Genomic DNA, 139,996 nt, shown 5'->3' with positions numbered 1-139,996 from the left:
ATCCTTCTTTTTGACCAACAAGATTGGTGAGGAGAATGGGCTTGTGCTTGGTTGTATGACCTCATTGAGTAGCATTTCTTTCACCTGTCTCTCTATTTTATCCTTTTGTGTTGGTGTGTATCTGTAGGGTTTCACATTAACCGGTTTGACCCCCTGGTAGTAGGGTAATGTGATGATCTAGAGCTCTTGGAGGTGGCATTGCATTTGGTACCTTGAACAGGTCTTGATGTTGTTGTATCAGTTCCATTACATGCTCAGGCAAATTGCTTTGCTCCACCTGATCTGTTACATCAGACAACTGCACCACCTGTGCACTCCACCTTTTCTCAGTAAGCCCTTCATTTCCTTGGCTTCAATTGTTGACACTTGGAAGTGCAGTCTTTAACACCAGTTAATGTGATTCTTTGGCCTTATGATTGAATCTTATCTTATCTTCTTCTTCTTCATGTGTACCTACATTGGACTAAATTGTTCAAGCCAATCCATCCCTAATACCATGTCATAGAAGTTGAGATCCAGTATTCTTGCAGTGGAGGCAAATGTGTGCCCTTGGGTCCACCAAGTGACTGTGGTCACCATTTTGTTGCTTGCTAACTTGTTGCCATTGGCCATTGTGACCATGATTTTAGGTGCATCAGTTTGATGAAGGTCTAGTTGTTGGGCAGTTTTGGAATTGATGAATGTACTAGAACTTCTAGAGTCAATAAAAATGAGTATCTGCTGATTGTTGATAAGCCCTTTCAACCTTATAGTCTTTTTACCCTGCACCCCTTCAGTTGCTGAGAGAGATAATTTCAAAATTTTCTCATCACTAGAGTCACTGCCCTTATCTTGTTCATCATCCATCTGTTTCTCCAGACTCATGACATCCAAGATTTCCTCCAAAATATGTAATGGGACTTGCTTGGGGCACCTGTGTGTTTTGTTCCATTTTTCTCCACACTTCATGCACAACCCTTGGGCTGTTCTTTGTGCTCGTGATGATGTCAGCTTCTCTTCCCATTTCGGCTTTATATCACCTAGAGTAGCTGACTTAGCTTCTGTTGGCGTAGAGCCCAATACCCCTTGTGACACATAGGTAGATGATTGAGGTCTTGGAGTGGTGTATCTGTTGAAGTCTCTACTATTTATTGAATGATACCTATTGTTTGAGGCTTCTAGTAGATCTTCCTGCATTAATGCCAAGGATAAAGTGGCATCAACTGTTCTCGGCTTGTGTAAAGTCATAGCACTACTGATGTTATATTTCAATCCATCTAAAAACTTTTGCACAAGAAAAACTTCATCCAAATTTCTATTGTGAACCAAAACTCTATGCTTGCCTTGGTCAAACCGTGTCGCATACTCTAAAATATCAGAAGTTTGCCTGAGGAGATCTCTCATGTAGTTTTGATAAAGGTCCTTCCCAAACTTTTGATCTACTGCTATGCATAACTCTAGCCAACTATCTATTGTGTGTTGTTCTTTATAAGTTTGGAGCCACATAGCAGCATTACCATGAAAGTTGATGGTGGCATATGGTGCCCAAAGGTGCACAGGAACTCTAAACAAGGTAAAGAATTTTTCACACTTTTCCTTCCATATCTTAGGATGCTCACCCTCAAATCTAGGACAGTCTAATTTTGGTAATTTAGGTTCCGTATACTCATGATTGTGAGGAGTAACATATTTTCTATGACTGGACTCAAGTAAGTCAACATCCAAAGTAGTGAGTTTGGGAAGTTGATGCTCACCCTTGACCAGGGTGTGATGGGGGGCCAGAGCCCCAACATCGGCACCCTGGTGGTTTGTAGCGACGCAGTGGCCGGTGACCTGCCCCTCTTCCTCGCGCGACGGGGCTGGTGGCAGAGCAGTAGATGTTGCTATCTCCAATGCCTTGATACACGACTTGAGATCACGAATCTCCTTGCTCAACTCCACGGAGAACTTGTCAGCATTGACAAAGCAAGTGTTGAGACCATCCAACGAAGTGATGACCTTGAGTTGGCCTTGTTGTAAGGCCTTCACCTCCATGACCAGGAGCTCTAGCTTCTCCTCCGCTGTCGTCATCCTTGATGCGAGTGTCGGAGTTGGTAACTTCTTCACTTGTTGTCATGGTTTGTGAGGTGGTGGTGGTGGAGAACTTGATGTGGGTGAGTTGGGGATCGTGGTGGGGATGATTGATGATTGTGGTGGTTGGTGGCTGGTGGTGGTGGTTTTAGGTGCCAGATTGACTTCATCGGCAGCACGAGGTCATCCACGTCTAGGATTTTACATAATTTGACAGCGAATTCAAAGAAAAAAATTCTCCCAATTCACCCCCAAATTGCCTACCGCTGCAGTGGGACTCGGGTCCTGCACGATGGAGAGCGACTCTGATACCAGTTGTCACACACCTTGGGTAGCTAGAGTTGTTTGCCGGCGGAACGTGCGGCGACGAGGTCGGCAATGCGGCCTCAAGCGGGTAGCCGGAGGAAGGAGAGACGAGGATAGTTTAGGTCTTTACTTGTCTGATGGGTTCTTTCAGCTCCGCAGCCATATTACATAGTCGTTACGGGCCGACATCGGTCGAGGGATACACGGGCTTCTAGCCCAAGATGGCACGCAAGCCCGCTACTATATTACCAGGCCTCTAGCCCAAGATGGGTTGTGACAAACTCTAGCATGCACGAGTTTTGAAGAAACTTAGATGTTCGGATTAGTTGGATAGGTGCCGTTGCAAATATATAACTTCGATGATATACTACTGCAATTCACCTACTTGGAACCGTGTCATTTTTTAGGTCTTTGATACATAGAACGGAAAAAACGGACCGAAGATTGAACCAGTCAGGTCCAACTAGTGATTCATTAATCAAACCAGTGGTTCATCATTAATTAATATGATATTTATTTCTATGATTTATGTGAACAATATCCAAGTTTTATTATCAAAACATATCACACATGCCATAATAGATGGGATAATATAGAAATATCGTAATAGTCTATTGTCTAAAGTAACAATATCCAAACATCGAACTTATCGCTGTTTCACTAGAAAAAACCAGTTCACAGGTTCAATACAAAAGCGCCCAGTTCGTACTGGTTCACACCAGTCCAATTGCATGACTAATCTTTAGATTGAACCAAAGTGCCACTGGTCACAGTTTCTTGGTTGAACCGGTGAATCAGTTCATTTTTTCTGTGCTTTGATGCTCAGGAACACGCCTGCAGGCCATGTATTTTCATCACCCAAAATACCCCAACTGCATCTCTTTCTTTTTATCTTGCTGACGCACGAGCATCACACTCATCCCCTTCCCTAATCTCCTGTTTCCAATCCAACTTCAGTCTGCACAGTGCCATAGAGTCGCCGAGATGCAGGTGCAGCAACAACGGTGGAGTGAGTTTAAGGGAGGCTCCCCTAGCTGATCGAAAAAGTAGCGCTTCTTTTCTTGGGGTCATACAAAATTTCAAATATTCAGTGACGTAGCCACGGTAGGGGGGCATGGCCCCACTCAGACCCTCATAGTAGATTTTTCTATCGAACGCATTAGATTAAGGTAATTTTAGATCTATATATGCTATAATGTCGTTAAAAAATGTTTGGTACATAAATTTGCTCATTTACTTACCTGTGTTGTAAAACAACATGACTCAAACTTGAGCATTGAAGTTTACGATCGCCTATATGTAGGGGGATCGTTTGTCGGAACCGACCCCCACTCCGCTTCACCTTTCCACCCTCTTTTAACAAAAAAATTCAAGAAAAATATTATGTGAACAAAATTTTAGAAACAAAAGTTTACGCCAGTAAACATACGAGAAAAAATTGAAACAAAAAAATTGAGAAACAAAATATTGAAGCAAAAGTTTAGAAAAAAAATTGGATTAAATTTTGCGAATCAAACACCTAGGATCGGGAGGCCAAAATTTTGAACCACAATTTTGGTAAGACAACTCAGAAATAAAAAGTTGGGAAAACAGTTTTGAATCCAAATTTTTGAACAAAACTTTCACAAAAAATTCGGAGAAAAAATCAACTAAAAAGTTAAAAACAAAAGTTTTGAGACGGAAAAATAAGGATAAATTTCAAAAAAGGTTTTGGACAAAAATTAAGAAACAAAAAAAAGAGAACAAAACTAAATAAAATAGAAAAAGGAAAAAAATGTAGGGATACGGCCAGCGAGGAGCTCGTCGCACTGTCGCGGAGACTTGGCCGGTGCGGAGGCCACCGCAATCCAGATGGAGCCTCGCTAGGATCACCGCCCCACCCCTAGGTGGAGCCTCGTTGGGCCCGCTTGCCCGCTCGCCGCTGGCCCCATGGTAGAGCCTTATCGGGTGTGCGGGGCCATGCTCGATGTCGTCGGGCCCGTCTGCACGCTCACTGCCACGAGCTGCTGCACTGCCCCCTACCCTACCCCCATCGAGCCTGCCGCTCATGGGGCTCCCTGCCACTTGGTGGTGGTCAAAGGATCTAGAGCATAGAAAAAAAACCGACTGAACTGGTCGGATCGAAAAAACTGCGAAATGATGAGTATAGTGGTTCGATTCACCTAAAAGATCAGCCATGCAATTGAACCAGTGTGCTTTTACGTGAACCAGTAAACCGGTGCTGGTTTTCTTGAACCGGTCGCGCGCGTACAGAGGGATGCTATATATTGGGCTGAAAACTGGCCCATGTGACATGCTGGCGCGCGTACAGAGGGATGCTATATATTGGGCTGCTATGGGGACTTGAACCCTGGTCTTCGAACTAAAAGTCATCTTCGGTGACCAACTCAACAAGATTTTGTTCGTGAGTGAGGTAGTATACATATTCTATAAGTAAATATCGAACCGTGGTTCGACCGGTCAACCCACGACCAATCAACCCACTGGTTGGACTAATGAACCACTGAACCGATGGCCTCACCGGTTCGATGACTAGTCCGGTTTTTCATTCTATGATCTGGAGGAGAAAGAAAAGGGGAATGGTAAAGGGGAAGATCGGATGGGAGGAGCCGAGGTGGGAGACAAAAAGCGAAAAGAAAATGATGGTGGGGTCGGCGCGTATGGGTGTGGGTGGATTGTTACATGTCGGATCATCCGTGAGTTTCCTTCGGTGCAGTTGTCTGTAGATTTATCATTGTGCTCAATCTCTGGCTATGGAAACTAAGATTCCTAAAAGGAAAAGGTGAAGTCCTAAACCTAATCCGATTGTTTGGCTCTAGTCAATGTTCAGAGTATATATACGAGGGAGATCTTCATTGTAAATCATTCAATTTAGAAATAAAAGGTTTTTCAAGTATCCTCGCGTTCTTTTGTGTTCTTGTAATTATTAAGAGAGAGAGGAGTGATCCGACATTAACAACGTGTTTTACAACAACCGGCACCCAAAAGTGAGAAAACATTTTCAGAAGAGGATAACTTTTTTTTGAGAGCAACAACAAACATATCATTAATTCCAAGAAATGTTCATAGGTACACTGAGAAACTCCGATAGCCTAAGAAGCCAAATATATCTACCCGGACCAAAAGTACACACACTCTTAGCTTAACTATGTGCTTCTTCATTAGAAGTCCTACTTTCATACTTAAAATGGACTTCCCCTAACAGTCTTTTCCTAGAGTGAATTTCATTTAAAATAGCACTGTAGGGGCATAAGCTCTTCTCCTCCAAATTTCTAACCACCTCCATACAATCAGTAGCAATGAGACACCTCGATAGGTTACAGTCCATAGCTAAGGATAAGGCCTCATTAGAAGCAATAGCTTCAAGAGTAGCTGGTTCAGAGATCCCATCGAACACTCGTGCACATGCAGCTACAAATACGCCTTGACTATCTCTGCAGATGGTTCTAACAGCTCCTGAATGTCCTGATCTTGCCACAACACCATCAACATTGATTTTCATGAAGTTTGAGGGGGGTGCCACCCATTTAGGTGCAATAGTTTTTATGTTGCCCTTCATTTCCGGATCAATAGTACTATTTTCATATATATACATGTCTTCAAGAAATCTGTTAATAATAGTATAAGTTGATAGAGGACTTTAAAAAAACTTCTCATGAATTACATTCCTCCTTGCACCCCAGATAACCCAGGATGTGATTAAAAGTTTGATAAAATCATGCTGATGTAAGGAATTCAATAGTGAAAATAACCCTAATCTGGGATCTTCTTCTTTTGTTGCTGCTATGTGCTCCATCAGCTCATCATCTACAAGCGCCCACACACACTTTGACATATTACAAAGCAGTAAAGCATGTCGCCAAGTATCTTGGTCAGCACCACAAATTTTGCAGGCTGCTGATTTCTTCATATTTTGTACTCTTTAAAACAACATTAACTGGAATCGAATTCAGAGCTAATCTCTAGGTAGAAATACGAATTTTGGATGGCACTTTAACCTTCCATAGCCTCTTCCATTGATCAGCCTTCTCTTTAACACCAGAACACTCAGCATTGCTCTCTAGCCAATCTTCGTGTATCATCTTAGTATGGACCAGCATTCTATATGCAGACCTGACTGAGAAAGATCCTTTCTTTTCATAATGCCATGCCCAAACATTCGGTTGGTTTGTTGAGCTCAAAGGAATATTTTTTATCGCTTCGATATCCATCTCATAAAAGAACCGTTGAAGCACATCCATTCTCCAGCAATTTGAAGTCGAATCAATAAGTTCATTCACCCACATTGGAGTTGAAGGGTCAAAAGATTTAGCTGCTACTGGACGCAGAAGACCTAAGCAAGGTATCCAATTATCCTCCCACACTTTAGTTTCCCTGCCTATACCAATTCTTCTAATAAGACCCTGCTTCAATACATCTCTTCCTTCAATTAGTGCCCTCCATATCTGAGATGGCCTGCTACCTAGTGAAGCTTGTAAAAAATCACCATTTGGGTAGTAGACTGCTTTTAACAGATGTGCAGTTATATGCACTGGGTTTTGTAAAATCCTCCATGCTTGGCGAGTGAGCAAAGCCAAATTGAATAACTCAATATATCTGAAACCAATTCCTCCCATGTACTTTGGTTGAATCAATTTCTTCCATGCCACCCAATTTGTTCTACGCTTCCCATTAGAACAACCCCACCAAAATTTATGAATCAGGGAATTTCTATGTTGACAGAGGCCTCTCGGCAATTTAAAGCAACCCATGGAATATGTAGGAATTGCTTGGGCCACTGCTTTGATTAGCACTTCTTTTCCTCCCGCCAAAAGAGCTCCATCAATCCTTGGACACTTTTCCACACTCTGTCCTTGAGGTACTTGAACACCCCATTTTTTGACTAGCCAACATATGTAGGCAAACCCAAGTACTTCTTTGTCAGCGATTCGTTATCAACATGTATCCCTGATTTTATCTCATCTTTAAGAGCTTGCGCGCAACCTTTACTAAAGAAGATACAGGATTTAGAGAGATTTATTTGTTGGCCAGATGCATTGCAATAAGCAGTTAGCAGTCTGTTCTTTTCTTCAGCTTCATCTCTATTTGCCTTGAAAAACAAAAGAATGTCATCAGTAAACAGAAGATGAGTCACTTTAGGTGCTGTTGCCGCTATAGAAATCATAAGATTACTCTCAACCCTGTTGTTCAGCAAACAAGAAATGCCTTCAGCACATAGAAGAAACAAGTATGGGCAAATCGGATCACCTTGGTGAATGCCTCTCGATGGTTTGAAATTCTCTAATTTTTCTCTGTTGAATAGTACTGAGAGTGATACAGAAGAGACACACTTCATTATATTATTTACCCATTTGTCTTCAAAACCAAGTTTTTGCATTATGGCCCTCAAATATCCCCACTCAACTCTATCATAAGATTTTGCCATATCTAACTTTAAAGCACAGTAGGCATTCTACTTTGCTTTGTTAGTATTCATATAGTGGAGGTATTCATATGCCAAAATAATGTTGTCAGAGATAATCCAACCGGGCACAAATGTTGTCTATTCCATAGAGATTATATCATCAAGGACAGTCTTAAGGCGATTAGCAAGTGCTTTTGAAATAATTTTGTATATTACATTACACAAGCTAATAGGCCTATACTGACCCAATGAGACTAGATTTTGAACCTTTGGAATTAGAATGATGAAAGTACTATTAATATCATCCGGTATCTCATCTCCATTCAGAACTTTCAGCACTGCAGTGGTCAAATCATCTCCACATATATCCCAATTTTTCTGAAAGAAATGTGCTGGAAATCCATCTGGCCCTGGTGCCTTCAACGGACACATTTGAAAAAGAGCTTCTTTTACTTCCTTCACGGTAAAAGAGGCGCACAAGAAATCATTCATCTCCCTCGTCACTTTCCCTGGAACTATGTCAAGCACCTTAGACAAACCAACTACACCCTCTGTTGTATACAGCTTCATAAAAAAATCCCTTGTCATTGCCTACATTTCCTCCACATTCTCAGTTAGTGAGCCATCAACATGAGTTAACCATTCAATGTTGTTCTTGTTTCTCCTTCTATTCGCCTTTTGATGGAAAAACTTTGTATTGTTGTCCCCCTCTCTTAACCATATAATTGGAGAGTGTTGCCTCCACATGATTTCTTCGTGTAAATTTAACTCAATTATATGATTTTCAATCTGGGACTCTTCTTGAGAAGGGCATACTCTCGTTGGGTCTGCAAGTAGGCACTCAAGCTTCTTCCTCAACTCCCTTAACACTTTTCTCACAGCACCAAAGTTTTTCGAACTCCATAGTTTAAGCTCATGAGATAGGTTGGCAAGCTTATCATTTACTTCTTTGACATTACTACAACTTGATCTCTTCCAAAAGTTTTCAACTAGGGGTGCTAAGATCTTATGAGTCTCCCACATAATCTCATATTTGAATGGGCGGCCTTGAGAGCTGATTCTTCTACTATCCTCCGCATAGTGACTATCCCTAAGTGCGTATCCAACTCAGGATTTTTGGAACAAAGGTCTACACCTTGTTAAGGTGATCACCATGAGTTCAATTTCGATTTGGACATACACAAGGTGGTATATCAAATATCACTGTGGGATCTACACGGTATTCTTACATGGTGATTGTCCTCAACGTGTGTACCCAATTTGAACTTAAATTCACTTTGGCCTACACTAAATTATAGATTACCTTGATCCATATTTTCAATATTGGCCACACACACAAGGTAATATTCCTATACTATTGTGGGATCTACACTATGTTATACATAGTGATTATCCTCAACGTGCGTACCCAATTTTGGAAATTTTGGATTATAGGGTCTACTCTATTTTTAGTGATTGCCTTCTATTTTATTCCAATTTATTGAGGATCACTATTTAAGTTCATGTTTTCTCTTGAATTCACATACTTTTGCATTGAACTATTGCCAAAATTTCTCAAATTTTTGGCATTCAATTTGTAGGTGAGATGGCCATCAAAGACTTTAAGATTCTCGCTCTTGACGATCAAAATATTGGTGTTTTATACCCAGCAACCTACCGAGGGGTATCCCATGGTAGTAGATTGGTTGGTGGGGGATTGTCATACCTGGAACTTGACAGTAAAAGCGAGGACACAAGACACGGATTTATACAGGTTCGGGCTGCTAGAGTAGCATAATACCATATGTCCTGTTTGAGGTGTTGTATATTGCACCCTTCATTTAGATGTTGTTTGTTGTTGAGGATTTGGTCCTCTGTTATGGTTCTATGAGGTCTTCGCCTACTGATTTAGGGATCCCTGCCCTCCTTTATATACTCCAGGGGGCGGGATTACTAGTCGGTTACAAGGAGGAGTCCTAGTAGGATTACAAGGTATGAATCCTAGTAGGATTATAGGGGAATCCTAGTAGGAGTCCATCTTCTTCCTCCTTGCGGGTACTGGGGATCTATCCTTGACAAACCCCCGAGCGCTTCATAGTCGAATGTAGCAGTCTTCAAGTACTCTTCAGATCCTCACCGAGTAGTATTAGTGCTCCTCGAGTACTTTGTGTGGCTGAATCTTCAAAGTTCTTCAAATCTATCATGAGGCTATGGTGTGCTCAAGCCCTGATAGTCTTGATTTTGTAATCTTCATCTTCGGATTGTGATATGGAGGGCAGCGAAAGTTGCACTCCATATGGAGTAGCCCCCGAGCTTTAGGTTGAATCGAAGAATCAAGTTGAGGGTCAATAAAATCTTGAATTTGTCTTGAAAAAATGACTGTTGGGTGTAGGTTATCAGCCCCTAAGACTTGGAATGATTAAATAATCAATTCAAGGGTCTAGCGAGCTTTAGTCTTGACGCAAATCATTATCCGAGTAGTTTTGCAGCGTCCAGCCCCGAGGTTATGCGCCAGGTGAGCCGTAGGAGCCACATTGAATAGTTATTGGCACTTAACCCCCGAGCTTGGAAGCTAGCTGAGTCATTGGAGATATTACGAGTAGTAATTAGCACTTAGCCCTAGAGCATGGAAGCTAGCAGAGCCATTGGAGGTACGTTGAGCGTCCTAGAGAGTCGTCGCCGAAGCTTGATCTACAAAAAGAGATGCATACATTATGTAGTATATTTGTAGAATATTGAAACTATTGAAATTTTTTCAGTGATGAATGTAAATGTTTTGTGTCGTGCTCTTATTTCGGTCATATTTCTCCCGAGTAGTTAGCCTGTTACGTTTAGGCTCACAGTCCCTGTTTAGTCGTTGCCACTGCGTGTGAGATCTTTGTCTCGTGTACGCGTACTAGCACTGCTGCTATGGAGATCTTTGTCTCGCGTCCTAGCGTTTAGGCATGACAGAAGATCTGAGATTTTCACAAATTGAGATGTGTTCTGCTCGAGTAGATTAACAACCGCTAAGAGAAGACATTTAAAATAAGTAGTCGGCAATGCGACAAAAATACTGCGCGATTCTACGTAAAGTAGTCATTGAGACTTTTTTGCCTTTTTGGCGAGCAGAGCGCGTGTTGCCGCGCATAGGATTTGTGCCTCCTTAGGGTGTAGCCGCTACGAGCCTCTAGCACTCAGTGCACCAAATCTGTGGCCGTAGCCTCCAAAATTTGATGTACTAAGTCTATTGGCGGAGCTTCCGGAACTCAATGCACAAAACCCGTGGCTATAGCCTCCGTAATTCGATGTACTAAGCCCATGGCTGTCGGTTAACATGCCCCAGGAATAATTAGCAAAGTGTAGCTCTGGAGGGTAATTTCCGTCCAGAGGCGTAAAAAAATACTCGGCGCGTTGCCCTGCATGCGGAAAAGAAGCCGAAAAATTTATATAAAATAATTAAAAAAGTGACTTAGCTTGATTCATGTACGATTGTCGATGAAGCCACGACCGTTGTTGATGAAGCTGACTAGTCGAAGTTGATTCCGGCTAGTTGTAGACGGTATGAGGCTCGCCCTCGACTAGTTTTCTAGTCGAGATGAGTAGTTGAAGTAGTCGTTAGCGAGCCAGCGTAGACATCCTGCTTTTGTAGAAGTAGTCGATCGCATCGTCGGAGATTTGTTGGTGTTGCCACGCAAGCTGAAGTCCTTCTAGTAGCTTTTTTGTATGCGCATAGTTGAATACACCATTGATTTCCAGTGCTAGAGGGAACAGCGGCAGTTGTTTCCTTATTTTGATGCTTGGCGTGCTTTCCTGTCTTCGATCAACAAAGCTGGTCTCCGCTTCGGACTTGACTAAGGAAATCGATTCCCTGTAGAATTCCATCTTGACACTGTCCAATTCTATTCCATCTCGATCTTGATGCTTGGAGACGATCAGTGTCAGGTGAATTGCTCCACTCCGCACTCCATTTCGAATTCCAATTCGGCGAGAACAGACGCTAGCTCGGAATTAGCCTACCCGGCGACTTCACCTCGGACTCCAACGTAGTTGCACACCAAGTCGTCCATTGGATGGGAGAACAACGTTCTTGTCTTGTAGAGTAGATTGATCTTGATGAGGTCCTTCAATCTCGCCCGATGATCACGATGATCACCCTACCTGGCGTGCCAGATGTCGGTATTTTATACCCGGCAACCTACCAAGGGGTATTCTGAGGTAGTAGATTGGTCGGTAGGGGATCGTTGGACCTGGAACTCAAAGGTAAAAGCGAGGACACAAGATACGGATTTATATAGGTTCGGGCCACCAGAGTAGCGTAATACCCTACATCTTGTTTGGGGTGTTGTATATTGCGCCCTGCGCTTAGGTGTTGTTTGGTGTTAAGGATTTGGTCTTCTGTTGTGATTCTATAAGGTCTTCGCCTACTAATCTAGGGATCCCTGCCCTCCTGTATATACTCCAGGGGACGGGATTACTAGTCGGTTACAAGGAGGAGTCCTAGTAGGATTACAAGGTATGAATCCTAGTAGGATTACAGGGGAATCCTCGTAGGAGTTCATCTTCTTCCTTCCTTGCAGGTACTGGGCATCTATCCCCGACATAATTTTCCTACTTGGGCTACGGACATTAAAGTCGGTCTATCGACCCGTGGACTTTTTTCGTGCTTGGCCGCACCTACTGCAGGTGCGCCACCTATATCGGATCCAATCAAGTTTGGTGCCTTATCCATCATAAGGAACAACATACATCCGGACTTAAAGTCTAAGGTCATGTATGAAGAAGATTCACATGTGCTGTGGGAGGCCCTTAAAAAACCGCTATGAGCAGCAGAAGGCAGTTGCCCTCCTGGAGGCTATCCATGAGTGGAACCATCTACGCTTTCAGGATTTTAAATCCTTAAATGAGTTTAACCATGTTGTTCACAAGCTTAGCACGAAGCTCAAGTTCTATGATCAAGAACCCTCTTAAGTGGATAAGATTGAGAAAACCTTATCTACAATGCTTCCTGCACAGAGGCTTCTTACCCAACAGTATCGTGAGAAAGGTTTCACTGTCTATTCTCAATTGATTCAGTCATTACAACAGGCAGAGAAAAATCATGAGCTCATAGTTTGGAACTCACAGTAGCGCCCTGTGGGCACTGCACCTTTGTCTGAAGTACATGCTACCATTGAGAAGACAGGAAAGGATGGTTCTAGCAACCCACTTAGAAACACTTCAAGCAAAAGCAAGCGACGTAGGCACCGCATGCCACGTGGATGCTTCAACAGGGGGAAAGGCATTTCTAAGCCAAGGTATGACAATAGCGACAAAACCGCTTGCTACAAGTATGGTTGCTACAATCATCAGGCTAAGAAATTCAAGACCCCAAGGCACTTAGTGGACTTGTACATGAAGTCTATGGGTCGTGGGCACGATGCTCAAGGCAAGAAGTATGAATCACACTTTACTTCCCGCGAGCATGAGACCAGTGTTCCTCCCATTCCTTCGGAAGCAGGACCAAGCAACACCGAGACTCTGCCACAAGGGGAGACTTCTTTGGGTGATGACAAGATGCTCGTGGAGTATACCTCCAATGACATATTTGGAGACCTCAACTAGGCTCTCCCCTATCTTATAGATATTTGTTTAAATTTGCAAGGGTTGTAATAAAGACATGATGTTGTCCTTACGTTGATTGTAATAAACACATTTGTTACAATAATAAAGTTGTATGTATGTTATGTATACTTGCATGAGTTTTCATTAAATTCTGCATTTATATAGATTTCTACGGGAGTCATTGCGATGGAGGAAGAGTTATGCCTAGTAGATAGTTGCACCACTAATACTGTACTTACGGGAGTCAAATATTTCCAAACTCTTAAAATGAAAGAGGGAAATGTTTTGACCATCGCTAGACGTGATGCGGTGATAGTTGGTTTAGGCCGAGCCACTATCATACTTCCTATGGGAATGCAGATTACCATCGAGGAAGCATTATTGTATCCTAATGCAACTCGTACCCTACTAAGTTACAGAGATATCCGTAAGAATGGTATTCATGTTGAAACCTTTGAGGACAACAAAGAGGAATTTCTCCTCTTTAGCAGAGACAATGGATATGGCCAAGAGACACTTGAAAAAGTGCCCTCTCTCTCTCATCTGGATTGTACTACACATACATTAAACCCGTACCACATGTTGCATACAAGGTGATTTTTCATAATGTTGACTCATTCCAAACTTGGCATGACCGCCTTGGCCATCCCGGTATCGGGATGATGAGAAAAATCATAAGTAACTCCATTGGTCATGATTTGAGCAATGCTAAATTCCCACAATCTTCGGATGTCATGCGCACTTCTTGTGCCACTGGGAAATTAATTTTGAGACCCTCATATCTCAAGACTAAAACTAAACCACTCAAATTCCTTGAAGACATTCAAGGAGACATTTGTGGACCCATTCAACCTTTGTCTGGTCCGTTCAGAAGTTTCATGGTTTTGATAGACGCATGTACACAATGGTCTCATGTGTCTCTCTTATCGACACGCAACCATGCATTTGCAAAGTTGATTGTTCAAGTTATCAAACTTAGAGCACATCACACTGAACATCGGATAAAGTTGATTAGAATGGATAATGCTGTAGAACTTTCTTCCAAGGCCTTCAATGATTATTGCATGGCACTAGGAATTGAGGTTTAGCACTCTGTCCCCTATGTTTATACCCAAAATGGTTTAGCAGAGGCTCTTATCAAGAGAATCAAGCTCCTTGCAAGACCAATGTTGCAAGGTTATAATCTTCCAACTTCTTGTTGGGGCCATGCAGTTTTACATGCTGCAGACTTGATACAACTTCGCCTAATTGCATACCATTCAGCCTCCCCCCTGCAATTGGTACGTGGTGATCCTCCAAGTATTTCCCATCTTTGAAAATTCGGTTGCGTTGTGTACGTACCGATCTCACCACCCAAGCATACCTCCATGGACCCTCACAGGAAAATGGGAATTTATGTGGGATTTCTATCTCTGTTAATTATTAAATTCCTGGAGCCCTTACAGGGGATTTACTCATGGCCCAGTAGGCTAATTGTATCTTCAATGAAGATCATTTCCCGGCATTAGGGGGAGATTATAAGTATCACACTGAATGCCAGTAAATCAATTGGGATGCTCAACACATCTCCAAGGAAGATCCCCGTACTTAGGAATTTGAACTACAAGTTCAGAGGATCCTAAATTTGCAAAACATTGCAAATAACCTGCCAGATGCATTTACGGCTGGAAAAGGTGTCACAAAATCATATATTTCTGCAAGGAATGTACCGGAAAGAATAGAGGTACCAAATAAAACTATTCAACTTCCTTCTTCTAGTAAGAGTGGGAGACGTATGGCTATTCCTATAGGTGCAGCTTCTCGTAAGCACAATAGGAAACAGAGGGATACACCCTCTGAACCTGTAAATGCAACTCAACCATAAGTTGAGGGACACCAAGTGGATGAACCACATCCACCTCCCGTATCAACAGTGCACTCAATTACTGATGCTGGGACATCGGAACACCCTGATGTGATCGTATTGGAAAATACCAAACCGTCAATTGGGGTGAAAGAGATTTTCATCAGTTATCTCAATTCTGGATAAACATATGATCATAAGACTACAATTGTTGACATATATTTCTCTGCATCAATTGCTGAAAACCTCCAAAACGAACCAGATCCCAAATCCATGGTACAGTGCAAAAAGCGCTCGGACTGGAACAAATGGAAGGAGACAATTGAAGCGGAGTTAGCCTCCCTCACAAAAAGAGAGGTATTCTCATCAGTAATACCTACACCTCCTAAAACTTTTCTTGTAGGTTTTAAATGGGTTTTTGTCCGAAGACGGAATGAAAACAATGAGGTGGTGAGATATAAGGCGAGGCTTATAGCACAAGGGTTCACGCAGAGATCCGGCATTGATTTCAATGAAACATATTCTCCAATAATGAGTGAAATCACTTTTCGATATCTTATATCTTTGGCAGTGCAAAATCGCCTATCTATGCAGTTGATGGACATAGTGACTGCATATCTTTATGGGTCACTTGATTTGGACATATATATGAAGGTTCCCGATGGAATCTCTATATCGAATCCGGGCGCAAATCACAACATGTGTTGTGTAAAACTGAAAAGATCATTATATGGTCTTAAGTAGTCAGGAAGAATGTGGTACAAGCGACTGAGTGAGTACCTTCTACATAAGGGATACTCCAACAATAATGATTGTCCTTGTGTCTTCATCAAGAAGTCCTCTACAGGGTTCTGCATAATATCAGTGTATGTCGATGATTTAAATATTATTGGCAACACCCAAGATATTAATGAAGCCCAAAATCATCTTATGACGGAGTTCGAGATGAAGGATTTGGGTAAAACCAAATTTTGCTTGGGTTTACAAATCGAGCACCTTCACTCCGGAATACTAGTGCACCAGTCTGCATATATCCAGAAAATATTGGAGAAATTCAGTAAGGATAAATCTTATCCAATCAAAGTACCAATGGTTGTTCGATCCCTTGATATGGAGAAAGATATCTTTCGACCTCGGGATGAAGGAGAAGAGATATTGGGGTCTGAATATCCCTTTCTTAGTCTCATTGGAGCACTTATGTATCTCGCAAATTGCATCAGGCCGGTTAACTTGCTTGCAAGGCATCATGCTGCTCCAACAAAGTGCCATTGGACTGGGGGTAAACAAATCCTAAGGTACCTTAACGGTACTAAGGACCTAGGTTTATTCTATCAGAAAAACCAAGACCCTACTTTGGTTGGCTATACTGATGATGGTTATTTGTCTGATCCCCATGATGCTAGTCTGTATTCCTACATGGATGTACAACCATTTCTTGGAAACCATCCAAACAAACTTTAGTGGCAATCTCCACAAATCATTCTGAAATCATTGCACTATTTGAGGCATCACGCGAATGTATGTGGCTTCGCAGAATGATTAACCACATAGAGCAATCTTGTGGTATTGGTTCTATGGAATCACCTACCATTATCTATGAAGATAATGCCACTGGTGTTACTCAGATGCAAACCGGCTACATCAAGAGCAACCTTACAAAACATATTGCTCCCAAGTTGTTTTATCCTCATGAGCTTCAGGAAAGTGGGGAAATAAACATCTTGCAGATCAAATCTTGTGATAATCTCGCCGATCTTTTCACCAAATCTCTACCTGCTTCCACATTTGAAAAATGTGTTCGAGGAATTGGTATGAGGCTTAGAGATTTACAAGAATCAAGGGGAGTTTCCTAAGTGTTACAAATAAAAGTTCAAGGGTGATCTCATCCTGGATGACACGATGTCAACGACGCACCCCTGACGCTCCTCGCGAGCGGCCGAAGTCCTCGCGAGCGGTCACTGTTCACACGCCCACGACGCCGATTCGGAAGCGACGCTTCCTCCTGTATGGGGGTGTTTGGGAGGAGTGGGCTAAACTTTAGCCCTGTTTCATCGGATGTTCGGATACTAATTAGGAGGACGAAACATAAGCTAATTACAAAACTAATTGCAGAACCCCTAGGCTAAATCGCGAGACGAATCTATTAAGCCTAATTAATCCATCATTAGTGAATGGTTACTGTAGCACCACATTATCAAATCATGATCTAATTAGGCTTAATAGATTCGTCTCGCGATTTAGCCTAGGGGTTATGTAATTAGTCTAGGTTTAATACTCCTAATTAGTGTCCAAACATTCGATGTGACGGGGGCTAAAATTTAGCCCCTACTCCCAAACACCCCACATATATTCCTATCAGATCAATGGAAAACTACCGATTCATTCGGCTAGTCTACTGCCTCCAGTTTTTACTTTAACACGTTCCATCCGGTGTGTCGGCTGCCTGCCCCCATCCAGCACGGGCACACCAATACTGACGCCGCGGGCCTTCTGCTGGATCGGGGGCCACACGTCAGGTTATTTAAAGATGGTTTTGGTGGTCTCTCGTGCAAAGAGAGAGTGAGGGAGAGAGACCGACGAAAGGGAGAGATTTGTTGGTTGGGGCACCATTTTCGTCTGCTGCCTTTTAGCAAAAGAAGGAGAGGCGAGAGAGGTCGCGCGTGGGGCCCACGCTCGATGGAGCCGGGCGCACGCAGCCGTCCAACCCACGCAACGCAAAGCAAAGCGCACCCATGCAGAAACGCCGCGGCGGGCACTGGAGCGCCCCGCCGGGGTCGTCGTCTTCTCGCGCCACGCCGTAGCAGTGGTAGGACAGGATCGCGATCGCCGTCGCCGTCTCTTGCGATACCGTCCGTACCCCCACCCCACCGGACCTGCATTGGATTGGAGCCTGGAGAAACGTTTCAGGCTGCGGCAGCGATCGAGGACGGGAGCACGCGTGCAAGCAATATCCAGAGCGAGGCAACTGATATGTGCAAGGCAGCCAGGTAGTACAGCACGCACGTCCCAGCTCTTAATTCCCACCAATCTGTCTCCTGCCCGTACCAGCGGCCAGTAATCTTCGCTTGGAAACCATGCGTGGCGTCGCTGCCGATACTAAACTCGCGCCCGTACCTGCGGTTGCGTTGCAAATGCACGACGCGTAGCGTCGCTGGCACTGTGATAGCAGTGGTGCACTAGTACTCTACCACTCTAGGTTGGAGGAGCAGGGCACGCGCGGGCTCCAGGAGCCATCGGTTCCGTTCCGTCGGCAGCAACGGGAGCGGAGGGGGAGGGATGAGTACCCCGAGCGAGATCTCTCTTCGCTCCACGCGCACCGAAATTATTTTAATTTGGTGATAAAACAATTACAAACTTGCAATATTGTCATGGATATGTTAGTTGGCACAATTTTTCTTTTTTATTTTTATCCAAGTGGTACTTTCGCATCGTGCTGGCGTTAATTATATTGTACCGTAATTTCCATCCATAGAGAGGAGAGGTTTATAGGATATTATAATTGGGCACTGTATCCCGAACAGTAGAATGAAGAGGCGATACGCTGGAGGCGAGCGAGGCATGTGCTGGCCCGTGGCCACGGTGGCGTGCATGATTTGTCACACCGCAAATGCAATCACTGATCTCAGTAGGTGCGGGCTGTGGGGTGGCGTAAGTTGGGCGCACCAATTCAATCCCACCTCCCGAGCCCAACAGGACGCGCTCCATCATACATTTTTGGGAGGCAGTATAGTTAACGCGCACGAGGACGGACGACGACGATGGGAGCAGTGAGCAGCAGTGTACCCTCCTCTTACTCAGAGCCGATAGGGTAGCTTGGGTAGGGGAGTAGTTGCTGCGGTTGACGACGGTGACATGGCAACGGGAACGGGAACCGGAGGAGGAGGGGTTCCGTGATCGCAAGCTCACAGTCGCGGCGACGGGAGACGACGAGGCTTGCTCGCCTCGCCTGGCCCCTTTCGGCCGCCTTTGCCTTTTCGGCCTTTGCAGCCTTTTTGCTGTGCTTGCTCCCCCTCTCCCTTCCCCACCATTCCCCCGTCTGTGACTCTCTCCCCCACTCCCTCCTCCCTCCCTCCCTCCCTCCCTCCCTCCCCCGGCTCCTCTTCTTCTCCACTCGGCCGGGCACTCCCCATCGCCCCGGCCGCGTACCAGATGTCCACAATGCTGCCATCCAGATCAAGGTGCGTTACCACTTCCCCTGCTCTCGCCCTCACGCATTTTCTCGCCTCATTTTTTTCTTTTGGTTTCGGGCGTCGGTTTTATCTCCTTTTCTGAGTGGCAGATCTATCCAGTTACAAGTTAGAACCGCCCCTTCGTTTAGTTGCAAGCGTCTGGATTTTTTCTCGCGCCCTTCTCAGATTTGCTGCGCCATATTTGCCTTCTCGTCGATTTTTATGCTACTCGCTCGCGCGAATGTGGCATCTTCAGATGCCGTTTCGTCCACGAAAGTGCTCAAATTTCGATCGTAAAACGGCCACTCCATCTTTCAAGTGCACTCTTTTGGCTTTCGTTTGATCCCAACAACAAAAAAAAGTTGAGAGGTCTCCCTGCTTTCGACTGCGTGATTTCACTCCGCTCGTCGTTCTCGATTCGCCAACACAGGCGAGAGAGAGAAGACAAAAAAACAGAGAGCGTTCCTTCGATTTTTAATGGATGTCGCCATTGACAGATCTGGGCCGAACGAGTCCCCCATCAGCAGCAGGGGCAGGCCGAGCACGCCGTCCTCCAACCACCGCCCGTCCACGCCGTCCTCCAACCACCGCCCGTCCACTCCGTCCTCCAACCACCGCCCCTCCACCCCGGGCGGCACCAGGAGGAGCAGCGTCGGCACGCCGTCCACGCCGCGCTCCCGCTCCAACGGCGGCGGGCCCTTCAAGTCCGAGCCCAACTCGCCGCCCTCGGCGGCCGCGCAGAACGCCCGGCCGCGCCTCTCGTTCGACCGCTCGCCGAGATCCGCGGACTCCAAGCCCGTCGTCGAGCGCCGGGTGCCCAAGATCGGCACGCCCCCTGATGTAAGTGCACTGCGCTTCACTGCACTGTTTTTTTTTCTGTATGTCACTGAATCACCGAAATGGTGCTGCATTGTCAATATTTTGTCGTTCTTGATGCACGCTACGGTGGTTGATCACTGTAAATTTGTCCCTGGGTTTGCAGAAGCAGCCGCGGAGGGAGGCTGAACTACAGGCACGGCTTGAGTCCGCCCAGGAGGACCTGAAGAAGGCCAAGGATCAACTGGCCTTCATCGTCGGCGAGAGGGACCGTCTTGTCGGGGAGCTCAATGAGGCCAAGCGAGTCGCTGATGAGACCCACGAGAAGCTCCAGGATGCCCTCATGGCCAAGAGGTGGGCCGAGGAGGCCACGGAGATTGAGAAATTCCGAGCGGATGAGCTCGAGCAGGCTGGCATCGACGAGGCGCAGAGGCGGGAGGAGGAGTGGCAGAGGGAGATTGAGTGCGTGCGTGGCCAGCACGCCGCTGACCTGGAGACTTTGGTCAACACAACAGAAGAGCTGGAGAGGCTCAGGCGTGACCTTTCGATGGCTAACGAGGCCAAGAAGGCTGCACTTGGCCATGCAGATGATGCCATGAAGATTGCTGAGGTCAATGCGGAGAAGGTGGAGATCCTCTCAATTGAAGTTGTTCGCTTGAAAGGGTTGCTTGATTCAACTGCTGCAAGCGAAGAGAGTAAAAACCGTGAAACTGAGGTTCTTGTTAAGAATCTGGAGTCCGAGGTTTCATCACTGAAAGTTAAACTTGAGGAGGCAAAAGTCCTGGAGGAGAGATTGGCAGAGGCAGAGAAAACGATTCAGGAGCTTAAATCACAGATAGCTGATGCACAGAAGGTCGAGTCAGACATCCGTCAGCAGTTAGAAGAATGGAAGGAGAAGTCAGCATCACTTGAGATGAAATTGGAGGAAGTGACTCTGTCCGAGAAGTTCAAAAGTGACTCCCTTGCCTCTACAACTGAACAGCTGGACAAGATCCATTCTATGTTGCAAGATAGAGAATCAGAAATTGAAGTTCTTAAAGGAAAGACAACCGCCTTGGAAATTGAGGTGGCAAGGCTTTTAGCAGAAGTTAATGATTCCAATGAGCATTTGGATGCATCGCAGCAAGAGGTGTTTGGGCTGCAGACGACAATAGATGTTCTGCGGAACAAGCTTGAGACTGCAGAACTAGCTGCTTCAGAGGCTTTGAACAATGAGAAGACTGCTAACACGAAGATAGAAGATCTGACTGAGGAGAAAACTAAGCTAATTAGTGAGCTGGATGATGCTAGAGATAGAGAGGAGAAAGAGAAAAGAGCAGTGGAGGATCTTACTGCTGCATTGGACAAGGCATGTTGTGAAGCGCAGGAAGCACATGATAGGTTTCAGAAGAAAGAAGATGATTACGAGCATGCTCTTGCTCAGATAGGTGATCTGAAGATGTCCCTAAAGAGTATGGAGGAGAGCTATGAGGCAATGCTTGATGAGGCAAACCATGACATAACTCGCCTAAGGGAAACTGTCGAGAAGCTGGAGGCTGAGGTGAGCAAGTACAGAGAAGAATGTGAATCTAAGGAGCTTGACCTTATCACAGCAAGCAAGCAGTCTGAACAAGAAATTGCTGCTCTTAAAGTAGAAGTGGAGCAGGTAGCTGCATCATTGCAAGGTGCAGAGCACGAGATTGAAGCAGTCACTGAAGAGAAAGAGAGGCTTCAAGAGAAACTGCGGAATATGGAAGCAGCAGTTGCTGAAGCCAACAAGGCTGTGCAGGAGGCAAAGACTGAGAAGGAGCAGCTTCAAGAAAAACTTGCACACACGGAATCAGCGGTTGCTGAGGCCAGCATGGCTACGCAGGAAGCAAAGACTGAGATGGAGAGGCTTCAAGAGAAACTGACGTATACAGAATCGGCAGTTGCTGAAGCCGATAAGGCTGTGCAGGAGGCAAAGGCGGAGAGTTCGCAGCTGAAGGAGAGGTTACTTGACAAAGAGAATGCGTTGCAGAACCTAACCCAGGAGAATGATGAGTTCAGGATGCGAGAAGCTGATGCCATGAAGAAAATAGAGGAGCTGTCTGCTCTTCTCGCTGAAGCGATGACTAAGAAGCATCCTGAAGAGGAAGAGAAGCTAGTGATCGTGGATGAGGTGCACAATTCTGCGCGTGAAGAATTTACCCGTTCTGTTGCAGAAAATGAAGATGCGGAAGAAAGTGATGATAAAAAACCGCATCTGGAAGTCGACGCAGATGATATGAGGTCCAATGGAGACATGAACCACGAAGAGAAAGATGACAGCAAGGTCGAACAAGAGGAACTGAAAATTGGCAGTGTACAAGAGAGCGAAAAGGTTGTCTTCGAGAAGGAAGCACAGGCTGAAAACAGAAAGCAAGAGACTGAATCGTCGAACGATGAATTGGATTCTAAGAAAGAGGACAGCAGCACTGAGAACACAAACGGCACGACCGTACCAGAAGATACGGCCAGTAAAGTGGCAATGTCCCCGACGAAACCGCAGCAGCAGCAGAAAAAGAACAAGCCTCTGCTGAAGAAGTTTGGAAGCTTACTGAAAAAGAAAAACAGCAAGTAGCCGAACAGCGCGTGTACTATTAGTGTCATCTTGATTTTTCTCTGTTTTTTTTGGTTTGTTTGACGCGGTGTTGTGCTTCCTATGCGTTTACTGCCAATGCCTGTATTTTTGGTGATTGGAGAAGTTTGTGGGTGTCGTGATTTTTTTTCTCGCCTTATTCGTTTAACTCGGACCTATATGGTGCTTGGCTGCTACCTGCCTCCACGTTTGTGGCAGTTCACTTGTGTGTAAATGGAGTTCCTCCTAATCAGAATGGCTGGCTATTCGTTTCTGAAACCGTGCAGCTCCTTGATTGTAATGTGATGCGATGTAATGTGCCAGTGACCTAACCTGGATATGATGTCAGTGTTAACAAGTCCTTTTTACCAGTGAATGCTTGCTGGCATGCATCTGATACCATCATAATGTTGAGCACCTGCAATGAAGTGAAATGAAACGAGTTGGCTTATGATTGATCATCTTTGTGCGGTTGCAGGCTCCTAATCCCGGGCTGGTTGCTTAAGGAGACGGCATCGATCAAATCAGGATCAGATCAGGTGCATAAAAGGCGCAGCAGGTGTGACCGGATTGGAATCATTTAGGCATGCACTGTCCACCAGAGGTTGGGTTGGGTTATCTTCTCTTACCACACCGACAGCAAAGTATCAAATCATTTCTGGCAGGCAGCACAATAGCACAGGTTTGTTTAATCCTCTCCAGGCTTTATATTTTTGTCGGATGCATTATGCCCTTGTACGTGTCCTGACGCTCGGTTAGCTCGTCGGTTCTCCAACCAATGCGCTGTTCCAACCGCAAATGACGTGTGGATTCTCGTGCGTGCTCCGATGCCTGGATGGTTGGAGTCCGAGCGCCAAGGCGTTGTGGAGTCGTCGGCGTTTGGCTTGGCGTCGCTGCGGCTTTGCCTGTGACTTGCCGGACAGCAACGTCGCAACCTTCCGATCGGGGAGCTGTTGCCTCCGGAGACGTCGCTGGCGGCTGCGGCACCGGGGTCCGGGGAGGCGACGGCACGAGACGTACGCTGCAGGATGGGGACCTGCTGCGGTCTGAATTGGACGGGAGCATGTATGGCAACGCCAACCGTTCTGACGAAACTTGTGGTGTATCATTCTTCACAGTACCTCGTCGTACTGCAGCGTTCCTGGTACAAAAGACAGGGTGTGGAGGTGTGTAATTGTAAGCACCTACTACTACGAACTGACCCTGGCATGAGTTGGGGTCCAGCATTCATCGTGCTCTGATGCCGGCCGGATGGAATTACAAGAAGTTTCGTACGTAAATTCAGCTGTTCACCACTTACAGAAAAGAGCAGGCAGACTGGTATGCTCCTTCAGCTGCAGAGGTTCCTTCTACCTTTACATGGGAGAGGTAAGTTCCTGAGGCCAAGTACAGGTAGAGCTCCAACCAATCCTAGATCTTTACTGTATGATATGATACTACTGCATATTATAATGTACCGTCGTACAGTGTATTAGTATATATAATAAGTAGCAACGTAGTCTAGTCGACGTCAGTCGCAGGTGCCACATTGGCATCAAGCTCCATCCTCTTGGTTTGGGTTTTGGAGAGTAGCTAGCAAAAGTAAAAAACAAAGATAGAATCGTGCGGGCCATGCACGCTGCTAGGACTAGGATAGCAGCCCAGACGAGGCGACTGATCAACCGCAACGCCGACAGCAATGCAGGAGCAGCCGAAGCCGATGCGACTCCATCTCCATACCATTCCTATCATCCCTGCTCAACATGCAAATGAAAAAGGCAGCACGGCCATCTCTGAAACTGAACCTTCACTCGCAAATTCACATTAGGTAAGGCAGGGTAAAGGCTAGGTTAGGTTCGTTTGGTAACATGCACTCATCACTCTCCCTGACCAAGTGACCATACATTTGCAACCCTTTTTTCTTTTCTTTTGCCCCCTTTGGAGAGCATCCGTCGTGCTTTTTTCGGCCCTTTTGACCACTTGCTTTGCTCGGCTGATTGGCTTTGTCTTTTCCCTTTTGTTGGTCTGAATCCATAGGATGGGTGACACACAGTTCAGGAATACACTCAAGCAATGCAACAAACAGGGTCAGGGTGAGCTATGCAGAGCCAGCTGACTTATCCCTTATTTACTTCCCTCCAAACTCCCAACTTTGATACTATGCAAAAAGAAGATTCCCCATCACATCAAACTTGCGGTACATGCATGGAGTACTAAATGTCGACGAAATCAAAAACTAATTGCACAATTTTGTTGTACTTTGCGAGACGAATCTTTTGAGCCTAATTAGTCAATATTTGGACAATAATTCACAAATACAAACGAAACGCTACAGTGTCGCATTTATGGCAAAATGCCAATTTGGCACCTCCCAACTTGGGAAGTAAACAAGGGATAATAGGCTGGTTATTTGTGACCGCAATGGACATGTTCTACGTGTCTACGTTGAAAATTGTGTGTTTGGCCCTTGACCGTAATGGACACATCAAGTGCATGCACCTAGCTAGAGGAAAAACAATACCTACAGCTGAAAGGCGAAGAGCCATGGGAGACCTTTATGTACCGCGCACTACTAAAGTGTATGCCCAACTAACCTAGCTGGGGGACCTACGGGATAGATTAAAGGAGGGTTCCATCAGCTCCAAAGTACGTAGAGCCGTTACGTGCGAAGGATGCCATGAGCCCATGATGTCATGATTATTCTTATCTTGTTGGCATCCGAATTGTCCTCTGCCGTGCAGGAGGGACAGGAATAGGAATGTCTCGCAGATGGGAATTACTGCACGAGTCTTGCTGTGTTACTGCTACATCTGCGATGCATTTTTCTCTCCAGATGACCGATTTTTTTTTGTTTTGGCCCTTTGTTTTGAAAGATTATCACAAATAGACCTCTAGCGGAAATATTTCAAAATCTAGACCCTTAGTGGCGCCAAGTGTACACGTCTCGGCGCCAAAGATTCTGGCGCCTAGGTCGTTGCGCAGCTGGTGACGTGGATGCTGACAAGGCGGGGGCTTGGCGCCAAGGTGGATGGCGCCAAGCTTCGTATTTCAACCACCCGCCTCCTTCCTACCCGAGCCTTCCTCCTCTTCTTTCTCCTCCCTCTCGGGTTTTTTCTCTCCCCACTTCATCCTACATCACGAATTGGCCTATTGGACCTTGGAAACTTTGATTTGATCCGTGGATCTTCGAGAGCAAGGTATCCTCACTTCCTCATACTTTTTTTTAATGTCGATTCAGTATATATTAGTCGGATTTTTGAACTTAGGGTTTCATGCAACCGTAGGATGTCAAGGCGTGGAAAAGCTAGGAACCAGGGTAACCTCAGCGCACGTTGTTATGTTATGGGTTCATTGTTGTGGATCGAATGGGAAAACCTAGGTGTAGGTTTAATGTTAATTGCTTTCGGTTCTTACAACGAAAATGACTAAATTGTAGTTATGGCCGGATGACCGGAAATGCCTTTGACCCATTGCCTCTGCTTAGTGGTGTTCTAGTGCCCACGTGCTTTTGCAGCGATCCTTGCAAGGTAGCCAAGTCCGATGCAGAGGATACGTATAGGCAGAGGTATTGGATGTGTTCCAATTTTGCGTTTGAGCCTACACTTCGTCAGCGCCGCATTAACAAGATGGTGAGATTTTGATGTTTTCTAATAATTATTTTGTGTCGTATGACATTTTGCATGATTTTTTTATTTTCTAACAATTGCATTTGTTGCAGACCCCTCTACCGCTCTGTGATTTTGAGCAGTGGATCGACACTGAGATCAAGCCTGAAGACAAGGAGGAGATGCAAGAAATGTTGCGGGGGAAGACAGAGAAGAAGGAGACAATGAAGAAGAGATGCAGAGAGGAGGCTGCAGAAAAGGAGCACAAGGAAGAGGAGGAAAGGAGGCGTGTTGCTGGGAACAGGGAGGAGAAGGAGAAGAAGCTTGAGCGTGCACGCCGAGCGAAAGCAGCGATTAAGGAGAATCCCGATGCCCTGAGGAAGGGAAACTGGCCTCGTTGCACACAGTAGTCTCCATTACTTGCTAGTTCTATGATTTATTCATGAACAATGTTATCTACTGTTGGACTTTTCATTGTGTTGTCATGTAATGCACTTTAAGTATGGGCGATGACAAAAAGAAGTACCGACAGATGCTCATCACTGAATCAACACATGCCACCGAAATTTTGGCATAATTTCCCTTGTTTTTTATGCAATCCATACACGAAAGTAAGATGAATTTTTAACCTCAATACAACATGTTCAAACATACAAATATATCAACTACGATGCCGTCATCTCCATGGCAATGTAGCTCCTCCCGAGCCCTTCTAACCAACTCACTAAATGAAGGCTTCTCATCGAATAACACAGCCACGCTTTGAATCTCAAAAAGCTGAACATATCCATAATGATCTCTTTCCACGGTGCCTCCATGATAAATGCTCACTAGGTTGTCCATCTAGTCCATAGATATAACAACGCAAAATTCCTTTAGTCCAACATAAATGGAGCATACTAAATACAATACAAGTACTATCAATTCACTAATAACTACTAAGTACTACTAACTACCTATGTAACAAGTATATAACTATTTAACTAACTACCATACTAACTACATAACTTTGTAAAGAAAATTACATATGAAGAAAATTCTATCTAACTATTCTATCTAACTATCTATCTAACTATTCTATCTAACTATTATACCTATCTATCTAAATTCTAACTATTCTATCTAAATTATATCTATCTATCTAAATTGTATCTAACTATCCTATCTAACTATATCTATTACCTTGCAGGAGGAGGAAGCGGCCAGGGGCAGCGGGTGAGCGCGGTGGGGCGGTGGGCCGGCGCGGCGGTCGGGTGGAGGAGCGGCGGGCGGGCACGCGGAGGAGCGGCGGGTGGGCGCGCGGAGGAGCTGCGGGCCGGCGCAACGGGCGCGTGGACGAGCGGCGGGCGGGCGGGGACGAGCGGCGGGCGGGCGGGGACGAGCGGCGGGCAACGGTGGGCGTGTAGGAGCGGTGGCCGGACGGGGATGAGCGACGGCCGGCCGGCAGGGAAATGGCTAATGAGAGAAAGGAAAAGAGAGAAACAAAATTTGCTTTGGCACTGTGTAACCTAGCTTGGCGCTAGCGAGGATGGCGCCAAGCCCCGCTATGTCAGTGTCCACGTCACCAGCTGCGCAACGACCTAGGTGCTAGAACCTCTGGCGCCGAGACGTGTACGCTTGGCGCCTGGTGGCGTCAAGCTAAGAGTCCAGATTTTGAAATATTTCCGCTAGGGGTCTATTTGTGAGAATCTTAGAAAAAAAAGTCAAAAAACCAAAAAAGTCGGTCCAGATGACTGCTATGACTTACTTTTTTCTTTCCCTTTTTTTGCGAGGTGGCTAGTGTGTGGGTGGTCTTCCATCATTCGTTTCCATTTCACCAAAACATGGAAGTTACCAGCTCACCGACTCTCTGCCACAAGAAGGTCCCCAGTTCACTGAAGAAAAAACAGAGAATAAACATAACTCGATTTTGTCTCACTGAAGAAAAAAACAGAGAATAAACATAACTCGATTCTATTCTATTTTACTTTTTATAGTTATATGTGAGAGGGGAAAATGTAGACTCAGTGAACGACGCACGACCTATGGGCCTAAGAAGTATTTTCCTTCTGGACAAAACCGGGCCCAATCCCTACTAATGGGCCTCAACTGGGAGCTATTCCTTTGGGCCCGCCGAGAAGCAAGAAGAGGAGGGCCTGCTTGAGCGCTTGAGGACCCCCACCCGTCAGCAGGCCACAGAAGATTAATAGCTCATTGTATTGTACTCGTCTTGTAGTGCGCTGCCATGAATTTCCTCAACTGATTCTGAACAGCCCCGCACGTTGCCTGTCCTGTCACACATGTTTTCTTGGTGTGCTTGGAGCATGCGCTGCACGACCACCCCTCATCTCCTCCAACCACCATAGGCACCCTGGTTTCTTCTTCCTCCTGGCTCCTCCTCATCACCATCATCCCTCCTCTCTCCCACCATCTGCATCCAAGCGCTGGATCCTGAATTTGAACCAAGTTCAGAAACTGCCTCTGCTCTCAGGTGCAGCCGACAATGCTGGCCTCCAAACCCAAGTAAGCAGGCACCAACCCCATGTCTTTCCTTCCTACTGCTAACTACTTACTGCTTGTCTTATTCTTTCTTATACTGATCAATCTCTATGCACCGCCTAACATTTTATTTCTACCAAGCCAATGTTTCATCCAATTTCGTTTTACTAATCAAGAAGCTTTTGCTTTACAATCACCGCCAGACGTACACCACAATTGTACAACAATTTTACCGTGTTAATTAATGGGAAATGAAATAAAATTTAACACTCCTAATTGGTCTTTTGGTGCAATTTAACCCCCTTCTCCTACGGTTTTGTTCTAGCTTTGCCCCTGTTGTACATGTTACGCAAATGCTATTTCACTACCAGGAAACGACTCTTTTCTGATGGCCTCTTTCTGTAGACACCTCTCATGAACAAATGCTTTATGCAGATCTCAACCTGCAGTGCATTCCAGTAAAACCAAATGATCTGAAAAATGCAAAAACCAAATTCATGATGTGTAAACATTGCACTAATGGATTACTGAACGTGCAGCATCTCTGAAGGTTCCAATTCCAACCACAAACAACCGTCTAGCCGCAGGGCGACGTTGGCGCCTCGAGTCAGCAGGCTAGCAAAGCCCGCGGGAGCGCCAAGCAAGCCGGCGGCGGACCGCGCGCCGTCCCCTCTGCACCATGCCGCCGGCATCCCCCTCGACAGGTCCTCGGCGTCCATCGACCTGCCGGCAAAGCCATCGGCCGCCGCAGCAGCAGCAGAACGCCGGTCCTTCAAGGCATCGCCGGCGGCGGCATCGTCCCGCGCCGCCGCTACCGACGTAAGACAAATGCGACGCGAAACGGCCACCTGATCGACGATGCGTGCGTGTTTTACTAATTAATTTCTCGTACTAATTAATTTGCCACGTGTCCTGGTTGATCAGAAGCAGCAGAGGAATGCCAAGGCGTCGGAGCTCCAGGCGCAGCTGAGCCTCGTGCAGGAGGAGCTGAAGAGCGCGAGGGAGCGCCTAGCCTACGTGGACAATGAGAGGGCACAGGTCCTCGAGGACATGGCGCTCGCCCGGCGGCTCGCCGCCGACGCCTCCGGAAAGCTGGAGGAGTCGCTGGCGGCGCGGCGGAGGGCCGAGGAGGCGCTGGAGCTGGAGAGGTTCGAGTCCACGGAGCGCGAGCAGTCGGCCATCGACGCCACCCGCAGGGTGGAGGACGAGTGGCGGCGCAAGTACGACAACATCAAGAAACGCCACGCCGAGGACGTCGCCTCCCTCATCGCCGCCACCAGGGAGCTCGACGGCGTAAGGGACGAGCTGGCGGCGACGGCCCTGGCGAGGAACTCGGCTCTGGGTCAGGCGGACGAGCTGCAGAGGATCGCCAACGACAGCGCCAAGAGGGCGGAGGCCCTGACAGCCGAAGTGGCCCGGCTGAAATCCCACCTCGACACCGAGCTCGAGGCCAGAGCGAAAGAAGCCGCGGAGACCATAGAGAAGCTGGAATCCGAAGCTGCCGCGCTGGGAGCGGAGCTCCGGACGGCGAGGGCGTTCGAGGAGAAGCTTGCCAAGGCGGAGGAGCTCGTGGAAGGGCTCAAGGTTGACCTCGCTTACGCCAAGAGAGCCGAGGCGGACGCCAGCCGGTCGGCGCAGGAGTGGAAGGCCAAGGCCGAGTCGCTGGAGACAAGGCTAGGAGAAATCTCGCGGCTGAACAAACGCAACGAGGAGTCGCTGACGTCATTGACCAACAGCTTCGAGGACTGCACGTCCATGCTCCAGGATAAGCAGTCTCAGGTGCTCCAGCTCAAGGAGAAGGTGGCGTCACTAGAGAAGGAAGCGAGTGAGCACAAGGAAGGGTTCCTCGAGACCAGCCGTCGTCTCGACGTCGCAACAAAGGAGGCGTCTGAGCTACAGGTGATCATTGATAGGCTGAGGTCTGAACACCAGCTTCTACTCGAGGCACATCAGCAAGTCGTTGTCGCTGAGAATACAGCGAGTGCTCAGGCTGGTCATCTTACTGAAGACAAGAGCAGGCTGCTCAAGGAGCTTGACGACACCAGGGATGAAAGGGACAAGGTGAAGAAGGCTGTCGAAGACTTGGCAGTGGCGCTACGCGAAGTGTCATCAGAGGCAAGAGAGGCCAAGGAGAGGGTCCTCGCAAAACAGGCAGAGCTCGACAATGCACAGATTCAGATATCAGAACTGAAGGCGACAATGAAGAATGCAGAGGACAGATACAAGTTGATGCATGATGAGTCCAACTACGAGGCTGCCTGCCTCAGGAAGGCGGTTGAGAAGATGGGTTCAGAGGCCAGGAGCTCAAAGGATGAATGGATCTCTAAAGAGGCCGGGTTCGTCGATATGCTCAAGAGATCGGATGACGGTATGAGCTCTATCCAGACAGAGATGAACAGGCTGACAGAGTCTCTGAGAGTTGCGGAGAAGGAAGCGCAGGAGCTCAAGGTAGACAAAGCCCAGCTGCTCAACAAGCTCCAAGAATTTGAATTTCAGGCAATGAACACTAGCTCAAGTGCTGAAGAAGCAAAGGCAGAGAGCTCACACCTCAAAGACCTGCTGTCCTTCAAGGACAAGGAGCTGCTTGCTCTGAATCATGAAGTCACCGAGCTGCGACTGAGAGAGCGAACCGCATCGGAGAAGGTTACCGAGCTCTCGAAGCTGCTTGCAGAGGTGGCAGCGAGGAAAGCCGCGGAAGAAAACACTGACAAGTCCAAGGCCCAGATCGCCAAGCTGGAAATGGACAAGGTGCTCGAATCATTGAAAGCCGCTGAGTGTGAAGCCAAGGCGGCGAAGGACGAGAAGGCGCAGCTGCAGGGCAAGCTGAGGCTGCTCGAGTCCAAGATCACCGAGGCCAACCTGACCTCGGAGGAGGCAAAGATCAGCAGCCTGAGGTTCAAGGAGACGCTGGAAGACAAGGAGCACGAGCTCGCGAGCATTGTCCACGAGAACACCGAGATGCGGGCACGGGAAGCCGCTGCCATTGCGAGAACCGACGAGCTCGCCGCGCTGCTCGCCGAGGCCACGGCCAGGAAAGGAGGGGAGCCATTGAATAATGGGGCGGTCGCCAGGAGCCCGGAGAAGCAGCCGAGCGCGCTCCTGAAGCTGATCTGCTCGCCCATGCATCATCATGGTGTCAGAGACGACGAGAACAATGGCGAGAGCGTGGTCCAAATGGAGGACATCAAGCACGTGGAAGTGGAGACGGTCAGGCAGGTGAAGCATGCGAAGGAGATTAGCGTGTCAGCAGTGGACGCCAACTCCTTGGAGAACAGCAAGATCATCGAGGATGACCTGTCCAAAGAGAGGGACGAGAATTCCGAGTCGATCGACGACGACGATGACGACGACGTTGAGTCACCGGGGGACGACGGGCTCGTGGATCAGATGAATGGGCTGCTGATCAGTGGCCCGACGTCGTCGTTCAACCAGGACCAGCACGTCCACAAGAAGAAGAAGGCGCTGCTGAGGAAGTTCGGGAGCCTGCTGAAGAAGAAAGCACACTTCACCAAATTGAGCAGTCACTCCTAGCTGCCTGCCTGCCGTCCTAACTCGGCTCCTAATCAGCGAAGGCCTTTCTTTTTTCATAATCAGCATGTGATTCAGGTTAATGATTTCTGAACAATTTTTGCGGTTGTGAACATAATAGAAGGAGATGAAGAAAGCTACTTGCATCTCGACTACCCATTACTCTAGTTTCTTCTGTACGCACTTATTATGCTGCACATTCTTGAGCAATTATTCTTTGGTTGTTAATGTCAACTCAATTATCATCAGAGTATGTACCGTTGCTGAATCATGCTCTGGGCTGCTATGACAGCATCTGTACGAATGCCAAAGTCCTATCCGAAACATTTCAGAATTCTTCCCCCAGTGCCATACGAGGTGTTAAAAGTCCAAGGGCGGCTGCAAGGCCAGCAGGCAGCCGAGCTGATGCATGTTCTGGACAGAGAGAACGAGAGAAAACTGAAAGAAAGTGCAAGACGGGCGTGGAAAGGTGGGGCACCTGGCTACCATGGGTACATGCATGGCTACATCTTCCTGTCGCTGTTGTTCCGGCCCGTCTGGCTTGCTCAGGTAGTCAGGTGATCCGATCCGTTCCAGGTCAAAGATTTCTGCGCCCATCCTTGCCGCGTCGGGATCAGGCTTCAGGCAGCCCTTGAGCTGTTGAGATGGCAGCAATCACTCTCACTCTCTCAGTCCCATCATTCCGGCCACTGGGGTTAGAGACTGCCACGTCCCCGTCCTCCATCCCCTGCAAAAACAGCGGCTGGACTGAAGATGTTAGCAGGATGGTGGATGCAGGGGAGAGCACACCAATTTCCCTGTGGATTCCCAGCAGCTCAACAAGGGTGTCGACAGCAACATGGTAGTATAGCACACATCGTCGCCTAGCTCCTATCGAATCCAGATGAATGTTGTCATGAATAAAGATAACACAGATTACGACTGATATATAATTGTATATGCATATTCAGTGCTCAGTTTCTTGCAGGTTTGGCCAAACAGCAGGCAGAGCCAAGCAAACAAGCAGGCGACGGATGGGCGTGTGGACCTAACTACCAAAGCACGTCGCTGTCACACCCCAATCCGTTGCCTTTTTTTCACGATATTCTCCGGTCTCTTTTGGAAGTGCACTCCGACTTCTACTTCTACCGAAGAACAAAGGGGAAAAAAAGAAAGGAGACGAGGTACTCTGGTAAACAAACAAGTAAGCAAGTGATGATGAGACCATGACAGCCACTGGAGCTACTTTACTCGGGTTAGTGCCAGATCAACAGACAGATCCGCCCGCCCAGCCGGCCTCTTGTCAGTAACCCAGAGGCTGATGGGTTTCAGATTTCATTGACCAATGACCAGATCACCAGATCTGGTCGAGTCTACCATCCACACACACACACAAGGAGGCAGAGGCCAGAGCATCGCTCCTCCCAAGTCAACGCTCTGTGGGGCCGACAAAAAAAAAGGAAAATTCATTGAATTTCACTAATAAATGGAATATGCCACATCGCTGAAAGAGGTTCCTTGCTTGACTGTGGAGACGTGCACCTAATTCCCCAAATTTTCGGCTGACTTTTTGCTTGTTCTACACGCGGGCACGCCACTAAATACACAAGCAATTACATCACCAGGATTTTCATCGAAATGATCCAGCAAGATAGGTCCCTTTCTGTCACATTTTCTTCTCTCTGTTCTTTTTTAAATGCAAGGGTACAGCTTGCAAGTCGAATAAATCAAGCAAATGATGCAGCTTATGGTTGATTGCTAATCAATAGTAGTCTGGAGAACACTTAAAGCATATCCATACCATTCTCAATGCTTCTAAGTCAACCAAGATAACAGACCTGAAGCACATGCTTGCCAATCAGCAAATCCCTTTAAAGTTCAGACTCCATAGAGATATAGTGTATGTCTAGATGCGTAACAATATCTATGAACCTAGAAAAGCCAAAACGACCTACAATTTGGAACGGAGGGAGTAGCAAATATTACCGACAACTAGAAGAGCACACGTTATAGCCAACCGAAAAGCACTTTGGTATACTATCCAGAATCCTTAGGCTCCCAATACAAACCAGACAGCAACAAGAAAGCGCACATCAGCAGCATTGACACAGAAAGCGCATGTTTTTTTAAAAAAAAATTGTAGTATTTTCTTTGTGGACCAAGCAAAGCTAACTAAACAGCGGGCAGAATGGTGAAGTGGTGTAACACCAAACATTAGATCTTAGGACTGACGTCTGTCATCTCATCACAAAGCATGTGCACATCAGCAGAATGATTCGCAAACATGAGCATTGGTTTCTTTCGATGCCATATCATGAATGCAGATGTCATGAAACAGAGCCTAATGCAAGAAAACTACATAGAAATAATTCAATGCCATATCATGAATGCAGATGTCATGAAACAGAGCCTAATGCAAGAAAATTACATAGAAATAATTTGACTGTGAGACTAAAAGAACTCGAACAGAAGTCATCAGCATATATATAAAGATGCAAAACTTTCAATCTTGGCTTTTGTTATAGGTAGCCATTTAAGTATCACAATTCTGGAAGGATTTGATTTGACCATTGCTCTAGGTTCATTAGTAATAAGCAAGCCATAGTGTCAAGCCTAATTGAACAACAAACCTCTACATATGCAGGAGGGAATACCTCAAGCATTTCAGAAAGAGTTAAATTTATCGATTTGGTACATAGAATCCTTGCATATATTCACACATGGACAATCTACAAAATGAAACAATGTGGTTTCTACAATAGTAATTTTATAGAACATTTGTACAAAAACAATCTTACTTACAAGGAGATGCAGTGCAAAAAGAATACCAGTTGCTTACAGAAGAACAATAAGGACCACCCTTTAGTTATTCCCTCTTTAGCATTGCATGCTGAGGGGGTCCAGTAGAATATGTCAACTATTAAATTCTAAACAGAGGACACAAACAAACTATAATATGCCATGCAGTATATAACTACAAAATCATATAGACAGCATAAGAATTCCCACTTGGAATTACTCCTATTTTTTTTTGGGATTCATGCATCATAACCTAGAAGACCATTCAGATCGGCCTGCAAGTTCGCACTAGGAAAAAGACCTGAACTTTGGGGAGATCCAGCATAGTGTGCATCAAAGGACACCACTTGAAGAAAAAATCAATCCAGACAATTATTGGGCATCGACAACTTCCAAGATAAGCTATATAAGGAGTATGTGTCTTCAATCATGATGTTACATAACCTTATGGGTACTTCGCCTATTATGGGTAAGGAAGAATAAGCTAGTAACGTATACAAAGCCTGTACCAATATGAATAGATTTCTTTTCATACCCTGGCATGGGCATGGACAATATTTTCTTGTTCTATGCTAACCCAGGCAGTAACTAGGAGGGAATAATTTCTATGTCAAATCCAAAGACCAAAGGTATACAATGTGGTATCTGCTGAGAAGCACTGCTCCTATTTCTATTGCAATGTTGAACTATATATGACCAAATTGGCGATCAGAAAATGCTACTGCACCCTGCCAAAATGAGCAAAAAAGCAACCTTTGCATCACAGATGAGCCTAATTAGCACAGGATAGTATGATCCTGTGGGTACTAACTTATAATTGTAATAACAATATGTCAACCCTAAGAGTTACGGCTAAGACCTTCCAATAGTTCACTACATTTGTTTGATCATGATTTTCTGGCCAGATGATGTTCAGGAAGCTCATCTTCTCAATCAAGAAAGAAAGGCAGAAAAAAAAGAATACAGAGAAATTCCATGCCTTTATAGGTAGACCAACAACAAGCATCAGTTCGAGATTTGTCAGAAAGAACTAATCTTTCCTGAACTACAGGTTTACAATTATAGGTTTCCAAGCCTAAACACTCGAGAATCTAAACTAGAACATGCCAAGTTTAACCTGTCCAGATTTTGCAACTACGAAAAAGTGAATGAATTGAAATTTTCCCCACTTATACAATTACAAATATATAACCAATCCTTTACCGAGAGCTTACAGACAGATAGACTGACTAACCAATCGCACAAGCATTAGGTAACAGCAACAAATATTGGTGTCCCAAGTTACAACCCACCTGTGTCTTCCTCCAGCCAACTCTGGCCGACGATCCAACTGACCTCACCATGGCTATGTCCCTACTGTCAAATGTTACATGGCCGCCTTGCTTCACAGGGGCAGCCGCTGCGGGAAGGCACCCTTGCTACATATCTCTCCACCTTGGGCTGAGGATCGGCAAGAACCCTGATGGAGAAAGGAGCCCTGACGGGGACTGCGGGAACCAGAGCCCCGGCGACGGCGGCGGCATGGGCCCTGGCCCAAGGATGCCCGTCCCCGGCAGCGGTGACAGCGCGGGGAAGTTGGGTGTGAGCGGCGGCGGGTGCTGAAACCCTGGCGAGAGTAGCGGGTAAGGCGACCTGGGCGTCGGCGAGAGCAGGTTGAGAAACCCGCTCGGGGAATGGAGTATCCCGGGAGACGGCACGGGCGGCGGAGGCGGGGGATGGGGATGCAAAGGCGGGGGATGAGGGTGTGGCGGCGGAGGCCCCTGTCCCGCAGCTGCAGACGCCGCGGCAGCTGCTGCTGCTGCTGCTGCTGCGGCGGCGGCGGCGGCGGCGCCCGGCGGGGTTGCGCTGAAGAGGGAGTTCTCAAGGATGCGCATGTACGCGGAGACCGGGGAGTCCGCCCAGGCGGGGCCGGGCTGGGGCTGGGGCTGCGGCGGCGGCGGGCGGTGGAAGACGGGGTTGTTGTGGTTAGGGTTGGGGGGCACGGCGTGGTGGTGGTTGGGGTGGACGGGCGGGGGCCGCGCGACGGGGGTGGCGATTGGGGGCGGGCGGATCCTCTGGAGGCGCATGGAGGGCGGCTTGGGCTGCGACTGCGGCGGCGGCGGGCGGTGGGGTTGGTGCTGGTACTGATGCTGCTGCGGCGGCGGGGGGGACGGGGACGGGGTGCCGGCGGTGAGCTGCTGGACGATGTCGCGGAACTGGTTCTTGCTGATGTTGTAGACCTGCGGCTGGGGCTGCGGCGGGCGGGCCGCGGCGGGCTGCTGCGTGGGCGGCGGCGGCGGCGGCGTGGCCTTGCGGATGTTGCGGCCGAGCTTGTTGACCCCGAGGTGCGGGTTCTGGCTGGCCGCCGTGGCCGCGCTGCCGCTGCTGCTGCCGTTGCTGGTGGTGCGATCCATGCGGGGCGGGCGGGCGGATCGAGGCGGTCAATTCTGGGAGGAGGTGGGGGAGGAGTTGGGGGAGGAGGCGGGCATGGGCGCCGCGGCGCGGCGGGCGGCGAGTTGATTGGGCGTGGCGTAAGGGGGAGGGCGGACCGGGGGAGGGAGAGCCGAGCCGGTGGACGGGACGCCTCGCCTCAGCAAGTGGAGTGGTGTGGAGGAGCAGGGGAGACCCGCCTCGCTTGACTTGGGTGGGCAGCCGGCAGCGTGGCCAGCGCCGATGGTATGGAGAATGGAAATGGATCGAGTGGCAGTCGGCTGCTGGCTGCTGGCTGCTGCGTTGCCTGCCGCTGCAAATGGGGAATCTCATCTCAGCTGCCCACCACTCCATCATCGGTTAACTTTAACTACCAGTTACACGCATCTGGAAATACGTTTCCTGCTCAGCAATACGCATTTTGATCTCCGCCACCACCTCAGCAGCATGTCGTGAGTTAAGGCGGTGATGGTGACCGGGAGCAGCAGGCAACCACGACTACGCTTCGGTTGCCGGTTGCTGCTGACGTGTTGCTGACTGATTCGCCGAGTTCTCTGCAGATTGCCGCAGCACGTCGCATTCATCGGCGTACTATATAGTCTAGAGGGCCTCACGGGGGAGACTGTACGAGCAAGGTACCACAACCGGGCCATAGATTAAAATTCCGCAGCTGCACTGCACGGCGTCTTCTCGCTATCACCTCCGGTGGCTAGTGTGTACGCGCGAGCTGTGCGTCTGCATGCCGGCAAAGGGAGGGCGACTCGACTAGCCGCCCGCATACTCACCAGCCACTTGACTGATGCCTCCTGTCTTGTTCCATCCGATGGGCAATCATCTCCTATCATCTGGTTAAATTTGCCCCTAGCTGATGAGCTTACCTCCTAACAGAAGGAAACACACGCGCACACACAAACAATTTCAATTTTGTATTTTATTTTGCCAAGGTCACACATGTGAATGGCATTATGGCAGAGGGGCTTCAAAGCAATACCATGGGCAAAAACTGTCAAACTTTTTAGGCAAATTCTGAATTATATGGCTCAGTAAGGCATACCAGTTTCCTAAAATAGGCTAATTTTAAACGAAAACTACCAAAATGTTCGCACATGGTCTTTGTTGCTGTGGTTTCATGTAATTTTGTTTGGAAAAGTTCATCGGCAGTGTTAGAGGTCAAATTTTGCCTTTTGGTTTGATGCCCATTTGGTTTACTAAAATCGAGTGAAAATAAAATCATAATATTAGTTAAACCATGACACAGTGTGAGGTCTGAAGGAGCATCTAGGCCCTAACTCGATTTTGGCAATTAATGACAACATGATCATTATGACTAACGTGTGTTTTGCAGCGGCATTAAATAAGTTGGTGCAATGATGGGCTTTCATGGTATTCTTGGACCCCCATCATGAGATTGAAATTGTATCGGTTCAGGACTAGCGTGAAGACTAAGGATAAGCTAGTTCCAAGTGTCGTTTGGTGTTGAGAGATACTTGGATTAGTGTAGGTCTTTTATTTTCCTTTGGCTGTACTATGAAGAGGGACGAAGAGTAGTAGCTTGACCTAGATGAGTCCTTGAGTTGAGTGGATACACACTTGTGAAACTAGGCACTAGGTAGCTTAATTTAAGCCTTGGGATATGATGAAGAAGCGGTGGAACTCAAAGAAATTGAATTGGACGAGTTACATACATTGAAAATGAAGAGTTGTGTGTCATCGACTGATTCAGTGACCACACTGTGTGTCACCGAATCAGTCGGTGACCACAAACGTGTGCTAAGGGATGCACAGGATCACCAGATGGTGCGATGGACACAGTAGCTGAGCAGCGAATGAGTCGGTGCATAGCGGCCGAGCTGGCGCTGTCAGTGGGATATTGTGACCACCGACTGATTTGGTGGGTGCCACCGAATGAGTCGGTGCGGTTGGCTCGGCTCGCGATCGGCTAAAAATGGCTCAGGTTGTTTTGGATGATAAATAACATCGCAGCAATTGATACGGTGGAAGGAGTGATTGTGCACCAAATGAGTCGGTGATGTGTCAGTGACTGTTGCAAAGTTATCCTCCGGGTTGCACCGATTCATACGGTGACCCTTTGGAGTCGTCACCTCGGTGATGGCGTTTTCTGTGCACGTGAACAACAGCGGCTAGTTTGTTGCCTTAGCCTATAAATACTCCTTGGGCTGGTTCATTTCAGTCCTCTTGGCACTCAGTGAAGCTAATAGGATTATTTTGAGGCTAAGGGCAAGTTAAGCACTAGAAGTGATTTGAGAAGTTCTTAATTGAAGATTAAGGACATCATTAATGCTTGGAGAGTAGCAAGTGTGCATCCATCCATCTCTTTGGCTTGTGTAGGTCAAGTGAGAGTCTTTGCTTGTTACTCTTGGTGATTGGCATCACCTAGACGGCTTGGTGGTGGTGTTCTTGGTGAGCTCTCAAGGAGGTGATTTGTGAGAAGCCCCAAGAAGTATTGTGCTCGGTTTCGAATCCGTAGATCCAGAGTGGAGAATGGATTACCACTAGTGAGCACTTGATCCTTGCGCGAATCAAGGGGGAGCTATACCCTTGCGTGGGTGCTCCAACGAGGACTAAGGGAGAGTGTCAGAGTCTTCGATATCTTAGGAAAAAATCGACGTTCTATCCCTCTCTTTACTTTACGCTCTTAAATTCTACATTTACTTTCCACATTTCAATTCGCCATGCTAGAGTAGAGTTGAAACTAGGTTGTAAACCTTTAGAATAGACACACTCTTTAAGGAGAGTGATTAGGGCTTGATGTTAGATTTTAATTTACGCAAAAATTTATATTCAGGCATCAAGAGGCATCTTGACCCTTTCAAGGTCGGCAGGACTGAATGAGTAACATTTTAAACAGGGAAGCTTTAACTGATGGCACCTGGCAGTGCAGTGCTTTACCAAGTATGTCTGCTAGGGCCCAGGGCATGCAAGCAACCCACGGAAAAGTCAGAGAATTGGGTGAGTTTAACGCGATGCCAGGAAAAGGCACATGAAAACAAACTGAGGGTCAACAGGCCACATTTCTGCATGTCGCTTTCTGTCCTATCTGTCGGTCCATCTCTTTGATTTCCCCTCCTCAACCTCTCCTATCCTGCACCACCAGTTTCTATATTTCATCTTCTAAAAGGAGTTTAAAATTCTTTCATCGGAGAGCTGAACTAGAACTGCTTTTGGTCCAATATCCCAAAAAAGAGAAACTGTTCTCATATCTATATTGTTCCTGTTGCTTTTATTCGACAGTATCTGAATTACATTGAAAGGGACGGGTACTGAAGCTGACCGCAGAATACAAGATTATCCCCCTTCGATGGTATCTACAACCATGACCACAAACATAATGGAAAGGGCATAATCACAATTCACACAAAGTAAAGGCGGAAAGAATCAAGACAAGACTGATAACAGTCCCAGGAATCCAGGACACAGGCAGCAACATGATCTGTTTGATTCAGAACTATGCTCCGTGCTCTCTGAAGAATGAAGATCACAGCCCAGAAGCCCAGAGGCTATAGCAGGCCCCGAAGCCCAGAGGCTATAGCAGAAATTAGTTCCTTTAATACAAGGCCTCTAAATGTTCTAGGAAGAAATATCCAAAAGAAAAACACAAAATCTGAATGTGCAGCATAGTGATTTCTGATGCACCGAATGACATAGAACAGATATTTATTCAGTAACTGGGGCCTATACTTGCATTTCAGAAGAGTGGAATTGGCAATACAATTTAATTTGTGTTCTCCGAAGCCCAGAGGCTATAGCAGAAATTAGTTCCTTTAATACAAGGCCTCTAAATGTTCTAGGAAGAAATATCCAAAAGAAAAACACTAAATCTGAATGTGCAGCATAGTGATTTCTGATGCACCGAATGACATAGAACAGATATTTATTCAGTAACTGGGGCCTATACTTGCATTTCAGAAGAGTTGAATTGGCAATACAATTTAATTTGTGTTCTCCGAAGAACTGAGACACGAATCAAAATACAGAATCAGAATGTAGAAACAGAGAAGAACCCCCAAAAGAATGTTTGGCTGGTGTCAGGGAATGACAACCACTGCAGATACCCGAATCCGAACACAACTGACACGCTTCACTCCTCATCCTCCTCGTCCTCCTGGAAGCGCAGGTGCCTGCCTTCCGGCACCGGCAGGCCCCTGAGCATCAGCGCGCCGAGCTCCGCCCTCGCCTCAGCTGCATCCGCTACCTCCTCCCGCTCGATCTCGTCGTCGCTGTTGTAGATGAACCGGGTGTGCCTCCCCTCGAACTGTGGCAGCCCTGCCTTCCTCTCCTCCTCATCGACCACGGTCATCCTGCTCATCTCCTCGCACAGGTCATCGAAGCAGTCTTCGTCGTCGCTGTCTTCTTCCCACTCCTCCTCTTCTTCCCACTCCTCCTCTTCTTCAGTGTACTCTCCTAGGTCCTCCACGCCAAGCTCTTCTTCGTCGCCCTTCTCGGAGCTGGCATGGACCTGAATGGACCAGGCCGAGGAGCTGTCGTCCTCAGGTGATGACGACTTGCCATTGCAGCTGCCAGTACTGCTCTCCTGGAACAAGACGGCCGACCCATTGGACGCGCCGGACTTCTCAGGGGAGTCGTCGAACACCAGCGCACGGTTCAGCAAACACTCGCCCAGGTTCTCCTCTGGCTGAGGTGGCGGCAGGGGAGCTGCAATGATCTGCACAAGAAGGGTAGCAGCTTAGGAACAAGTGCAACAGTAACTACTCAATGCTCAGGTTGATCGTGCTGGTGGTAAGAGGACAGAAATGAATTCGCAGTTCTGATAGGAGGGTCATTCAGAACAGGTTAGGTGCAGTTAACAATACAGTGATCTAAAATAAAGCAAAACAATGCATCACCAAGAAATTCAGCAAATGTATCCTGGTGCAAAGTTACAACAAATTCAGTAACTACTCAATGGCACATGACAAGGAAGAACAATCAGCATCATTGTCAGTTTTGAACAGAGTTGGCATGACATCAGTATCATGGTGCAATACTACAACAAAGTCAGTAACTACTCAATGGCATATGACAAGGTGGAAGAACAATCAGCATCATTGTCTACTTTGAACAGAGTTGGCATGACATTCAAGGAGCCTAAAGAGTAAAGCTAAACAAGATGCTACACAAACTTCTGCATCAGATTCAGAACAAGAAATAAACCTTTTCATAATTGAAATTTGAAATCTACTACTCAGAAGTCAGAACAGAAATCTTGGATGGCAATTCTACCACTCACGTTACAAACCAGAACGATTTTATCCTTGGGGGATTGTTGAATGGACAATTAAATTACCTGCAGCTTAGGAAGCAGCAGTTCCTCCTCCTCGAGGACGCAGGGCACCACGGGGACGCCATCAGGCATCAGGAGGCCTTCCCTGGCCGGGGGGACGGGCCCGATCTGCGGCGTGTTGGCCGGCGTGGGCGCCAGGAGCTGGGCCGGCGACCTGGAGACCCCGAGCAGCGCCTGGATGCGTGCTGGCCTGACGAGAGCCGCTGGGGCGCATCCCTGCTCCTCCTCGACCTTGTGCAGGAGCGCCTTGACCTGGCCGCGCAGGAGCGCCTCCCCGGAGCCGGGCGTGCGGCGCGGGGCCCTGCGGCGGGTCTTGGCTGCGGTGGAGGCGGGGGTCTTGTCGGTGCCGTGGAGGCCGCCCGCGGCGAGGCCGACGATGGGGGAGTCGTTGGTGATGTCGTGCAGCGCGGCGCGCGGCTGGGGCTCCCCCGCGGTGGCGTTCTTGGCCAGGGAGAACTGGGCCGCGGAATCCGTCCCCGCGGCGGCGCTCTTCTCTGCGCAAAATTGGAGAAGGCATCGTCGGGAAACACATTCAAGAACTCGTCAAGATTCAAGAAAGAGATCTCGGGGCGATCAAGAAACAGAGAGGTGAAGTTTGAGAAGAGGACTCACGGGCTGATGCGGCGGCCGCGGCGGCGAGCGAGCGGGTGATCCTCCTGGTGGACAGCGGCGTCTCCATCGGTGCTTTTCTTGGCGAGACGAGAGGAGGGCGCACGCGCGTTTGCTGGGCGAAGCGACGGCGCGAGGAAAGAGACGGCGAGCGAGAGAGGGAGAGAGTGGGGAAGCGGGGGTGGAGACGGCGGCGGAGGGGCGCGTGGGGAGGGAGCTTTAAAGGGTTGGAGTCGTGGCAGTACAACGGTAATATGACCGTTGTCCCCGACGGACGGACGGAGACGGCGAAGGCCAGGCGTCCCCGGCGCCGCCTCGCTGCTCCCCTCCTGTACTAGCCGTTGCTTGGTTTGTTGCTGTTGGGCTGGGCTGTTGCACGGCAACGGCGCTCTTGTTCTTCTTGTGGGCCATGGGCTTGAGTCGGAAGAGGTGATGATGGGGGTACGGCCGTTTCTTAGTTTGTGGGCCTGAGTGGCCTTTCGTGGACCATTTGTTGAACAAACAGAACTGGTAAAGGAAGCAGGTTTTACTTCAAAAAAAAGAAAGAAAAGAAGCAGGTTAACCTAGAGTTGCAAAAACTATTGCAAGGTGAATAACATGCCAACCATATCTGGAAACATGATGAAAAATCTTGCTTTGCTCGGCAATCTCGCTCACCGCAGCAAGGATTTTCTTGCCTGGCGGGGCGAGCCGATTCTGCTCTCCCGCACAAGCGAGCCTCGTTGCTCTAGTGCCGCATGTCACCAGGAATCAATGATGGGAGGACACGCAAGCTCTACAACTTGATTAAATAGAAATTTTGCTACTGGATGTTGACCTTTCTGCCGAGCTTCTGAGCTGCTAGCTTTGCTTGTCACTGTGCTGGGCAAGCAAACCAAATTACGGGGCCGTTTCTTCCCTTGCTTTGCTGGGCCTTGCCAGGCAAGGTGAGCGGGCAAGGGTTCCAAACATGCCCTATGTAACTAGAGCTGAACGCACGTACGGTACCACCCAGCCCTGGTTGCAGGTTGTATCAACATCAAGATGAGTCTAAAATGATCCACACTTCTTTCTGGCGGAGCAATTTCGGCGGCTATACATAGTCACATGATGCACTTCCTTGCACTGGATGCATTCTGACCCTACAAACTTTGCACGTGTTGGTACGCACAAGATATGTTACACTAATAAACGACACTTGTAGCCTATTTGTGGACCGAGTGCAATTATCTATTCAATCCGTTCCAAATCATAGTACACTTCGACTTTGTGATAAATCATACTTCTCTAATTTTGACCAATTTTATAAGAAAACACCAACGTTTACAACATCCAATAAGTTTTAGTAAATTCGCTATGAAAAATATTTTTATAGTGTATTTGTTTGGTACTATAGATATTAATATATTTTTATAAGTATAGGGTCAAAGTAAGAACAATTTGATTTTGAACAAAGCTAAAGTAAATTATAATTTGAAACAGAGAGAGTAACTCTTTGTATGAAGTCCTGGTGCATTCTAGATGATGGCAACACGCTACGGTGTTGTTTTCCTCTTGAAGGAGTTGTCACGTTTCCCAAAAGAACCGAGATGTCGCCTAGAGGGGGGTGAATAGGCGAGTTGATCAATTTATAAAACTTCAACCCACTCAACAGCACTGCTCAGATCAAACCGGTCAGACCGGTTGCTCTGACCGGTCAGATTGGTCCAGGGTAGAGCACACACCAAGTGCTGCTCGAGTCCCTCTTCGACTTCTAACACCAATCAAACTTGGAGAGTGGCTTTTGTAGATGATTTCTGGCAGGGTAAAGTAGTCCCTGCGACCAAGACAAGCACACCCAAGTAGATCGAAGCGGAAGTACAAGTAATTGTTAGAAATCAACAAGTGAAGCAAATCAAATGAAGACACGAGGATTTGTTTATCCAAAATTCAGATTCACCGCAATGAATCATACGTCTCCGTTGAGGAGCCTATAGGAATACGAGTCTATTTCAACTCCCTTCCAACTAGCCGGGTCTCTTTCAACCACTTTCCTCATCTCCACTAGATGATCTTTTTCCTTGAGCAAGTAAGATCGCAGCCCTCACAAACTTGCCGCTGCTCACCACACCTTAGGAGCTAGCCAGCGACGCCTTGCCATTTAGGAGGCACACCTTCAAGAGTAACAAATGCTTCAAGAGCTTTCTCGACGCGAACCACAAGTGCTCAATCTATGGATTGCTCTTCTCAGCTTTCTAATGCTCACACAAGATCACTGTCTCAACCCAACTCAAAGATTTCACAAGAATCACTCAAGTCTCACAAAGAGAGGTTAGGGAGAGCTTTTCTGATCACTAGATAAAGTCAAATGCGTGTGTAACTAGCAGCCCACCAAGGAGGGGGTCAAGGGGTATAAATACCCCCACAAACCAGAAACAAGCCGTTAGAACTGCTCAAACTGGTCAGACCGGTTCCTAGACTTGTCAAACCGGTCTGGTTTGAAAAACTAGCTGTTACCCTTAGACCGGTCAGACTGGTCTGCCAAACCGGTCTAGTTAGCCCAAAAACTCTCAAACACTCACTCTCGGTCCACCCACTGGTTGCATGACCATTGTTAGCTGAGCTGGGACAGTTAGCATACTTGAGGGTTTTCTTAAGGCTATTCTCAGTTAGGTCAACTAAGAGTACTTTTGGTGTTATCAATAGGCTAATGTTGCATCCCTCTTGATAGTACGGCATACTTATACTCAAGATCAAATATAAACACAATATCATCCACATGAGCTTGTAAGTCTTCATACATGTCATACTTAAATCAATGTCATCTTGAGGGCTCTCAACATCGCCATCATCTTGCACATCTAACTTGAGCTAGTGACTTAAGATTCTTCGTTAATGATAAGATATACTTGAATCCTTAAGTCACTCCATTTTATCAACCATAATAGATTAGATGCATTGCATTGCATCCCTCGGTAAGGTTTAGATATGATACTTTGAAACCCCCCGGATACTAGCCACTTCACCTTAGCAAAATGCACATGGTCCAAGCCGTCGCTTAACCAAAGCTTGCTTAGTCCCTCACTCTAGTATCTCGCTTGATTTCTTCACCTATTCTTGCCACATTAAGTTTAGCTTGTTTTTAACATCAACAATGAATTCCCATTTGAAATCCTATTTAAATGCTTGTTCTTGATTGATAAAAAATATCCTATGAATTGCAAGCTTCCAATAATAAAACCAATAAGCACCACATAAGCTCATATCCTTTTATCATATACACATGAGGTCTTGCAATGTCCGATTGTGAATATCACTATTCTTTTCTTCATGATCCCTTCACTCGTCAATCAAGTTATCACATGATTTGGAGACTTATAGATCAACTATCATAGAACATATCTCCAAGTTTCACTTCACCCTTGCTTTTCATTGATCTTTCATTTGCATTATGGGATCACACACTTGCTTGCTATCTTCATTGTGAGCCATATAATACACATTCAACACATGAGTCAATATTACACTATGAATATAAGAATAAAATCCTGCTCACAATCTTAGGCAAACAAGTTAGTCCTTTAATCATTTTGTCATTCAATTCATCAAAACCTACTTAGGAGCCTAGATGCACTTTCATTTCCTGTGTCCCTACTTTGTTCTCCATGGTAAAAACATCATCACAGTCCGGACTAGCAGCGGCTCTTCTTCTTCTTCTTCTTTTTTTGCAAATCACAAAGTACAGACGCAGACGCTCACATACACGTACGCACACTCGTCCCTACGAACACACACATGCAACCCTACCCCTACGAGCACCTTTGAAAGATTGAGGCGGTAAATCTTCGAGATTGACAAAGTCACCACACTCGCTGTCGACGGGCACGTCGCCTACCACTAAAAGAATAGGACCAGTTAAATCCAAGAAAATGTGAACACTAGTGCTAAGTCGAGGACTCAAACCTTAATGGGTTGGTTCCACCACAAAGAACCTTACCAACTGATCTACGTTCAGCTCGTGCACATCACATCCTCTATGGAGGTGCTGTTGTAAAAAACTTTCTTTACATGGAGGTTCATGTCACTGGATACTGCTATACTACAGGTTGTCATGCTTCAATTCACTATTGGCCTTTGTGTGAAGATGAATATGGTGGTGTGCTGTTGGTTTGGTTGTCAATTTGGTAGAAGTCGACATCACGAAACAAGCAACACATGATGAATTATTGAGTTCAAATTTGAAGATTTTGTACTTCTATATCTTTCTCTATGTTTCTTCTAGGTTTCATGAGGCTTGTTGTGTACTCACTACTACACAACATATTTTTAGAGCCGGTTAACACTCAACACCCACTCCTAACAAGGGTATATCTGCATCACTGATGAAAAGAAAAGGACCAGACCCAAGACTGCAAGCATACTAAGCTTGGGGAGCCAGCGACCTAGCAAGGAGCTCCTGGAGTTTAGAGGCACCTACCATACACCACAGGGTGCATTCATCAGCCACAACTTGTATAAGATTGGGAAGGTTTGACGCTAACCCTTCATACATGCAAGAATTCTGGTGTTTCCAAATCTCCCAGGCCACAAGGATGATGAGAGAATTAAGCCCTTTTCTCAAATCATGTGGCACCGTTCTGATAGCTTTTCCCCACCAACTAGAGAAGCGAGTTGCCATCAAGTGGGCACTAAGAGCAACTTCAAGGGTTTCCCAAAAAGTTCTTCCCCAAAATTATGTATTGGGGGCTCTTTCAAAAAGTTCCCCCCCCAAAAGATATCAACCAATAGCATATTGCTAAGAACTAGCCCCCAATATTTCAAAAATAGGCCGCATCATCATAATTGGGCTCAGCCCGGTGCCTCCCTGCTCTCTCCCCGTCTCATGCTTTCTTCTTCTTCCTCCAACCGATTTGCACGCGCCTCCAATCCTCCCCCGCACCTGCGCTTGACCATGCCGGCCCGCAGCTCTGCTCCGTGCCTTGCCTGTACTTGGATTGAAGCTCAATGGTTGGATGGAGATTAATCAAAATCCCTATGAAAAGAGATGAGTAGAAGCTCATCAGGGTTTACAGCCAGAGTTCACGTAGCTCATAAAAAAGAAACTCGTGCCGTAGTTACAGGAGCTCGCCCGTGCCCACGGTGGAGCACGCGAGCCCCTAGCCGCCTGCTCACCATCCCCGCCAGCCCTTCCAGCGCCGCGCGCGGAGCTTGACCCCTGCCAACCATGGCCACGCCGCCCGCGAAGCTCACAACAGCTGGCCATGGCCGTGCCGCTCATGGAGCTCACCCGACCCTGCCTTCAACTCGTGCCGCACTGGTCTCTCCTTGTGCCGCATGAGGGATGGAGCAAAACAGCTCGTGACGGGGGACCAAGGACATGCCCGCCCATGCCCACCCCATGTCGCTGGCTAGGCTACCTGGGCGCGCACCTGCTTGATCTCCTCCCTTTCACTTGCTTGTATTGCCGGATTGGGGAAGGACCACACCCCCACATATATGCGAGGCGACGGAGGTGTTTTTCGCGTCCGCATATTTTTACAATATCAGGAAGGATGGTAAGTTTTTTTTTTGTTTTTCCCCTAAATAAGATTTTGGGGTAATTTTAAGGGAGGTTTTGGAGTTGCTCTAAAGTACCCAAATTCAGATGATTCAGGACCAAAAACCACACCTGGCTACTGAAAACGCATGAAACTAGTAAATGTTGAATAGATTCCTCAACCTGGTCACAAAAGGGACATGTAGCACGGTGGGGCAGACCTCGTGTAGCTAATAGGTCTGTAGTCCAACATCTATTGTTGATGGCTAACCATAGAAAGAACTTGCAGGGAAATAGAGCCCAGCTTTTCCAGATCCTCCTCCATGGGATGAATTTGATTGTTCCAATGAACAAGGCTGCATACATAGGCTTGCTGTTGTATGTCCCTGACTGGTTAACTTCTAGCAGTACTGATCAGGAACATCCTACCGTAGAATCAACTCATCAACTAAATCCCAAATTAGCAGATATTCCAAAAGCGCCTGAACTGTTAGAGCTCACTTAATGTCCTTCACCCAATTTCGATTTTGGAGTGCTTGAGCCACTGTTCGGCTTTTAACTATTCTTTTTGGAATTGCCTTGAACAAGTTAGGTGCTAATTCCTCCATGGTTTTGCCATTCGACCAACGATTAGCGCAAAAAAAGGACAAACTCACCATTCCCAACAATTGCTTCCATGGCAATACTGAAGAGCGCTTGTGCATTCTTAGTTACCTGGATTTGGAGACCAACCCATGGCCTAGCAAGGTCTATTTTTTGGGCCGAGAGCCAATCTGATGCGTAGAGCCCACCCAAGGAGCTCCAGGTTATGAATGCCCAAACCGTCATACTCCAGCGGTTGCTGAACCCTCTCCCATGAAACGAGACAGTTACCTCCATTAGCTTGTTTTTGCCCTTTCCAAAGAAAACCCCTGCCCTTCTTATCAATAGCTTTGATTACCCATTTTGGGAGGTCCAGAACTATCATTTGGTAAATGGGAGAAATTGTCAACACCACTCTGACCATTACCAAGCACCCAACCCTATTCATCAAAGAAGCTTTCCAACTTGGGAGGTAATATGCTATCTTGTCAATCAAGGGTAGAAACACCTCTTTCGTTGGCTTGTGGATGGTGAGTGGGAGGCCCAGGTAGGTATAGGTAAAATCCTTAGTTGCACAAGCCAGGATCTCCGAGGTGTTTTGTATATCCTCTTCTGAGCAGTGGATGGGAGAAGCTAAGCACTTTGCCAAGTTGGTACGAAGTTCTGATGCATGCCCAAAAATGTCCAGGAGAAGTTTCATGACCTGAAGGTCATTAGTTGAAGGTCTAAGGAAGATTGCAGCATCATCCGCGTAGAAAGACAACCAATGTGTAATCTGTGGAATGGTCAGTGGTTGCAAGAGATCTTCTCTGGTTGCAAATTGGACCAGGGAGTTTAGCATATCCATCACAAGAATAAATAGCATTGGGGAAAGGGGTTCACCCTATCTGAGACCCCGATGATAAGAGAACAAATCCCCTAGTTCACCATTCATGACAATCCTGGTAGAAGAGGTGGACATAATCAGGCAGATAAGCTCTCGCCAATGCTGTCCAAAACCCAAATACTGCAAGACTTCAAGCAAGAACGACCAAGAAACATAGTCAAATGCTTTAGAGATATCTAGCTTGAGAAGAATATGGGCTTGCTTCTTCTTGTGCAAAGATTTTACCAGCTGCTGGACAAAAAGAAAATTGTTGTGAATGTTTCTTCCCTTGACGAAGGCGCTTTGATTGGTAGAGACCAGCCCAGGCAGCAAAGGGGAGAGTTTGTTGGCCATAATCTTTGTTACCAATTTAGCGAAACATTGAATAAGGCTTATAGGCCGGTAATCCTTTACCATAAGAGCATCCATAAGAGCATCTGACTTCTTTGGGAGAAGGGAGATGAAGGCTGAATTGAGGAGCCCGAACCGAAACACATGTCCCCGCTGGATGGCCAAGAGAGCTGACATGATGTCAGCCTTGATGACGTTCCAGCAAGATTTGTAAAAGTGGCCGGTGAACCCATCTGGACCCAGTGATTTATCAAGTGGCATGTCCTTGATAGTTTCCCATACCTCATCCTCTGTGAAAGGATCATCAAGAGAGGAGAGGTCATGTTGTTGAACTCCTAGAGCAACAAGGTCAAGGGTATATTCCCTTTCCTCGGGGGAACCAAGCAGGTTTTCATAAAAGTCCAAGACAGCCAAATGTTTGTCCTCCTGAGAGGTTACCAACTGAACCCCCCCCCCCACCTGAAGCTTAGCAATGAAATTTTTCTTTTTTCTGTACCGAACCTGCTGATGGAAGAATGATGTATTTGCATGCAGAATGAAGGAGGACATGGAGGCGGCTATTCCGAAAAATATAAGATAATAAGTTAGATGTCGATTACACACCTGAGGTTGGTAAGAACTGAGGGACAATGCCCCCCTCACTGGGCCCATCAGCGAAGCAACTGCTACTTAATTGGGCGGTTTGCTTTCGTGCAAGGCCCCCGCTGCTGGAATAGGCGGTTGTCATTTTCAAGTAAACGCCCCACCTCAGAAGGAATTCTTGAACGCAACCTGAATATTCAGGTTGCGTTCAAGAGAGGCCAAGCCGAGACAGTGGAGCTCGAGCTTTTTTTGCAGCCCTTCCTCACCTGCTACAAGGTCTCAGGACTCTGTTGCAATTTCAATCGGTGGATGATCACCTTCGCCATTTCCAGCTGGAGCATAATGTTCCCAACCTTACATTGCCCCCATTTTTGGAGCCCTTTGCTGAACCGCTGCAGTTTGAGAAAGAGACCCACACCACCGCGCAAGTACTCGCCACGGGAGCATCCCAATTCTGTTGAACTTCTTTAGTAAAACCTGGTATCTTTGTCCAGAAACTTTCTGGAACCTTCGCTTGCCATAAGTGCTGACCTTCAAACAAACAATAAGGGTGCAGTGATCCGATACTGTCGCAGCCACACTTGCAGGATTGAATTAGGGAAAATCTCCTCCCAGCCAAGGCAACAGGATGCTCGGTCCAACCTGACAAGGGTGGGGGAGGATCTTTCATTCGACCAAGTGTATTTGCACCCTAAAAGTGGTATTTCTTTGACTTCCATATCATCTAGAAAGCACCTGAATCTTCCCATCATAGCTCTGTCCAGATTTGCATTATTTTTGTCAATATCTTGATAAATGAAGTTAAAATCCCCAGCTACCAGCCAAGGCCCGATCCACAATGACTGAATATCCCGAAGCTCCTGCAAGAAAAGAATCTTTTCCTCATCCTCCTGCGGCCCATATACTCTGGTGAACCACCAATTGCGCCTTTCTTGTTCAGCGAAGTGAACATAAACTGAATAAGTGTCTACCCGAGTGGCAATATTCAAGCAATTAGAACACCACCTGCAAATCCATTTTCTTGGACGAACCATGCTGTCATCCGCTCCTGGAAGTCGAATACAAAAAGAAACACGACCGAACCACATTGCAAGGCCCACGCCCACTGGACCTACCTGCCCACAAGGACCACGTTGCCCCTACCAGAGCTAGTCGCGCTCACGTCGAAGCCAGCCGTGCCACACCTGTGATGGTAGGGTTGCCCCACGCTTACTGCACCGCCCATCGGATCTAGCCACCCTGCATGCCTCCCGCATCGCCATCGAGAGCTGCTCCATGCTGGCCAGAGCCTAGGCTGGCCGCATTCGCCATCGTGCACGGGTCTGCACTAGCTAGGGCCCCCGCCATCAGTGCTGGCCAGGGCCTCTGCTGCTAGCACTGCTGACTTCCCATGTGCAGCCGAGGCTGGGTGTGCCTAGACCTGAGCAAAATAGGCCTGACCCAACGGCCTGGCCTGAGCCCGACGAGCTAAGCCCAGCCCGACACTCATTTAGGGCCGGGCGTGGCGCTAATTTTCGCGGATCGAAAAAAATGGGCGGGCTCGAGCCTAGCCTGAATAATAAAATGAATTAAATTTAAACAAACAAATTGTGGGTGACCCAGCCCGAGTCCGAGCCCAGCCTGAATTGGGCTCGATTTTGTTGGCCTGGTAGAGTTAATGCGCGGGCTTGGGTGGAGATTTTGGGCCTGAAGAAACCGGACGTTTTGCCAGCCTGGCCCGAGATTTTCTTAGGTCTAGGTGTGCACCGCGGGTGAGCGGCCCCGCGCCAGTCGATGCACTAGCTTGAGCTGCACCTAGCTGGCGACCGCCCGCCGATGTCGCCGTCTCCGCAATGCATCCTGCACCGCCATGGTCGCCTGCGTCGTCGTGCTTGCCTACCTCACATGCACCGTGTTGAATGGGAGAACAGGGACACTCGGGAGAAAGATGAAAGGATAAGGCGAACTAAGGAAGAGATAGCAGTTAAGAGAGAGAGAAGAGAGGAGAGGGGAAGAGATGGTAGGGGAGAAAGAGATAGGGGGAGAGAAAGAATCTTGAATCAGCATGACATCAGATTGTTCATGATGATTTTTAACCGCACCTAGAAACCGATTTCTAGGTGAGGGTGATGTCATCACCCATCTCTGATGGTATCACCCGCTCCTGAAAATAATCACCATTTCCAAGAGCGGGTGATGGCATCACCCGTACCTGAAAATATTTATTTCTAGGAGCAGGTGATGGCATCACCCATACCTAAAAATTGATTTCTAGGTGCGCATGGATTGCTACAGTGTGTAAAGACATTTTTAGAAAATGTTCATCTTTTCATCCACTCCTATAAAAAAAGATGTCGCTCTTACAAAACTGAAATGTCCTTTGCGACATGAATGTCAATTGTGGTATAATGCACTTTCGTTAGAGGATGTCTGGAGTCAGATTTCTTCTATTATCTCATAAAGCTCTTTATATGCTATTTGAAAAGGTGATTGAGAAATACCGAAGGTTCTTTTTGAAGGGGGGAAATACCTTAGGGGGCACATGTACTCATGGGTAAAAATGCGTAAATACGTAATTGAACTAAACTAATGAAGAGCGTCAAAAGGATAAGAGGCAAAGTACCACGCATCCCAGTCTATGGTAGCTTTGCTTGAGATACTCTGATGATGTTCTATCACTTCGTAGCACCTATAGCTGTTACACAACTGAGTATGTCCTGAACTCCTGGTGACCTAGTTTACCAATCCTGGACAACCGGAGAACTCAACAAGTTAAGGTTGGGCATTTTTTGTACCTACAATGCTGGTTCTTTCATGGCAATTGCGATGTAGGATAGTGTCTTGACCGGCGTTATTCGCGATATGGCATAAGATGCGAAAGGTCCACTCAAATTTCTTTAGGTTCAGTTGATTATTTACTGATTTGTTTGCTAATCTCTTTAATTTGAGGATTTTTATAGGGTCCGCTTGATCCGCTCACCTCGCCTTGCCCACTCGCCTCGCCTTGCCCACTTGCCTTGCCTTGCCTGGCAAAGTAAAGCAAGCTTCTAACGTCGCGTTTGCTTTTCTTGCCAGCTCTCCTTTGCCTTGCACTTGGTGGTGGTGCAGCTCCACTTGATGGAGACGAAGGTAGATTTGGTGGCAGCGGAGATCGATTTGGCAGAGGAGAAGGTCGATCCGGCGAGCGTGAAGGTCACTTTGGCAATGGAAAAGCTCGATTCGGCAATAGTGGAACTCAATTTGGCGCTGGAGAACTTTGATTTGGTGGTGGAAGAGCTCGATTTGGCGTCAACGGAGCTCGATTTAGTGTTGGAGAACTTCGATTTGGTGGTGGAAGAGCTCGATTCGGTGGCAAGAGCTCGATTTGGTGCTGAAGAACTTCAATTTGGTGAGCAAACTCCGCACCTGCGTAGGCTGTTGCGGTGGTGCTATTGACTCCGCTGTAGCTCGGCTGCCCACCGCATGCACACGAGTCGGTGAGATGACAAGCGAGCAAACCTTGCCCACGCCGGAGAGCCGATTTGGCTCGCCTGCGTGGGCAAGGATTTCCTTGCCCAGCCGAGCAAGTTTGTTGGGCAAGCATAAGAAGCAAGCAGCTACCAAACTGGTAGCCTTGGCAATCAGCCGGCAAGGGTTCCAAACAGACCCATAATTGTTGGAAAAAAAACTAAAGCTTGATAGTGTGAAAATTGGAAAGTACTTGACGATGAATTGTTGCTGATCTGAGCTTTGCATTGCGTATCTACAAAGAGATGTGCATGCATTTATTTTTTGCGAATCACACGGTACAGACGTGAACGCTTACAAACACACGCACACTCGCCCCTACAAACACACGCATGCAACCCTACCCCTATGAGAACCTCCGAAAGACTGAGCCGGCAAACTCTTAAGGTTAACGAAGTCACCACTAGCGCATCGCTGTCGATGGTCACGTCGCTTACCACTGAAAGAATAGCGTCGGTTAAATCCTGGAATAAATTCAGAAAAATGCGAATAGTCGTGCTGAGTTGGGGACTTGAGCTCGGGTGGGTAGGTTTTACCACAAGAAATCTTACCAGCTGAGCTACGCTAAGTTCATAGAGGAATGCATGCATCGTATTAGAGCTGTTCGTACAAAATTTTAGGTAACACACATAAAGAAGAACCGTATATATATGGAAGCATCGATCGATCGAGTGCATAGCCGTAATGTACTGTATCTCTTTATCTTTGGGCACCTCGAAAATGCAAACCCAACCAATGCAAGAAACACCTGTAGCTACAATGCTATATATGTCTATCCTCGACGTCCACTAATTAACTCATCAATCTCCTAATTGCACACCACAGATCGATCGTCACTTAATACTAGTCTGCACGTAGGCTTCCAATCGGCCACGTGCTGGGTCGGCCGCCGGCCGCGTCCTTGTCCTCACGCTGCAGCTGCTGCGGCTGCCTGTACCCGCGGCGGCTGTGCGACACGCGCTTGGACTCGCCCCACCTGTGGAAGTCGTCGCGTTCGGAGCCGTCGGCGTCGTCGCACTCGGGGAACACGGTGCCGTTGTACCGTACCCTGTCGTGGCACACGGTGTAGAGGAGGTGCCGCCGCCGGAACCGCCGCATGGCGGCGCGCTTGGCCGGGGTCATCACCGCGAACTCCGCCGTCATCACCGCCACCGCGCACCTCGCGCCGCCGCCGCCTCCTCCGACTCCGACGGCGGCCGGGCAGCCGCTGAGGACGAGCTTCGAGAAGTCGGCGGCGAAGGGCGCGTGGGCGTAGTCGACCTTGTACCGCCCGCCCTCGGTGGCCCAGGCGGAGCCGTCCCAGATGGTGGCGTACACGGACATGGGCTTGGAGGGGAAGTCGCCGGCCATGGCCGGCACGCGGACCACCTCGCGGATGGGGGTGCCGTCGACGTAGAAGACGATGGCCGTCGGGGTCCAGGCGACGGCGTAGGCGTGGTGGCGGAGGGTGGGGTCGAAGGGGAGGAGGTAGCGCTCCTCGCGCCCGCGGGAGGTGCTGCCGTTGCCGTAGATATTGGTCTGGACGCGCCACTCGTGGCCGCGCCGGTTGCCCAGCAGCTCGAAGTCCACCTCGTCGTGGTTGCGGGGGAACACGTCGCCGTTCGACAGCTGCATGCACGTTCAGTTCAGACATACTACAAAGCACATTCAGACATACAGTGCACTGAAGCTTGTCTAAAATGAATGGAAAATTAAAAGAACAGAAAATAGATATGAGCAATCAGAGACACTTTTGTCTTTTGAGATTGAGAAGAACTGAAGAAAGAACAATAATAAGACATGGGGAGAGCTATCTAACAGACGAGTATTGGGAGGCCTCTCACACCCGAATGACTCCAAGCGCATGCGCCGTAGGCGCCGCAGCAAGAGTAGCAGAGGAGCTCGTCTTCCCCAACCCCGGCGACGGCGCCGATGAGGTTAGTGTTGGGGTTCGGGATTCGGTTTCGGGGTTGGGATTAGAGTTGGGGGTTCACCGAAATCTGGCGGTCTTAGAAGAAAGATTTGGGGGCGGCAGGATGGCCCGGCGGTGGTAGCGGGCGCAGGGCGGCGAGGGCAAGGCGCCGGTGACGCCGCCGGCCGGGGCGGCGGTGGATATCCGGTGGGGGGGAGCTGGGGCGGGGGCGTCAGTGGCGACGGCGGCGGCGGGGAGGCGGGGATGGGGAAGAAGGAGGGAGCCGCGTGCGGGGTAGGGTGGCGCCGCGACCGCGGACCTCCGGCGCGACCCTACCACGCCGCGGCTGGGCGGCGGCACGTGGGGGCGGGGGCGGAGGTCGTGCCGTTTGACCTGCTAAAGCTCAAGGTTGAAGACCACCTGGAACCGTTGCATGCCCATCTGATGGTGGAAAAAATCGAGTGTATGGGCTCCTGGAAATGCTCGAGTGTACTATAGACACTCCCTAAGACATACTGGGCGTAGCAGAGTACGTGCATCACATGACACGTGTTGGGTAGGAAGCATAAAGATGCAATGCGTGTCTACAAGGTGACGCGAGGGAAGGATTTTTTGAAGGCGCCGGGCCGCCGGCGCCGCCCACTTCGTCTTTGATTCTGAAGCTACTATATGTGAGTGCGCGACAGGTACATGTCTCCTACCATTTCCACTCAGCAGCATGGAGCTAGGCAAATCATGGGCGGCCAACATGCCTCATGGACATCATCATCAAACGATGTTTTGGCTTAGAGCAACTAACCATCAACCACTCGATCATAACCACTAAGCCAATGGTGCACTACTTTTTTCCAGCGAGCAAAGGTAGACGAAACGAATGAGATACAAAGGAGGACATTGCCGTTAGTTACTCCATAAAAATGCGGATTCCGTTACATCCACTTTGCCGGCCGGCCGTGAGCAAACATATTTTTTTGTTATTTTTTTTTATGGTGAGGTACAATGAACAAACAAAGGACACACGGACAGCAGTGTTTTTTTTTTGTTGTTTTTCTCTCGGTTAATCAGACAACATATTTGTTTCAATCAGAGGATCAGATTGTTTAATCCAGTTGATAGATATGGATACCTAGTTACGACTAAGAGTTAATAAACCACATATCTGTAACCGCACAGATATAGTGCATCTAGATATGTTTTTAGATAATAAAGGCAGTGTGCATCTAGATGTCTCGAGCAAATACTTGTGCCCCCCCAAAAAAGTTAAGCGTTGCCAAAGTATAGTCCAATACTTGCGGCCAGAGGAAAACGAAGACGACGTCTAGTCCGATCCTCCACGCGCCTGCACTTTCCGTTCGTTCGGACGGCATGCGTCGACACGTCTAATAAAGCGAGGTGAACTGATATGCCTTTCGGTCGAGCCGTTCCTTCTCTTCCATTTGTAGTGCATGCCGTAGCGAAACTAGATAGCTACCTTACTTTCTGGTAACCAACTTGTGTACGCACCCGGGTCATGATGCATCGCCAATTTCTATGGCCGATAGATGACCGATTACTTGGCAGACCACCGTAGCAATGATGGGAAGAAGAACGCATGTATGTGTTCATGCATGTGAAGAACAAGACTACTACTTCAGAATTTTGATACCCGCCAACGGGCAGGGCCTCGAATTTTCTTGTTTTTAAGGGGATCAAAAATTTTGTTGATACAAGGAATATGGCCACCAGATTTCACATCAAAACTTTAGACTAGTGTAAGGAATCGGGCCATGTTCGCTACAACTAGCCATGGGGAAAAGAAAAAAGGAAATTAACACTAAGTACTTAGTTTGCTAGATGCCGTTAATCTTAAGGTATCAATAACTATTCGCATATTGTACTGGAGAGATATATCGATGGAACAGGCCGGGGTGTTGGAAGAAGAGACCAGATGGAGAGTAACTTACGTAGAAGGCGACGACGACGCCAGCGGTGTGATCGTCGGGCAGCTTGATGGAAGCACTGAAGTATCCATGGTGGTACGCCGACTTGGACACGAACCCGGAGCCTGATCGATGATCGTCATCATATCAGTTATAAGAAAGAAGAAGAAGAAGAAAGAAAGAGGAGTCAAGAGGAGGAAACAAAGATGCTGCAGAAAATTGAAGAAGAAAAGCAGGCATCTATCCCTACCCGTGCGGCGATCGAGTTTGAGGCGGACGGAGCGGCCGTCCGGCGACCGGACGAGGTTGTCGCCGCCAAACAGCGGCATGAAGCCGGCTTGGAACGGCACCGGCGACGTGTCCAGCGACGCGGCGGCGAGAACCGCCGCCCAGCTCACCATCATCAGCGCAACAACAAGAGCTGCGGCACATGTGGCCGCCATGGCTAGCTGCTAAGCTACCTCTACCACATACCAGTGCGTCCTATATATGGCCGAACAACGGTACCGGCCGGCCTGCTGGTGTTGTACTTGTACACCTGTGCAGTGCACCGCCACTCCACGTTTGAGTACGCGACTTCATCTATCTGAGCTAGCTCTCTCTCCCCCTTTGAATTGTTTGTATTTTTGTTGCTCTTCGTTTCTTACTTTATTTCTTATACAGATGATGATGTGTGCGGGTAGGCTATATACGTATCTCCTTGAGATAGCTAGGTGAAAATGGCTTCTGTGGATGGAAGGAAAGGGCCGCCGGGCGTCATCGCGATATGGACGCGCGCCTCCTCCCTCCAATCAACTCAGCACAAAACTACAATCGGAAAAGGGACAACAACAATTCAGCACGAATTTGTACCTCGTCCTGAACGCATGATTTAGACAAAACGAAAAACTAAGCCGCAGAGCTAGTGTTTGAACGACTCGTCTCGTGTCACCTGTCAAAAGGCTACGCATGTATGCACACAAGGCAGTGGGATAGTAGCGTTAAGAGCTAGCCATCGAATCATGGTTGCATCTACAAGGAGTACATGACCACGGCACTCGTACAATTCAAACACGCCCATCGTCAGCCTCATCATCTTTTTCTCTCTTTTCTAACTTGTATGCGTAATACTAATAATATAGGTTTGCTCGACCTGTGATGAAGACCGACCGACCGACCGATTCTTTGCATGTGTGTAGGGGTTAGAGTGTGGTGATGAGTAACTTTCTTTACGTGCCACCGCGAATGAGTCCGTGCTCGACGGCGACGTTTCACCCTCTCCCTGCACTAGTCACAGAAGGAACCGTCATCAGTATCTACTCCAGTGTCCAGAAGCTCAGCACGTGAGCACGCACCAATAGCAATGTTAACCCATCAATCTAGGCAAAGCAGTCGGAAGGAGAAGGAGATAAACATGAAAAAGAGGGAGCATGGACGGCAGGAGGAACTGATCGGCTGTCCACACGCATTCCCGCTTTCGATCAATTGGATAGCGCATGCATGCCGATGTGACCTCCTCTGGTGACGACGAACCAGCGGCCCCCCGGAATCCCATTTCAGCGCCGCTATCTACTCCAGCACAGACTGAGCGGGTCGGCATGCCATGCCATGCCCTTGCATCTCCTGGCTGCACCTTGGACGGAGTTGGAGCGATCACGACCTTCGTTTGCCAGCCAAACAGTGCAGGTGCAGCCAGAGAGAGAGAGAGAGAGAGAGAGAGAGAGAGAGAGAGAGAGAGAGAGAGAGAGAGAGAGAGAGAGAGAGAGAGAGATTCGCACCTCATCGACGGACGGATGGATCCTCTCTCAAGTCCAAAGCTATAAGCCCAGTGCCTGTCGCGGTGTCGCCTGCCGTTTGTGTGCTCAGCATCTACCTGCTATCTGTATCTGCATATACTGACATACCATAACGTCGACGGCTGTGGTCACGGCCGGATGGGAGGAAACCCCCCGCAATCGACGGGAAGGAAAATGGGTGGATGGATGCAACATGTATGAGCTTGCATTCATACAATCATACTCCAACATGTGCAATGCAAAAATTTGTGGTGTGTCTTTGGGCCAAGCTGAAGCCCATTTTAGGATCAATTCCGTCCGTACAAGACAGACAGACAAACAAACACACAGACAGACAGCCAGTCACACGAATGCTGGGCCTTTGAGCCCAAGCGACCCACTATACAATTTGATCGCGCGGCCCAACAGCAGATGCTGACTACCCGGCGGTCAGATTCTTCTTCATTCCTGCTCGGTGAGTATTTTGGCGGTCAACGCAAGCACGACGAGAAGTATGCGAGTAGGCGGCCGAAACTGACACGTCAGACGTGTGATTCCGGGCGGTGAAGACGACAGAGGGCACAACACGAGCCGTCAACGCGGCTTCCAGAAGCTTATCGACTCGTCTCATTCGGGCTGTAACGTACGCTAACGCTGCCACGTGACTTGATAGCGGCCGTACTTTAGCAGCTTCTGCGAGTAGTAGCTGGGTTGCATTGCACCAACCCTGCGTCTGAGACGGACCGGCCGGCGGGCGGCTGTTGACTGGCCGGCGTACTAATCGGACGCCTCCTCTTCTTTCTTTCGTTCTCTCCCAAATTCCAAACATCTCCGAGCACCAACGAACGAAGGAAGCAAACGTGAGCGTGACGCACGGCACAGGTAGCACGCACGGAGTCGGTTGTGACCACGCTACAGCAACCAACACAACACACCTGACTCTTCTGCCTGTCTAGTTCAAGTGCCTGTTGCTCAAATGCAGTCAGATTCCTTCTTTGCTTTTCAGCGGTTGCTTTGATACAGCTCCGGCAGTTGCTACTCAACCTCATTCTTGAGGACAGTGGGAAATGGCTTCTCCACCGGAGGAGCAGAGGAAGCGTTTCAAGTTGGGTTGCAGAAAATATGTCGGTTTAGCGGAGCTCCCATAGCACACGATTTCAAGAGAACTATAGTAAGGATGTGCCACTTTTCTTTGTGCATTTCGGCGCACTGGAATTGGAGAAACTTAGGCCATGTTTAGTTCCCTCCAAATTCCCAACTTTAACACTATGCAAAAAGAAGATCCCCATCACATCAAACTTACGGTACATGCATGGAGTACTAAATGTAGACGAAATCAAAAACTAATTGCACAGTTTTGTTGTACTTTGCGAGACGAATCTTTTGAGCATAATTAATCAATATTTAAACAATAATGTACAAATACAAACGAAACGCTACAGTTGCACATTTATGGTAAAATGCCAATTTTACCACTCCCAAATTGGGAAGTAAACAAGGCCTTGAGTCGGCACTACGTTTTGGTGCGGTTGTTAAAAAAAGCTAGAGGCTACTGAGCTACTCGTGTTTGGCTTGACTTTAGAAAATAATAGAAGTTGACTTTGTAATAAGGGCTGTTATAAATCTTTTTATCTAACTTGTTATCATTTTTTCTTGCTTTGATACTTCAGAATGTCATCCTCGTGAGGACAAAGGTGTGTACTCCCTCCGTTCCAGTTTGAAGGAGCAAATTAGTACGAATAGCAATGATATTACTATCCCCATGTGAAGGTGGCAGACATGCAGCAATATACAACTTAAAAAAAAACCATGAAAGGCAACTATGTGCCAAGTCTACACTTGGAATGTCCCGGAACAAAAAAAAAGTCAAACGGAACTAGCACTATTACAGTGGGCCGCAGGAGTTCTTCATATTTTTTAACCCAAATTGGGCCCACATATATTAGTGAACACCATGCTGGAGCATTAGGACTGATGAGCATATGCTATTGTCGCGTTTGATTTATAAAATTTTTTAATCTCACGAATGGTTAAACCGGTAGGGAGGGAGTACCGTCTATGCATGAGCTCTTAAATTCAGCACTAGTATGCAGCTACTACACTCGTAGCTTCGTGGCTAGTGAGGCCATGATGTGACACCGTGCTGTTAAGTGCAGTAGCTAGTACCCTAAACCGTACTGAGCAGAGCCAATTGAATGAGGTCGCCGCTGCTCTCTGACTCAGATGATGCCTCGCGAGCAGCTGCAGCACGAGGTGCGGCTGCTGGCCGCAGTGCCATCCTATGCTGGCGCTGGGCTTCCTGGCGCGAGGCATGGCGGACACCGCACACCGCCGATCTTGCCCCCTGGCTGGCGATCCGGGCTACGATCCATCCGTTAGTAGTGGAGGCTGAGCAGCGCAGATCGATGGACACTTGGACAGGACCGATCCGCTTAGCTACTTGCTTAGCTTAGGCATGGGCGCTACTGCAGATTTTTGTGTGCGAGGGGGGAGGTCCAGGAAGACCCGAGCACTAGGACTTTTTCCCCTTTTCTTTTGTCTTTTTGAAAGGAGGACTGGTACGTTGACAAGGAAAGCGAACAAGCCGAGTGGAGGGAAGATTGTCGAACATGGATCACAAGTGGCCATATCCTGTCAGCTCACCAACCCATCTCGAACGGCCGCTCCATAGGTGAAGGTGATAGGTGTAATAGGTCAAAGAACGAAGCGGTTTCCATTGGACTGACCCCAGTGCTCCGCGACCGCGACCTTCTGAACTTACGATCGAGACCACTGCCCAACATAGAAACTAGTACGTACGTGATGATGATCTGTTGCACGGTACCGTGGTGTGAAATTTGATGAACAGAGTCCGAGCCAGGCACATATGGTACCAAGTAGGTAACAGGCTGCTTGAGGAGCTATGTTCTGAATTTCCGACGAGCTCCGAAGTTGAGCATTCCTACGCAGTTAGTACATTCCTAGCTTCGTGGCTACAGGCTACTTTCTAGCGAGGCTCCAGTGAAGGGCACGTGATGCGACACCACATTGCCAAGTGCAAGAGCAGACGCAGACACGCATGCAGTAGAGCAAAGCTTAAAGAAAAAAAAAGCCCCCTGCTGCAGATGAGCAAACCGCGGTGTTGTGTTGTGGTGGTCTCTGGTCTGGTGCTGGCTCGCGGCATGGCGGACACGTACCTCCGCCCGCTCGATCTTGCTCCCTAAAACAGACGCCGGGCGTGAGCGGCAGGGCAGGGCAGGGCAGGGCACAGCCATGCATTCTGATCAGGTTGTTACCTACGTGGCTACGTAAATCTAGCTAGCTGCCTCAGCCCACACTGGCAGATTTCGTGTCGTGTCGCTCCGCTCATCGCTGCTGCCCATGCCTATCCATCCAGTCCACAGAGGAGAGGAGGACAGGTACGGTGACAGGTCCACGATTATCTTGGCGCGGCTGCCCATGCCTATCCATCCAGTCGAGACCCCGCGCGCGGATCCTTGCGCTCGGCGCTGTCTGCGTCGTCAGATGAGTAGCTCCATCTCCGACCCCGGAAAACTACTACTACTGTGGAAGTGTGGAGGGCTGACCGTCATCGTGTTCGCATCCTTCCTGCGGCTAGGCTTTGTTTAGAACCGTTCAACGACTCGGCGTCGGCGACCCGTTCACGGTCTCCTGTCTACACGACCGACCTCAAGCTGTGATGCACAGCAGCCTGCTGCTGCTACTAGTCTTTTACTAGTCTATACTCGTATGTACTATTACTATGGGTGGGTCATTGCCTCAATGGGGTGGATGGATTCCTGGCTCCACGTACTAGTAGAACCTTAGCTTCCAAAGGTCCTTTCGTGCTGGGAATCAGAGCATGCATGTGATGACCGGTATGACTCGAATAAAAACCCTTTTGTCCTTTTCCCGAATAGGTTGTTTTCTGTCAAGAAGAGTAGTTTGGCCTGCATTGCACAGTCTTAAATTTCTTAGCCGGCTACTTGCTACACTGGCAAACCACACTATCAGCACCTTGGACCGCCTCATAAACTTAATTTCTTGATTAACTTTGCCACACCTATAACTAAGAATTTCTTAGCCCTTTTGAGTAAGCTACACGCCCAGGTACTGGCTGACCCCAACCGAAAATAGCATAAATGGAACTTCGTTTTGCAAAGGAGGAATAGCCAAATGCATTCCTCAACTTTACTCTAAGGGTCACTTTAGTCCCTAAACTATCAAATAGGCCACCTAATTAAATCTCTTAAGTTTCTCTTTTAGATCAAATTGGTCCCTAGGCTGACTTGGAATGCCATCGTGGTCTTGCCATATTAGCGGTGGCACCCTTTGGATGAGTCAGCATGGTAGAATTGTCTCTTTTATCCCTTAGATTCATGTATATTGCAATTATTGCATTCAAGGTTTTTGCAACGAGGCCAAAAAATAATTGCAAGCATATTATGTTGCCACCATTTTTTTATCCTGAATAAGAAGGCTGAGTATGACAAGATTTTTGTAATTATCAAATCCACATTAGGTATTTATTTATAATTGGATGAAATGTGGGGTAAATGACACAATTAAAATATGCAGACTCATCCAAGGGCAACCAAAGCTGACATGGCATGAGCACATGGCATGCCACATCATCCCAAGGACCATCTTGACCCAACATGAGAAGTTTAAGGATATACTCCCTCCATATAGGAAATAAAAGTCGTTTAGGACATGATTGTGCTTACCAAGGAGTCATTAAGTAAGTGGTATTTTTCCATGTTTGCCCTTATTAAATACGTCTGTGGGTGACTCCTAGATCAGAACGATTCGTAGCTGGATTGGTTAGATGGGTGGGATTTGCGGCTTGCGGGCAGGGTTCGACTCCATTGGTCGGCGTTTTATTTGTTTTAACACGATTTTGCATGGGTCTGTGGAAAAATTGCATGGCACTGTGAACGTGCGGGTGGGATGGTTTGGGCGCGTTATCTTCGATTTTGGCCGCTGGCGCTCTCGTTTTCTTTGTTTGCTGCTAATTTTTTCGTGTTTGCTTTGTTGGCGCTCACGGCATTTCAATTCTGACGCGCACGAGTACAACGCTTGGAGTCCTGCTTATTCTATTTAGACGCTTGGAGTCCGACGCTTGCATCTACTACTTGCACGCCTAGCTTCTTCCTTGCATGCCTAGCTAGCTTGCCTTCTTCTTAGCTTGTTCCTATCCTATACGACATGGCTTAGCTCTTGTTCATCTACTTCTTCCACTCTACGGCACAATGGCTGATTTCCTTCCTACATTTGATCTCAACGTTTGATTAGAAGATGATGACGACGGCAACGTTGCATTTGATCTCAACGACCCTCCGTTGGAGCATGACAACGGTATTACTTGTTCGTCTCTTGTCCATTTTGTACCGTGCTATCTCTTCCTCTCAATCGTTTCTCATATCAAAAGGACTATTGTTACAGGATTTGATTTAAACTTGCCGCTAGATGAATTTGGTGCAGTCGATTTCAATTATCTACAAAATCTCGCTGGTACGTTATTTTTTCCATATTATTTACAATATGCACATGCCGTGGCTATTACTATTATGCACATGCCGTGACAAATAGATGAATGTGCTTGTTTTTCTTACTATAAATAGAACATGTTGCCGAACAATAGTGCTTGTTTTTTCACTATAAATAGAACATGCCGTGACTAGTAGAAGAATGTGTTTGTTTTTTTCACTATTATTAGAACATGTTGCCGACAACTAATGCTTGTTTTCTTTTAACAGAACCTGCTGGGGACAACCCCATCGTGCAAGAACAAGAGCAAGAACCCAACCGGAGGAAAGATATGACTGAAAAGCTCTGACAACAAGTTTACCAAGCTTTGTTGACTAGAAGCAATAATGCTACACTACACAAGAAAGATACTGCATTTTTTGCTGCTCAATTTGGCCTTCACATTCGGTCAGTTCAGCGTGTTTGGAAACGAGGTAAAACACAGCTTAAAAGCAATGTTCCGGTTGTGATTTCTAGTCTAAAGAAGGGTAGAGTTGGCCGTAAAGCAATTCCTGTTGATTTAGAAGCATTGCGTAACATTCCTCTAAAGGAAAGAATGACTATAGAGGATGTGTGCGCCAAACTAAACATGAGCAAATGGAAAATTCAAAAGTACTTGAAAAAAGGATTGATTAGGTGCCACTCTAGTAGCATCAAACCATATCTCACTCAAGCTAACAAGAGGTCTAGGTTACAGTGGTGTGTTGATATGGTTAATAGGGAATTGCTTGATGATCCAAGGTTCAAGGAGTTGTTTGACTTTGTGTTCATTGATGAGAAATGGTATACCTATCTCAAAAATCTGAAAGCTATTATTTGCTACCCGAAGAAGATGATCCCCATCGGACTTGTAAGAATAAGAACTACATCCCTAGGCTCATGTTCTTGTCTGTTTGCGCTCGGCCAAGGTTTAGGGATGGGAATTGTATTTTTGATGGTAGGATTGGTTGTTTTCCACTTGTTCATTATGAACCGGCTCAGAGAGGTAATGAGAGAACCGGCCGTGTCCGTGGAGACTTGGTTATGAAGCCCATTACTTCGATCACTATAGAAGTGATTAGAGATTTTATGATCAACCAAGTGTTGCCTGCCATTCGAGCTAAGTGGCCAAGAGAGGATGTGGGCAAACCAATCTTCATTCAACAGGACAATGCACCTTCCCACTTGAAATTGGATGATCCAGATTTGTGAGGCCGCTAAGCTAGGAGGATTCGATATTCGCCTAATATGTCAACCACCAAACTCTCCGGATTTCAACGTTCTTGACTTGGGTTTTTTTCGAGCTATACAAGCAATTCAATATAAGAAGAATGCAAAAACAATAGAGGCTCTAGTTCCAGCCGTGCAAGAGGTAATTTGCCCAAATTGTTCACACATGTTTCAATGTTTTCTTCCACAACAAATTTGCCCATTCATTCATTTCTTGGACACTTGTTTTGTAGGCATTCATGGAGTACTCGAGCCGCAAAGCAAACCGAATATTTCTAACACTACAAGGTGTTTTGATGGAAGCTATGAAGAAGAAAGGTTGCAACAACTTCAAGATACCTCACATGAAAAAAGAAACATTGGAAAGAGGAGATCGTCTGCCAACTTGCATCCCTTGTGACCCATCATTGCTACATGAAGCCGAGGCTACTCTTGCTGCATGAAAAAATTAGAATGATGCTAGTTAGCTTAAGTAGTAGAGTCATTCTCTTGTAAAAACTAATTAGAACTAAATTTAGCCTGTGCTACTATTGCTGCATGTAACAATCAAACCATATCTTACCGATGCTTTGGCATCATCCTTTCTCGGCAGCAACCAACCGTAATGCTCGATGAAAAGGTCGCAGTCCACCTCGACGCGGCCGGGAATGGCGTCACTCATGTAGTCCGCGTGGACGAGACCGCAGCGACGGCATGGCCTGAACCGCGAGTGTGCACGATTCCATGCTTCGCGGTCCTCGTGGACAAGACCGCAGCGACCGCAAAGAAAAGTGCCCGGCGGCAAGGAATCCGGCACGATGGAGTCCGTCGCGATGGAGTCGGGCGCCATCGGCAAGTCCGGCATGGAGTCCGTCGTGATGGACTCGTCCTCCTCGACCTTCGCCACCATCGCGATGGAGTTCAGCGTGGTGGAGTCGGGCGCCATCTGCAACTCCGGCGTGATGGAGTCCGGCACCGCCTCCATCTGCGAGTCCGGCAGCACCTCCATCTCCAAGTCCGGCGTGACGACCTCCTCCGGTTCCTGCGACTCCGGCGGGATGACCTCCAGCGACTCCGGCGTGATGACCTCCGCAGCGACTCCAGCACGATCTCCTGCGACTCCTCCGCACCCGCGCTGCCAGACTCCACGACGAGCACCACCTGCGCCGCCGAACTCCATGGCAAACCGAAGGCGAGCAGCACCTGCACGACGGCGAAGGCGAGCAGGTGATCTGCGCGAGGGCGAAGGCGAGCAGCACCTGCGCGAGGGCGGCGCGTGTTTACTGCCTTGACACGAGCGACGAAGCGGGCGCGCGGAACGAAGCATCGCAGGGGTACCCGCGTCAAAAATCGGCTTGAGAAGCCAGAACGCCTTCCTTTCACGACACTGAAGCGATGCCCAGAACGACAAGTAATTTGTATACGGAGTAAATGGAGTATTTGATAGTTCAGGAACCAAAGTGATCCTAGAGCTAAAGTTGAGGGACATATTTGGCTATTCCGCCTTTTGCAAAAAGAAAAATCTAGTATTCTTTTATGTCGTGCCTAAATGTTTTTCACATTCCTGCATCTATGCTAATTAAAACAAAGAAATAGAAGAAAATAGAAGAAAAAAATGTGACTACTAGATCAGCCAAATGCTCACTAGCATATAATATGTATGTATGATAAGGTTTGTATCCGTCACTACTGCAAGGCACCTCATCCGTATCAGCGTGAAAATCATTGGCAGCAATGGACACCACGAAAGCGATACGAATGAGGCTGGTTATTCGTGATGGCGTCGAAGCCTGTAGCTGATTATACGTGCTGGTGTGATATCCCACTGGCACACATTGTAAAAATAGGAATTTATAAATGAAAATGTGAAAAAAAATTACTAGGGGAAAATCGTAACATCACGGCTGTTTGATGTGCATGATACAATGCTTCAGGGTTATTATAGGAATCTCACCTACCATGTTTAGTTGTTATTTTCAACATATGGCCTGTGTTATAAAACTAGTATAAAATTGAATTAAATAGGCTTGGTGCAGACCTGTTATGGTGTTTCCGCCTTCCAGGGGAAAAAGGATACGTGGAACGGAAGCAGGCAGATATGAGGTGGGTGGGTCAGGTGCTCCTTGTGAGGATCGGAGCAACTGCCTGCCTAGTTGTTTGTAGCCTCAGCTCACGCGCGGCGCGGAGACGAGAGCGCGCGAGGGAGACAGAAAAGGGGGAGAAAAGCGTGCCACCACACCGCAGTCCACAGCCGTGGAGACTGTGTGTGACCACAGATACGCCGCCATGCATGCTTTTTCGGTTTTTCTCATCACGCACCACGGATGTTGGCGGCGAATCTCGATTCCTGCAGGCTGCCTGGCTGGTATCTCCCGTCGCCGAGACGCCGATCCGTGGCGCGCATATGGGGCACGAGAACACGGCGCATCGTGCGTGCATATGTGTGTGTGGACGATGGAGATGGGCACATCACCACCGGTCACCAATCGTATATGCCTCTTGCCTTGCCACCTCCGGTCATCCCGCGCTGTGCGGCAAGCCGGCAACAGATCGATCCGTGGCGACGGAGCTCCTTTCCTTTCCTTTGCGGCTTTAATTTGCCTCCCAAAAAAGGCCCGAAATGGGATCTATCATATCGGGAATCAAGGCCTGAAGCAGGCGGCAGGCGCACCTCCGGCTTGGAGCTGTGGTCGCGGCGCCTGGGCACCAGTCTGCGAGTGATAGATGCCGCCACGGCCACAGGTTTGGAGTTGGCGGGGCCCCTCTCCTTTGAACTTTCATTCCCTTTCGGGGGGGCTTGGCCTTGGCATCTGTGTCTGTGTGACTGTGTGGCTCGGAGGCCCGAGATCAGAGTTGTGAGCTGCCTGCACTCGCGCGTCCACGTCAGCAGCACCGTGCCCGGAACTGGAAAAGGGGAGCGGGTAAGAAAAGCGTTGCGAAAGGATCAGTTGGTTGGGAGAGGCTGACTAGAGCGAGGGTGACGCGTCTTTGCTCCTCCGTCACGGACTTGATACGGATATCGTTCGGTTTGCACCTCATGATTGGTAGGATCTGATCTGGGTTTTCTATATATTAAATTTAGGATCATATGATTATGATCTTACTACCTAAGGATCTCTGATTCAATCATAGAATCTACGATTCTGACAACATGATCATATGGAGACAAGCTCGCAAACAATAAAAGGGGTCGCTAGCTAGTTGCCCAAAAGGAATGGACCGTGCTCCTTCTACCCGAATCTTCTCCGATTCTCGTATCACAAACCAATAGGTAAGTACGGCTAGCTGGGATCGGATTGTATAGCTTCTCTGTAGCGCGCCGGTGCCCCTGAAGGCCTGAACGAAACGCTCATTCGCTCGAGGAATCCGGTACTTGGAGTCGTAGTTTGGCGGTGGAAGCAGAGCGCGGTAGGGATTAGGGAATGAAGGAATCGAAAGGCGCCGGAGTGCCGGACAACGAGCCAGAGTCTGCTGCGTGCGTTTCCATCCCTCTGAATGTCTGAACCCGCAACAGCAGGCATTTGAATTTGATAACGCTGCCGGCTGCCGCTGCCGCTGCCGCTGCTGGATCATGTCATGCCGCGCGCGGCATGGCGGACACGTCCGCGCCGCCTGCCCTGCCGATCTTGCTCCCTACCCTAGCTAAAGCTGCGGACCGCTGAATACAGGGTGATCCCATTCCCATCCGTCAGCTGGATGAGCATGGCTGTACTGTAGGCCCGTGCCTCTGCTCTGCTCGAGAGCTCGTCGAGGAAGATCGAGATCCCATTCCCGTCCATCGTAGAAAGAGCAACCCCACCGAGTGATGAAGCGATGAGCATCGCCTACTGTTGTGCTGTCCATCCATCCCTGCTCGCCCTGCTGCGGCCCCTGCTCGCTCTGCCTCGTCCACAGTCCCTCACCAAGAAATGCACTAGCGGTACATGCGCGCGGCAATAATGTTTATCCTTTCCAAGAAATGAGATAAGCATGTAGCAGCACGACTCCAGCAGAACTAGTGCAGAGTCCGCATGCACAACTGCCTCCGCTCCACTCGGTTGCGGTGGTGGATCCATCATCTCTGACGGCGTCTCACGTCTAGCGCATGATAGTGTGTACCGGCCTACCGGGGGCTCGGCGACCTTAGCTTGCAGGTGCCCGCTGCGTGGCGACACAACACTCTGCTACGCCTACGCGCACCCATCCCCTGTTACCAAACTCCTACCAGCTGTGGGCTAGCTACTCCACCGCTAATAGAGTCGTGGATTTATTGTGTCCATGACGATGCATGGAAGGACGGAAGGGGGAAAAAAAAAGAGTTGCTGCTGCCTGGAATGCAAGTACTGCTAGTCGTAGACTAGTGGTACGTGCTAGTGCCGATCTCAAAAGGAAAAAAGGAAAAGAGAAAAGGAGCACCAGCAGCACGTCCTCGATTTTCCACTCTCGACGACTGAACGTGAGTCATGTACAACTACTATGTTATATACTAGTATAATGGGTCATGCTTATATTTAGAATCTCCTACCAACCATGCCGTGCTGCCGCTACTGTTGTTTTGCTATTAGAATCATATGATAATAAAGCGAACCAATCGAACCTTGTTCTCTTTGTCACCACACACCAGCATGCACGGGTTGGGTCGGTTGAAAAGGCATCGTCCGTGTCATGTCCTACGGGAATGATGTGACGCAGACATTAGGCAAAGCTCCATGCTTAGCTCAAAAAAGAAAAGAGCCTGGAGATTCCCTAATCCCCTCATCTTGTTCCGTGCCGTTCCCCCTTGCCTCCTCGGCATTTTTCAAAGAAGCGGGAGGGGCCGCGGACGACCACAGTTTTGGCCGGCTGTGTGGTATCTCGTGTACAGCTCCTACGTGTGAAACGACGGCCCGCGCGCGGCCAAGCGAGCACCGCCCTTTTCCCCGTCGAAAAGGGGAACGAGGTGCCGAGCCACACCAACATATTCCCGACCCAGCTGTCTGGTTCTGGTCTCAGGTTAAAGTGCTGACCGTGTCAACATGTCACCTTCCTTTCGGCGCTAGCTCATACACGCGCCTGGGTTGAACGATTCAGCGTCGTCGACCACGCGCTGGTCCTGGTCTTTAGTTTTCCACACATGCAGATGCGAGATGCCCCAAGCGTCCCAGAGCAACACTTAATTATGACGCGTGTCAATGGGAATGTTACTAGTCTATTAACGCATGGGCCGCATGAGGTAGGCATAGATGTTGTTATGAGAGTAGGCATGCATAAATGTGTACGTAGAGCAGCAGATTCATATTCCCCAATTCAACAATTATATTAGGAAAGTTGGTGAAAAAATATTGCTCCAGCAAACTTCCTTTATCTTTCCCTTTTTTCAATAATTATTGGGACAAACTAATAATTCACACTGACTCTCCCTATATAAAGGAGGAGTTGTAACTCATCAAATACAATAGTTGGATTGGGATGGGATTATTGATAGAGTGCAGAAACAACTCTCCCAACGGATCTTGAGATATCCCATTAATTAGTTATTGGAAATTATTTATTGGAAGACTGCTAAAGATGCTTTTAGGAGGTAGATTTTGTGCCCAAATTTAATCAAAATTATTTATTTTGGTGTTCCTGCCATAATATACTACTAAATACTAACTCAATTGAGATAGACTTCGGTTACAAATTATTCGTGCAGCTTCGAGTGTTAGATGAATATTCTATTAAAACCTTAGCTTGCTATGCCACCTCCTGTTGCCCCCTAATGTGGACTTTATGAATCCAATTTTGTTTGGTTACTAATTTCGGTCTTACATGCAACACTTTGTGCAATAGTTATTTTTCCTTCCTCCAAAAGTTAAGTAGAAACCATAACGTTGGTTATACCTCTAATTTAAGATGCTATCTGTTGGCGCTAGAAATCGGCTAACCGAATCCCCAGCGTCGGACACACGACCCGGGAGAATTTGCTTAACTCCTGTTCGGGTGATCGCCCTGGTGCGGTTCGCGCGGCGTGCCAGCCAATCTGACCTGTTGATTGGCAAGGAAAAAGACGTGTTAGATCCCAAAGGTTGCGATCGGCTAAGGTTCCGATCTCGAAAAAGTTTATCAGCGAATCGACCGATTTGCCATAATAAAGAAATCGGCTATGAAGCAGCCGACTACCGGACAACGTTAATAAAAACTGCTGGAGCAATCTATACAACGCTACAGTAGCAACGCTAGGAATAGAACTAATCGGCTATGCGTAGAATGAGTAAATTAAATGATGAAGTACGAGAAAAGCCGAAATTGCCAATTCCTAACTGGATAACTGGTGATAAAACTAGAACAACATGTAAAACCTAGAATTCTAGTAAATATCGATAACTGGTGAATAAATCTAAACGAAACGACAGCGATGCGCCCGAAGTTAAAACTTAGAGTTTACTCGATAAGCGGAACTTACAAGATCGGCCGGAGGTCAAGTTGATGCAGCCCCGCCAACCCGTATGAACTCGTGAGAAAAGAAGAAAAGTATTTGGCGAAGTCGCCTGCTTGAAAGTAAGTACGAGGAAATAGTAGTTTGTTGAATTGAGTTGATGATGATTACAGATCTACAAGGGTGGCTATTTATAGCCCCGTACAAACGACTTCTTATCCGACTAGAACTCTATCCCTAAATTCAAACAGAAAACGAATATTTACAAGTACGATTCGTACTAGGTCGATTATCACGCGCTTCATGGGCTGATTCCCTCTTCATCTTCATAATCCTTTTTAGGCCCACACCGGCCCAACTATTCCAGCCTCCTAATCAGCTGATCATCTCATCGGCAAGGGACAACCGATTAGGATCCACACGTCGGGGCTCAGACTACTCCGACCCTGAAAACCAAGATCGGGCGAGGCGGAACTCCAAGGGTCAATCGGCCGATCCTCGACTATAGCATCAATCGGCCGATCCTCGACGGTAGCATCAACCAACCGATCCTTGACTGTAGCACCAACCAACCGATCCTTGACTGTAGCACCAATCGGCCGATCTCCAATTGTCGCCCTTGCATCTTGCCGCATCTTATAATTTCTTCCTCTCCTGACGCCGATTTTACTTGTGTCGAAATCTGGCGTCAACACTATCTTTGTATCTAATAATGGTGGAAGTGAGCAATTTAAAAAGCATATATTATCAATATATGAAGTAGTATTATTATTATTATTATTATTATTATTATTATTATTATTATTATTATTATTATTATTTATAACTAATCCATCAACCTGTGCTCCCGCACGGGCTAATATTTTTAAGAGATATAGTATTTGAAAATTATTTACAAATTAAACTTCTAACTAATAATCAAAATTATTTACCTACTACTCTCTTATTTTTTCAATATCTCGATCATTATCTTTGTCCAGTTATGATCAAATTCAATTAGTAATTACTCTATACACTTTTTCATGCACATTCATATTTTTTCATTTTGTATCGCACCCGCGTACATTGTGTTTAGTAAAGATCAATATTTTTCATCATTTCCTCACATACATGTATAAATGGTCTACATGGTGACACTTATCGTGCGTATATACCTTAACTTAGTAAGTCTATATTAATAATAACATAAATAGGTAATTTAAAATCATATATTAGTTTACTTTTGGAAATTTCTCGTATGATTCACCTGAGATAATTAAATTAAGATTTAGGTATTTACTTTAAGTTATTTTTAATAACGACATAAGTGGGTAACTTAGATACAAATTTAAACTAGCATTTTAAGTTACGCTCTATAATGATATTCATGAGTAAATTGGATGAAGATTATGAAGAGATTACTTCTTATAATAGCAGAGCTCGGTAATTTGATATTAGTTTAGGGTTAATTTTAGAATATTTTCATAATGATAGTGGTGAGTAAATTTTTACAAAATATAATAGACCGATGACTATGATTACTAGAGTTTACATGATTGATGTTTCTTAATTTTTGAGAATTTCTAGGATTTATTTTTTTTCCTAGCATGTCTCGCAAGAACTAATGTGAAGTATCCAATGAAATAAAAGACCGCATTGGTACAAAACTATTACCTTGAGCTACATCTCATTTGTTAAATATTCAAACACAATACTTATATAGATATGTATACTTATTATCTTCATCCGATTGTGATAGATTTTAGTTAGTAATTACTATATAATATTTTCACCCATATATTTATACTCTTAAATTTTCACTTTGTATTGGAGGTATGGGCTTGATTTTTTTAATGGACCCTAAGTTTGAGCTATAATTTTAACATAAAAATACATATTCTCATCATTTCCTCTATATATTTATAAATGATGACACACATCATGCGTATACACCTTAATTATTATATTATATACCAATAGTGTAAGAAATAGACGATTTAGAATCACATATTATATTGATGTATATTTTTGGTTAAGGTGATTTGGATTCAAATTTAGGGTTACCTCATGTTATTTTTAATAATGCTATATGTGGGTAATATAGATGCAAATTTAAGGGTTACTTTAAGTTATTTTTTGGTATTAGTGGTGGACGATTTAGTTGCAAATTCAGGGAGTTATTTGAAATTATTTTTATAATAGCATAAGTGGGTAATTGTTATGAAGATTAGGAGGTTACTTTAGTTTTATTTTATATAATGGTAGAGGTGTGTAATTTAGATATAGATTTAAGGGATTACTTTAGACTATTTTTATAATGACATAGGTGGGTAATTAATTAGAAAACATAATAATTCAATAGATATGATGATTTGAGTCTACCGATTGATAGCCAGATGTTTTGCTTTTGTGTGAGAGTTTTAAGGATTTCTCTCGAGTGTCCACCTAGGATCGTAGGTGTTTACTTGGAGGTTTCAAAATGAGCCTCCAACTAGTAATAGTAAGATGGTATAGGTAGCTAATTTAGATGTAGATAATAATGGGAGAGGTGGGTAATTTAGACACCAAAATTAGGGTTTGTTTTTTTTTATGATTTTTGTAATGTCACGAGTTTTTAATTTAGGTATACATATAGTGGTGTGGTTCATTAATTTTTGTTTTTCCGTAATGGGAAAGTGGGTACTGTTTTTAGAAAACATAATAGATATGTTGAAAATTAATATCAATGATGATTAATGATGATTAGAGCCTAGCAAACTGATAGCAAGGTGTTTCTATTTTTGTTAGGATTTACATGATTGGTCTCTTTTTCTAGGTTGCTAGAGATTCCAAAAGAAGTGTAGTACCAATATGAAGATAGTTAAATTAGAAAAGACATTGTAAAAGCAGTCAACGCGGACATCTTAGCAACCGCTAACCAGGTACTAGCATTTGTGTGGTGATACTAGTACTAGTACAAAGCTAGTACTAGTATTTCCCTTTTAGGCCCTTGTGAAAGTTAGCACTTGGGAGGCAAGATTCAGCTGACGTATCCATGTGGTTGCAGTAGTAGTAAATTCTCTCTACGTTGTGCCAGAAACGCAATCCGGCAAGCTAATCAGGGCTCCATCCGCCCACAGATGAGACTTGATGGGACAGGCGATTAGCGAACGAGGGAGCGAGCAGGCCAAGTGGTGGCGGAGCACGTGGCGCTGGTGGGTAGCGGTAGCGGCGGGTGGTGGTCCACCCCCCTCACCCACCAATAGGGGAATGAGGAACAGGGGCCGCTGCTCAGCTCTCGCTGCCTGCCTTTCGCAGCCCAACCTGCCGAAAGAGCGGACAGAGGGGGAAAAAAGGGGGGAAATTTGGATCAGCATTGAAAGATGACTAGTTCTGGAAAATACCACCGAAAAAACATGCTCTCGTAAAATAGCACCGAAAGTTCCACACATTAACTGAAATAAGCAGTCCGTAACACAAACATGAAGTGACGACTGTACCCTTGTGCTCTTATCCTCTCCCAAACCTGCTTGTTTTCTTCCCACCGACACCTCTACCTCGTCCGCTCCCAACTCCCTTGCGTGTCGCCCCTTCCTCCCCAGCCACGGCGGCGCACCTCACTCTCGCACGCCGACCGGCCCTCCCTCCCCGGCTGCGCGCCATCCCTTCCCAGCCGCGCGTCGAACCTCCCCAGGCGGCGACGCCGGTCGCCCCGCGAGGCCCCGGCGGCCTCTTGACGAGCAGGAAGTCAGGAGCGTGGGCGGAGGCATACATCTGCCTGGGAAGCTCTTCGGTAAGCACCTGGGCGGAGGACTTCATCTCCTTCCTGAGTGCTGCCCCACGTCCGGTCATCCGTCGTCTGCCGCCTCCATTACTTCCGTGCACGGTGCACCATCCGCCTCCTCCAGTGTGCACGTGAGGTGCTGAGCAGCAAGCAGAGGTGGAACAATTCATCAAATTGAGATCCCCGGTGGGCACATAGTTCCTCTAGTGATTGTCAGTAGATTAGCTTGCAATTAGTTGCGAGATGCACATGTTCCTGTAATTTCTGGATGGATTTTGTATGCGATTGATGCTGCATATGTTGCCAGTTTGCCACGGACATTGCTTGTGTTGAAATCTCACGTTGAAATGGTGTCAGTTTAGGGGCATGTGCTTCTTTCCCTTTTTGTCTTCTAGGGGTGTCGGGATCCTGGACTAATTTTCCGGTTCGAGTCACAGCTACATAAGCTGTAGCTAATTCGCGAGATGAATCTATTTATCCTAATTAATTCATAATTAACACATATTTATTGTAGCATCACATGGTCAAATCATACTTAAATTAAGCTTAATAAATTCATCTTGCGAATTAACCTTCGTTCATGCAATTGATTTTGTAATTAACCTATATTTAATGAATCAGTATTTAAACATTAGATGTGACATGACTAAATTTTAATCCTGGAACAAACACCTCCTTATCTGTTGTAACGGTTTGGGACATGTTTCTTCTAGTTAACAGATTTGCACAGTTGAAAACTCACGGACTGACTTCCAGCTAATGTTGGGAACTTTTAGTGGTACCGCTCTTGGTATTTTTTTTTTGGAACTCATGATCTTTCGATGGTGATGAACTAATTTTTCCGAGAAAAAAAAACCGCCGGATACGGCGCCTGCCGATACGGATGGGCGGGGTTGTAATCCTGCCTTGGGGGTGTTGGCTGCCCTGCCCTGCTCTTTCTCTCCCGATTCTGGAAAAAAACGAGTGCTCGTACCCGCCACGCAGCGAAAAAAGTTGTCGCTTAGCGGCAGCGTCAACACCTGACAAGCACGGACAATTGTGGAGGATCGGATGATGATACTTTGAGCGCCCAGACATCAACCACGTGCACAGCCGCAGGTAATCGGGTTTAGCGAGAGACCGGTGCTTGGGGCACCCGTACCCTACGGCGATGACGTGAGCGGCGGCAGGTGGGGGCGGGCAGGGTAGACTCGAAAGCACCCGGGCTTGCGGGTTTGCACGCCCCTCCTCCGGTCCCCAGGCGAACTGAATGACCGATGCATATACCTGCTTTTTCTGGCGGCAGATCTCTGTCCATGTCATGCATGCTGCTGCTGAGCGGATGAGGATGGCGATGATTATGTGCGGGTTGGCGAGGATTCCCTGCCCCTGGCGTGATCGAGCGCTCTCAGCAGCGGTTGAGCGGGATATACTATGAATTATAAGCTGGGAGGAATGGAAGATGTACCGGAAAAAGGAAAAAAAATAAAGATGAATGGCAGAATGGGAATGGGTGATGGCTACACCGTACCGGCACTCGTAAATTGTACTACCACCATGCTGCCTGCTCCTGCCCTTGCTGGAAAAGAGGAAAGGCAAGGTCAACCACCTCCTGACCTCCATCCGTCCCGTCCCCACCGGACTACTGATGATGGTCAACCCAGCCCAACTGAAATCAAACACAAACACAACGGAATAATAGTGCTACTAGCACATTACTTTACTGACCTCGATCGATCCATACATAATCCTCTGCACGAGCATATGCATGTGACAGGCGCTCTGCGATACTTTCTGCGCCGGCAGAGCGTAGCGGAAAGCAACGGCGACCGCCGGAAGCCCGGAAGCTCGCAAACCGCGGCAGGGAACCAAAAAAACCGCGGGAGCCCCAGGCCCGGCCACGCGGGCACTCTCCCTTTCGGGTCTCTCCTGTGGTCGTGTGGCGACTAGGACAACGACGACGGCGATGAGTCAGCTGAGCTCCCGAGCCAGCCGACCGGCCGGCCCCGGATTCCTTCTCCTTCCTCCGGTCCAACCGCGTAACCACCACCCCAGGCCCCCGTACCACCTACGGCTACCGTGGGAAAAGAACGGGACTCCCCTGCCCTCCCATCCCAACCGTCCGTACGGGACACCTTTCGCCATCCCACGGGCGGCCCGCCCGGGATGCCGCGCCTCCTGTTCTGTTCGGTCCCGACGTCCCGTCCCGTCACCGGCCGGCTCGCTCGATCCTGGGCTCTGGGCTCCGGCTCGCCACGCCACCACCGAGCCAACCACGCCAGGCCATGGAGCTCCTCCTCGGCTGCTCTGCTGCGGCTCTGCCCTGCGCCCGTGAACGAAATAAAAATGAAGGTACGCGCCTCGCGTGGAGGTTGCAGCCGGAGCCACTGGACTAGCCTAGCTAGCACTACTAGCTAGCCTGGAGCCCCTGGATCCAGTAGCTGCACTGTAGCAGGTGGTGGTGCCGTGACCACCAGGTGAATGCCCCTGCCTCCCCGCAGTCCACCGCCCAATAGGAAGCGCCGAGTGCACTGGCTCTACATTGTATTGTATTTGCTGCCACCAATACCTGACTGCTGCTACGCTACAATTGAAACCCATACTTGCTAGTTCATGCACACAAGGTAGCGGTTGGGTATAGGGCATTTGGCCGGCTTCTTCCATTTTGCGTCGTCGTCGTCCTAGCAAATAACCAAAGTGCCTTGCGATTTTCCTTCATTTTTCAGAGAACTTTTACTCCTTGTCTGCCGCTAGGACAATGTAAAAAAGACAAGACATCATCTTTCCTTAGAATGCGGAGGATTATCTTTTCTCAACTAGTGAGTCTTCCATGAAATCATAATTCGATATAGGCCATCCCCGAATATTGAAGTGCTTTATAAACCTTATACAATAACCGTGTCCACGTACCTCATCCGTAAATAAGAACCCGTTTGGATCACTAGAGATTATATAATCCAATAAAAAGAATCACTAGGGAATCCAAACGGGTTGGATTCTAGTGTGGATTATAAGAATCCAGCCTCCTAAATTCCAATAATCCCACTATCCACTTCAACGGTTCAACCTAACTATTTGGGGATTAGAGATTGGGAAAGAATGATGTACCCCTCCCACATAGCTTTTCCCTACCCAAACTAAGAGCATTATACACCATTCATTTTCTCAACCAACCCACTATCCAGATTATAATCTTAGGATCCAAACATACTAGATCATTACTATCCAGAATCCGAATTCTTATAATCTCCATCAACTATCTAGATTTCCATAATCCCAACGGGATCCAAACGGGGCAAGTCCTGACCAACAGCCACAAGAAAAGAATGCCTCTTCCATCTCAGTTTTTTGACCATTGGGATGTTTAGGTCATGAATCTTTTTTTTTCACTTCATTTGAACTCAATTGGTTTAATTTTTAACCAATCGCCATAGGTAACTAGAGAAACTAGATTTCTTTGATGATCATGGCGGGGAATGAAACCCATGAGGTGACACCTTCGATGGCTAGGATGAAAATCATTTTAATCTCACTTCTCGATTTGACAAGTTTGGTTATTAAATCGCTTTGTCTTGCTGACTTCATTTAGTTTATTATTAAGAAAGGAGAGTATCATATCTAACTTTCTCTTATCTTTTTCGGATATATGGGAATTTCTTGTCTAACTCGAGGATGGCCTCGGTTCATAACATAATGATTAATGAATCGCCTTAAATATCTACACTTTTTTCTTGATCTACGTCTCATGGGTGGACCTACCATACCGGGTAAATGACACATGTCTCTTGTTTATTATAGCATGTGCATATTTCATAATTTTGGCAATACTATAATTACTAATTGACTCGCGTGCAACGGCTCACAGAATTGAGATGGAAGAGTCTTTTTCTCCCGGCTAAATCCAATCGAGCCATACAGGTGAAACCTGCTGCCGGAACTACAGTCGCAGTGGAATGCCAGGACAAAACAAGGATTCCCGTGCGTGTGCACGCAGCAAATTACGGAGCAGTACAAGTGAAGCTGCGGTAGGAGCCTAGAGCAGGGGCGGTGTAGGGTGGTGCGCTTTTAGGCCAACTGCCTGCCCGGTGGTGTGGCCAGGTGGATAGGATAGGCTGTAAAAACTGGTGCACATGGATGCAGGTGGCAGCGACCCGTGCTCCTCTCCTCCCCACCCCCCACCCTCTCTCTCTGCCAGGAAAAAAAAATACTCCGCTTTAATTAAAGAATATAATAAAGAGCACCCACCCTGGCAGTGGCAGCAGGGGCACGGGCGGAAGAGGGAGAGAGAGAGAGAGGACAAGTGAACAACCCGGAGCGGTTGTTCTGTTGGGAGGGCAGGGACGGATTGGATGAGCGCGAGATTCATTGGAAGGAAGGGTTCCGTTAGCGGTGGGCGTTTGGTGGACCAAACCCCGGACTCGGCTGCTCGACCCCCCTCCTCTCTGGTGGTCGTCCGTCCCGCGGGCGGCCACGGGTCCGGCACGGACGGACTGCGACGACAACCACCACCGCACACACAAGTGAGAGAGAGAAAGAGAGAAAAAGCAGGGGAAAGAGAGAGAGAGAGGAAGGGAGTGAGGCCACGAGGCGGGGCGGCAGTACAAGTCATCTGCCCTGCGCTGCCCGCCTGCTCCGCGCTTTCCTCCCCCTCCCATGCCCTTTTGCGGCTGTGGGGGGTTTCCCATAACGCCCCTGCCGTCTCGTTCGGTTGCTAGCCTGCTACTACTCCAACCTCCTCCCCCCCCCCCCCCCCCCCCCCCCCCCCCCCCCCCCCCCCCCGCGGCCCGCAACAAATACTAACCACCACCCACGTCTGCCCCGTTCCGTTCCGTCCCGTTTACTCCTCCCTCCCCTCCCCTTCGCCTCTTCCCTTCCTCCCCGCCCCGCCTCGCCTTCCCCTCACGGGCGGCGGCCGACCTCTCGCCGGCCACCGCCGCCCACCGGTGGGGCCCACCGCCCTCCCCCACCCCCATTGCTGGCCCTCCCCGCCCCCGCCCCTCTCTCTCTGTCCGGCGTCGCGCGGGAAACTAACGAACAAGGGCCGAGAAGATACAGAGAGAGGAGGAGGAGGAGGCCGCCTCCCTGTTCCTGGCGCTCCGGATCCCCGGCCCGCCCGCTCGCCGGGGGAGCTCCGAGAGGGGAATGTGGGACCCGCGCCGCCGGGGATTTCGCTAGGAGCTTCCGGAACCGGCCGCCCCGCCCGCGACATGGTGAGTCCCTCCCTCCCTCGCGCAGATCTGCGCCAATTTCCCTCCGCCGCGTGCCCGCTCGTCGCCTCGCCGCCGTAATTATCCGCCGCCGCTACCGCTACGTGCCTCGCCCTCGTTGTTGGTTGGTTACTGTTTGATTCGTCTCCTTCCCTTCCTCTGTTTTTTTCTCCCCTGCTGTTCCGCGAGAAACCAAACCGAATTCTCTTCTCAATTAGAATAGAGCCAATTAATGGCCCAACCAGTTGATTTCGCCGCCAATTGCGACAATTCGGGGCGGAGAAGGTTCCATAGCTAGCCGTCAATTAGCGCGCGTGAATTGCTCCACCCCCCCCCCCTTCCCTTTTGTTTACCCAATTAGGTAATCTCGTTGGTTTTGCCGCCTCCCGGCGAATTCCCGGCCCGTCAATGCTGGAAAAGTAGGAGCCCTTTAGTCCTCCCTGAGAAAACTCGTCAAATCCGGCCTCCGTTTCGGATTACATCAGATTCACGAGACCTGGGCGAACAGGTCAACTCGAAGCTTCCTAGTTTCTACCCTACCCTCATTGGCCACCACCTGTCGTAACACGGAATTTTCACCCCTCCCCGTACGGGTATCGGGCTCGGTCCCTCTCCTTCCCAGCTTTCGTTTCCTTTTCGTTTGGGTTATGCTAGTATATGAGGCTGGAGATACTCCTGCTGAATTGCTAGTTGTACAAGTCAAGTTACGGGGCGCTGTCCTATTCTTGCCGTGTGGGGCTCCCGTCGTGTTTGTGCGCCACATCCCACCGCCCTTTTCCACAAATTTCTTCTCCGTCAGCTCCACCATGGTCGTAACGCATGTGCGTAATCGCCTCCCTTTGACCGCGTTTGCTTGGAAGATTTCTCTTCTTTTCTTATTCTTTCTTTGCTTTCTTATTCTTTCTTCGCGAAGGGCCTACACGCCGTTTTTTTATGTGTTCTCATTACGCTGTTGTTCTAGTTCTAGCGCAAAGTTAAGCCCATGACTTAATCATGTTTTTTGGGTGTAATTAAGCAACTGTAACCTGTTATGAATGGTTGGGTATACACACTAGAGTGGATAGCTGCAAAAATCCAGATGGCCGACTGATTGTGACCATGGCCGTGGTAGGGAAACAACCCCGAGAATATCAATGTGCCGTGTTTGATTTCAATACTTACAGCTTTCTTGACTTGGTTGCGAGTTGCTGCTCTTTTGGTACTACCTGAAACTAATCTGTGGCATCCCAACTGTTGGTGTTGATTGAGTTTTCTGTCTCTGTTGGTCAATGCCCACTTGCAATACTGGCTGCAGTAAATGATACTCTTGTTCACATCCAAAATTGACGTGTTTACCTATGCCACAGGTGGAGGGTAGAAGTTATCTCCCCGCAGAGGTCAGGAATGGCCTTGAGACCCTGAAGCGGAGGAGGCTCGAGAGGATGCGTCTTAGCGCTCAGAATGAAGTGGGCGACAATCCTGCGGTGGCTGCTAGAAGCGGCGGGGATGCCTTGCGGAGCCCCGTAAACTGTGGGGTCAGATTGCATTCAAACAATGGAACAGGTGTATCTGGAAATGTCCAGGACAAGGATCCTTTTGCAAAGCGCAAGGTGGAGAAGTTTGATATGTCCAACCTTGAATGGATCAACAAGATACCAGAGTGCCCTGTGTATTCTCCCACCAGGGAAGAGTTTGAGGATCCCATTGCTTATATACAGAAGATTTCACCTGAGGCTGCAAAATATGGTACAGCTCCTTTTAGCATCATCGTTCAATAATAAATGTCTCTCACTCATTGATCCAACAGCCTTGCTGGACCTTTTCAATAATTACCACTGCTTTACTTCTATTCCAGGTATTTGCAAAATCGTGGCTCCAGTAAGTGCTTCTGTTCCTGCTGGTGTTGTGCTGATGAAGGAACAGCCCAATTTTAAGTTCATGACTAGGGTTCAGCCCCTTCGTCTAGCTGAATGGGCTGAAGATGATACAGTCACTTTCTTCATGAGTGGAAGGTATACGCCCACTCTTTTTCTATTTTCATTACTGTTTTAGCTTATTTTCCTTGCCTCATCATGATTGGCATGAATCTGCAGAAAGTACACATTCAGAGACTATGAGAGAATGGCCAACAAAGTGTTCTCTAAGAAATATTCCAGCGCTAGTTGTCTCCCAGCTAGGTATGTGGAGGAGGAATTCTGGCGTGAAATTGCTTTTGGCAAAATGGATTTCGTAGAATATGCTTGTGATGTTGATGGGAGTGCCTTCTCTTCTTCTCCTCATGATCAACTTGGGAAAAGCAATTGGAACCTCAAGGTGAATATTCTCTTGAGCTCATCGCCCGTGTGTGGTTCTGTGTCGCATTTGCTACATGGTCCTTATCGATGTTTTTTTATGTCTATAGAATTTTTCACGGCTCCCCAATTCTGTTCTGAGACTCCTTCAGATGCCAATTCCAGTAAGTAATAAAACTGTTCTATTTGCGCTGTATATTGTTTACTGTGGCACATGTCATGATTGCTAATACTCTGATCCAAAACAGGGAGTAACAGATCCAATGCTTTATATTGGGATGCTTTTCAGCATGTTTGCATGGCATGTGGAAGACCATTATTTGTACAGGTAAAAATCTTGATTCTTGTTGAGAATGATTACCTACTTGTTTTTAAAGGCTAAGGATCCTGACATTTTGATCATTTAATCAGCATCAATTACCATCACTGTGGGGCATTTAAAACGTGGTACGGGATACCAGGCGATGCGGCCCCTGGGTTTGAAAGGGTTGCTAGCCAGTATGTATATAACAAGGACATTTTGATTGGTGATGGGGAGGATGCAGCATTTGATGTTCTACTGGGGAAGACAACAATGTTCCCTCCTAATGTCTTACTAGATCACAATGTTCCTGTATATAGGGCTGTACAAAGACCTGGGGAGTTTGTTATTACTTTCCCTCGTTCTTACCACGCGGGCTTTAGCCATGGTATGCCTTGTGTTTTTTTAACAAATATTTCTTTGCTGCATTTTGTATCTCTGTATTCTAAGAAATTTGTGAATTGCCCAGGTTTTAATTGTGGAGAGGCTGTTAATTTTGCTATTGGTGATTGGTTTCCTTTGGGTTCTCTGGCTAGCAAGCGCTACGCACTTTTGAACAGAACTCCATTGCTTGCACATGAGGAGCTACTCTGTCGTTCTGCTGTGCTTCTGTCCCAAAAGCTGTTGACTTGTGATCCAGAATTCTTGGATAAGTCAGAACATCCATATTCCCAATATTGTGTGAAATCCTGCTTCGTGCGGTTGATGCGATTCCAGCGACGTGCACGTGGCCTACTTGCTAAAATGGGCTCTCAAATATGCTATAAGCCAAAAACTTTTCCAAATCTGTCCTGTAGCATGTGCCGGCGTGATTGCTACATCACACACGTGTTGTGTGGATGTAACTTTGATCCTGTCTGCCTACATCACGGTAATTTATGCTGAAAGCTGCTGCTTTGGTAATTTTTTTCTCATTATCTTCTTTTTGCCTAACTCTTCGATTTGATTGGGGATGCAGAACAAGAAGTCCGGAGCTGCCCTTGTAAGTCCAACCGTGTTGTCTATGTTAGAGAGGACATACTGGAGCTAGAGGCTCTATCAAGAAAATTTGAGCAGGATATTTCCTTGTACAAGGAAAGGCTTTGCATTGGCTCATCTAAGGAGGCTGAGATATCTGATTTAAATGTTGAGCGTGTCCCAAATTTTGGGACTACGCCGGATTTTAGCAACAATAAAACTGGCATTTCAGGCTTTGTTACAGCTGATGATGGAAAGAGTTGTCCTGCAGTATCAATTTTGACATCTCCTGCGCATCATGAGACGCCCAGATTTTCAGAAGCAAGGGTGGGTTTACTTGGCCTGTATTGAAACAATTTTCCAACTGCTATCATTGTTAGTTAATATTCTTGCTCTTTTATGTCCATGCCGCACAAACTAACCAGTTTTACTCCACTTCCAAGCAGGCAATAAACACATCAGTGACCGAAGTAACTTATGCTATGGATGAGATTTCATCTGGCATGGATGATGCTTGTAATGGACTGGGTTCATGTAATGCTTCAGCCATGGAATGCAGTGATAATTCTGATTCTGAATCTGAAATTTTCCGAGTCAAGCGCAGGTCCACCTCATCTGATAAACCTACTTCTGACGCAAAGATATCAAACTTATCTGAACAGCAGGTATGTTATTTTTTGTCCCTTTGGAGTGGTTCACTTGGGAAAACTTAATTCAGTAGGCATGATGAACTGTTGATTAGTGAACTGTGATGCTACTTAAACTGTCTGTCACAAATATTTTCAGAAATGTCAGTTTTTAGATAGTATATAATTGACTCAGCCACATTATATATCATATTGCTAAGTTTCCAGCTGGAGCTATTCGACACCTAAGTTCTTTAAGCCCAAAGTTAGTAGCCCAAGACAAATTTGGAACTTTGGACAGAGAAACTTGAATAGGAATATTAGAATCAATTTTCTACTTTTTGTATAGTGTGCAAGCTGTTTCTAATATAATATTAACTTGTTATCATCAGGTTCTGAGGCGGCTGAAGAAGGTGCATCCTGAAGTACAACGGGCCAGTAAGCGCCTAGAAGAACCTGATACTTGTTCAGTTCGTTCTGTCCGTATGAGCCAGAAGAGCTCAAATCCTGCCTCTTCTGATGATGAAAGAGAGGACATGGTTCCCATTTCTTGGAGGATAAAGCGGCGGCAGTTGGAAACTCAGCATAATGATGCAAGTCATGGTGCGAAACCACAGTCATGTCCGCCTTCCAGCAGTTCTCGAGAAGAGTTTGCAGAAAGAACTAGAGATGCCACGGCAGAGCTCCGTCCAAAACGAGTGAAAATCCGGCTACCTTCTAGTGCCAGTAGACAGCTTGAGCAGCAGCGCAGTTCCGGGCAGAGATTTGCAAGGGATGACAAGTTGTCGCTTGGTTGTCCATGGACATTCTAGGGCAATTGCAGGTGCTAACCTCTACTAAGCAGACGAATTCTTTGTTTAGGTGCATTTTAACTACACACGAGGTGACAGAAGAGAGGACTGGATGGATCAGGTGGTGGATGGTGGCGAGGCTGATTTGATTAGCACAGGTGCAGACTGACTTTAGAATTTGGCAGCAAAGGAAGTGGCTGGCTAATCGATTCTTTTGTGCAGCAGGGCCTCCAATTTGAGGCCTCTGGGAGCACGCTTAGAAGACACACACGTGATAATATTCTTGTTGCTGGAGGTTCTCGGTCACTGCCGCTGGCTCTTTGATGCCTGCCTGTCGGTGCCAGAAATTTAAGAGAACCTCGCTACTTTGATTTCTCTTCTCTGCAAGTGTTTAGAGCATTTAGCTAGCTGTAGCTGTATATCTGTCTCTCTCATTGTACCTACGGCCTTTTCCTTTTGTAATTTCTTGTAAACAAGCTTAGCTGCTACACTATGGCTAACTGTATTCTTTTGTTGCTTCAACCAGCTGCTGCTTAACATTCAATTCAATAGCGATTCATCTTTTCGAATGCTTGGTATCCTGGTGGTGTTGCTGTTCTTTCCTGTTGTCAGTTGTCGGTGGATCGGCACCGCAGTATGATATTAAGGCCTGTTCTGACTAGAATTTTGTTTGGCTAAATATGGACTAATGATAAAAACTAATTGTATAAGTCATGACTAATATCGGAGAGTAGTTCGTTTAGTCCTAACATCGGTTAGTCTGCTGGGACAAGCACGTGCACATCCTAAAAAAGAAGTCCCAAAGCCGCTAGCCGCAACCCCACTGGTAGACCACCACGGCCGTGGCCGTGCCCAGCAGCCCAAGCAACAGAGAGAGAGAGAGGGAGGGAGGGAGAAAGAGAGAGAGAGATCCGGTGTTAATATCGTCACTTTCGGAAAAAGAGACCAAAACTTCCTCATCAAAAAAGAAAGAGACCAAAAACTGACTCGCCGAACATTACAGGAAGCAAAAAAGAAACCAGAGCAAAAAATGCTGAAACGCAAAAGGACGCCACATTATTCAGGTAGCATCCGTTGCTGCGAGCGCGGGTCCATCCATCGTCGACCTGACGGTCGGCGGCGACGGCGAGCAGCTGGGGTTGCACAGGGGGCAATGGGCCTTGCACTCTGCCAGCGTCGGGTGGCAGCTCTCCTTCCGATACACGTTTCCGCAGCAGTAGCAGTCCTGCCAGGGATGGCCGGCGTTCTTGCAATCCGCGAGGATGCAGAATACTATGTAGATCTTGCTCTCGTCCACCCAAAGTACTAAATAGCCGCGGTAGCGGCCGCAATAGCGGTAGCGGCCTATTGCCGCTATCGCTACTAGGTAGCGGTCGGGCTGTTGCTGTTTGGAACTTTGCGACCGCAATTGCGCTATAGCGGGCCGCAATAGCGGTGGTAGCAGGCCGCAATAGTGTGGAAAAAAACCCTAATAGCCCAGCCCACCAGTGGACCCCCATCGGCCATTCGACCTTGCCATCCAGAACACGCCACCGCCACCACACTTTGCCGGTGCCGCCGCCCTTCGCCAGCGCCGCCGATTCACATACTCGACTCGAGCTCCTCCTAATCCTCATAGACCTTTGCCGTCTTACACTCTTAATTTAAGCATGTGAGACATCAGTTGTTTGTATGCAATTAAATATCTATTTATACTTATTATTCATGATGTATATATAATTAAAATTATGTGAGATTATTAGGTGCCGCTATTGGAACTTATCGTCCGCAATATCGCCCGCTATCCGCAATCCGCTACCTCGACGTCAATCCGCTACCAACCCGCTATTCGCTATTTATTACCTTGCGTCCACCGGTGTAACCTCGATAGCACTAGCACTTTCAGATTTCAGTGGCTGCCGACGACCTGATGCAGCGATTTGCCATCAGATTAGTGCGTCATGATGACATGTGTGCGCCAGAGATTCAGAGAACTTACTCAATGCAGGGGAAGCTAGACAGGCGAAGAGCACGACGAACAGGAGTATGATCCTCACGCACACCATCCTGTTGGCCCTAGTATCAGAATAGGGTACACCTAGAATCACCGGATCTCTTTCTGATACTAGGTGTTCCTCTCTCTATTCATATATACAGTGAAGAATCGTAAGTGATTAGGAGGCCACGGCTATTGCTAGTGCCATACAAATGAAGGATTGCACGCGTATTATGGAGCTCCCATCGTTAAGAGTATAGCAGCTGTATCATTAACATATTGCCTGAACAATTTAGGCTAACATTTGGAAGAATAATGTCACAAGCTGGCTCACATTTGGAAGAATATACTATCAAAACGTAAGGAAAACATGTCTCCGCGACCCATTGGGCCAGGCCGATGAAAAGAGAAGGATGGATTTAGCCCCATGAGATACATGGCTCAGCCCAATAACACAAAAGGCCCAAAGAGAAGGATGGACAACAGGCAGGTAGGCATGCCATCATCTTCTTGGACAGACAGGTTAGCGGCAGAGGCTGCCTCCACAGACTCGGAGTCAGTCAGGCAGCAGTCAGCCATGATAGAGGCAGCTGCCATGGCCGCTTGCTCCTCTATCCCCACGCCCTTCACCACAAAGGCAAGTCCCCACCAGCGCAGCCGCGTCTCCAGCCCTCGTCGGCTTCGCCTCCCTGCCACCCCGACCCCATTTCGTCAGTCCCGCTCCCCTTTTTCTGCCTTCTCGCCGGCGACTCGCCTCCGCCCCCGAGCCTCCGTGTCCGCGTCGGCCGCACCGTCCAAGGACTACGAGGCAAGCTGCTATACCTATTACCCTTCTCACTGTGTAGCATTACTAGTCTTTTTTGGGGTTGCTTACTTGTTTGCCTGCTACCTTATCTGCTGGTGCCCGTAAGGATTGGGCGAGCACTCTGCTGTCTGACGCAGCAAATTCCGCCATATCACTACTCCCGATTGCTCATTTGTTCGTGTCCCAAATCTAATGCCTGCAAACTCTTGGTCGTTTCCTCATTACCAATGCTTACTAGTTAAATCTGCAATCTCCCTCCGTCCCGAAAGTCATTCTAGTTTTATCCAAGTCAACTATCTTAAGCTTGACTAAGTTTATATAGAAGAATGTCAACATTTGGTGATTCTAAATAGGCATACTATGAAAAAATATTTCATGATAAATCTAATGATACTTATTTGATATCACAAATATTTATACTTTTTTTATATATAGGCTTGATCAAACTTGACATGGTTTGACTTAGGACAAAACTTGAATGACTTTCTTTTAGGGATAGAGGGAGTACATTGCCAATTAAGTTTCACAATTGATCCATCTCTTGAGAAAATTGTAAGGTAGCTCCAAGTTTCCTACTCGTTCAACTCTGTCCATGACAAAAACAGAATTACATATACTGATTTAAATTGGTATTACCAGTAGTGACCAAAAAACAATGGTGAAGAATGCTTCTGTGATTCTGAAATAGGTCCAGGGCAAGCTCTCATCATCATGCTTTTCTGCATCCCTCCAAAGCACACCTAAATATTTCAGACCTAAGGGAACATAAGTGCATGTTACAATCGAAAAAAATAGAACAATTGTAAGCATATGTACTTCTGGCACAGCAGCTGGGCGCAAGGTCAGCGCCTGCGGGACTTGGTGCCGTGCATTTACTTGGTCTCAAGGAGGAAGAATCGGAGTCTGAGGGAAGCTTTGTATAAAAAAACTGAATCAGGGACATCAATCTGCAGCATGATAGCTTCTCAGTGCAACATCTTCAAGAGCTTGTCCTGTTATGGAGACTCATCCAGCAAGTTGCACTAAGGCCAGGAGTTCAGGATGAGATCACATGGAAATTCAGTCCAGATGGCAACTACTTGGCCAAATCCGCCTACAGCGCCCAGTTCATAGGCTCGGCATCTACAAATTTCGACGTGTTAATTTGGAAGGTGTGGGCGCCAAGGAGCTGCAAGCTTTTCTCCTGGCTCGCGATACAGAATCGTCTCTGGATGGCAGATAGATTACAGGAGAGAGGATGGCCGAATCAAACCAACTGCCCGCTCTGTCATAACGTACATGAGTCAGCTATGCATCTGTTCGCCGAATGCAGGTTCGCCCGGAGGCTTTGGGCCATGGTGGCGGACTGGGTTTCTACCCCAACAATTCACCCGAGAGAATGGGAGCATGCGGATTCATTACATCCGTGGTGGACGGCAAGGGCAGCAACTAATTGCTGCTCAAGAAGAGGCATGCGCTCCCTCATCATGCTTACCTCCTGGACAGTGTGGTGAGAGCGGAATGCGAGATTTTTTAATCGCACGGAGTCTACAATCAACATGCTCTTTACAAAGCTCAAAGACGAAGCCGCGATGTGGTGTATGGCCGGCGCAAGACATTTTTCCGCCCTTTTGGCGCGTTGTTGATAAGTGTAATTAATAGTTTTTTCCTCTCGCCGCTTTGGTGTTTTTGTAATTTTCCAGTCTGGAACTCCTTTTTAATATAATCAGCAGCTCTTCTGCCCAATTCATTTCAAAAAAAATATGTATTGGTGAATGTGCTATGAACAACTTCTTCTGTCAATTCAAGTCATCCTGTAGAAGAAACTCTATTGGACATGGCTCTTCTTATGTTCTAAACAGAAATCAGCTGGTTTTACGTTTATAGTTCACTGATGGAAATGGAGAAGTGGAGCTGAGACTGGACATCCAAAAGCTTGGCATTGAAAGTTCAAAAGACGTTTTTGTTGATGTGGATGATACGTCTCTATTGATCAGAGCCAAGTCTGATGGGACGCTGAGGACTTTGGTGAATATCCAAACACTGTTTGATAGGATTAAGTCTTCAGAGACCATATGGTATGTATATCATTCAGCACTGCACTCTTACTTGTGAGAACCTATTATTTACTCACTTTTACATCGTATAGGTTCATCGATGAGGATCAATTGGTGGTAAACCTGAAGAAAGTTGAGCAAGAGTTGAAATGGCCTGACATTGATGAATCCTGGGAGTCCCTCACTTCTGGGATCACCCAGTTATTGACAGGAATCAGCGTCCACATTGTTGGTGATAACACAGACATTAATGAGGCAGTTGCTAAAGAGATTGCCGAGGGCATTGGGTGCGTGCTTCTCATTTCTATACTACTGTTTCGATTCAACTGCTGTGCAAATTGCATTCTGATGTGGGCTATACCATTCTACTCCATTAGTAAAAGTTGTCAGCACCCAACATATGAATTGGTAAACTTGACGATCTACTCGGTCGCTGTTCATTAGCAGATAAGAGCCTCTGAAACGTGTCTCCTTATATCATGACGCTGCAGGTATCTTCCGGTTTGCACGAGTGAGCTGTTGGAAAGTGCCACTGAAAAGTCTATCGATACATGTAACCTTCTCTGCTCATTTCACAGATAAAACTGCAATTACTGGGTGGAAACCCAAATATGATTGTAATCATGTACAGTTTAGGTTGTTGCTGCGAAATAACAAAATACAATTACTGTAGGGGTGGCTTCGGAAGGAGTGGACTCTGTAGCTGACGCGGAATCTGTCGTCCTGGAAAGCCTTAGCAGGTACTCCCTCCGTCCCAAATTACTATTCGTTTTGGCTTTTTCTAGATACATAGCCTAAATATATAGAAAAAGTTATGTATTTAGAAAAGCCAAAATGAATAGTAATTTGGGACGGAGGGAGTAGCTTTCTTGAGCCCTAGCTGATCATTTTGCAAAGATTCTGATAAAAAGGATAATATGTGTGTCGCAGCCATGTCCGCACTGTCGTTGCGACTCTTGGGGGCAAGCAAGGAGCAGCGAGCAGATTCGACAGATGGCAGTACCTTCATTCCGGGTTCACGGTTTGGCTGTCGGTGTCGGATGCTAGCGGTAAGCAAAGCTGCGTTCTCAATAGATTTGTTTGCGGTAGTAACCGGTTGATCCGGAGGTTCATTCGTTTGGATTTCATGTTTGGACAAGCAGATGAAGCTACGGCGAGAGAGGAAGCCCGAAGAAGTGTCAGTAGTGGAAGCGTTGCTTACGCGAAGGCGGACGTGGTGGTGAAGCTGGGCGGTTGGGACCCGGAGTACACGCGAGCTGTTGCGCAGGGCTGCCTCGTTGCTCTCAAGCAGCTGACCTTGGCAGACAAGAAGCTGGCAGGTACGTTGCTTACCAGATAGCTGTTGTATACGCCAGGTTAGTTCTTTGTTTCATCTTGGTAGATGGTAGCTTCGCCTGTACATTCCGGTTACCCCCTGGCTGCGGAAGATTTGCTGCTAATTAGCTGGATGAAGGTATCAACAATTATCAAGTTCAAATAAAAAGTACTGATGGGATGCTGGTTTGTGTCTGAACCAACAGGGAAGAAGAGCCTCTACATCAGGCTAGGTTGCAGAGGTGATTGGCCCAACATCGAGCCTCCAGGCTGGGACCCTGAATCCGACGCCCCACCAACCAACGTCTGAATCATCGTCTCCTCCACAATTGTATTCTAGGGATGATAAGATGATAACATTACACTAGGATTCTACTCATCATTTCAATTCTTGTCAAAATGCATGCTGGGGACTCCGTTTTGGCCTTTTTGGATGTAACAAAGGGAGAGGTAGGTGTAAGTTTGCAACCTGTTTGATGCGCACGACGAACTCAGCTAACGCCACTACGGCTACACAGCGCGCGCGCGCACAAAAAACAGGCAGCGCTTGAGCCGCGCCCGCTACAAATGAAAGGGCAAGCGAGTCATTTTCTTGTTTCACAACCCAAACAAAGATAGTATTACTGCATAAAACTGACATTAATTAATACCCAACTCGATGGTGAAACAAGAGTAAACGGAAAGGTAAACATGGAGGGGTTTTTCTCTCAGAAACCATTCGATCCGTTCACAAGCACGGGATGTCTAGATATGAATATGCATTGTTTCCTTGTTGCGATGAAAGACAGGATACAATTCTTCACCAAAATAAACTCCTATGACAGACTGAAAGAACAAACAGCACCCATACACAGACTGACGCAAGAGGCTTTCATCGCTGCTGCCTTTTTTATGTAAGTCGGCCGGTTGCTCCATTCTCACTTCCTTGCCCACCAAACCACTTCACGGTTTCGCCACCATCTTGGCCACCGATGTGTTGGCCTCGTGCCTCCCCACTGGTGGTAACTGCTGCCAAATACACACGCAAAAAAAGATTTTTCCTCAGAAAACAGTGCGAAAATAATCAGATCATCAAACCACTGCTGTTCTGATGCTCTTCAAATGAAGCTTGTGCACGGCAAAAGATCCGCCTTGAGCGCGTGGCGGTCCATCCAGAACCCCCAGGCCTCAGCCGACAGACCTTACGGCTAACAGGTTTTCAGGCTTTCAGCATGAATCTAAGAGAACAACAATCCACAAAGTCTGAAGTGGAAGTGGGCACACCTTATCTTGGAGCCGCATTATTGTCGATATTAGCACTCTATCACCAACAACATGCCTCAGCTTCTTTACTAGTTCAGCTCGGCTTATTCTCTTGCTCTGGTAAATACACACATGATGCAAATATAAGTCACTCATAATAGTGCAGAAAAGGAAGGCAACTTCAATCCAGAAAATTCAGACCTTGAATTCTTCATAACAACCAATAACCATGTCCATATTCTCAGGAGACACTTTGGTAGAAATTGCTGCAAACAACATGGAGAAGGGCATCCAAGGTGAGCTTGGAGCCTTCTCCATCGAATCTCCTAGCATGGGGGCTGCGCATCCACCTCCCAATGCTGGAGGTGCCTCAAGGTTCATCTCCTGTTTTCGTGCATTAAATTGTTAACTGGTGCTTCAACTAACTCAAACAAAACTAACATAGCATGGTTTCACAAGGAAACTTATCATATTTGGAGAATTCTATCATAGATAATGAATATAGTCAGCTCCAAGTTATAATCTCAATAATGCAATCACAAGTCAATTATTGAGTCAAGTCACAATCTGAATAGCATGCTCTTGCTGCTCCAACAGTGGAACTTGTCTGTATGACAACAAAAGTTGACTCTAGTGTGACAGTACTGTCTTGCTAATACCCCATGTAAAGCATCTTACCTCTGACATACAGTCGGGTGAACTAGAATTTAAGACCAGTGACACATCCGATGAATTCTGACAATCTTGTTGTGTGACAAGGGAATCTGGTACAGAAAATGCTAGGTAGTAAGTAAATTTGGGTTGCCACAGATGTTTACTAAATGAGCTAAACAAATAAAGAACACAGTAGTTGCGATTAGTTACCTTTGGTTTTAGAAGGCAATTTGATGGTGACTACAAACTCAGAATAGATGTGCCTATTCAGATTCATATCCCACACAATGTAATGTTGTGGGTTTTTAAGGTCATCTACTCCACTATCAAAATAGTCACTACTAGGTCGATGCTGCTTAGATCCAGGGTGAACTATTTCTACGTTCCCCATTATAACACGGCACAACATCATATGGACAATGCCATTTTCATCAACATCAGAGTATTTCACACTGCATAAAGTAATACAAATATTGAATTTTGCAATGGTTAGGTGAAGGAAAAGGAACTTTGGTGAGGAAAGAGAGTAAGAAAATAAAGCAGTAATTAATTGCCGTGTGAACACATATTAGTAAAAGAAATCAATTCAGGAATGTGTGAACAGAACTATAAATTCAGGAATGTGTGAACAGCTGAGGGGCATAGACGTAGAGATAACAGAACACGTGAACTTCCAAGAAAAATATATGAGATAACAGAACACGTGAACAGCTAAGAAAAATAGATGAGGTAACAGAGTTAGGTGCCATCAATTATTTGGAAAAAGAAATGAGAATAACATGTGTAGCTTATAGAACAATTTATCAAGAATATACCAGGTATCAGAACGATTTGCTGGTGCAAGGATGGTGCCCTCTCCATAGGCTGGGCACTTGATGGGCTTATGAACTTGCAGAACACCATTCAGCATCATTTCATGCACAGTGCTTTTGGAGCAAGCAAGCCATGCATAACGGACATTTGCATTTCCACGATGACACTCGGTAACCTGTACTTGCTTTTGGTGAAAATGGTAACGGACTTGTGCGCAATCATCCAATAATGGAGTTCTGTAGATTCCAATGATGTCCTTGGATCCAATAACAGAACCCATCCCCTGCAGCAACAATTTCTCCACGGCTTCAACAGTTTGCTGAGCACGTGATACCTCACCCAGATTAGTTTGGTGCGGCAGCAGATTACAGGCTGTAGGCAACAAAGTGCATGGCTCATTTTCTCCAATCGCTTCTCTCATATCACCATATTTTTTTCCTATGGAACTCTTTTCAGCCCTAGCTCTCTTAAGGCTGGAAATATCTTCAGTGCTTGAATCAAAGTTTGAGCTTTCTGCAGAACTTTCTGATGCTCCGAGCTGACCATTCATTTCTTGTGTCCCATTTGGGTCAACACTAATGTACTCATGATTTCCGTTGCCAAAATCTTTCTTCATGAATAATTTCTCATCTTGCAGAAAAGTTTCTGGGAAGTAGCCCTTTCCATTTTCATCGATCCAAGCTATCGGCCTCTGAAGACCTGTCTTCGAGTCTATGAATGTCATATGCACAAAATCCAGCAAAAACAGCTGGTTCTGATATCCTGTTTCTGTGATTGTCTTTTTTGCCCTGAAGTCAGCTTGGGCCAACTTGACAATCTTTTCTGGAAAGACTTTCCAGTCAGCTCCTTGGCGAAGTAGAATACGCTTAGGTGGTGCGCTAGTCATGAAGTTCTTATAGCTCTGCAAAACCTGCTTGTTGAAGTGGCATACGATCTTTGCCTTGCGGTCTTGATCAACATGAAACCTAACAGCAGAATCATTGGCAGGACGCTGACGCAATCCAGAGGTGCGGCAGGCATCAGCATCATATGCGGCGGGGCTGTCCCGCTTTCTCTTGAGACTATTTGGGTTCCTTCCGCATTTACCCAATGCCTTTTCGTTCACCGCAGCCATTATTTCTAGCAGAAATGAACACGGACCAGAGACTAATTCTTCCAACCAAGCTAAACCCGAACAAGTCTACTATTTACACTAATCTAATAGAAAAGCTTCTGGAGATCAACCTCATTATGGACAGCGCTAAAACCAAAAAGAGTCGGGTCAATAACGAGAAAAGGCAGAATGATCCTGAAAAGGAAAACGGACGGATATCAGTAAGAGATATTGTTGCTGCCTTTCATACAACAGAAAAATATAGGGTTACAGAAAAGGAAGAACTACGAGATGAATTTTGCAGTGAGGCTGGGAGGAAATGACTCTTAACGTGTTTCACTGGCTGTTACGTTAAGTACGATAATTGTTTTATCGTTTTCCATGCAAAATAAGTCAAGAATAACGGAACGGCATGCTGCATGCATATAGACAGATAGAGAGGCGGCAACTTCTCAGAGTACCAACCATGAACACAGGACGTTAGGTTGCAATAAGATACATGATACTACTACTAATCTACAATAACATGGTTCATCAACTAATCCATTGAATAATGAATTAACTAAAGCACTGGAAATTCTCTTTCATGCCCATATTAGTAGTTAGCAATTGATTAAACTGAACAGCTTGCCAGAAAATTTGTATCACAGACCATATCCATAGCATAGCAGATGATGGAGGCATAAGGTGCATGGGGTAAAATTCAGCAGAATTCTCACAAAATCCACTCATGGGAAGTCAGCCACACGCATGGACAGACAAGGATTTCAGATAACCCAACAAGTAATTAACCAGAATCGCGGTCACAGGACCAAAAGAAATTTGTAATTTTGACGAGTCAACATATAGAATCAACTTGGGAATCTTAAATCCGCTTTACCCCCAACAATTCACACCTTGATCGTACATATAATTCAATCAAACGTAACAGGACTTTTACAGAAACAACAACAAAATTAAAGTTTTGCCAGATCGAACATACACACATACATACACGGGGATCCTCTTCCCCGAGCAATCAGACAGTCAGACAAGCAGATCCGCCGATCGACGAGGCTTACCTAGGGTTAGTAGTGGCGGCGTTAGCAGGAAAGACAGCGGACGAAGAATTATTTGATAGCTTCATCTCTCCCGATCCGATCCCTTTTGCACCCCCTAGGACTCCCCTACCGACCCCACTTTATCCCCGGCGATGGCCGGAGGTGGGGGTGCTCGCTGCTGCCGGCGCTTCTGCTGCTGGTGGTGGTCCTCCCGCGGTCCCGCCGGAGAGATTACACTGGTCAGAGGTCAGAGCAGCGCGAATCGGCGGCGGCGGCGGCGGCGGCGGGGGTAGGCGAAGGCGAGAGGAAGGCAGGGAAAGCTGTGCGGCGGTGGAATTATTGGGGGGGTTGGGGGCGGGCGGAGACGAGACGAGCGAGATGAGGGCGAGGTCCACGCACGCCTTTGCCGTGTCCCCCCACTCGGTGTTATTATTATTCGGCTCCACCCACCGCCCCGCGGCCCCCGCGCGCTCGCCGACGGGTGGCCCCCGGACCCACCGGGGCGCGGGTACGCCCGGCCGCTAACTTGGATGCCAAGTTGCCCGCCTCTTTCCTTGCGCCGTAAGCAAAATGGCGACGCCGTGAGCCGTGATGCCGACGTCCGCCAGCGCATCGGACGGTTCACACCAGCGGGTCAACGTTCTCCGCCCCATAGCAGCCGCATCGCGACCGTCCAAAGGCTACGGATTTCTTTTATATATTTTTTTAATTCTGGTTTGCGTGCGTTACTGGGGCAGAGGCGACGTGGTGATGACGGATTCTGCAAATGTTTGCCACAGTTCAGATTTGCCTTCGCATCCGATCTGGTGGCTTTTAAAAATTTTAGGCCTGATTTGTTCGTCATGTTTACCTGCTATAATTGTTTGTAGCGAAATTGCACATCATGTTTCACGAATCTTTGGAAAAAATTTAGCTCATGTCATCGGGGATTTGTTGGGTGACTGCTCCAAACGTGAAGTGAAGTTCCTATCTGAACTGTGCCTATGTTTCTAGGTGATTTCATACTCGAAAGTCCAAGCTAAACAGTTTTGAAACAAATTAAACCAATTCAATCAACGTCATGGTGCAATTTCATCCTAAAGCGAAGTCTAACTTTTTTAGTGCTTCTCATCTCCTAGCGGGTAGTACAATTACTTGTGCGCGGTGACTTCTGAGCAGACATGTTGGTCATTCAATTGACTGCATTTGAGGTGACACCTTATATAGGCAGCTAGTCATAGTTTACCTAACGATAGTTGATTTTGGGAATTGCAAGTCTTTTAAGTCTTGTAAATAAAATAGAGAACAACGCTAATAGGTCCTCCCTTGTATAATCGCAAAAGTTTCGCACCTACCGCGGTGTTACAGGACATCCTTGTTTGGAGCATTTTACAAAGTCTCGCCATGAACAATTAACACTTGCGAGTCAAGCCAAATCCTCATCAATGGCAAATGCAGAGCTCGAGTGGAGGGGCTTTCTTCTTCAACTCCAACTTATCTACCTCACAAGTCCACCACCATTGCAGTCTACCATGTTTTAAAAGCACGGTACATACAAACATGTATGGGAGAAAGGAACGATATATTTTTGAGATTTATGAAGTTATTACAATAAGCGCCTCTCTACCGATAGGCATGTTTGGTCAATGTTCAAAAAAGCCAAATTAATAAGGCACACATGAGTGAAAAAAGGCATCTAGCATAATGCTTAGAGCACCTGAGTAGCATCTAGCAGGTTCATGTTCAACTCCCCGTGGGGCGAATTAAGTAGGTCAAAAAAATAAGGCACACATGATGCAAAACCGATGTTTGATTTATGATATTTCCATTTAGCAGCTTATAAATATATGGTTTGTTGAAGTTCCACATAACTGTCTTAGTGAGGTTACGTACGAGAAAAGCTGGGATTTGGTCCAGATGGTATTAAGAATAAAACTTTCTGTGAATGGTTACAGTGATGATTGGCAGTTGACACTGCGCAGCCCTTTGTTCACCTATGCTCCTAACATGTTTGTCCACTTGGTCATAGTGGAATTTTTCTTTTCTTTTTTCGTTTTACTAGAGAATGCAAATATATATCGGTCCAACTAGTGGAATCACTGTATGTGCCATACTGTCCATATATGTTTGATATCGAGATCACTCACTTCTTTATCTGTCCTGAAGAAAGATTAAATAGCAGTATAGCATGATGATGAATTGGTTGTATATGAAAGGAAAAGAGAAAGATAAATCAAATTTCTTTTCATGGAATTTCAGGAAATAAAAAAAGAAGCTACGGACCACACCACGCTTAAATAGCAAAAACATCAAACATATATACCAACATAATATAGAAACTATAAAAAACATGATAAATAACAACAATATAATATGAAAACTAGAACAAAAATATGAAATGAGACATGACACACATTTATATCCCAAAATTACCACTTAAATTGTCTTCTAACATATTGTTTTAAAAGTTGCGCCTATATAAAGAAACAAAGGAAGTAATTGACATTTATACCAACCCACTAGTCTTATATTACTAACACTATATAGGTTTCAAAATGTAAAATCATTTTGTTATTTTATCTAAATTAAACTTCTTTAATTCTGGCAACATTGCAGGAAAATATATATTGATATTTACAATAGAAAAAGGTTCATTTTACCTACCTTAGCAACATTGTTTTACCGATTGAACAAATGGGCTCAATTTTACCTCCATACTATTTCAATTGATCCAATCTATCAGAGAATGAGATTTGTATTTTTCTTTTTATCTATTTATGAGTTGAGTTTTAAGTTCAAATTTATGGATGAAAACATGATTCTTATATTAAAAAAATATATTAAGAATTTTTCATGATTATTTTTATAGATTAGGAAAATTTAATACAAAGTTGATCCTAGAGTGACAAAACTGCATGAATTATAATTATAATTATAATTATAATTATTATATTTCCTAATGTACGACATTATGTTATGTGTGACCCTACAAATTTTACAAATAAAACTTCTTATTATTTAAAATGGAGGAAATATATTCGAAGGTGATAACTTCTCATCAAACTAAATATGTTTTTCATATTTCGAGCTAGGAGACGTATTAGTGGAAGGGATAGGCCATAGACAACGACGTGTGTGCAAAGACTAGGAAAGAGAAGGTGCGGTGCCATCCAATTGGGTCGCCCAGCAAATCCTACCCACACACAATGCCCTATAAATATCATCACCTTTTCGTTGTTTTTCTTTTTATAAATTATCTGTTTCTGTTGAGACAAAACAAAACAAAAAAAAATCGAAGAAAAACCGCAGGCAAGGGGTGAGCGGGCCGAGGCTTCATCTCGTGTCGCTATGCCTTCTTCGCCCTCTCCGTCCTCGCTCGCTCCGCTTCCTCCGCGGCTGGACTCGTGCTCAAAATCGCAAATCCCAAGGCCCGCCACTCCCCACTAGGCCACCACTAGGGTTTTCGGATTAGGTTTCTAGAACATTCCGCCGCCGCCTCATGCACGCGCCGCCGCTAGTCGCGCTCGCCGGGGGCGCCTGCCCCCCCGCCGCCGCCTCCTCGTCGACGCCGCCCTGGCTGGCCTCGCCCCGGGCCGCCATCCTCCTCGCCGCGCCGGCGAGGCTCCTGCGGTCCCGCCGCGGGGCGCTCCGGCTGGAAGCCAAGGCAGCGTGGAGGGCGGCCGGAGGCGGGCGGGGCCCGCGGGTCCCGGCCAAGGGCGCCGTGCTCGCCTCCTACACGGGCGCCGAGGAGGTGGTGGGACCGTCGCCGCTGGTCGACGAGGAAGGTCTGGATTGCTGCTGATGCTGCTTCCCAACGTAGCTGCTAGTTTTACTAGAGTATAAATCCATCAGCAGTCATATTGGATAGTGACGTGAATGGAATTATTAGTGTAAACCAATAAAAAACATGGAGGCAACATACGCGCCTCCCATCTTTTCGTAATAGTGTATGCCAAATTGCTTGCGTAGGCGCATTGATTTAGGAAGAATGAATGTAGGAGTTCCTTATGCTGCATTAATATGGAATCGTCACTTACGCAGAGAAACTGACGAGTTCTGTTTCCCATGCTTGCTGCGTGTAGAGCTCAGTTTGCACATCAGAAAGGAAGTGGAGGAGGGAAATCTGCCTGCAGATGTTGCTAGCGCCCTGGAGGAGCTGTATTACAATTACAAGAATGCTGTAAAAACTGCCGAGCTTGATCTTTGAAGTATTTTTAATGTGCTATTATCAGATGGCTGTGGTCTCATGTCTTGCGAATGCTTTTGTTTTATCAGGTCCTGCAGAATGGAGATCCTAATGCACATGATATCATGCTTTCAAATATGACGGCTTTGTTTGATCGTGTTCTGCTGGATGTACAGGTTCAGCCTTATATCCTGATTCCCTTCACAATCTGCTCTGACAATTTTGTTTATGTTCCCAGATGGCCTCTCATATCTAGTTTCATCCTTTTGCAGAATCCATTTACCTTTCCACCTTATCACAAAGCTATCCGAGAACCGTTCGACTATTACATGTTTGGTCAGAATTACATCAGACCACTGGTAGATTTTAGGTAATACTAAATCTAACCTGATAACATCTGTACCTTTTATGAAGGTTTCGTTTTGAATGGAGTGGATGGCATGCCATATCTGCGGTGTTCGCTATTTTTATTTTCGTTTGGTGTGAATTAATTATCTAGAGCACAGAATTTTGATGCTCCTTTGTTTACATGACGTGCAAAACTATGTAGTTTGTAGCACAACTGTAGATTGGTAATTTCCAAATAAAACAAAATGCTCTATGCTGATATTTCCAGCATGTTGTTGACTGGAGGGTTACGTTTTGTCGAGTCTAATATAGGTTGTGACAAATATCTTGTAACCTATGGTATGTGAATTTCCATCTCCAGAAGTCATGCCCCATTTGTCGCCATTCTCTCTCTGCAAGCACTTGTTTGTTTGTTTATTTATTTAACTATTCCTTCAGTGAGAGAGAAATCTTTTATCAGCGTAGATGGGACTATTTGCAGACATATTTTTAGTTTACTTCATTACCAAGTCATGTAAGGAGACTTACTCCATTCATGCGAATTCTAAATGACCTGTTATATAGTTCCCTTACCTTTTGTTAACCTCCTTTCATATGCTCAGGAACTCCTATGTTGGCAACATTTCCATTTTTCATGACATGGAAGAGAAGCTCCGCCAGGTCGATTCATCTAATTGTCACTATGGTTCACGTTTCCTTCAGTAACTAGTCTCTAGTTCATTTCGCTCTAGATCTTAAAATGGTATGGTGAATTCAAACCATCAAGGTCTTTTCGGAAGAAGAGGATAATGTAAACTGTCATTGTTTATGGAAGCCCAACTACAGCATATGAAAATTGTTAACAAAGATAAAATGGATATCAATCTCTAAGGACTGAACTGGAACTGATACTTTTGTTTCTTCTGTTTGAGTGTTATTTAGAGATATCTGTTGAAATACAGTGATGCAAATTCCAAATACTGCTTTCCTATTATGACATCATGACCCAATTATCAAGTTTGAGAGAAGAAAGTATGATGGCAGCATATACATCATACTTTGGAAACCATTTTTACTTATGCATCTAGTTAGTTCTGTTACAATTTGAAGCACAAGGCATGAGGTCGTTGTACTTTTACTGACATACTCGTTCTTGCAATCCATGGCTCCAAAAATTCTTATCTTATATGTAAAATATTACTGAAGTGCATCATTGCAGGGCCACAATGTTGTTTTGATGTCTAACCATCAGACAGAAGCAGATCCAGCAATTATTGCCTTGCTGCTTGAAAAAACCAATCCATGGATTAGTGAAAACATAGTAAGGCCGTTCTTTGAATATAAACTGTTGAGTTACTAGTGAACTATATGACCCAATCAAATCAATTTAAATTTCCCACCTGCTGTAGGTTTATGTTGCTGGGGATAGGGTTGTCACTGATCCGCTTTGCAAGCCATTTAGCATGGGAAGGTCTTTTTCTTCACCCCGAGACTTCGTGATATGCGATAATGTTGTTTCTGCTTTCTTTCACCTCCCCATCAATTTGTCACTTATGCATTTTCTCCTATTAGAAACCTCATCTGCGTATACTCGAAAAAACATATGGATGATTACCCTGAGCTAATTGAGATGAAGAGGAGATCAAATACTCGAAGCCTCAAGGAAATGGCCTTGCTTTTACGGTATCTTCCCTTACAATAACATGTTAGTTTTTAATCCTTTTCCATATGAATATTAAGTCTCTTTGACTCAGATGTTTAGCCTTGATAACTTGTACCTGAAGCTGGTGCTTGGTGACACAAATTTGTCAAGTAAAAGCGCAAAGAACTATACATCTGTACACAAATTTACGAATGATATTTCTGTGACCAATCAAACCTATCACCCTGTGCTTCTTCAGTGGGGTTGCTCAAATGATTATATATTTAATACTAAGACTGGATTTTTTAAAGTTTTGTACACCATTAGTCATTTGCTAAGTTGGTTCTTGTTTCTCCTGTGAAGCCAAATATATGCTCAGTCTGAATCATTGTGTATGGTACCGTCTTTGCTGTTTTCTTGGGCTTGAACTCATGTATCTTCTTACAACATTACGCAGTGGTGGTTCACAGTTAATTTGGATTGCACCAAGTGGTGGTAGGGACCGGCCAGACCATTCAACGGGAGAATGGTACCCGGTATATTCTCTTGCCTGCTAGTCTTGTTCTTCCATTTTGACTGGCTCATCATGTTTTCTGACTTTGCTATACATTATTGTACGTCTTCTCTTTCAATGCAATTGAATTGTTAGCAAGCATAGGAAATGAGATGGTACAGTGGCAGTTGTGCACATGGCTGACAAGTATTTTCTTTTTACCTAAGACAACGCTTGAAAAGTACACAGCCTTTGTGCTTGCATTCCCTTAAGTTTACTTTGACTGCTACTTGCAAAAAACAAGGGCAGGCGCCATTCGATTCATCCTCAGTGGACAATATGAGGAGGCTTCTGGAGCATGCTGGTGTTCCTGGGCACATATATCCACTATCATTGCTGTGCTATGAGATTATGCCTCCACCACAACAGGTACCATTACTTCATTAGTACTCATCATACTAGTTTAGATATCTATTTCTGTGTGGTGCCTGTTTTAACTTTTCTTTTCTCTTCAAATTGAATAGGTCGAGAAAGAGATTGGTGAGCAAAGGGTGATATCCTTCCATGGAGTAGGCTTATCAGTAACTGAAGAAATAAAGTATGGGGATATTACTGCTCATACCAAGAATGCTGATGAGGTTTGTTTTCAATGATATTTATATACACTATCATGCTTCTTGGCAGCGCTGATGCTCATACTCCTGTGACTAATTCTGTGTGGTAATTGGCTATTTGTTGGCAGAAGCCAAGTGCCTGTAAATAGCTGCCTTGCTTGTGAATTTGTGCTAGTTATAAGCTGATCTGTGTGGTAATTGGCTATTTGTTGGCAGAAGCCAAGTGCCTGTAAATAGCTGGCTTGCTTGTGAATTTGTGCTAGCTATAAGCTGATTTGCTCAATATTTCCATACCTTTTACTTGAGGTTGGGTGGTGGAGCTTCATTTCAGGCAGTCAGATCAACAATAGATTTTCAGTGTTAGATGCAGATAAGCTTCCACGATTCTGATTGCCCTCTTACCAAGAAGTTCTGGTAGAATCTTGACTAGGCGACAAGTTTTGTCAAATGTACTTGATTTAAAGTGGTGAAAATGGATGGATATTTATGCTGTTAGCAAAGTTGAAATGAGTAGATGAAAATGGCTGGATATTTATGCTGCTAGCAAAGTTGAAATGAGTAGATGGGCCTGGCAATGCATCTCTCATGGTCATAGATACATTTTCGTGCATGACCTCTTAGGATGAATCAACACTGATCCGTGTCTCTTTTCTCCATGCTATAAGAAAATGTACCATTCTCATTTTATTTATAGACGGAACTCATGCTCCCCTTGCATCATTGGGCAATTTTATTATTTTTCCTGCGTGTTTTTATCTTGATTTTATACGGTATTCACATACCCTACTGATTGTACTTGGAACTGGTGGTTGAATTGCCCTGTAGTAATGTTAAGTTTCCCATTGCTGTTAATCTTTTAATCCCTCGTTCTTTGAGGCAAAAGGTTTCTTATTTGTTGAGAAGTGTACATGATACTAATATAATGGTTATAATTTTTCCATAGTACTATAAGCTTGTTGCTCACTGAGCTACTTCATTTGTTTACTGTTGTTATTTCTCCTTGGAAATTTGTTAGTGAATATATCTCCTCATTTCTTCTCTCTTTTGTGCAGGGAAGGGAGCTATTTGCAAATACTTTGTACAACTCAGTTGTTAATCAGTACAACATTCTCAAGTCTGCTATCTTTAGAGATCATGTAGGAGCTGCATCAAACACTGCCATCTCACTGTCACAACCATGGAGATGAATGTTAGCTTTCTTTTGTCCAATGCTGACTTGAACTGTTTTTTGTTGTACTATTTGCATCCCAAATACTACTAGTATAGTAGGGTGCTTTAAGTATTATTTGAAATTGATTTATTCCCCCCAAAAATCCCTTCTTTTAGTTTTTGCCCTGTGATTGTTTTTAATTTACCTATACTGGACCATTTCAACTTTCATTTATTGGTCAGTTGTTATTCTATAATGAACCATGTTGTTTGGTCAAAAACCATGCTGCCCACCTGACAGTTGCATTATGCATGCGATTCCAGCTTGGCTAGTGTATGTAGGTTTCATGGAAGTTTGTTTATGCTAATTGATCCATTTATACATTAAGCAGTTTGACCATTGAAATTGAGAATCAGTGCACGGTGGTTTTTTGTTTATCTTTGTTATGTTTGGCTCTGTAACATGTGCACCGTTTACAAGATAAATGTCTGTTGACTAACTCATCAGATGGGTGTCCTAACAAAACCAGTTTTGCTACTGTTTGCAGGTCCAGATTCATTAGTGAAGTAACCTTACTTTTCAGAAGATCAGATGGACGGCCATTGTGCAATTTTGCTGGAAGAAATTGTTGAACTTTAAACTTTGATATCACTGCACTTTATTAATCATGGAGGAGCCCGCTACTGTCCTGCAGAAACTGTAAGCTCTATAAGTTATGCCCCCGCTGTGAATGCCCCTTTGGCCCTTCGCGATACTAGATTATATCCTTGTGTGCTGTGTTTTTGCCTTTTTGGTCGTGACAAGAAGTCTGCTTCTGTTGCATGTCAAGGGTGATCGGTGGTTCTGCATATATGGACTCCAGCAGCTGTGGCACGCTGGTCAGTCGGTCTAGCGCAAGAATGTCGCCTCAGGTTGCACAATAATGTGCTGGTTGTACATCAGGGTGCATGCGTCGAACCTGCTTGTCGACGAGCATGTGGATTTGTGCGGCTGATGTCTTAATTTTGTTATATTCTGTTTCGTGTATATAGATTTTGATTTTTTTTTGGCTCCACATTTGGAGATAAAAGCAGGTTCTAATTGTTTTCTGCTCTTGCGCCTGAAATCCTTGTATGTAACCTGTCTCTTTCGTACTCAATGGAGTCAGGATAAAGAGGAAACATATCCCATATGACGATTACGTGCTCTACGTGACGCTATTAGCTGCGCAGCCACTGATTTCTTTTCGCAGTTTGGAGACGCACCTGGCATTGCGGCGAAGGTGGCGTTTGCGTGGGAATGCAATGCCAGCGCTAGTGGAGCTGAGATAGAGCAGGCGCAAGGTCAAACAAGGAACAATTGCGCGTCGCTGTCAAGAGCACGCGGTCGAGTGCCTCTTGAGTCTTGAGGCCCTATTAGTTTCTTCCAAAATACCAACTTTGGCATTATGAAAAAGAAGGTTCCCCATCACATCAAACTTGCGATACATGTATGGAGTACTGAATGTAGACGAAATTAAAAACTAATTGCACAGTTTTGTTGTACTTTGCGAGACGAATCTTTTGAGCCTAATTAGTCAATATTTGGACAATAATTCATAAATACAAACGAAATGCTACAGTTACACTACAGTAATTTTGGTTGTCCAAAGTTGGGCACCTAAACAGGCCTTGAGTCTTGACCAAGGGAGGTAGTATATAGTACAGCAGAATTGTAGAAACAGCAAAGGGTTGGCTTGATTGACTCTGTCCAAATCTCCGGATCAAACCAGGCTTTCCCGTCCTTGTGCTTCTCAGCACCTTCTCAATGACCATTCCAAGTGTTGTAGCTTTATTCTACATGAGCAGCGGCGGTCCATCAAAGGAGAAGACCTGTAACCATCATGATCCATCAGCTCCTCAGGACTCCCGTGGCGTCGTTTCTTGACGATACCAACCATCCGTTGTCTTCCTTTTCTTGAGATCAAGTTGCTACCTAATGTCAAATAGAGAAGTTCGAATTTTTGTAGATTAAAAGGGAAATTGATCTTTTACCTCTATCAAATAGAGAAATTTCTCAATAATAACGTGAGAGTATCTTCGAGGGTTAAAGCAGAAAGGGGGCCATTCTACCAACAGCAAATAGATTTTTGTTCCAATAATAACAGGAGAGAGTATCTTTTCATCTGCAATTATATAATGTAACGTAATATACTCTCTCCGTCCCAAATTACTATTCGTTTGGACTATTCTAAATACATCTATTTTTGTTATGTATCTGGACATAATTATATATTTAGGTGCATATCAAAATGTGTGTATCTAGAAAAGCAAAATGAATAGTAATTTGGGATGGAGGGAGTATAAAGGATGGCTATTGTAATTCCATGTATATCCATGTGTAAGCATCGGATAGAGACCTGTAATAATTCATTTTGTCCCAAAAATATGCGTCGTTTGGACCCTAGACGACGCGTTGAGATTCGCGCACGGGGGAAGGATTCCTGAAAAGTAGAGAGACTTGGCACGAGCACGACGCGGAATGAATCCGTCATTCACTGCGGGGACAGGGTACAGGGTACGGAGGGAGAAGGGAAAGTAGAGGGAAAGGAAGGAACCGGGAGGGAGGGGGGCAGTTGCGCCGGTGCCGGAGGAGAAGAGGGGAATCCAGGGCGGCCGCCGTCAGGCGCTCAGGTGCGATCCACCCCTCCTCCCCTCATCTCCCCCCCGCTGCGATTAGAGAGGTGCTTTCTTTCCCAAGCCCGGCGCGGCAGCCGGAGAAAGATTAGACTTCTTTCCCCCCCTTCGCTACTGCTGCTGCGGTTGCTGTGATCTAAGGCTAGGCAAAGGGAGGGGATTATTCCCCAGCAATACTCCTGGATCCGATCGTAGCGTAGATTGATTACTGTGTTCCTAACTTCCCTGCTGCTGTATCCAATCAAGTTCTCTGGCCGTACAATTTTCTGCTACGAATATGAATACGATTAACCCAAGGGTATCCCCATCCTTAGGATTTCGTTTCTTTTTTTTCCCAAACATTATTACCTAGTACCTACTACCAACATCTCTGCAGTATCATGATCAGAATTTAGCATCACCCTGTGGTGCTAGTATCTGAAGTACAATGGAAAACAACTCTAGTTGTATTGTAGTATTATAGGCAATTCAGCATGCCGCGTTCTCTATGTGCTTGCTTATTACTGCTTGCCTGCTTAACTGTTTCCGTGTCCTAGGCTACTAGCATATTCTGCATATCTCCCATTGATGATGATGGCTTTTTTGTAGTCTGATTTTAATTTCCTAAATCACAATTTAATTACCTGCAGAATTAGGTTAATCTGAACTAGCAAAGCACGCTTACAAGATGAGTGACAATCTAATGGATAAAGTCAATGCCCTTGGTGAGCGACTCAAGATAAGTGGGGCAGAAGTCAGCCGGAAGATGTCAGTCGGTGTGAGCAACATGAGTTTCAAGATGAAGGAGTTCTTCCAGGGCCAGAACATGGCGGACAAGATTGTCGACGAAGCGACGTTGGAGACCATGGACGCGCCTGACTGGGCTACCAACCTTGAGATATGTGATATGGTCAACACCGAGAGGGCCAACAGCGTTGAAGTGATCCGTGCCATCAAGAGAAGGATTATGCTGAAGAATCCGCGGGTGAAGTATCTATCTCTCGTACTACTCGAGACCATTGCTAAAAACTGTGACAAGGCTTTCTCTGAGATTGCTGCTGAGCGGGTGCTTGATGAAATGGTAAAACTTATTGATGATCCACAGACTATAGTGAACAACAGAAACAAGGCTCTTATGCTCATTGAAGCATGGGGAGAATCTGGAGATGATCTCCGTTACCTTCCTGTGTTTGAGGAAACGTACAAGGTAAATACAAAGTAATTCTTTGCTGTTGAATCACCTTGCTGCAATTTAACCTGAAACAGTTATCTGCAACTGACCTGAAAAGAAGCAGATCAAACTATTTAGGTCATGAATGGCATTAGATAGGTTATTGATAGGGAATGGCTTCTTTCTGTTACGCAGATGAACAGTACTTTGAGCATTATCAACATTACTTTATTAATAGTTTTCAATGCGTTCATAACATAATGCCATGCCTTTATTAATCAGTAATCTGAACTTGTACTGTCAGGCCTGTAGGATTCTCTTACTATAACTCATCTATATATTATCTCTTGGCATTCTTTGCAGAGCTTAAGATCTAGGGGAATTCGCTTCCCTGGGCGTGACGACGAGAGCCTAGCACCAATATTTACTCCACCCCGTTCAGTGCCTGCAGCGGAACAATATTCTGAGGCAGCACAAGAAGGGTATCAAGAAATTCCAGATGAGAGTTTTGTTCCAGCTCGCACTGTTCCCGCTGTGCAAATAAATGAGGCCTTTGAGGTGGCTCGTAATAGTGTTGAGCTTCTTTCCACAGTGCTATCTTCTTCTCAAAAAGAGGTTTTACAGGTTAGTATGTTCTCTGTACCATTGATTAAATCCTTGGGCTTAGGTGTCTTGCTTAGTATTAGCGCGCATTCCTTCCAAAGTATTGTTGATGAATTTATCTAGGATTATACATGAAGAAATTCTCATCTTTTCTGATTACCGCAGGTCCATATCACTTCCTATTTGTTTATCTTATAGAGATCTAACTCAATGCAAAACTACTACTGCTCTGTCATCACTTGTGTGTTGGTACGCATGCAGGATGACCTGACAACCACTCTTGTTCAACAATGCCAACAATGTCAGCACACGATCCAGAGAATTGTGGAAACGGCTGGTGATAACGAGGCTCAGCTCTTCGAGGCATTGAGCATTCATGAGGAACTGCAGAAGGTCCTGGCCAAGTACGAAGAACTCAAGGAACCTGTTCATGTTGAGCCAGAGCCAGAGCCCGCAATGATTCCAGTTACCGTAGAGCCTGAGGAATCCCCCCGCGCTGTGAGTAAAGAAGATGCCCATGTAAAGAAATCAGGAGGTTCTGGAGATCGGTCCGGCGGGGATGACTTGCTCCAGGATCTCGATGACATGATATTTGGTAAGAAAGGTGGCACCTCGTCACAGCGGGACACAACTCCTAAAAAGGACCAGAAGGACGACTTCATCACCTTCTGACTGCTAGATATTATACTCCTGTAAACAGATATGCGGTTTTGCCTAATTTCCATCTGTCAGTTGTTGCAGATGTGTGACATGCGCGTCTTTATCAGTGCTTTTCTTTTGGGTTGGTTACTGGGGCATGAGGAGTTGCTCACTTGCTTGCTGTACATGAATGGATGTAGAGGTTGCATAATGTAATAGACTGCTAGATACTGGTTTATGAGTTTCCTTACTGGATTCAGAAGCTGTGCGTTAGACATGCGTATCGTTGATATGCTTGGTAGATGATTTGGATTTTGAAGCTGCATCCATGGCCTTGCTGCCATAGCTTAGATTTCTAGCTGGAGCTCTTGTGTAGCATGCACAACTAGCATGGCCAGCGCGCTATGCCGCGCCCGTATAACCATGTGTTGCTGTCATCGCGTAATCACTTGTTATTGCTAATCACAAATAAAATGCCCGACAACACTGAAATGGACAAAAGAAAAAAACAATATAGCTAGATGGTCATTACATATCAAGAAGCTAGATAGCAAGAGTATCATCAGTCAACAGGCATACAACATTGGAGTAGGTAGTTGGTACATTCCCAGAAGAAAAAATGTAAAGCGTCTTAATGTTGCGGGTTGGGGATTTTGTATTGAAACCTTCATAATATTACAGCAGTTTTGAAAACAATGTTTAAGGTACATGTGCGTGCACATTGGAAAACAAAAATGCTAAGCAAGCAAGAGAGAGAGAGAACGGTTCATAGAAATTGTAATACCATGTGTGTGTGTGTTTCTTTTTGAAACAGCCGGCATTACTACCCGGCATGCATTGATAGAGAAGAGTGAACTTTTCATATCGTAAAGATTGTAGGAATAATGTGAGCTTAAATTGGAAATCCGCATTGAGGAAGAGAAGATTAAGTATTGTAGCATCATGGCACAATTTATCAACATATTCATGCACAATTAAAACTAACATATTAAAACAACCCATGTACCACCGATTCATGGGAAAGTTGTAAGCAAAATATCAGGCAACAATGAACAAACAGAGCACATTAACCTTTAGCGAACGACACCCGGTTGATTTGCTCCTTGTTTACAACCTCCTCCCAGGTTATCCATTCGCTTACAGTAGACGAAATACAACGTGTAGCTCCACGTATCTGCGAGTCATAAGCATTACTTTAGAACTAACCATCATTTCAAAGAAGAAGGATAAGGATACATAGTAGTGACAGAATTCACAGCAGAGTATTCAACATATGAACCATTTACAAAGGAAGCAGGAACGGAACGCAGAGATATAGCCATGTCTATACGGGTTTCAGTATCAAATAATGCCAGCACACATATTACAGCATAGTAAAAAAGTTAGATAGTTTGTTGCTGCTGATTTTGGGCCCGAGAAAAAAAGCTAAAGTGCAACCAATAAATTATTTGCAAAGCTGCGATGTTGATGCAACAGGCAAAAAAAGGTGCGAATATACACATTGCACACGTACAAAATGTAGACCTGATTGCAGTTCAGGACCTTAGGCTCCGCCAGTCGACCACGGCCCGACCAGGCAGTCATACCGTCTGCGCCGCTCGCAAGTCGCACCACCGGCGGACTGAGCGTGCCCGCGAGGTACACTGGCCGAGCGCTCGTCCATCGCTATGCATCGACGCTTTGCCTTGCCTTCTTCGTGGCCGGCTGAGGAGAACGGCCATGAATTTGAGCCTGATCGTCGGCATCGATTTCTTCTGCGCACAAGGACGACAACTCATGGCGAGACAAGACTACCGCACGCAGACCTGGCCAACGTGGCAATCAACCCGGCGAAGCGTAGGAACGGCTCGATCTACTGCCAGGATAACACAAAGTATATGTACGTGGGGACGTAAAAATGAGCTGAAACGCTGATTCACCGTGAGGCCAGGGAAATTATTGCGGCCTATGAAGTTAGTTATTATTATGTCTCAATTTGGATCCGGAAGGTGCAGCAAGACCCTTATCATCTGCATTTTCAGCTTACCAGTAGTAAATCAGCGCTTGCTCTACGGACTCTGCCAAGTTAACCTATCTCATATGGGTCAAACGGAGGTATTGCCAAATGCCAAATATGTTGCAGGGACACAAACGTGGGCTCCTATACCTCTTCTGGAAGGTAAATAAATAACATATTTTTAAAGCTCATATAATCCATGTACAACGTTTTTTTAACATGTATCAACATTTATTAGCATTCATCAATATTTTTTTTAAAAAATATCTGACTTAATTGTTATCAACAATTCTTAAAATTGACCAACAATTTTTTTATATAAGCTAACATTTTTCTTTAACTTTTTTACATTCACCAATGTTATTACTTAACAATTTTTTTGAACTGAATATTGCTCAACAATTTTTTACATGCATCAATTTTTTTTTTGCACTTACTAACATTTTTCTTGCACTCACCAATATTTTTTTCTCAACATTTTTTTTACATTCATCATCTTTTTTACTGAAAAATGTTGCAATAGTTCATTTAAAATGTTGAGATATGTTGAATCGTTGTGGGTCAGTTATTAGGTTACTGCTGGGTTACAGATGTTTAGTTACCTGCTTGATTTCCTGACACAAACCAGTGGCTTGCCAGTTATCCTTAGGCCCCGTTTGTTTCTTTACCGCTTCTAAAATTCCTGTCACATCGAATGTTTAGATACTAATTAGGAGTATTAAATATAGACTAATTACAAAACTAATTGCATAGATGGAGGCTAATTTGCGAGACGAATCTATTAAGCCTAATTAGTCCATGATTTGACAATGTGGTGCTATAGTAAACATGTGCTAATGATGGATTAATTAGGCTTAATAGATTCGTTTCGGGAATTAGCCGCCATCTGTGTAATTAGTTTTATAATTAGCTCATATTTGATCCTTCTAATTAGTCTCTGAATATTTGATGTGATATAAATTTTAATCTGGACTAAAGATCCAAACACCCCTCGACATTCAGCTCAAGCCAATCATCATCAATGAACAAGAACTCGAATTTCCCATCAGAGAGCAAGGAAGAGAAGGCCCAATGGACTGATAAGCGCTGACAAACTGAGCACGAAGAAGGAAAATGGCCCAACTGGCCTAATTGAGCCTGGAGGAGGCTGAGAGGGACTTTTTTTTTTTTGTTGGGACTGTAACCTCTTCCCTGCCCTTCCTTCCCACTCCTTGGTCCTTTTAGCTCATTTAGTTGGAGGTAATTGGTCGGAGGGAAAGAAAGTTTAGATGGAAGAGATTAAAATTCTATTATTTGTCTGGTGGCATACGGGTTTTAATAGGGTGAGGAATGGAAGTTTAGAGGAGCAACTCCCACCAATCACTTTCCAGGAGGGATGAGAATTTGTTTTAAGTGGAAGATGAATACATCTACATCGTTTATTATGACTTATATAATTTCACATATCTAAACCCTCACACCAAACAAAGGATATCTTCTCACTTAAACTCCCACTCTTAATTCCCTCCAAAAGACAAACAAGAGAATGTCACTAAAAATCATATTCCCAATTGAATTCCCTTCGCCAACTCCCGTCCCGTGCCCGTTGCCACATGCACCCTTTGGATAGTTAGCGTTGCCGCTGCAAGCAGAGTAATCAGAGGAGATTGCAATGAGCAAGAACTTGCCGCTGCGGCGGTTTGTTTATCTGGTTGTGGACGGCGAGAAGCCGTGCACACTGGACCTGCACCGCATCGACATGTCGCGCTTCTTCAACCCGAGATCGCTGCAGACCTCGGCGATCGTGGACAGTCGGCTGCCCCGCCCCTCCATGACCTTCTACGCCCCCTCGTCAGAGCACTGCAGCGGTAGTATGCACTTCGTGCTCCTCGACCACGACAAGGTTCTCGCCTCGGACCAGACGGGCCGCGCCACCATCTACCACACCGGCCTGCGCGCCGTGAGCGCCGTGCCCGCCCTGAGCGGCGAGCAGGGGCGGGCCCACTTAGATTCAATGGTATTCAATTGAATACCCATTATTTTTGCCAAAAAATTTCATATATATAGTGTATTTTAGGTATATGTATGAAAAAAACAAAAATATAGAAGTATCACACATATTTCTCTCAAAAAGGCCCACCGGAGGCCAACTTCCCTCTCTGGCCCAACTGGCCAACCGGCCCATCCGGCCCATCGCCCCACTCGAGTGCTCCCCCCGGCCCCCCACGCCTGAGCACGCAACACAACAGGCAGCCGCCGCCCGCCGCTAGGGATTCACGGCTCGCGAACCTGCGGCGGCGGCAGCGGCAGACCGGCGGACGGCGGTGGCGGCCAGGCCGCGGCGCGGTGCCCGGCGGCTGGGGGGGGGGGGGGGGGCGGAGGCGCGTCGGCGGCAGCCGGCAGGCCGCGGGCGGCCGGCGCGGCGCACCTGGCCTGCACGCGCACGGAGCCAGAGCGGCGCTGCGGCGGGCCGGTGGCTCCACGGCGGCCGGCGAGCAGGCGGCGGCTGGGGGGCGGAGGGCGGACTGCGGAGGCGTGTCGGCGGGCGCGGGGCCGCGGGCGGCCGGCGCGGTGCGCGCGGCACGCCCGGCGCGGCAGGTGGCGCCTGCAGGCCCTGCACGTGCGCCCGCCACTGGTCCCCGGAGCGGCGGGCCGGCGGCTCCGCGGCGGGCCGGCGGCCGACGAGCAGGTGGCGGCGGGCCGCGGGCGTGCTATACTGGCCGCCGTCCGAGTCCGACCCAGCACGGGCAGTCGCCAGTCAGGCACGCGGCGACCGGTGAGCCGGCGCCAACAGTACATCAGTACTGCCCCCAAATTTGTGAATCTGTGATTCTGTGAACTGCTGATTGTTCTGATTGTTTGTGAAATTGAGGTAAGCATTTTCAATTGTATGTCAAATTGGAATAGCACATCAACTTGTAAAATGTGGATGCTCATGAATTTAGTTCAATGTGAAATTGTAAATATCTGATAACTTGAAATTGTGTAACTTTTAGGTTTGAACCATGAAGAGGAAGAGTAGTGCCGCTACTGATTTGAGGATTTTCATGGCAAGGGCTGCTGCAAAGAAGAGACAACCTGAACCGGAGAATGTTAATCAATCTTGCAATGAAAGTCAAATGCAAGTAGTGTTATTCCAAGGACAAAGTGGTAGTGAAACAAGCACGGTACCACCTGAACCTGTGACATCTAATCAGCCACCAAAGCACGGTACAACAGAAATTGGTGAATCCATACCCGTGGAAGAAAATGATTCTAGTGATGAAGACAAGAATGATTATGGCATTGAGCATGATCCTGGATTGAGGGCTCCGATCTCAAGCTATGATGTCAATGACCAAGATTCAGTTAGAAGGGCATACATTGCATTGGGGCCATGTCAACCAAAGATGAAGAGGGATGCTTTTCCGCAACATGATTGTGGAGGTATGCGCCGCTTCCAACATAAGTGGTTTGCTGAATTTAAGTGGATTGAGTACAATGTGGATAAAGATGCTGCATTTTGCTTTGTTTGCTATTTGTTCAAAGATAACTGCAAATTTCCTGGTGGAGATGCTTTTGTTGTTGAAGGGTTTAGAAATTGGAATATGAAAAGGAGAATTCATAGGCATGTTGGTGCTATCGATAGTGCTCATAGTGAAGCTGAAGAGAAATATAGATTGTTCACGAGACCTAAGGCATCAATCCGTGAATCTGTTGCATCAAACACTTCACAATTCAAGGCTAAGTATCTGGCTCGCTTGACATGGTCACTTAAGTGCATAAGATTTCTGTTGCATCAAGGGTTGGCTTTTAGGGGTCATGATGAAACAAAGGATTCACTCAACAAGGGGAATTTTCGGGAGCTTTTAGCATGGCTAGCAGGAAACTTTGAAGAGGTTAATCTGGTGGTACTAGAGAATGCACCACAAAACTGTTAGATGATAGATCACAAGATCCAGAAACAACTCATTGATGCTTGTGCTCATGAAACAACCAAATTTATCATAGACGAACTTGGTGATGAGTGTTTTGCAATTCTTGCTGATGAGTCAAGTGATGCATACCTACTGGAACAATTGGCTCTTTGTTTACGTTTTGTCAATAAAAAAGGAGAACCAGTTGAGCGGTTTCTAGGTCTTGTCCAAGTTGAAGATACTACATCATTGACTCTTAAAGAAGCAATTCAGTCCTTGCTTATGAAATATCAATTGCCCCTATCCAAGGTACGTGGTCAAGGGTATGATGGAGCTAGTAATATGAAGGGTCATGTTAATGGTTTGAAGAAATTAATTATGGATGAGTCCCCTTCTGCTTATTATGTTCATTGCTTCGCCCATCAACTTCAACTAACACTTGTAGCGGTTGCTAAGGAGAATACTGATTGTGATTGGTTCTTTGGGCAACTTGCTTATTTGTTGAATGTTCTAGGGATGTCTTGTAAAAAGATCCGTATGCTTCGCATTGCTCAAGCTGAATACATGATTGAAGCATTGAAATTGGGTGAAATTGAAACCGGGCAAGGATTGAATCAAGAGATGGGCTTAGCAAGGCCAGGTGATACACGATGGGGATCTCACTACAGAACAGTAATGCATGTTATGTTCTTGTATCCTTCAATCAAGAAAGTTCTCTTTAGGATTGGGAATGAAAGTAAAGGGGCTAAGGCTAATGGGGCTCAAACTATGCTCACAGTATTTAAGTCCTTTGAGTTTGTTTTCCTGCTACACTTGATGAATGAAATATTTGGATACACTAATGACTTGTGCAATGCTTTGCAAAAGAGGGAGCAAGATATTGTAAATGCAATGGATCTTCTGGAGTTCACAAAGGTAGAACCTGATGTTTTGAGACAAGATTCTGAATGGCAAGAATTTCTTACCAAGGTCACTTCTTTTTGTGAGAAGCATAATGTTAAAGTTGTTGACATGAATGGGAAGTATATTCCTATGCAAAGATCAAGGCAGTTCTACAGAGGTGCCATTAATTATCACCGGTTTCATGCTGATATGTTTTTGGGTGTCATTGATAGACAAGTTCAAGAGCTCAATAATAGGTTTGATGAGGTAAATACAGAGCTACTTAGATGCATGGCATCATTCAGTCCAGCTAATTCCTTTTTTGCTTTTAATGTTGAGAACTTGGTTAAGCTTGCTGGGTTCTATCCACATGACTTTGAATTTCAAGAAATAAACCAGCTTCATTTTCAGTTGCACCACTATATCAATGATGTTAGAAATGATGAAAACTTCAAAAATTTGAGAAGTCTAGCAGAGTTGTCTATGATGCTAGTTAAAGAAGGAAAGGTTTCTCGGTATGACATTGTTTATAAACTTCTCAAATTGGTGCTTGTTCTCCCTGTTGCAACTGCTGGTGTTGAGAGGGTCTTTTCTATAATGAATTTGATAAAGAACAAGAGAAGAAGTAAGATGGGGTAGAAATATTTGAATGGTTGCTTGGTCACATTGATTGAAAGGGAATTCTTCATGCAAGCTAAAGATAAAGACATCATCGCTCATTTTCAAAGCATTGCAGAACGGAAAGTTGTCCTATAGCTTGTAAGTTGTAATCTTTGTTACCATTTTATTGTTTTAGCCTCTATTTATTTCACATGTTGCCACTTTGATATGTTGATCATTAGTAGCTGGACAATTTCAATTTCTGATAAATTTTATTAATCAATGATGCTGCTACCACTTAATTATTATGTGTTATAAAACTATAATTTAGTCTGTCATTTTTTTTTCTTGCCATCTTCAATTTTGAATACCCATAGTCCAAATCCTGCGCCCGCCACTGGCGGCGAGGCAAGGGACAGCCCCGTGTCCGTCGCCGTCGGGGACAGCATCTACATCCTCGACGCCGCCCGCGGAGCGGCCGGCACCGGCCGCAAGGAGCACCGCCTAGAGGCTCTCGTCTACGAGCGCGGCCGCGGGCGCCTCTACGACGACGACTGGTGCTGCCAATCCATCCCGGTGCCGCCGTACCGGCCCGCCAACATCGGCGCTTGCGCCGTGGTCGGCGGCTCCCACTTGTGGGTGTCAGCGGGGGACGAGGGCACCTACTCGCTCGACACGGCACGCGGTGCCTGGGCGAAGAAGGGGGATAGGGCGTCGCTGAGTACGTCCCCGAGCACGGGCTCTGGTTCGGCCTCTCCGCCAAGAACGGCGGCGGCAACAGCAACCTCTTCTGCACCTTCGACCTCGCCGGCGCCGCCCGGCGGCAGTCGCGACCGGCACCGCGCAACGCGTTGGAGGACCTCCGGCCGGCCAGGGGGTGGCTCCCGGTCGCGTCCCACCTCGTGCACCTGGGTGCCGCCAGGTTCTGCATGGCCAGGCTGTTCTGCGAGAAACATACGGAACGGTGCGGGTGCGGCGGCATGGATGGTTATCTACCATGGAAGTCGTTCGCCGTCTTCACCGGCGTGGAGGGTGGAGCCGTGCGGCAAGACCGGCAAGGGGCTTTGGATGTTCAGGCACAGATCGGAATGTTACCGCCTCAGCGACGACAACCTCCAACTGTGGGTGCTCCGACAAAATGTGGAGTGAATGCATCCTTCCATAGCGGCACGGATTTGATGACGCGATTTTTGTTACCAGCTACTAGGGACTAGGCTAACCCCGAGCCATTGTACAATGTTTTGCCTTTATCTAAAATTACAATGTCATGTAATACGAGTTATCATGATGTTTTCTAGAGTGGATTCGGTACCGTTTACGATGAAGTGTAGTCGGTAATTTGATTTGTTGCACCTGTTCATCCCCAGTGGCGGAGCCAGCTAGAGCCCTAGGGACTATTCTTCTTCCTCCTTTCTCCTAAAAAATGGGGGGGGGGGCTCCATTATTTTTGGGTGGTAGGGAGGCTTAGCTCTCCCCGACCCACCGCTGGATCCGCTGCTGTTCATCCCAACCCTTCGTTCAGCGTTAGGGATGGATGAGAGAAAGGTTGACACGTGAATCATTACTTATGGACTGACAGGGTTGTATCAGTATGGTTTCATGTTATATGGATAACTTATACTCCCTTATAATATAGCTGCGGTCTCGGTCACTGTGCATGCTGGTTCGCTTCAAAAAAAGTAGAGTTCTGTGATGGAGTTCATGGAAGATTGAGGTCATGATATATGATCACTTTACTTGCAATCGTATTGGTGCTTAATGTTTATAGATGTTATATCTTTTGCTTATTAACTTGATCAAGTCTGCTCACATTTTCATGGTTTAATATTAAAACTTGGCAAGCTTCATACTTTCACCAAATGTTTAGTATTATGAATAAATTCTGCAATACTTACCATCCCGTTGTTTTTGCTGGTTTTCTTCATCGAAGTGATGGCCACATCCATCCGTTGGAGTTGACAGTGCAAATGGATTGTTTTTGCTGGTTTTCTTCATCGAAGTGATGTCCACATCCATCCGTTGGAGTTGACAGTGCAAATGGATTGACGGTGGAAGTCACGCAAAGTTTATGCACGTGGTGTATTGTAGTTGTAGATAAGGACATCATTGTTGTTTCTTAATTAATACTCTGTATCTTATCACCGGATTTAACTCCCAGCCTAAGAAAAATATGATAGGACAACCTGTTGGGAATAACAATAGTAATGCACAATTACTCTCTCATCTTGTGATGAATTGCAACTAGCAGTTTGTAGTGGAATAATCAATACACTATGCACAAGCGACACAATAATTTACGTGGAAAACCTCCACCAAACAAGAGGAATAAAAATCACGGGGCAACCGGCCCACTCCCAACCTCTTCCACTGTATTTCAATAATGGATACAAGGAGTCTTCTCTACATCATCTAGAGGTACATCTCAGCAACACCAGCACCAACACCAACACCAACAAGGCAATTGCAACCTGGATACAACAGCAATAGCAATAACACCAAAGTGAGATTACAACAAGAGGTAACACTTTTAGCTTTGCTAAAAAGCAGCTTCTATCACCTTCAGAGTTCTGCTCACACCAAGCAAACTACAGTCCAAATGACCTCAAAATTAGTACAGCTGAAGTTCAACAAGTCCCCCACGATCTGACAAAGTTTCAGCCAAATCGGACCCCGTTTGACCCCTCAGATCACACTTCTACCAAAACCGAGCACTGCTGAATCTGCTGCTAATAGAGCTGACGAACCCCCTCAAATCTGATACTCCACTAACCAAATTCTCAAACAAACCATACGGATCAGAGAGCTACAAGTATGGAATGAGCTTACCAAATTTGACGTCAATCCAACTCCGTTTGCACCTCCAATCACAAGCTTGACGATGATTGAACATGACACACCAATCTGGACAGCAAGCTTCTTCTCCTTTCTTCTCATGCCTCTCCTTTGTTGTTCTATGGGCTAAACTCGTGGCTGCTGCTCTCGCTCTCTTCAGCAACTCTCTAACACACCTGAGCAAGGTATATAAGAGGCTAGGGTTTGCTCCCAAACCCTCCACCGTCTATCAAGGTGGCAATCAACGGTTCACATGTTGAATGCCATTATTAAGCTCTTCGACTTACTGTTTCTTCATGTGGGGAGCCCAACACAACCAACTAGACATAAACTACATCTAAATTGTTGTTTAAAAACCTCACTTTAACTAGTAAAAACCCTTGTGTTCTAGTTGTTATATGTTGTAGATATAAGTTGTTAACCTTTGTTAGATGATCAAGACTTGTAATCAAAATATTAAAATTTGCTCTCTCTTATGTATTATTTGTGATGGCTGTCATGATGTACAAATGATACATGAACGTGAGTTGTTCCTCAAGGTGCATAACGGTTACTAACGGGATTATTTGGTTTAAACCGTCTCAGTTGAGATACTTTTGACCGTAAATTGCTAGACCTGTGGGTGTCAGAGGCTAATCGACGACAGAGAAATGCACGAAGCAAACGTGTAGCCTACCGTACCTGCAGGGTGCACAGATATATTTATGTGGACTGGAAGAAGTGGAGGGTGCAGGTGCACGAGTGTAGAGTCGTCGTCGTCCTACAGGGCTGCTGGGCTGGCAAGCTGCATGTACTCCACTGCTAAGATCCATTATGGAATGATTAGCACTCCAATTTTCTACTACACATGCATCCTTCTATTATCTGATGCTTGCACGTTTAATATACTTCGCAAGGGTCAGCAGGCAAGCTAGAATTAAACCACGGCAAGCGTGAGTTGGGAGCAAAATTGAGGGACTTGATCGGTCGTCGTGTGCGCAACTCACACGAGACATGTGGAGTGATGCCGTGCATGATCATCGTTTTGGTTGGTGATGATGAAACTCTCTCTGTGTTGACCGCTGCAAGGGGAGGAGGTCGTCCCTGCCCTTGGAATTGGTCTGCCGTGCTAGCGCCGTGGTGGAGAAAATTCAACGAATGCGAGAGGGTAGGAAAAAGCGACTGGTGGTAGTGTAAAATCTGGTGATGGAGTGCTTACCATGAGCTCTCGTAGGTCAATCGTAACGAGACGCATGCGGCTATGTGGTGTGCAGGCAGACCTGAACGGATGGGAGGAGTGGCAAGCACGACCCTTGTTCCATCTCATCTCCCCACGACGAAGTAGCGCAGGGTTCCTCTTATTCCATTGCAAACCGCCCTTAGCGGTTGACTTTGGACCATTGTTCCATCATGGCATGATCAGGTAGGTAAAAAAAAAAATGCAGATAGATCGAAGTAATTGTTCCCATGCATCGAGGAGTCTCAAGTCTGGAAACGAGCACGTTCAGACTGGAATCGGTTGGGTTGGCGCGCGTTGGCCTGGGCGTTCCGCGTTCGTGACGTGCGCCCCACCCCGCTTCCTCTCCGGCGCCTCCCCTCCTCCCCTACCAAACCAATCAGATGGGTTCCAGCTCCAAAGCATTCAAATAACCACGCCAGGGCGCAAGCTGGCTTTGCCATGGGCGACGGCACATCGTCCAGAGCCTCTTCTCAAGCCTCGTTTGCTGCTGCGACACATTGACCAACCTCTGAATCGATCCACTGCATTGGACAGGTTCAAGCTCCAACTCCCAATCAATCGCCGTCTCTCTCGTCAAGTCGTCAGACGATGAACGAAAGGTATGCCACAAGCATCACCTGTCCATTCTTTCTTCTTCTACGCGTACGCTTTCCACGAGTATGACGTTGTGATGGATCGCTCCGGCCCTGTTCCTGCAAACACCAATTCAGAAACAGAGCATTCAGTTCCTGCCATTTTTCGTTTCCTTTGTTGCGCATCAGCAGGCAGGCTACTCCATCTGCTCCTGCATTCATGCTTTCCTGCTGCATCATCGCACAGCATGCATAGCAAGTCTTCATCACGACCCAAAATTCCTTCGCCACTTAGCTTTTCATGTGAATTCCCTCCTTTTTATTGCACGCCCGTTTCGCTGGTGCCACGGCCCTGCTCACGCCAAAAGTTTCCATCCTTTGTTTCCGGCAAACCGGATTCTGCAGATCGCCATAGCATCACACAGCAAAAGCCACTTTTGAAGTTTGAACGAGGGGCCCAAGGCCAAGGCCAAGAAGTAGTACTCGAGCAGCCATGGCGTCCAAGGGGATCCTCAAGAACAGCGCCTCCAGCCGCATGCCGCCGCAGGGCGCCGGCAAGCCGCCCACCGCGCCCACCTCGGCGCCGACGGTCGTCTTCGGCCGCCGGACCGACTCCGGGCGGTTCATCAGCTACTCGCGCGACGACCTCGACTCGGAGATCAGCAGCGTCGACTTCCAGGACTACCACGTCCACATCCCCATGACGCCCGACAACCAGCCCATGGACGACGAGGACGGCGGCGCCGCCAGAGCCGAGGAGCGCTACGTCTCCGGCTCCCTCTTCACCGGCGGCTTCAATAGCGTCACCCGCGCGCACGTCATGGACAAGCAGGACAGCGGCGCCGGCGCCGGCGGCCGCCGCGGCCGCGGCAAGGGCGCCAGCGCCTGCATGGTCGAGGGCTGCGACGCCAGGGCCATGCGCGACGCCCGCGGCGACGACGTCCTCCCCTGCGAGTGCGACTTCAGGATCTGCGCCGACTGCTTCACCGACGCCGTCAAGGCCGGCGGCGCCACCTGCCCGGGGTGCAAGGAGCCGTACAAGAACACCGAGTGGGAGGACCTCGCCGGCGCCGCCGAGGTCACGCGGGCGCTCTCCCTGCCGCGCGGGCCCGCGGGCGCCAACGGCCACAAGATGGAGAGGCGCCTGTCGCTGGTCAAGCAGACCAACGTCAACCAGTCCGGCGAGTTCGATCACAACCGCTGGCTCTTCGAGACCAAGGGCACCTATGGCTATGGCAATGCCATCTGGCCCCAGGACGGCACCGACGATGACGCCGATGGTGGCGCCCCGGCTGGACCTGGGCACCCCAAGGAGCTGTTGGCCAAACCATGGCGGCCGCTCACCCGCAAGCTCAGGATTCCAGCTGCCGTTATCAGTCCTTACAGGTGACCTTTTTATCATCTTGCATTTCGTATCTTATTACTCCCACATGCCAACAGTTTTGCTTACCTGAAAGAATATACATACACACCGTTACCAATGAATTCGTAACAAAGAATAGAACAACGCAAGTGCTGTAGCCATTTTGCTTATCCACCATAAAGAGAATAGCTTAGCCATTTCGCATGCAACTGGACATAATTTAATTTGCAGGATACAATGTAGGTCGTTGTGCTCCCCAAAAAACTATTGTTTTACTGCTCCCTCCGTTCCAAAATGTAGGTTGTTTTAGCTTTTTCAGATAAATAGATTTTGCTATGTATCTAGACATAACCCTATATTTAGGTACATAACAAAATCTATGTATCTAAAAAACCCCAAACGACCTACATTTTAGAAAGGAGGGAGTATATATCTATGCTTATACTAAAATAATTTTGAGAGATAAAAACAAAAAAGTCCAAAATTGCATGGTGTTAGATATTTGAATTATATTGCTGCATTTATAAAAACACATCAGCGGTTTCTGCTGCTACATCGCCACTTTATTGCATCGATTCTTTGTCTTGCTGTTCACCTATTGTTCCTCCCATGCAGGCTCCTCGTCTTAATCCGATTGGTCGCACTGGCCTTCTTCCTCATGTGGCGTATCAAGCACCAAAACGACGACGCCATTTGGCTTTGGGGAATGTCAATTGTCTGTGAGCTCTGGTTTGCGTTCTCATGGGTACTGGACCAGCTTCCGAAGCTGTGCCCTATCAACCGTGCAACAGACCTCTCTGTGCTGAAGGAGAAATTTGAGATGCCCACACCTAGCAATCCAACAGGCAAATCCGATCTCCCTGGAATTGACATCTTTGTGTCAACTGCCGATCCAGAGAAGGAGCCAGTCCTGGTCACTGCAAACACAATTCTCTCGATCCTCGCAGCTGACTACCCTGTTGAAAAGCTTGCATGTTATGTGTCCGATGATGGAGGGGCATTGCTCACCTTTGAAGCGATGGCTGAAGCAGCGAGCTTTGCCAATCTCTGGGTGCCATTCTGCAGGAAGCATGACATCGAACCCAGGAACCCTGACAGCTACTTCAACTTGAGAAGAGATCCCTTCAAGAACAAGGTGAAGCCAGACTTTGTCAAGGACAGAAGGCGGATCAAGCGTGAATACGATGAGTTCAAGGTCCGTGTTAATGGCTTGCCAGATGCCATCCGCCGACGCTCTGATGCGTACCATGCCCGTGAAGAGATCCAGGCAATGAACCTTCAGAGAGAAAAGATGAAGGCTGGAGGTGATGAACCATTTGAGCCGGTGAAGATTCCCAAGGCAACATGGATGGCTGATGGCACTCACTGGCCTGGTACCTGGCTCCAACCCTCACAGGATCATGCCCGAGGTGATCACGCAGGAATCATACAGGTGCTGCTTACATCACAATCATTTATCACCTCCATCTGGTCTAGAACTATACTAACATATGCATTCTTCTGTATCTCAGGTTATGCTGAAACCACCAAGTGACATGCCGATGTACGGGAACATCAATGAAAAATCACCTCTTGACTTTGCAGGAGTGGATACACGGCTTCCAATGCTGGTGTATGTGTCAAGAGAGAAGCGCCCAGGATATGATCACAATAAGAAAGCAGGCGCTATGAATGCACTGGTCCGTGCATCAGCAATCATGTCCAATGGCCCATTCATTCTTAATCTGGACTGTGATCACTATGTCTACAACTCAAAGGCCTTAAAGGAGGGGATGTGCTTCATGATGGACCGTGGTGGTGACCGCCTCTGCTATGTGCAGTTCCCTCAGCGATTTGAAGGTATCGACCCTTCTGATCGTTATGCCAACCACAATACAGTTTTCTTTGATGTCAACATGCGTGCACTTGATGGTCTGCAAGGACCAGTGTACGTTGGTACTGGATGCCTCTTCCGTCGAATTGCGCTTTATGGCTTTGACCCACCTCGTTCCAAGGATCACAGCCCAGGATTCTGTAGTTGCTGTCTCCCACGCCGACGCAAGGCATCGGCTTCCAATGCTAACCCTGAGGAAACAATGGCTCTTCGAATGGGTGATTTTGATGGGGACAGCATGAACCTGGCAACGTTCCCAAAGAAGTTTGGAAATTCAAGCTTTCTGATTGACTCCATTCCAGTAGCAGAGTTTCAGGGAAGACCCTTGGCTGACCATCCATCTGTCAAGAATGGGCGTCCACCTGGTGCTCTAACAATCCCTCGTGAAATGCTAGATGCATCCATTGTAGCAGAAGCAATCAGTGTGATCTCATGTTGGTATGAGGAGAAGACAGAATGGGGTATACGGGTGGGGTGGATCTATGGGTCTGTCACTGAGGATGTTGTGACAGGGTACCGCATGCATAATCGTGGATGGAAGTCGGTGTACTGTGTCACACAGCGTGATGCCTTCCGTGGCACTGCTCCTATCAACCTTACTGACCGCCTTCACCAGGTGCTTCGATGGGCCACTGGTTCTGTTGAAATCTTCTTCTCCCGTAACAATGCATTGTTCGCCAGCTCCAAAATGAAGGTTTGCACTAGATACTCCTCAAGCATTACTATCTCTTATATAACGTGGATCCTTCATCCAAAAGAATAACCAATTTTCTGTGTCCACAGGTTCTTCAAAGGATTGCATACCTCAATGTTGGTATATATCCCTTCACATCCATCTTCCTCATTGTTTACTGCTTCCTTCCAGCACTCTCCCTCTTCTCAGGACAGTTCATTGTGCAAACACTCAATGTCACCTTCCTGACATACCTACTTATCATCACCATCACTCTTTGCCTCTTGGCCATGTTGGAGATCAAGTGGTCTGGCATTGCACTTGAGGAGTGGTGGCGAAACGAACAATTCTGGCTTATTGGTGGAACTAGTGCCCACTTGGCTGCTGTGCTGCAAGGTCTTCTAAAAGTGATTGCAGGGATTGAAATCTCATTTACACTCACTTCAAAGCAAGTGGGTGACGATGTAGAGGATGAATTTGCAGAACTCTACATAGTGAAATGGACATCATTAATGATACCACCCCTCACCATCATCATGATCAACCTTGTTGCCATTGCTGTCGGCTTCAGCCGAACGATTTACAGCACAATCCCACAATGGAGCAAGCTTCTTGGGGGAGTGTTTTTCAGCTTCTGGGTGCTTGCTCACTTATATCCATTTGCAAAGGGGCTCATGGGCAGGAGAGGAAGGACACCCACTATTGTGTATGTCTGGTCTGGACTTGTTGCCATCACCATCTCATTGCTCTGGATTGCAATCAAGCCTCCATCACAAGCTGCCAACTCGCAGTTAGGCGGGTCGTTTTCTTTCCCTTGACCCAGTATGTGTTCAAACCTATAGCTCTTACTGGATGGATACAGAAAATTACTGAAAGCAACCCAACGACATTCAGGTTTCGCAGCAGACCTAAAGAATACCCTGTGGTTTAGAGAATGGGTTACTTTGCAGCTCAATCTCATTACAGAGCGGAGGACATAGGATATATATCTATTATAGCACATCAAAAGGTGGAACCACTGTTTTGATTTTTTCTGATTTTTTTATTTCTTTAGAGCTCGTTCTCAATTGAATTGTGTGCCTAAAAAAAGGTGTAATGTGTTGTTAGCATGTTAATAATGTTACTCTACAAAGTTTTCCCAGTTGAGTTCAATGCCATTACTTGTTTTTTATTATTATGTTGATAATTTAAAATGCTAAACTAGCACCATTAACTAAGTAATAGCAGTCACATACTATGCTGATCTTTATTATCTGGTGCAGGATTAAAGCGAACAATGAGGAAATAAAATTGTCACTTTCTAAAAACCTATTACACAGTAATATTGCTTCAGTGAAAGCTGTGTTATATCTAAAGCATACCTTCAAATTCTCAGATCAAGTGAAACACCAAGTGGCAAAATCGTTTTAAGTGTATGAACACTTTAATTTAGAGTGCAAGTCCACAGAAAGATCCAATATTTATAGTACCAGACTACTTCATTTCCTGCTCTATGCAATATTTTTTTCAGATGGCTCTGTTTCATTGCAGTATGTCCACCAACCTGTATCAGATTAAAACCAAAGGATCAAGGTCAGTTGCATTTTACCATTTGAATGACCATAAACCAATAAGCCAGATACAAACTACTCTATAAAAGCTAAGAGGACACAGGTTCATTACTGCATTATTAGAGCCAAGTATTTCAGCAAGAACCAAACAACCAGTGAAAGAAGTTTTCTACATGTGACTGCAGAATTAAAGTGCAGTTCTTGAGTTATTAAAAGTTGGCATTGTTTTGGGTGGTTGGAGGGCCAGCCCATCCAATATATATCCTAACAAACAACTAACTGATCTAATCTCTCTCAACCAATAATTATCCTAACAAACCAACTGTCTAATCCTTATCTCTCAACTTGAAGGATAGATGGGCTAGCCCTCTGGTCACCCATAACAGGCATACATGTGATAAAAGCACACGAGCGCATCAATTTCCACAGGCCCCTTCACCTTAGTATCCATTCTACCAAAAAGGTACACAAGTGATTATTAGTAGAAAAACAGTCACACAAATACATACTACAAGAACACAATGAAAACAACAATTAGCTGCAGCACTAAGCAATAAGAATGGAGAATACACCACCTTGGTGAGGCCAGCTGCCAGAACTACGACAACAAAATGATCGAGTGATTAGTACAAAGCAAAATCGAGATTTAGTCATATGTTTTCTTAAGGTTTGGCTTGGCAAGTATAACAGAACAAGAATGGATAGCATAATCAACTATTTATTGGTATATTTTCCTTTGTGTTTTTGGTTTCCATGAACAGTTATATTTATGACCATAGCATGAATCCATCTTATGATCATATAGACACTAGAGTATTTCTTATTTGAATATCTACCATATTTGACGCCAGTACACCACCCTGCCTAAGATTTTGTTCTGAATCTGCTGCTAAAATTTAAGCACATTCTGCATCTAAACGTGAAATAAAACAGTTGATGCTAAAATTAAGGGGGGGGGGGGGGGGGGGGAGGTGAACAACAATTATGATAGCTGCTGACCTGCTGTTGGATATCACAAGAAAAATGGTATAGTACCTACTGAACAGAGAAAGCCATTGAAGAAATTCATCATCCTTTAGTACTGTATAGCTTGATGCAGATGTGCATGAACAACTGTAGTTGGAGAGAACCAATATACTTGTCCACTTGACAAAATATGGCCTATGAAGCTGAGCATACAAGGAGATCACTGGATGACTCTGACCCATCACTTTCAACAGTAGCAGCAGTATTATCCTTCAGAACAAGTTTATAGTCAATGGACTGAGCAAGTAAAGAGCAGGTTTTGGTAGTAGGTTTGATGCCTAGGTTAAGCATGTCTCCAATCATTGCAGCAGCTGAATCAATATGCTGTGACGTCATTAGGAAAGCGATTGCGTTGACTAATACACTGTCAATTTCAACATCAGTACATTCAACCTCTGTTATAAACTGCTTGACAGCGTGCAGATCCCTGGTCCTACAAAGTCCACAAAGCATTACATTGTATGTACAAGTGTTGGGTGCTATTCCTGATTGTTTCATCTGTTCAAACAACCCGCAAGCCTCTTCCACCAGATGAGCGCGGAAAAGACCATGTAAAACAATAGTGTAACAGACAGAATCAAGAGCATAATTTTCATGTATAGCCTCTCTTAAAATTCTTCAGGCTAAAAGACTCCGGCCCTGTCTAACAAGACCACAGAGGAATCCTGCATGAACATAGGCATTTGATTCAGGTTCGCTCACAATGACAGCACGGTAGACATCGATTGCATGGTATACCCTTCCCAACTGGCACAAACTATCCAGTAACCCGACATAAGTGTAGCTGTCTGGCTTAATGCGCGAAACAATTTTATTAAGGTAGAACTGGATGGCATCTGATGGAAAACCAGACTTGCACAGAGCACTCAGCACAGAATTGCAGGCCACAAGATCATCAAACGAAATATCTGGGCGTAGAATCAACCTGCGAAGAATACCTATGTCTGAGAAACATAATACCTGAGCTAAAGTGGATAAAGTGTATGCATCCGGCTTTATCTGGCTGCCATGAATATGCATGTAAATGTCTAAGGCTTCATCATATCTGCTCTCGTTCGCCAAACTATCCATCAGAACATTATACAGAACAATGTCTGGGCTGCAGCTGGTGGACACCATGGATCCCAAAAGCTCGCTGACCTTTCTATGGCTGCCAGCTCGCAAGAATCCTCTGACAATTGGCGTGTAAGTGACCACAGAAGGAGCAGTACCAGAATCCACCACCTTTGCCAGCACGCTAGAAGCCTTTTCCAGTCTTCCTTCATGTTACAGACGAACAATCAAACATGTCCACATGGCCGAGGTGAGCTTGCAACCCAAGACAAGCGCGAAAGAAAGCAGCTGCAGAAGCTCGTACATGGTTCCAGCCTTACTGCAGCAAGCAAGAACGGCCGTGAGAGAAGCAGAGCTTGGTTGAAATCCCTGTCGAAGCATTTCTATAAAATAGCTCCGCACCCCTGTGGCCCTGGCCAGTCTCTCACCCTGCAGAGATGAGTGAGCACAATGGCGTATGTAAGGTAATTGGGCGCGGGGCAGTGCTGCAGAGCGCACCGCACCGCGTCGGCGTCTAAATGGCCTTTGCTGAGCTCGATGTCGAGGAGACGAGGACAGCATTCCAAGCGAAGGCGTTGGGGTGGAATTCCCAGAGGCACATTTGATCGAACAGCTCTTGCACGAGAGGGTAGAGCTCCCCGCGCCAGTAGAGCCTGAACACAGGAGGTGGAAGGTCCGGGGCTTGATGGGGCAGCCGAGGCGCTGGAGCTCGCGGAGAAGCGCGTGGGCGGTGCCGAGGCGGGAAGCGATGCGGGTGGCGGCGGGGAGGAGGCGGTCGAAGGAGGACGGCGGGTGGAAGTTGCCGGGGCGGCGGGCGCACCAAAGGAAGAAGGATAGCGCGAGGCCGTCTGAGGGGCAGCGGGAGACGACGGCGTCGACGAGCTGCGGCGTTAGCAGCTGCCGTGGACGCTGAGGCTGGGGCTTGGAGGAGAAGAAGGCGGCGGCGAGCGTGGCAGGGAGCGGCGGCGTCCACCTGCGCGCGGCGTGGAGCATGGAAGCAAGTGGACGAGGACGGAGGCGTCGTCGTTGGCATTGCAAGCGCGGACAAGACGCGGGAGGGAAGGATGGGACGAGCACCGTTGCGTCGCTCCAACGCCGCCGGTTGGCTGCCACACGGCGGTGTTCCTTTGGCGAGCGGCGGCCGGCCGCCGGCGGGTCGGCTCGCTGAATGGAGCTGTAGAGGTAGTAGTCCATGAACGTTCGGCCCAACCTGAGCCCACGACCCCTTCATGGACCGCTTCCTAGGGATGTGTTTGGTTACTGTGTTTGTGTTTGGTTACTGGGTTGTAGTGTCGGAATGGGTTCGACCCACGTCGTCCCGCGTTTGGTTGAAAAAGGACGTGGGTTGGATCCAACCTAGATGAGAATATTCTCACGAGATTCGGGTCCACTGCATTCCTCCAAAATGGAGGAACCACGCCGACCCAGATGGACGTCGTGCTTCTCCGTCTCCGCGCTCACCCGGGCGCCGCCGCGCTCACTGCCTCCCTCGATCGCCAGGCTCCGAGACGTGCACCCGGGGCTCGCCGTCGAGGAGGCGGCACCGAGCGGGGAGGAAGTGTAACAACTCTACCTAAATTAAGTGCTTTTAGCTCTAAACCAGTGATAAATCCTTAAGTTAAGAAGTGAAATGACCTTTTTAAACCTAAGAAGCTCTCCTTTGGAGTTTATTTTAAAGCTTGAAATTCTATATACAAACTTAAGTTTCTGCCCAAATAAGAGTTGTAAAACTTTTAAATTCCAACAACTTTTGTTAAAGGCACTTTGACCATTTCGGAGTGAAAGGAAGTCAAAAACAACAACCAAAGCCGGCTTTCCTAAAGGACCCTGAAAATCTCTTAAGTCCTGAAATTCGAGTTTTCCTCCATCCTTGCAAGCTATCATCTCCCGTTTTTCTATCTAAACTCGAGTCAGAGCCTTAATAGAAGTTGTAGTACCTCAAGAGTGTTCCAACTTTGTTACACTGACCCAGATCCAAATTAGACCCGAGCTTGTTCAAAATCCCGATCAAAGTGAGGTAAACTAGTCAACTCACCCCGGATGCTTAAAAATCCTAATTCTGAAATCCCAGATTTTTGACTAACTTTGGTCGAAAATATCTTTAAATCCTCTCACAATCAAAACCGACACCTTAAACAAAGTTTGAAGAACGATCAGAGTTGGGCAAGTTTGTTTAAGGGAGTTTTGGGAGTTGTGTTGAAAGATTCGGAGAAGGATCGCTCCAAAACTGGTCGGGCTTGCTGCCCGAAGGGAGCCTCAACGCCCGCGCGCCCGAGCATGTTCGCTCGCGCGCCGCGCGCCGCGTGGCCGCCGGCCACCGGCAGCTCGCCGGCGCCCTATCACCAGCGCGACAGCGACAGGACGAGAGCCACGACGCCCAACCCGCACCCGCGACAGGACGGAGCGAGCGCAGGGCAAGCCAATCGCCGGCCGCGCGCAGGTCGCCTTCCGCCTGCCACGGCTCTGCTCCGCCAACCCTGTTCCGCCCGTTCGCCGAGAAAGCTGAGATGCCCTCAACGTCCCGCTTCTCCGCCCGCTCGCCCAACCCCCGCGGTAGCCTTCCGCCTCGCCCGCCCGACAGACCGGAAGCCCCAGACGCGCGCCGCCCAAGGCCAATCGCCGCCGAAGACCACCCGTAGCTCCACCTCCTCTGCCCAATGGCGTCGTCTGCCAATGGCCGCCTTGCCCGCGCACTCGCCGCACCCGGCCTTATCCTTTCCCCACTGGAGCCCCGCCTCGACCCTCCGCGCCACCCCGGCCCTATAAAAGGGAACCCCCTCACCGGCAATGCCACCCCTTTGCCACCGCCCGCACCTGCGCCGCCGCTTTCTCCTCTGCGCCCTGCTTTCTCCTCTGAGCCACTGCTTTCTTCCCGCACCACCGCTGAGCTTCCGTGGAGCTCACCCCCTTGCGCCACCCCACACTCCGGCGACTTCGTCGCCACCCTCAAGCCACTTCTTCCAACACACCAGCCGCCCGCTCCTCCGCGGGGTACTAGAGCTTGCTTGTGTCCACCAGAAGCACGCCGCCGCCGGACCACCATCGAAGTCTCGCCACCGCCCAAGCCTTCGTGCGTACAACCTTCCCGCCCCAGCCTGCTCCTGCTCGGCCCCAAGGCTTCGCCGGTAGACCTGGAGGTAAGCTACTTAACCTCCCTGTCTTTCCATTTCGCCCGACCCCTGTCCTTTTTTCGGTTCGTCCGACCCCTTTCCGTTCGGTTCGTCCGACCCCTTTCCGTTCGGTTCGTCTGACCCCTTTCTGTTCAGTTCGTCCGACCCCTTTCTTTTCGTTTCGCCCGACCCCTGTCCTTTTTCGTTTCGCCCGACCCTTTTTTTCGATTCTCCCGACCCCTTTTCTTTTCGTCTCGCCCGACCTTGCCGAGTTCGCCGACCCTTTCTCCACCTCGCCCGAGGGCTCGGTTGTAACTTTTTCTTTGACCTGAGGGTATCGGTGAAATGTTTTCGGGGATTCCTCTGTGTTGAATCTGAGGACCTCGGTACGGTTTTCCTTAAACCTGAGGGTCAGACCCTAAGTTTCCCCAATCCGACCCTCTCATCCTGCTCTCCACCAACAGAAGTTGAACTCCCCCACCTTTTCTGTAGCTTTGCTACCAGTGTCCGTGTTAAAGCATGAGTGTGTGAAATAACCATCTAAAATGTTAACCCCTGCATTGCATTTCCGTGTAGAGTTGAATCTCGCCGACGGAACGTACGAGCTTCATCCAGCACCGGAAGAAGACCCCGCCCAGGAACTGCACCCCTTTGAAGGAGAGCCCGAACCAGCGCAAGACCCAGAGGACCCGCAAGCTTTTTCTGAAGGCAAGCCCCGGTGCATGAACTCCCTGTTTTGCTTTCATGCCACTTATTGATTACTTGATTGCACATTTACGTTTCGAGGAGTTGTAATGGAACCTTAGATGCATAACTTAGTACCTTGATTTTGAATACTAGTTGCTAAGGCCGAGTAGTTGCATTGCTTAATAGGTTTCGGTAAAAGTCGAGTGATCTCCTGTCACTCGCGAGTTATAGGAGTTGAATGTTTCAGATTTGTCGAAACTATAAGGATGACGGACGGGGCCAGGCTTGTGTTCGATGCTTGGTGGATTGCCCCATCTGTCTAAATGAAAATGAACTAAGGTCGAAACATGTCAGCGTTCGTGATCAAGTGTTTGAAAGTACTAATCTCATACCTAGTATGGGATGGGAAAGCCTAGTACCTGATTGAACTGGGGCGTGGCATACCTTCCGGCTGTCCTTGGAACGTCGTTCCCATGGTGCATCATGTGGGTGCAAGTGCGGTCACAGTGCAGCATTAGGCTGGGACTGTGGAGCATTGCATGCCAAAGGAAGTTGGCCCTGACACGTGCCTAAGGGATCGATGGGGACGGCTGACAGATGAAGCGACCCTTCGTGGTGCGCGGATGTCGTGAGATTAGGTTTGCCATGCATGGTTAATAAATTCGAATCGATTCGTCTGCCTCTCACAGATTGGGACTACTTGATCGCTATTCTGCACTGAGTAAAGATGGACATGATGATGATTTTTAATCTTGATGCTTGTTCAGTAATTGCTTGGAAACTATGTTTGGTTAGTATAAGTTGCTAATCTAGAATGGATAAAGAACATAGAACATGAGCTAAAAGGGTGAAAGTAAGGACTGACTTTAGACGCTTTTGGCAAGAAAACCCCAGAGCCAGAAAGCCTTGCATGTTTAGGTCTCGGTCGTGTCTTTCCAACGGGTCAGTCTTGCTGAGTATTAGTTGCTCAGCCTTGTTGTGGCTAATCTTTTTCAGGTAATGTCAGTAGCTTGGGTGTTGGTACCACTTGGCCGACCCAGCTTCCTCCAGGCTGGACCGTCGAGTGGGATCCTTCCTCGGACGACGAGGGAAGGAACTTTTGATGTCATGATCAGCTCCGTCATGATGTCTTGTATCGACGTTTAGCTTCCGCTAGTTTTAATTTGACTTCGAACCATGCAAAATTTCGGTTTGAATTTCCAAAAACTCTGATGTAATAAATTGTTGAACTATGTTGTCATGATGGAATGTTGTAATCTCTGTGCTACTCACCTTCGCGTGAGCGATGCTTCTCGATCCTGTTATGTGGTTTATCGGAGGAAATCCGACGGTCGACCAAGTTGACTTGCTTAAAGTGCATAATCGCGTGTCAGGCGACTTCAATGCATTTTAGTCAGGTTAATTTGGGCGGTTCCGCCACAGGAAGAAGCACCGTGCGAGGAGGAGGAGGAGGCGTCGCTGGGCAGGGAGGAGGGAGCAGGCGGCCCGACGGAGGCGACGGTCGGCATCGGGTGGCGAGGAGGCGGTCGGGAGGGAGGGAGCGGGTGGCGGAGCGAGCAGAGGAGCAGAGGAGGCGGCCGGGAGGGAGCGAGAAGAGGAGGTGGAGGATGAAGAAGATGGCGTGGGAAAAAAAGAGAGAAGAGGATGACATGTGGGCCCTACAGCTGACAGGTGGGGCCTACAACTAACGGTGTTAAAAGGATATCCATCCCAACCCTCTCAACCTCTTCAACCAAATAAAAGACTGGGTCGAACCCATCCCTCTCATCCAAACACGAGTTGGGTTCACTCCAACCCACAGAAGGGGGTTGGCTCCGACCCGACCCACGTTGTCCTGAAACCAAACGCATGCTAGGTTGAAGCACAACAGATGGCTTCTTCATTGTAACATCGCTAATTTAGCATATGACAGTATGACACCATAGTAAACTTTTTAACTGTGAAATTATACATCCAAATTCTATAGTTAAATGCTAAGATCCTGGGCTATTTTTAGGGCTGAGATTTGGATGCCAAATAGTAGGACTAAACATAGACTAATTTGCACATATAATGGCTAATTGGTGGTTAGAAATCCATTAGCGCTCGTTAGGCTAAAATTAGTCTATGTTTAGCTTATTATTACACTTAGATAGTTGCCGCACTGGTAACGGTAACGGGACTGTAAATGAAACATAGGGGCATTTGAGGTGGGATTGCTGTTTACATGATATGTTTGGTTAGACAATGTAAATGTATTAAATATCATTATAGCTGTTCGGTTTGCATCTCAGGTATCGGAATACACTCTCAAATTTAACAACTATTCATGAGAGCAGACATAGCAACTGGCGTACCTTACACTGTAATGGTGTACGTTGTCTTGAATTTGCTAAACATAATATAATACGAGGTTTCACTGATGCAAATTTTGTAGCCTCATGATGCAAAATATCTGCTAAATAAAAGTAGCCTGCCTCAAAATACCATGCTAAGTTGCAGCGTAGCGTGTAGCTGGTTGATTTGCAAGGAGAAATAGAAAAATTCATGATCTCAGAACTATTATAGCCCTATTGGATGAGACAAATGCAAGGACTCTGCAACACAAGGTGTAAACTCGTATTTGGATAAATTTACATGAAATATTTTCAGAAAGCAAAGCCTAAGGAGCACTGCCATGAAGCTTCGGATTCAAAGACCTATCTTGTTCCACCTTTCTGCTCACTTCCTTCTCTCCTCATCTACCAAAGATAATACAAGTTTAGGGAATGAAATAATTAAAGTTTAGGGAATGGACAAAATTATATGAATTACCAAACAACTTGAACACTAGCAACATTTTGTCAATACCAAAGAAAAGATGCAAAATTTGACGTACTACTTTTAGCTCCTCATTTTTAGCCCATCCAAACATGTCCAAATAAGTTGAAAGTCGGCACATTAAGAATACATAATGCCCTCTCATCAAAGAGGAATTTTAATTTTCTCATACATATGCCATTTCTATACAATGATATAAGTAGTGAATTGGAGTCACTACTTTGCCATAGAAAATCTTGGCAGCCAAGTTACCGGATCCATGTGCAGGGACAGATTGTTTTCGTGTTCCTAGGACAAGGAACAAACACGTTCCTACTTGCTAAGCTGAGAAAAAATCAGTCAAGACATCAAAGATACATATTTTCGGAGCAAGGATTCGAGTCAAATTTTCTTCATCAAGGATAATAAAAAATTTAAGTCCACTGCTTCAGGAGAGATAGGATTTAGGTTGTGTGATGTTAGGAGTTTAATTTGGACCATTAAATTCGGCATTCTACAACTAACTAACTAGGGATGTAAGTGGGTACCTAATAGTATTTTCCAGATCAGCTGATTAATTACGGTAACATGCCACTCTAGTTTATATTTCCTCCCAAATTATTTACGTGAAATGCTGTTCTAGTTCATTTTCTAACTTTTTTTGGGTCAATCCAATAACCCAAAATATTTATAACTTGCATCCCTACCTACAACTCATGAACTCTGTTTTAAATCACTTGGTAGGTCGTAAGTTTCATTTCATCTACTATAGTATATATTCCCATAACTTGACGTATATATCCCGGACCTGTTTCTTAGATGCATGGAGAGGAAAAGTATGCACAAAGGTAATTGCTGCTTGGATTCTACTGCTCATTGTGCCACGTTTGTAGCAGATTTGCATGGTCGCATGCAGCAGGAGAGGAAAAAAGAGAAGCAGCTAACTGATCGTTCCCAAGCCAACACTAATGCTTTAATTAATCAAATATGCATGCAAATCCGTTTGTTTTCCTCGCTGCGAGTTAATATGATCACTTTTTTAGATCGGCAATGCTCAGGTACGGGTGTCCGGCTCGGAACAAAAAATCGGACGTCTCGTCGGCTACCTCGCTGGCTCCAAAAGACGCGTAGCTTCTACTCCTCCGCGTCCATTTATTTCCAGCGACTACGGGGGTGTTTGGGAGCACTCCACTCCAGAAAAATTTGCTTCACTCCACCAACTCCAAAAATTTTGCAGCCAAACACGTCTAGCTCCGGCAACTTCGGCTTCAGGAAAAAGGTGGAGCAGGGGGTAGATCCACGTTTTTTATGGAGTATCTCAAGAGGTGCTCCAAAAACCTCCTTTTCAGACCTCCTCATGGAGTTGGGGTTATTTACCCACCATTGCCACGGGTTACACAAGTTACCGGTTCGATTTTTCTATCTCCCGTCATCTCCGTTTCTTCTCCCAGGGGCGCAGGCCGGCCGGCGGGCGAGCTCCCCGCGGCGGCGCGGCCAGGGCGCGAGCCGGCCGGGGCGAGCTCCCCCGCGGTGGCGCGACCGGGGCGCGGGCCGGCGGGCGAGAGGCCGGCCGGGGCGAGCTCCCCCGCGGCGGCGCGACCGGGGCGCGGGCCAGCGGGAGAGCTCCCCGCGGCGGCGCGGCCGGGGCGAGCTCCCCCGCGGCAGCGCGACCGGGGCGCGGGCCGGCGGGCGAGCTCCCCGCGGTGGCGTGGCGGGGCGCGGGCCGGCCGGGGGCGAGCTCCCCGCGGCGGCGCGACCGGGGCGCCGGCCGGCGGGCGAGCTCCGCGTGGCGGCGCGGCCAGGGCGCGGGCCGGCCGGGGGCGAGGTCCCCGCGGCGGCGCGGCTGGGGCGCGGGCCGGCGGGCGAGCTCTCGCTTGTTTCCAACCATCTGATCTTGGGGCGGACGAAGCGGCAGCGGCGGCGCTTGCTTACCTGAACAGGATGGTGCCGCCGATGAATGCGACCCAGAGGCCGGTGCCCCATGCGGTGGCCGCCGAGGTGCCAGCGATTCGGGCGCGAAGAGGACCCCCGCGGCGAGGAATAACACCACCGTCAAGAACCGCGCCGCTTCCCATCGCGCGGGCCCTTGGAGAGCTCGGAACGGCAGTCGCCTCTGAGCTTGAATGGACGCGACGGCTAGGCCAGCGAGAAGCTTGGAACGGCCGGGGCCTTGTCGTTGACCTTCCAGAAAGAATATATGCTTTGCTTGGAAAA

The 139,996-nt window shown here is 46.8% G+C and overlaps 12 protein-coding genes, 1 non-coding gene and 1 pseudogene across 18 annotated transcripts; 9 read left to right on the top strand and 5 right to left on the bottom strand.

The window, feature by feature from the left end:
- Positions 1–19,185: 19,185 nt before the first annotated feature.
- Positions 19,186–23,006, top strand: LOC117838084 (uncharacterized). Its single transcript, XM_034717961.2, has 3 exons — positions 19,186–19,342; positions 19,831–20,173; positions 20,316–23,006. The coding sequence occupies exons 1-3, from the start codon at positions 19,314–19,316 to the stop codon at positions 22,728–22,730; spliced, it is 2,787 nt and encodes a 928-aa protein (XP_034573852.1). The 5' UTR covers positions 19,186–19,313; the 3' UTR covers positions 22,731–23,006.
- Positions 23,007–28,524: 5,518 nt separating this feature from the next.
- Positions 28,525–32,565, top strand: LOC117839626 (WEB family protein At3g02930, chloroplastic). The gene is made up of 3 exons (XM_034720010.2): positions 28,525–28,813; positions 29,329–29,608; positions 29,714–32,565. Exons 1-3 carry the CDS (start codon positions 28,794–28,796, stop codon positions 32,318–32,320), a joined length of 2,907 nt encoding a protein of 968 aa, XP_034575901.1. The 5' UTR covers positions 28,525–28,793; the 3' UTR covers positions 32,321–32,565.
- A 3,491-nt stretch (positions 32,566–36,056) lies between these two features.
- Positions 36,057–37,853, bottom strand: LOC117839627 (uncharacterized). The gene has a single exon (XM_034720011.2). It carries the CDS (start codon positions 37,486–37,488, stop codon positions 36,514–36,516), a length of 975 nt encoding a protein of 324 aa, XP_034575902.1. The 5' UTR covers positions 37,489–37,853; the 3' UTR covers positions 36,057–36,513.
- Positions 37,854–41,379: 3,526 nt separating this feature from the next.
- On the bottom strand, positions 41,380–43,621 carry LOC117841102 (uncharacterized). The gene is made up of 3 exons (XM_034721676.2): positions 43,419–43,621; positions 42,810–43,300; positions 41,380–42,188 (listed from the first exon to the last, which is right to left on the bottom strand). The coding sequence occupies exons 1-3, from the start codon at positions 43,483–43,485 to the stop codon at positions 41,604–41,606; spliced, it is 1,143 nt and encodes a 380-aa protein (XP_034577567.1). The 5' UTR covers positions 43,486–43,621; the 3' UTR covers positions 41,380–41,603.
- Positions 43,622–55,451: 11,830 nt separating this feature from the next.
- Positions 55,452–59,316, bottom strand: LOC117835643 (probable xyloglucan endotransglucosylase/hydrolase protein 28). Its single transcript, XM_034714992.2, has 3 exons — positions 58,836–59,316; positions 58,610–58,710; positions 55,452–56,383 (listed from the first exon to the last, which is right to left on the bottom strand). Exons 1-3 carry the CDS (start codon positions 59,026–59,028, stop codon positions 55,619–55,621), a joined length of 1,059 nt encoding a protein of 352 aa, XP_034570883.1. The 5' UTR covers positions 59,029–59,316; the 3' UTR covers positions 55,452–55,618.
- Positions 59,317–81,922: 22,606 nt separating this feature from the next.
- LOC117838890 (lysine-specific demethylase JMJ706) lies at positions 81,923–87,853 on the top strand. 2 transcript variants are annotated; one of them, XM_034719083.1, is made up of 11 exons: positions 81,923–82,342; positions 83,686–84,064; positions 84,174–84,330; positions 84,412–84,631; positions 84,720–84,773; positions 84,858–84,937; positions 85,021–85,298; positions 85,380–85,781; positions 85,869–86,194; positions 86,314–86,532; positions 86,886–87,853. In XM_034719083.1, the coding sequence occupies exons 1-11, from the start codon at positions 82,340–82,342 to the stop codon at positions 87,303–87,305; spliced, it is 2,538 nt and encodes an 845-aa protein (XP_034574974.1). In that variant the 5' UTR covers positions 81,923–82,339; the 3' UTR covers positions 87,306–87,853. The 2 variants fall into 2 exon arrangements, with proteins under 2 accessions (XP_034574974.1, XP_034574973.2); XM_034719082.2 differs by lacking the exon at positions 81,923–82,342 and adding an exon at positions 82,706–83,160.
- A 1,924-nt stretch (positions 87,854–89,777) lies between these two features.
- Positions 89,778–93,882, top strand: LOC117835890 (probable inactive shikimate kinase like 2, chloroplastic). Its single transcript, XM_034715214.2, has 8 exons — positions 89,778–90,067; positions 91,931–92,121; positions 92,193–92,387; positions 92,592–92,653; positions 92,774–92,840; positions 93,031–93,149; positions 93,243–93,419; positions 93,621–93,882. Exons 1-8 carry the CDS (start codon positions 89,837–89,839, stop codon positions 93,722–93,724), a joined length of 1,146 nt encoding a protein of 381 aa, XP_034571105.1. The 5' UTR covers positions 89,778–89,836; the 3' UTR covers positions 93,725–93,882.
- A 152-nt stretch (positions 93,883–94,034) lies between these two features.
- On the bottom strand, positions 94,035–98,642 carry LOC117835889 (inactive poly [ADP-ribose] polymerase RCD1). Of its 4 annotated transcripts, none has more exons than XM_034715211.2 (7): positions 98,278–98,641; positions 96,126–97,411; positions 95,521–95,762; positions 95,335–95,420; positions 94,858–95,040; positions 94,678–94,773; positions 94,035–94,422 (listed from the first exon to the last, which is right to left on the bottom strand). In XM_034715211.2, exons 2-7 carry the CDS (start codon positions 97,235–97,237, stop codon positions 94,357–94,359), a joined length of 1,785 nt encoding a protein of 594 aa, XP_034571102.1. In that variant the 5' UTR covers positions 97,238–97,411; positions 98,278–98,641; the 3' UTR covers positions 94,035–94,356. The 4 variants fall into 4 exon arrangements, with proteins under 4 accessions (XP_034571102.1, XP_034571103.1, XP_034571104.1 ...); XM_034715212.2 differs by having other exon boundaries at positions 94,035–94,419; positions 98,278–98,640; XM_034715213.2 differs by lacking the exon at positions 94,035–94,422 and adding an exon at positions 94,449–94,601.
- Positions 98,643–101,536: 2,894 nt separating this feature from the next.
- LOC117837510 (glycerol-3-phosphate acyltransferase, chloroplastic) lies at positions 101,537–107,836 on the top strand. The gene is made up of 14 exons (XM_034717168.2): positions 101,537–102,020; positions 102,318–102,415; positions 102,511–102,597; positions 102,694–102,791; positions 103,372–103,429; positions 103,968–104,069; positions 104,158–104,219; positions 104,321–104,431; positions 104,848–104,926; positions 105,193–105,312; positions 105,408–105,521; positions 106,550–106,686; positions 107,195–107,346; positions 107,477–107,836. Exons 1-12 carry the CDS (start codon positions 101,735–101,737, stop codon positions 106,682–106,684), a joined length of 1,350 nt encoding a protein of 449 aa, XP_034573059.1. The 5' UTR covers positions 101,537–101,734; the 3' UTR covers positions 106,685–106,686; positions 107,195–107,346; positions 107,477–107,836.
- Positions 107,837–109,137: 1,301 nt separating this feature from the next.
- LOC117837511 (TOM1-like protein 1) lies at positions 109,138–111,966 on the top strand. Of its 2 annotated transcripts, none has more exons than XM_034717169.2 (4): positions 109,138–109,298; positions 109,931–110,487; positions 110,815–111,075; positions 111,316–111,966. In XM_034717169.2, exons 2-4 carry the CDS (start codon positions 109,969–109,971, stop codon positions 111,724–111,726), a joined length of 1,191 nt encoding a protein of 396 aa, XP_034573060.1. In that variant the 5' UTR covers positions 109,138–109,298; positions 109,931–109,968; the 3' UTR covers positions 111,727–111,966. The 2 variants fall into 2 exon arrangements, with proteins under 2 accessions (XP_034573060.1, XP_034573061.1); XM_034717170.2 differs by having other exon boundaries at positions 109,174–109,348.
- A 4,707-nt stretch (positions 111,967–116,673) lies between these two features.
- Positions 116,674–118,019, top strand: LOC140221394 (uncharacterized; annotated as a pseudogene).
- Positions 117,952–119,085, top strand: LOC140221395 (uncharacterized). Its single transcript, XM_072290980.1, has one exon. It carries the CDS (start codon positions 118,081–118,083, stop codon positions 119,083–119,085), a length of 1,005 nt encoding a protein of 334 aa, XP_072147081.1. The 5' UTR covers positions 117,952–118,080.
- A 4,308-nt stretch (positions 119,086–123,393) lies between these two features.
- LOC117838823 (cellulose synthase-like protein D1) lies at positions 123,394–128,719 on the top strand. The gene is made up of 5 exons (XM_034718998.2): positions 123,394–123,696; positions 124,075–125,055; positions 125,648–126,464; positions 126,544–127,599; positions 127,689–128,719. Exons 2-5 carry the CDS (start codon positions 124,163–124,165, stop codon positions 128,394–128,396), a joined length of 3,474 nt encoding a protein of 1,157 aa, XP_034574889.1. The 5' UTR covers positions 123,394–123,696; positions 124,075–124,162; the 3' UTR covers positions 128,397–128,719.
- On the bottom strand, positions 127,943–132,421 carry LOC117838825 (uncharacterized). Its single transcript, XR_011897026.1, has 3 exons — positions 130,128–132,421; positions 128,940–129,121; positions 127,943–128,498 (listed from the first exon to the last, which is right to left on the bottom strand). It is a non-coding gene; the product is annotated as an uncharacterized protein (transcript).
- Positions 132,422–139,996: the final 7,575 nt, after the last annotated feature.

This window comes from Setaria viridis, chromosome 9, assembly GCF_005286985.2.
Source record: "Setaria viridis chromosome 9, Setaria_viridis_v4.0, whole genome shotgun sequence".
In the NCBI taxonomy this organism is placed as follows: Eukaryota; Viridiplantae; Streptophyta; class Magnoliopsida; order Poales; family Poaceae; genus Setaria; species Setaria viridis.
The sequence above is the reverse complement of the archived record's forward strand: the minus strand, read 5'-3'. Positions and strand labels throughout refer to the sequence as shown.

Coding starts and splice junctions, on each gene's coding strand:
- LOC117838823 (XM_034718998.2), top strand. CDS start 124,163: ATGGCGTCCAAGGGGATCCTCAAGAACAGCGCCTCCAGCCGCATGCCG. Junction 125,056..125,647: donor GCCGTTATCAGTCCTTACAG/GTGACCTTTTTA, acceptor CCTCCCATGCAG/GCTCCTCGTCTTAATCCGAT. Junction 126,465..126,543: donor ATCACGCAGGAATCATACAG/GTGCTGCTTACA, acceptor TCTGTATCTCAG/GTTATGCTGAAACCACCAAG.
- LOC117839626 (XM_034720010.2), top strand. CDS start 28,794: ATGCTGGCCTCCAAACCCAA. Junction 28,814..29,328: donor ATGCTGGCCTCCAAACCCAA/GTAAGCAGGCAC, acceptor CTGAACGTGCAG/CATCTCTGAAGGTTCCAATT. Junction 29,609..29,713: donor CCCGCGCCGCCGCTACCGAC/GTAAGACAAATG, acceptor CTGGTTGATCAG/AAGCAGCAGAGGAATGCCAA.
- LOC117835889 (XM_034715211.2), bottom strand. CDS start 97,237: ATGGCTGCGGTGAACGAAAAGGCATTGGGTAAATGCGGAAGGAACCCA. Junction 95,763..96,125: donor GCAAATCGTTCTGATACCTG/GTATATTCTTGA, acceptor TACTTTATGCAG/TGTGAAATACTCTGATGTTG. Junction 94,423..94,677: donor TAATGCGGCTCCAAGATAAG/GTGTGCCCACTT, acceptor TGTATTTGGCAG/CAGTTACCACCAGTGGGGAG.
- LOC140221395 (XM_072290980.1), top strand. CDS start 118,081: ATGTCTTGTAAAAAGATCCGTATGCTTCGCATTGCTCAAGCTGAATAC.
- LOC117837511 (XM_034717169.2), top strand. CDS start 109,969: ATGAGTGACAATCTAATGGATAAAGTCAATGCCCTTGGTGAGCGACTC. Junction 110,488..110,814: donor TGTTTGAGGAAACGTACAAG/GTAAATACAAAG, acceptor CATTCTTTGCAG/AGCTTAAGATCTAGGGGAAT. Junction 111,076..111,315: donor CTCAAAAAGAGGTTTTACAG/GTTAGTATGTTC, acceptor GTACGCATGCAG/GATGACCTGACAACCACTCT.
- LOC117837510 (XM_034717168.2), top strand. CDS start 101,735: ATGCACGCGCCGCCGCTAGTCGCGCTCGCCGGGGGCGCCTGCCCCCCC. Junction 103,430..103,967: donor TGGAAGAGAAGCTCCGCCAG/GTCGATTCATCT, acceptor GCATCATTGCAG/GGCCACAATGTTGTTTTGAT. Junction 105,522..106,549: donor ATACCAAGAATGCTGATGAG/GTTTGTTTTCAA, acceptor TCTTTTGTGCAG/GGAAGGGAGCTATTTGCAAA.
- LOC117838084 (XM_034717961.2), top strand. CDS start 19,314: ATGTCCACAATGCTGCCATCCAGATCAAG. Junction 19,343..19,830: donor ATGCTGCCATCCAGATCAAG/GTGCGTTACCAC, acceptor CGCCATTGACAG/ATCTGGGCCGAACGAGTCCC. Junction 20,174..20,315: donor AGATCGGCACGCCCCCTGAT/GTAAGTGCACTG, acceptor CTGGGTTTGCAG/AAGCAGCCGCGGAGGGAGGC.
- LOC117841102 (XM_034721676.2), bottom strand. CDS start 43,485: ATGGAGACGCCGCTGTCCACCAGGAGGATCACCCGCTCGCTCGCCGCC. Junction 43,301..43,418: donor CGCGGCCGCCGCATCAGCCC/GTGAGTCCTCTT, acceptor AATTTTGCGCAG/AGAAGAGCGCCGCCGCGGGG. Junction 42,189..42,809: donor TGCTGCTTCCTAAGCTGCAG/GTAATTTAATTG, acceptor CTTCTTGTGCAG/ATCATTGCAGCTCCCCTGCC.
- LOC117838890 (XM_034719082.2), top strand. CDS start 82,987: ATGCTAGTATATGAGGCTGGAGATACTCCTGCTGAATTGCTAGTTGTA. Junction 84,065..84,173: donor ACCTGAGGCTGCAAAATATG/GTACAGCTCCTT, acceptor CTTCTATTCCAG/GTATTTGCAAAATCGTGGCT. Junction 84,774..84,857: donor TCCTTCAGATGCCAATTCCA/GTAAGTAATAAA, acceptor GATCCAAAACAG/GGAGTAACAGATCCAATGCT.
- LOC117839627 (XM_034720011.2), bottom strand. CDS start 37,488: ATGGATCGCACCACCAGCAACGGCAGCAGCAGCGGCAGCGCGGCCACG.
- LOC117835643 (XM_034714992.2), bottom strand. CDS start 59,028: ATGGCGGCCACATGTGCCGCAGCTCTTGTTGTTGCGCTGATGATGGTG. Junction 58,711..58,835: donor CAAACTCGATCGCCGCACGG/GTAGGGATAGAT, acceptor ATCATCGATCAG/GCTCCGGGTTCGTGTCCAAG. Junction 56,384..58,609: donor GCGTCGTCGTCGCCTTCTAC/GTAAGTTACTCT, acceptor ACGTGCATGCAG/CTGTCGAACGGCGACGTGTT.
- LOC117835890 (XM_034715214.2), top strand. CDS start 89,837: ATGATAGAGGCAGCTGCCATGGCCGCTTGCTCCTCTATCCCCACGCCC. Junction 92,654..92,773: donor TGAAAAGTCTATCGATACAT/GTAACCTTCTCT, acceptor CAATTACTGTAG/GGGTGGCTTCGGAAGGAGTG. Junction 93,420..93,620: donor GGCAGACAAGAAGCTGGCAG/GTACGTTGCTTA, acceptor CTGAACCAACAG/GGAAGAAGAGCCTCTACATC.